General features: G+C 42.5%; 1 protein-coding gene across 1 annotated transcript; it reads right to left on the bottom strand.

The window, feature by feature from the left end:
* Positions 1-12,325: 12,325 nt before the first annotated feature.
* Positions 12,326-112,988, bottom strand: KYNU (kynureninase). The gene is made up of 15 exons (XM_090045825.1): positions 112,866-112,988; positions 112,370-112,430; positions 102,137-102,326; positions 91,147-91,267; positions 80,513-80,595; positions 70,177-70,238; positions 65,924-65,995; positions 64,457-64,531; positions 62,538-62,684; positions 53,435-53,533; positions 52,641-52,714; positions 21,008-21,060; positions 18,941-19,026; positions 15,062-15,292; positions 12,326-12,883 (listed from the first exon to the last, which is right to left on the bottom strand). Exons 3-15 carry the CDS (start codon positions 102,303-102,305, stop codon positions 12,731-12,733), a joined length of 1,425 nt encoding a protein of 474 aa, XP_089901951.1. The 5' UTR covers positions 102,306-102,326; positions 112,370-112,430; positions 112,866-112,988; the 3' UTR covers positions 12,326-12,730.
* Positions 112,989-144,179: the final 31,191 nt, after the last annotated feature.

Consider the following 144,179-nt stretch of genomic DNA (forward strand, 5'->3'; position numbering starts at 1 on the left):
CACCCCCAAAATCTTGCTGGACCTCCCAGCAAGGTGGGATCGGCTCTGCCCAGCCCTTACCTGATTGGTGAATGGGCTCCAGCAATCAAAATGAGGATTTTCCGAGCCCAGGATATGTCGGGCTGAATTGGTATGTCTGCCACACAATAGAAAATGAACAACAAATGAAAACCTTATAAGGAAAAATGTTAAAAATCATGCTATGTACATCTACACATTACATTGCTGCTTCATAGTGAAAAAGCTGCTAACCAGTTTCTCTGTCCTTGATACTCCTTGTATTCTGAGTCCAGTTAGTGCAGATTGAATCCACCTTCTCTGGTACATCTGGATGGATTCAACATGCTTGTTTTGTTTCTTCTTCCCAGCAGGTACTCAGAACAGGATGGCACATGGCATGGCATGGCACCCTGATTCACCTTCAGCTCCCTGCAGGCTCCCTTGTGGCATTGTGCTGAATGGGCACTCCGAGCTGCCAGCTTTCCGGCACCATGGGCTGAGTCATGCCATACAGAGGGCAAAGGAAGGAAGGGGCCCAGAGTCCACAACTCCTTCTGCAGCCAGAGATATTGGGCCAGCAGCAGCTGGGTGGGCCCTTGGGGTCTGCATGTTAACCTGTCACATGTGGCCTGCACAACACCAGTTGGACAGCCCTGATTTAGAATAGAGTTGGTAGGAACTTGATTCTCCATGCCCTTGGAGGGAAACATGCCCACGTTACATAGAGCTTTTAGTTCCTGGAAAAATGGGGCTTTTATAAAAACTATTTATGCCTGCACAGAACTTTATGCATGTGATTGTTTATGTGGTCAAAGCTATGCAAATGCTTGAGTATCTTAGTGAACTAGGAGCGTAAAGCCAAATTGTCGCCAGCCTTAAACTGAGGTAATGGTTACCACTATTCCACAATGGTATGAACGCAAAACTGTCCTTCTGACTCAATGTAGCATGCATTTATATGAGATATACATACATCCATACATACATATGTATATGTGTGTGTATATAATAGTTATTGTAATTTTAAACGTGGATTTAAGTTCATTATATTAAATGAATAGATTAAATATAGGCAGTAGTTATTTTATAAGAACAATTTGGCAATGGATCCCATTATCCTTCTGTCTTAAAGATTTTTTCTCTTCTCAATATTCAGGGCATCATGTATATAAATCCCCCATGAATCACTGGGAGAATAAGCCCCTAAATTCATGACTGTTGAACCTCTTCCAATATAAGCATTTGAAAGAAAGATACTTAAGGGAAATAGAAAATGACTTAATTTTTCCCTGATCTTTTGAAGACTGAATGATATTTTTCCATTCAAAAAAAATAAAAAAAATTCTGGACTAATTTTTTCCTACTAGAGGCTTTAAAGTATAAAACTCATCAAATATCTTGTCCTCTGAGACAATGTCATCTAAGTTCAAAGGATATATAGCCTTGAAAAACTGATGCCTTTTTTCAGAGCTTATGCCTTAGCTTTCATTAAATGTTTGATTTGATGAAAATAAACCATGTTTTATATATTCCATATCTATGAAAAAAATTGGAAGACACAAGCAAATCTCACAGGTCTATGAAAAAGAACACATACACATACGTTCACACACACATATATATGCATGTGTACATAAAATATGCAACCAGATGGTAAAATATTCTTTTCAGTCAATTTAGACGTATCTTTTTCCAGGAAAGATATATCATGTACTATATTTTTTAGTTACTTTTAAAAGATTATTTGGATTGAAAACAAAAATTATTAAAGTTATTTGTTTTAATGAACATCATTATAAATTAGAAGGTAAATATGAAGAGGAAGAACTCCACAGTGATCAGCTGTAGATTTAAGATGACCTTCCAGATTTCTTTTGGTCTGGTTTGCTAAGCATTCCATTGTCCATTCTGACAAATCTCAAAATAATAGCCTTTATCATCTGAGTTGGGGAGAACATGATTAAAGTATTTTTTTTTCTTACAGTATTTCCAGACTTTTCCTGGTATATTGATTCTTCAGTTTTCATTGCCAGCTGAAACAAGAAAGTCCATGAAAATGGGCATGTAATGAAAACTAGAAATTAAGGTTCTGGATATATGCTTTTTAAAGTTGTTTTTTTTTTCAAATCCAGGGCCTTGAAATGCAAGATTAGCTTTCATCAATACCTGACAGAGAACATAATCCTTGGCTAATTAGTTTAATTTGTGAATTTGAATTTGAAGAGGCATTTCCTTTTTAATCTACTGGTTTCTCAAATACACACACACACATAATTTTTTTTTCATTCTTGCTTTGGCCTGTGAGGTTTCACATATTGGGTTCCTCTTCAGTTAACAACAGGTTTGTTAATTTGTAACTAACTACTTAACTGTGGCTGCTCTCTATAAATGTTATGATTAGTGTTGATAGATGAGGTTTTCAAAGGCACTTGCAAGGACAACTCCTACCCACTTGGTGCTTCAAAGGAACACCTTTGATTATTCCACTCAATGATCTTATTTGAACATTTGTTCTGTTCAAAAGGCTGTAAGTACATAAAGAGCTCATCTACATGAGATGCTTACTGCACAGTAGCCTAATAACACTGTGCAGTAGCATGCTGGTCAAAAACCATGCTAATATGCTACTGCACAGTGTTATTAGGCTACTGTGCAGTAAGCATAAAAACAGCCCGTGTGCCAGTGCTACTGCAGAGTAGCACGGGTAACTGTTCATTGAATTAGCACTTGGTTAACCAACAACTAAACTTAATGCGCAGTAACAAGGGTACATTGATGAATGTGTAGATGCATCCACAGAGAAGAAAGCAGCATAATAATTTATTTCAGTAATTAACTGGGCACATTTGGCTGTTTAATCGCTCTTTTTAAAGGAGAGTTCCCTTGTTTTTAGAGCAAGTCTCTTCTGAGGCAATTTAGAATCATTCCACTTAGGTTTCATCCTTCTATGACTGGGCAGGAGCTGCCATAGAATGTTGCCTTATGACCAGGGATCCCGGTTTTCTGTTTCCCATGGGAAAACGGAGAAAACTGCAGATTTTACTTTTTACCAGAGGCAAGCATGGATTTCTCATTTTACCGCTGGCAGAGTTCTAGCTTTCAACAGGCTGGGAGGGAACGGGAGGAGGGCGGTCGGTCGGTCGGGCAGTGGGCATCATATGCATGTATATGCACATGGCTGCCAGATAGCCTGGAGAGCACTCCTGCAGGTGAGTGTGTATGTGTGTGTGTGTGTGGGGGGCGGGGATTGAGGTCCCCAGACAGAGGGAGGAAGGGAGTTGGGCAGGGCAGGGACTGCTGCCCAGCTGCATGGTGCATGGGGCTTGGGGCCCAGGGCCACAATGGGGGCCACGAATGGCTTATCCAGGGAGCAGGGGGGGTTAAGCTACCTTCCTGCTGCTGCACACCCCCCGCAGGAGGCAAGGAGGACCTGGGTCCCCAAGATCTGCGTGCAGGGCAGGGGCTGCGTGCTGCCCAGTGAGGGCTTGGGTTCCCTCCCTGCTGCCCTCCTACGGGGCCTCCACAGCCCAGCAGGTTCAGCCCAGCACTGCAACAAACAGTGGGACCACGCAGGAAAGCTGCTTGCCACTGCAAGCTCCATGTTGTCCTGGCAATGTGTCCCCTGCATATGTGGCTGCAGCAGGGGCAGTGGCAGAGGGTTGCATGCACTGGACATGCTGCCAGGGTGGTGCAGAGCTTGCAGCAGCAAGAAGCTTTCCTGTGCAGCCCCATTGTTCTTTGCAGTGCTGGATTGCACCCACCAGGCTAAGGAGACCAGGTGGGAGGGCAGTAGGGCAGGAGTTCAAGTCCACAGTGGGCAGCACACAGCTCCCACCCTGTTTACAGATTTGGGGGGCACGGGTTACCCCTGACTCCTGGGAGTGTGCACCATGGTGGGGAGCCAGCCCTGCTGCCCCACCCAAGCCCTCAGCAGGCAGGCAGTGGGGTTGGGAGTCAGGGTCTGGTCTTCTGCAGCAGTTGCTGTCTCCTTCCAGGGGCATGGGGCTGCAGACCCAGGTCCCTGGCCCCATAGCCCTGGCAGCTGGGGGCCCACTTTTGCAGGGCTGGGGGAGTAGGAGCTATGAGTGGGCGGCAAGGGGCACCAGCAAGGCCATGCCGGCTGTGGGGGGACCATTCATTTTAATCATAGATTGGAGGGTTAAGAGAATTGGCAATTTTTTATCAGGGAAAACCAGGATCCCAGCTTATGACCCTATGTCAAACCAGTACCCACAGTAGGAATGCTTCTTCTCTGTTTAGAGTAAGTAGGCCTTCTTGGGCTCCCTACACCAAATCTATTATTCTTGATTTCACAGATTTATCTTTACACTGTCTCCTTTCCAGTCTGCTTTTCCAGGGCCCCTTTTTATGGACTCTACTTCCGAGGTGACAGAGGCAGCTGGGGTTCTGATTGATTCAATATATGGAGACTACAGACTAAATTTTTTTTTCATATTGCCTTTCTCTTCTCCACAGTCTTTTCTATTAGTATCTTTCTACTTCCACTCTGGGCAACTACTATGTGTTTTCCATAATACTTCACACCCCTATTTTGCCCTTCAATGACCTTCAAAATAAAAATAAGTGCTGAGGTAAGTCAAATACAATGGGTCAGTATATCTTTATTTTTGACTTACCTCAGCACTTACAGTATTTTTATTTATGGCCTTTCCATACAAAACATTAACACCAGTGAAGCTCACCTAAATGTTATCTATTAATGTAAATTCTACCAGAATCCAGAGAAAGCAGATGACTGGTTACTTTGTGGTTGGTAACTGCCACAGTAGGTGCATTACAGTGTTTCACTACTAGGTAGTAGGAAAACATATAAGACTGTAAACTTACAGATGTATACAACCATGTCCTGGGGGAAAAAAACCAAAACATTAGTACATTTTATTTCTCATACTTCAGAGGAACTTAAAACAAGACAGTGGACATGCACATTACAGGATTCGGGGACAAATTACTTTCTCCTGGGACAAATGGGACATTTATTTACAGCCTAAAAGTCTTGTTTGCAGTGAGGAAATGACCAGCTCCAAAAAGCTGTGTGCACATAACACTTATGCTTAGTTAAATTAAAGGAAACGTGTTGGTATCTATAAAAAAGCCCATGTGAGAGGCACCACTCTATGACTAAGTGCAGACAGTCAAAAAGCATAGGGTTGAATTGATTCAATCTTTGCAGATTAGTCTAAGCTGCATATATTGAACCAATCAGCAAGTGTACAGACACTCACTTTTGATTCTGGAAATGCAGCCATTTGCAGGGGTTACAGGGAAAGTGCAAAGCATCCTGGGATGCTGGGGGACTGTGAGTTAACTTGAACCTGAAGGGGATCTGGAACAGACATTAAATAAACCAATTTAACCTAAATCAGTTAAGTCTGATACTGCATCCATCCATGTTTATCTTAAACTGATTTCAGCCATTTTGAAACAGTTTTTGTGCACTGAACTACTGTTGTGGTACAGATTTGAACCAGTTCCCAATCCCTTATAATGTTTTATATATAATTTATGTCCCTAGCCTAAATGTCATCAACCTTTGTAAATCTGGCTGGGGTGAAGGCCTACTCTAGGAAGTTATTACTTTTTAAGTTTCGGTGGTATCTTAGTTTTTTTGACATGTGCCTCTTTAAAATTCAGGATGTGCTTTGTAACTAAGAAATAGCTGAAGAGGTTTTTATACATACCTTTGCATACTTGGCCCCACAAAGATAAGAATTTCATTTTCTTTTATTTCAGTTGAAGATTTTTCCATGTTGCTTGTTCCCATGCATATTCTGGGAGCCTGTATAAACCTTATTCCATGTGGGAGTCATTTTGAGCATATTAAGTAATGATTTTCTATGCCTCTGCTGCTTTGATGTAGCCCCCTAAGAGAAAATAGTATGCTGGATGTATGATTTGACCATATTTTAACATTAAGACAATGTCTTGAAAATCTTACAGTGAAATCAAGTAACAAAATAAAACCATGTTTAACTTCACTTAGACAATATATGGCCCAATCAAATTCTAGTGTAACAACTTTTTGGACACACATTTAAAATTCAGGATTTGTTCCTTATTTGTAAAGCTATTTCATATTGTTTGATTAATTGCTTAAAACTGAATGCAAAGATAAAGGGAACTTTGAAATGCATACCTTGGAGTATTAACATGTAGTCGGGACTAGATGTAAATGTCAGAGAGAAAAAAGATCTAATGAACTCTTTATTGGTGAAATACAGTATTGTAGCTGCACAGAATTCTGAATTGTTTGTAGCTGGCATGTGAGTCCAATTCAAAATAACCTAGAGAAGTTTACTTACTATATGGACTGTCAGTCAACATTTATAATACCTTTTGTTGGGTCTATAGAAGCCATTTGGATTGCTGGACATAGTAGCAGCTGGTCATTTCATTGAGATTTAGTGAATTCTCCTAAGGTTAGCAAATTGTCCGGAAAAGAAGATGTGTAGTCACAGAAATACTTTTCTTTCTGGGAAATTACACCACCATAAGTTTTCATTTTCCCTGATGTCTTCCCTGCCATAATAATGGCTTCAGGATTTAAATCCTTTGCTGTTATTGTGACTTCAAAGCCTTAAAACTGCAATTGAATGAAGCAGTTCATCTGTCATTATTCAAATATGAAGCAATTATGATGAAATAAAGATAGAATTCCACTGAGAAATACCCCAATCAATTTTCACTTATATTTAACTGGAAACATAAAATGATGCTTAGAAGAGTAAGTTTAGGTAATAAAAACTAGGAATATAAAAAGTATGAATTACTGATCTAAAACTTATTCATTTATGAATGCTAAAAGCCCTGTAAATATATTTCACAAATAGTGACAAAAGTTTAGGCTTGAAGTGGAAATATATGGTTCAGCTTGTTGAAAAAAGTGACCAATATCCTTCAGTATGCAAGGTAAGGGCAAGATTTCCAAATGTATGTAAGTGCTCACAGATGCAGATAGCATTGGTTAGGGCACTTTGCTGTCAGATGGGCTTTAGTGTAAATCCTTAACCCAAATGAAGCAGAGTGAGGATTTTATATATTTCACATATCTCAGGTGAATGCTCCAACTAGGTTATTTGGTAGGGGGATAACGGAGGAGGTGGCAAAGCATTGGCCTCTCCACTTGGGCTTTTTTGGTTTCGTTTTTGTTTTCTGCTCGAAAGGACCGACATAATGCTAACCTCAAGAACATTTACATATCTGAAGCATGAGCAGAGAAAGGACTTCCCGTCCCTCCTTCCTGAAGTTAAGTACCTATCTCTGTTTAGGCCTAGGTCCAAGCTGCTACCCATGACATTTCCTATTGACCAGTTAGGGTGACCTTCCATTCAACTTGCTGGCATCAGTGTATCTCGCTCAGCCTTCCTCATGCATTACACAGGGATCCTAGGTCCCTGGCTCGGGGCAGAGATTTCCACTAAGTAGGACACTCAAGACCTTTGGAGCACTGATTCTAAGAGCCTGTCTATACTGAAGTGAAAACACCAACTGCAGTGTAGCCTTGACAAACCCGGGCTAGCTTTAGAGCAGCTAGCCCCCTTCCCTACAACTGTGGTAGCAGAGTTCAGTGGTGGCTAGTACATTCTGCTTCTCGCATGGACTTTGCAGCCGGCATGCTGCTGTGGCTAAACTGTTCTTATTTCCTGAGCTCATTTCTGGAGAAATAATTACATAGGTTTGCTTTTCAGCTGGAAATGGGGACGAGACAGCACCATACACCCAGCCAAACCTCAGCAAAATGCCAGTGATTCACATCCTTCACTTTGAGAGCTCCCTTACTGCAATCTTGCAGGGACAGCAACACAACTAGCAACACCATGCTTCTTTCACCCTCTTGTTAACCTGCCATTCTTGGCCAGCCATAGCCTTATGTAGCTGTCTTAGTATCTCAGAACATTTTGCTTTAAGCAAAGATCATTGAATAAAGCCAGTGCATGGGAACTATAGTAAGGCTAGAGAGCCACACACACACATGCACACAACCACACACACATGCAAGCACATGCAGCTACTGAAACCAGGATATAGCAGAGGATTGGAGCTGGTGTAGAAAATAGCAGCCATCTCCAGGGACTTGCCCCATTATATATTCTTTATGGATGCACAGTTTCAGGAGCCTGAAACCCCAGTTTGGTGAACTTTGCCCTCTCTCTGCTCCCTACTCCAATTAAATTAGATGAGAAAGTTCTGAATGTGAAATCTGGAATTTCTTCTTCTCCTGTTTCCTTCAGCACTTGAAGGTGACGTGAGCCCCAATAATTAAGAAACCCTGCATAAAAATAAGTTGTGTAGATAGATGACAGACAGAATCCCCTTCTCTAATACTGTTACTAATCCTTTTTTTCATTTCCTAGATGTTTTGTCATTGTACCTGAGCATATTTTTCTCCTGCATCCAAAGACTCTTGCAATCTTGCAGTTTAATTTAAAAATGTAATTTCTTCAGACCAGCCTAGAATTGAATCTATTCATAATTAGAATCCAATAGTACTTAATACTGAATTTTAAATCTGAGATACAAGACACTAGAAGCATTTGGGTTGTATACAATTAATTATTTTAGTGTCTAATTATTTCTGATTTTACTCTAACAATGATAACTTGGTGTTGGAATTGTAGTCTATATTATTCATTTTTATACAGTAGCTTTTCCACTTGATAGTCTCTCACTAAATAATATGTAAAATACTGACACCTAATGTTAACTTTCAGTATTATGCATTTCATAAAACTCTTAGTATTAGATTTTTGGGGAAATAATCTAAAATAATTCACCAAATGGTAATTTTACTTTGGCAAGATATGCATAGCTTCTGCTACTTAAATATGAAATGCTGGGGCACATTACAGATACCATATTAACTATATACTGCATATGTAAAAGGAGGGAGCGGGTTACATTTGTTTTACTATTCAAAACTGACGGTGAAGAATTTTAAAAAGCTATACAAATTTCAACACATGGAATATGCCACCATATTTACAGAAGGTCTTAGTTAGCATCTGTATACACTTTAGAGTGCCACAGAAAAGCCAGGTACTAGTTACCATTGTTAATAAACTGTTTTCAGTGAGAAGTTGATTTCCATGGCTGGGTACAAGTCAAGTCAAGTCAGTCCCAAAGCTGCTGAGACTATTGGGGAACCTTAGATGCTGTAACAGCCCTCCTAGGTTAGTTGAGTTGCTTTGCATCACTGGTGATTCTTTGGGCAGAGTGACACCCATGTCCTCTCCAGGTATGGATGATGGTTGTCAGCTTGCAGCGAGCTCATTTTGTTACCTATCAGCTCTGCATTCCTGAGGGAGCCCTGGTACCCAGCTTGCTGGACTTACAGAGGACTTTTTCTAGTCCTCCCCTCCCACACACACACACACACTAACCAGAACTAAGCAGAAGAAAAGTTTAATAGGCATCTCGGGCTGTACATTCCCTGGTCCCAGTATGGGAGGCCTATTTAACTTGATTGACTAAAACTCAGTTGCTGGGTTAGGGAATGCTTGAGCCAAGAGACTGAGTCAGAGAGGTTATGGGTGACATTTAAACAATGGTTAAGGGTTTATCACAGCATCCAGCCCATTGGAGCCCTGACCACAAATGCTGTCATACTTTTCTTGGGATGACTGGTGGAAGTCCTCCCCACAAAGTTTATGAACACTTCAAGTAATCCCCTTAAGTATGTTAAAGGACTACAATAAGATCTGAAAGTCATGCTAAGCCGAGGCTTATTCACAACAGGTAAAATACAAAACACTGATGCTGACTTCACAGGACAAGCATAGCTAGGCCATCTGAGAAGAAACATTGTGGTATCCCTTCCAGTATATCTTTTATATTCATAATACTTTCAAGCTGGCTCCTAGGTGTCTGGCTACTCCTTAAAACTCTATGCTTTTTCTGCTTGTTAATCATTTTCTTGAGATATTCCAAACCAGATAACCTATTGTCATTGAAAAAGGTAATTCATTTAGGGGTGACCAGAAGGGTTTGGGAGAGACATTGTTTCCCCTAGAGTTCTCTGGTGTAACAAGGAATAACGGTCACAAGTTATTGGAGAATAGGTTTAGATTAGACATCCATAAGAACTACTTCACAGTCAGGGCGGCCAGGATCTGGAACCAACTTCCAAGGGAAGTGGTGCTGGCTCCTACCCTGGGGCTCTTTAAGAAGAGGCTTGATGCCTACCTGGCTGGAGTCATTTGAGCCCAGCTTTTCTCCTGCCCAGGCAGGGGGTCGGACTTGAAGATCTACAAGGTTCTTCTGACCCTACTTCTATGATTCTATGATTTAAATTGAAACTGTTTATATAACAGAATTTTCCCTGTCAATTATGGCTTGGGACCCTCTTGATTTATACAATTAAAAGAATGGTTTAAAGAGGCTGAACTAAGGGCATAAGAAACCTGTAGGGAAGCAAAGAGTGTGCTTCAAGAGAGAAAAATCTCTCTGATATCATCCACAGTTGTTTTCAAGAAGCTGGGAGAAACAGATTGTCTCCCTTCAGTGACAGTGCTGGGAATGTTTGCTCCAGCTGAGCAAGGAGGCATGCTCTAGCACCCCCAGGTTTCTGGCCTGGGCCTCTGCAGACATGTGACAGCATGTCTGCAATCAAAAGTAAATGTCTGTTCACATGCTTATCAGTTCAATCTATGCAGTTTTCACTAACCTGTGAAGATTGAATCAATTCAGTCTTAGGCTTTTTCACTGTTTGGAATTAGACTTATACTGGTAAAGGTGCTATGTCTGTACCTGGCCCATGAGGAGTGGGAAGAATTTTTCCTTTCCTGTGCAATACACAATCCGACAAACAATGTAAGCACACACTTAACACTAACAAGAAATTGGGTAATTGTAGTACATTTCTAACTTTAGGGCACTTGTGGCAATTATTTCTCCATTCCCTGCTTTCCTCCCTTTACAAAAACATTGCAAACAAGAATTTTATAGTGAAAATACCTGGTCTTTTAATCACTAGTAAAGTTCAAGCTGTTATTATTGATAAAAGGATAATAGAGCTGCAATCAATAATCCAGTTTTGCTTATAATATAAAGCCTCTTGATGTCATCAAAAGCTCTTGATGAAGTCACAGCTTTTCAGGTAGATGAGAACCCTGTATTAGTCCTTATATCAGTTTTATACTATAAGAAAGGGTACTTATTTTTTGCAGGCACAGATAATATCAGCAAATGATTTATTTTGCAGTTCATCTTACATGAACTTACCACGGTCACTGAGCACTACATTCCCTGAAAATGTGATAACATCATTCATAGATATCACCACAACTGAGGATTTAAAGTATCATGCTGCCATCCTCAGGGATGGTTTCAAGTAAAGAATGATACCATAAGGGTATGTGTTCTATTACCTGAAATCCTAGGGAAATGCAAAAATGATCCAGAACCATGGGTCCTCATTCTTGGTTCAGATCTAATTTCAGGGTTTATTGGGAAGAGGAACAGCTATGTTGTTCTTGCTTTCCCGCACTCAGGTAGAAGCTGAAATTTAGAGGCAGTACCCCATGTACTCCCCAGGGGACCCGTAGACATTTACTGCCAATAGTTAAGAACAGCCAAAAAACTTTTCCTGAGCTTCCTTCAAAATGTTAAATTCAAAGAAAATAAAGCGCTGAAGTACCATTTAGAAGCTGTTTTCAAGACCAGAAATATGTATTTCAGACTTGAAACAGGAAGTACCAAACACATTAGGAGAAAGCCTGTTACCAGGAGAATTTAATTTACCCATGAGATACATAGAAGCTGTGAATAAGTATAAACTTTCAGCATCTTGATTCCTATTTATGCTAAGCCATTATCTGCAAGAGAAAATTGCATTGATCAGACTTGCGTTGGTTTTTAAACTAATGCAAACCTTTGAGTGAACTCATATTTTGGTTTACAGTGTTTTATTTTGTTTGATCCATTTCAGCTCAACCTAAGTTTCATTTAAAATAAGTGACCATGTAGCCATTAACACTAGTTTAATGAAATCTGCTTAAGACCATTTAGTTAGTGAAACCAGTGCAATTGTCTCATGAAAACATTCCCTAAAGCCAGTTAAACTATGGAATAGCTTAAAGTGGGGTCTTAAAGTGGGTGTAAACATACTACTGTTGACAGGGTGTGTCAGCAAGTGAAAATTCAAGCATTAGATCTTTAACCAAACTATACATTCAAAATGTATGGACCTTTTAAGAGATTTACCATGTGCCAGTTAATGGTTTTCCAAAAAATAGCTGTTCGGCTTCCTTTTTTTTAAAGATATACCTATTTATTTCCTACAGTGTACAGTTAAATAAAACTGACAGAAATTACAAATGCAAATGAGACTGCAACCTTTAGGTACATTATTGATTTAATTTCCCTTCTTTGTTCCATCCATCACATTATTACCGTACAACAAGGATTTTTATTTTTTGTGGTCTGTAACAGTTCATCTGTACTTCTCAAGCCTAATGGAATAAAACTATATAAAATGTTTGGAGAAGCCCCATTAAAATGTACAAAGCATGCTAATTCATGGAATCAAAGTCAAAGCAGAGTGGAAATATGAGCTTTAATAAAATGTATGTCTGTTGTAAATAACTATTCAAGCATAGTCTTTTTTTTTGCAAATTGCATGGAATGTAGGCTAACCTACTAGAAGCACAGAATCGCTCAAAAGGATAAATGCATCTTAGTCAAAAATAGATTAAAAGATACAGCCAAGCCATCAATAAGAACAGGATAGTGCAGTATTGCTTGCTCTTTGTTTTGAAGATGTAATTGCAGATCCCAGGATTTCAATAAATCTGTGCACATCATGGAAAGAATTGTAGAGAGGAACTGGGGCAACACGAAGAGCATTTGGTTCTCGCATGTCACACTGCAAAACAGAAAAAGAATGCTGAGTAAATTAATGTCACATTGTTTATTTGTCAGAACAAAATGTCAAAAATTTACTTTGGCCTTACAGTTAGGCGAGCACACTAACAGAAAACTAAATAACCCTGCCCCTGCCCTAAACCGCAATCACTGCAAGGTGGATGCAGAGAGAATCTTGTGATTATGTCTGAAGTCTGGGTGAAGTTACACATTACACTTAAACCACTCAAAATCCAGGCATCTGCATGTTAAAACTTGTTAACTCATGCTAAGCACCCTGGCAGGAACGGGCTTATTCAGCTGCTGGCTGCTCGCACCCAGCAGGGTCTGCCCGGCCTAGCCACTGCTGCCCCGTGCTTGAAGACGGCTCCCCTTCTTCAGCTGCTGTCTCTGAGCACAGGGCAGCTGTGGTGCGAGCGACCCCTCTGTGCTTGGAGCAAGCCTCGTCCCGGGAGGAAGGGGCTTATTTAGCTGCTGGCCGTGGGGTCTGCCTGGCTGGGCCACAGCTGAAGCTCGGGAGGAGAATAATGGGGATTGAATAACCCCCCTCAGTGGCTTGCCCCAGCACAGAACACGCAGTGGGGGCCAGCCCCATCCCCACCCGGCAGCTGGAGCGTCGAGCCGTGAGTGCCTGACGGGTGGAGCCCATCATGGCTTCCTTTCAGGGGCTGTGCTGTGCGGCCGGCTGAGCAGCTGTAGAGCATGGCGGCGCTGAGGGGGCTCGCAGGGCTTTGGCCCCAGATCCCAGCGCTGCCATGCGCAGCCCAAACCCACAGTGCAACCCCTCACTGGGAAAGGGCTCGCTGTCCCCCACAGTGTGACAGGAGCTGCTGCCCCCCGGATAGACTCTGCCCCTCCTGCTGCAGCAATGGGGAGGAGGCATGGCCAGGCAGGGCCCTGGTGGGGCAGGGACAGGGTTTTCCTCCTCCCTCTGGCTTCCAGCAGAGGGGGCAGCTGGGCCCTGTTCCAGGCAGAGAGCCACCCGGCTGCCCATGGGGTAGTGGGGAAACTAACTCTGCTCCCTGCCCCACTGCCTCAGGGGCCATGGTGCCCCCCTGCTGCAGCAGCGAGGTGGGAGTGCAGGCAGACCCAGCTCAGGTCCCTGCCCGTGGCAGGGGGAAGGGGAATTAAACCCCTCTCTGGCCAGTTCAGCCTGGGTTGGCCATGCCCCCCAGCACAGCTTCCCTGCAGCCCGGGGCTGGCTCTAGCACCCCTGGTTCCTGGCCTGAGAAACCGCAGGCATGTGCCCACGTCTCTTGGATTTGGCCGAATCGAATCAAGGGACAGTGATCCCAATCAACTAATCAAATCACTGTCCACAATTCTGGCAAAATCTGAATCGAATACGGCCTGTTTTGCACACCCCTAGTGTCTATGTCTGAATAATCAGATCTTCCTGAATCTTTTCAAATCAATTTGAAGGGTTCCAATTCGATTCAGAGACATTAAAGGGTCTCCTGATTCGATTCGGATTCAGAGATTCAGCCACACACACACATTAAACCTCTACTATTTAATCCTCTAGGCACTGCCGCTGGTAATAAAGCTGTGCTGAAGAGAACACAAAGGCAAAAATGATCCTGACTGAATATAGTCTAACGGGTTATCTACACAACGGGAAAATAGTGTCCACTTGTTATGTTCAGAAATCAGGATGAACAGCTACATAAGTGCTTTTTATTATTCCATTAATTCAGTGTATACAAATCTAAAATCTTTACCTAAATTAGCTATGTGTCTTCAGTTAACTAAATCAGACCAGAAATATCAACAGAACAGGATTTTTTGGACTGAATCTTGGCACTTTCTGTTTTTCATATAATCTCTTACTAGTCCTTATGTGAGTAGAGAAAAGCAGCTATGTAAAGAATGAAGAATATTCGTGGGAATGACTGAGGTAGGACATTATACAAATATTTCTGGATCTCCAAAAATTCAGTTTCAACTTAGCATGGAAAGATTGTATTTCTGTAACCTGAGTATTAAAAAATTCCTTCGTGTCATAAATGATAAATTTATCATCTGTGGGTCTCATCCAAAGCTTACTGAAGTTAAGTGGAGTCTTCCATAAGCCTGAATTGATGGGACTCTATAGGAATAATAACAAAGTTATTTTGGTGCAGTAAATTCATAAAAGATGGCACAGAAACACAAGTGATATGGACAATGATTTACTCACCGCTACTCCTCTCTTATTCAGCTCTGTAAATACAGATTTGATTGGAACAGAAAAAGCTAGAGTGAGCTGACATCCCCTTTCCTCAATCTGAGGTGGTGTAATAATTTTTACAGAAGGTTTCTCTGGATTTGCTTTGTCCTTACTGTAGTGATGCTTTATCAGGTATTCTAAGTAACCAGTAAGAAGAATAGATTTCCTTCTCAGTAGTTTCATTGTAGTTTGAGCAAAAACCTACAAGAAAACAATATAATTAGGAAGAAAATGCAATTACTGCTGTTGAAAACAAAACCAACAAAAAAGAAACCTTTCAAAGAAAGATGAGACCATTTCTGACCTTTCCAATAACGTTCATAATTTGAAGAGCCACAATATTCTGAGATACTGCAACACTTACTCATACTGAGCGGCAGCTCTCCCTACAGTATGGGTAATACCAGTGCTACTCAGTGCAACACAGATTACACCAACAGTACTTTGAAAATGCAAGAACACTATATATGTTATAATTACCAGATGGAAAACGCTTCCCTACTTACTATTATAATAGGTATGAACATATTCACATGTGCACACAAGAATCTACACAAACAAACTGGCAATTAGAAGAGAAGTTATCTGGTTTGTATATATTAAAATGTACATAAATACTGCAGGACCAATAAGTCAACTGTATTATAAAAGGGTGCTGCTGGTCCAGGACTGTGAAAGCATTAGTGGGTTTGCTATTTCTAAGCATTCAAAATTTGTGGATCGTCATCTGTGCTTACTTTATCCCTAAAAGTAAACATAAATGACGATATTCTGCACCAGATAAAATATGGCAGTGCTGTCTGTGGATGTCTTCAAAACTGTGTCTTGGATTACCATGACATCAGGACCCAAACCAAACTTCTCGTTTACCAGGCTGTTGTCACCCGTACCCTGCTGTATGGGTGTGAAACCTGGCCAGGCAGGCACACCTGAAAGCGTTAGAATATTACCGTCGGTAATATCTTGGGAAAATCTTCCACATCAGCTGGAAGGACAGATGCTAGAGAATAAACATCAAAGCACCTGACTTTCCCTGCAAAAGAGATTCTGGCCCCTAAATTCTAGTTGGCTAAGCTTCCCATTGGCTGTAGCTACAAAATCTCAGCATGGCTGAGACCCTTTAATGAAATGTGTGCCCACATGATGAGGCAATTATACTTGCTTTCTGGAAGGGAAATTTGAAAACAGTAATTAATGTGTTTTAAGCACTTGTCCAGGAAAAGGAAGACACAGGTTCTAGGGCCTCCTTACTGGGCTCATCTACACATGTGGCAGACTGCTCAGTTGTTACTGTGCAGTCATTTATTACTTGTTTAATCAAGTGCTAAATGACTGCATAGTAACCAGCATTACTGCACAGCCCCATCTCCTCATGGTAGCGTCACTGTCACGGTTCATGCCTGGTCACGCTATGGCACTGTAGCAACGAGTTATGGCACAGCAGCTCGTTGCTACTGCTCTGTAGCATCTCACGTAGACATGCCCACTGAGATGGAGCTACTGGCTTAAAGCTCTTTGATTTCCAAGCACAGAGCTCTACCTGCCAAGTTACAAATTAGGCTTTTTCTAGTGCCAGCTCCATCTCTGCTTTTGAAGCCTGGCCCTTGGCAGCTAATGGATGGAGATACATATGGCCAAGAAGAAGAAAATACCCTATATGGTGTGATGCTGCTCTGCATAGGAGCAGATACTGGGTTGTAGCCTGCACCCAGTAGAGCAGGGACTTAGATAATACTCTGAAAGTGCTCCTTTGCTTGCAAATATCCATTGTACACACCTAAATATGATTCCAGTGCTGTTACGGGAATGTTACCATAGTAGGAATAGAAATCTGCAGGATGTGGCTGCTCATGAAGAGACCTTACAGTATCAGAGGTGGAATGTGAAGGAGGCAGGAGTGACCAGGGGGTCATTTCCTGTTTGTACCTACAAGACCTGACATATTACAGAGCTATTACATTTTACAGGGGCTGGAAGGATGCTTGGATCCTGTTCATAGGTTGCCTGTGTAAGCCTGTTTATTTAGGCTTGATGGAAGGAATACTTGCTCCTCCTTCCCTCTTCCCTGGGTGGAGTTTTGTAAAAAGACTTTTTTAATGTGACCATGGAGCTCTCCCAGCTTCTCCATTAAAAAAATTGCTAGTGCCATGACAGTTACTTTAAACCTTACTGAGGAATAGCTGCATTAACACTTGAAATCTTCATCGTTTCCATTGGAAACACTGCCTTCTGCTTATTGTGTCCTGGTGGAAGATGGCATACAATTTCACAAGCCATCTTTTGCCAGACATGAAAACTATTCTGTTTCCCACTGTATAAGAGCAATTATCACTGGGAAGTCCTGATTGTGCCAAAGGGTAATGTAGGCATGAAAAGGGGAGTCAATGGAAACTGATCAGCTCTCATTGTTTGAGGCTCCCTGCAGTGGGCTAAATGACATCAACCCACACAAACTGAAGCACCGACAGTCTGGGTCATAGCGAAATAGTTTTTAGCTTATCTCTAAGGTCACATAAAGTTTAAAAATATACTGGATGCTTAAGGACTAGCAAAATAAATTGTCAGATGGAAAAAAGAATCATTGCTGTGCCCTTTTGCAGCCCTTCAGTATAGCATGTAATGCTGGAGAGAATGCAGGTGGTGATTTTCTGACTTTGTCTACTTTATATGTCTAAGGTATTATTATTTTTTACATAAAGAAAGTAGGTGAAAAGATGGTGTGTGAGAGTTCTTTTTATTCCACCATTGCCTTTACCATTAAGGCTAGGGCTAATAAAAAGGTTTCTGAAATCTTTTTAAAAATTATGCTCCATTCAGGTGACAGGTGACAGAACCTTGCTAGCCAAGTCTGTTTTAAGTCCAGGTGTTAAAAGTAGCTTCTGAAGACTGTCAGTACTGCAGCAAACAGAAAGCAATATAAAGCTATTATTTTCATCTACAAAGGCTTCCTGAATACTTTACACAACTTACGAGTGTAGGAGTAAATTTGAGCCATCACAGAGTCACGGCTCTGTCTGCAGATGTGACTGTGCCATTACAAAGCACATCTAAGGGTTTTCTGTACATTTTCCAAAGTGCGCTGAATGCTCTTCTCAAAGCTTGATCATAGGAATATCTGTATATGAATCATGCCCTTTCTATACAAAGATGGGATTAGATACCTTTGGCAATAATATAATTTCCCATGGCCAAACATGACCCAGGATTTCATGCATGAGGAAAGTTCACACTGCCTGGGCCAGGGAAATACCATCTTTCCACGTATTCCCCTAGAAAACTAATTTAGTGCCAAGACATATTCCCTTTCCACCTCCACTCTGTCTCTCAGCCCAGTGGTTTCATTTTCAGGAAGACCCCAAGGCCACCTTCTGGGGGTAGATGTGCTGCCAAGAATAAGAGCGATCAGTACCAGGTGCAAACACCTACTTTTTGAGTGGTCAGACTGTGCTTCTCCCACTCTGCTCTCCTGATAAGTGAATTAAGAAACTATAGGAAGGAACTCTGTGGAACTTCCTCACCTCTTCAAATTGAAATTGTGCATTGACTCAGTGCCCGTCAGTTACACTGATGTAAACCTGGAGAAACTCCAGTGAAGATTATAGATTTGGCTACAATTTCCATTAAAAACCTAAAGGAGAGGCTCCTGAGCTAGACAAATGTAATCCTGTTTTTGCATTCAAATGAATCCAAACACACTGAACCCAACCAGAAAATTTGAGAGAAGTCACCAGGAAGTGTTCCTAATTTTATATTTATATTTTGCAAGACACAGTGATGATGAGAAATTGGGAAATCACTCAATATTTTGTGCAGATTTCATTTAGAGTCATGAAAAATATAATCACTTACCTCTAAACTTGCATGTAGAGAGCAAACTAATAAAATTGGAGGATTTGATAGACGAAATCCATTGATTCCTGGACTTAGCTGTAATTCTGGAAAATGAATAACTTTGATTAGTTTCATTTAAAAAAAAGATCATTTTGAAGTCCTTCCTCAAATCCAAACTTTTATTAAAGTTACTGGCATCTCAGGATTTGAACATTAATGTGAAACATGTTTATGAACAGTTAATAGTTTTCATTCTTTGGATTGGAAATGCCCAAAATTATCCAATTATAAATTAAAATTACTATAGCTATTCTTAAGCCAGAATAGTTTATCTCACTGCCATGAACTAGGAATATCTTCACTGAAAGTCAGTGTGCTACTTCACTGCAAAACTAAAGCAAATGAAGAAAGAGTACCATGCCATATTAACAGGAAGCAGTAAACATATGGAGACTGCAAACTGTGCTATGCAGTGCTCCATCTGAGCTAAGCAGAGTCCACTTCAATCAGCAAAGGAATATGTACAAAAGAAATGTAGTATCAATGAGCTGCTCATCTTCATTAAAGTTGAGAAGTGCTTCAATTCATATTCTAGAACTTTTGGGAGCATCTGAACGGCAAGCCAGATGTTGACTATCACTGCTTTAGGCTCTGAAATGTCATTACATCAGTCTAAGAGTGCATCCTTTGAAACACTGACATTGTGCATCTTTTCAGGGCAAAAGCAAGATCTTGTGGATGAGAGGAAACACTTTTTATTTATTGTAAGGACTTCCTAATTTCACTCTTACTGCCGGGCTTCCACCTCTGAACTGCCCCTACTTAATGACTGTCTCTCACTATATGAGAGCTGGGGCCAGGGAATAGAGAAAATATTAAGGAAGGGATAAACTTAGTTTTTCTTGTTTTAATATGTATTAGAGGATGACTCATGCCTTATGCTCCAACAAGACAAGTCCAATCTATCTTTCTATTTTGCTTAGAACTCTTGTAATCTCTCAAACACTTTTGTTTTGTTTTCTCTTACACCTCACCGATATCTAGGGAAGAAGAGTTAGTCAAGCAAAACCAGTAAAGCTTTTACCTAAAATCAGATTCTGCTAGCTGTATTCATTTTGTTTCTCATGAATTACACTTCTGCTCAACATAAAAACTCTAGCTTTTTGAGACTTATAAGTAGGGTGAGTATATAATTTTGAAGGAAATCTGGGATGGGGGTCACCATACACACACACAGTCCCCAATCTCACATGTCCACACCCCTTCCCCCCAAACCTGCGCACACACTCACACTCACACACACACTCTGAACTTGCAGCTCCCAGAAGCCCTGATGACGGGGCAGGGTGGGGTGGGACAGTGCAGAAGCCTATGGCCAAGCTGCATCCCCACCTCCAGAGGCTGGACCCAGCTGAAAGTAGCCCCTCTGTGGCACCCGCTAGGCTCCACCAGCCAATGCCTCCCCATCACCACTGGCAGCTTCCCAGGGCCACCATACACAGCCTTGGCCTTGGCAGCAGCCATCCTAGATCACCCGGCGCAGGTACCTGAGCCCCAGCCTCCTTCTCTGGCCCACCTCATACTGGCCGATCCCTGCTGCAGGCAGGAGGAATAGTGCTCAGCCCAACTGTCCACCCACCCCCCAGCCGTTGCTCAGGAGAAGCTGGGCCAGGCATGTACAGGTGGGGTGGAGCCGCCAATCTGGGATTTTTGCTTCAATTTTAGCCAACTGGCAGGGATGGTTTATGAAATCCGGGACTGTTCCAGCCAAATTGGGACTTATGCTCACCCTACTATCAGCATAGTCACGTAGGTGTGTTTGTAACTTTTCCCCATATTTCACATCTATTTCATGGCCTTTTTTTGCTGTGTATAGTTGTCCACAATATCCTGAAGCAAATAGCCAGGCAAACAAGAAAATACATCATAGTAATTCTAGTGGTTACTTTACTCCCTTCAGTGAAGCTGCAGTATGCATCTGGAATGAGTTCGGTGTAGCATGTATAACACCAGTAAGTGAAATCTTTTCCATTGAAATAACTGGTGAAAATCTAGGTACATAGCTCAAAATAGAAATATACATACTGTTTTCCATGAGAAACCGAGTTTTGTAGTCATGGCCCCACCAGCCTACCAGCCTAAATTGTTGAAAAAAATGGGGGGAAAAACACACAATTATGCAACATAACATTTAATTCTGACATGAATAAGTAACTTCTGAAATACTAATCAAATTGTATAGAAAATACAATAAGTTATGTGATTTGGTATTGGGAACTTACATATTTGTACATTTCTTTTTAATGACTAAATGGTAGCTGATAGTTTTAAAGCAATTAATCTCTTGGTTTTTAATTCATTTTACATATTGAAAATAAAACTGAAAAATTTCCAGTGTTTTTATTCCAAATATTAAAAGCACAAACTGAAGTCTCCTTTGATAAACATGGAGGATGTTATAAATTTGACTTAATACCACAAAAGCAAAGATATGAACAATAAACAAAAGATAGGTAAAAGAGTCTTGCTTCATCTTTCCATTACTGTGTTACACTGGGAATAAAATATCAGATTATAAGACTGTTTGTTACTTAAAACTAGGATTTTTGTTTTTAATCTAAATGAGGTCATTAAACTTTTTAAGGCAAAAATATGAAAACAATTTATGAATCTTTTCCAAAGTGATGATTTTGCAAAAATTAAATAAAATGTGAAAACACCAGAATTAAAGGTTTTTAAGTGTAGTAGAAAATATTTTGTAGCCGGTACTTGCCATAAACCTGACTGATGTGGCCATGCAAGGAACTGGGTGGAGTAAGATAATTCCTGAATGACTTTCATATATGTTGGGCCAAGCAGGCACTGTGAACCCAGTACTTTTCCCCAGGCTTTGTTATCATTGGCTTCCTTTTCTTTACACTAACTAGCATAACAGAAGCTGTTAAAGCAAATTTCCAGCTGGAGCAACCAAAGATCTCTTATGAAAAAAAATTCTACTCTGCCATACTCTTGGACAAGCCAAGTGACATGCTTCCCCTTACAACAGCCAGATTGCAAAGTAATAAATTACTTGCGGCTAGACTGATTTGTAACCCTGCATATAAAGAATGTTATATGAACTATGTACAGTGTCAGATAAAGTACTTTACTATCTAATTTGGATAACAACATAGATTTTATGTTTTACTCTTGCACAAAGGTTGCTGACTCGCATCTAATGATATTATATACAGTGGAAGTGTGAAATACTGTGTTGCTGAGTAATACTTTTTCCTATTTGAAATCCCAGGGAAATGACTGGTGATCCACCTGTTTGCTTCAGTGACATGTTGTTCAGTCAAACATAATATATTTCAACAAATCATAACATACCTACTACCTACTACTCAGACTAATGCTTTGAATTATAATGGATATATCAACAAGCATTTTATATGCACTTTATAGCATCTTTCAACAAAGTATTTTACAATAAAACACATTTTTACTTCATATTATCATTAAAATATCACATTGAAATCAATGGGGTGATATTCTGTATGTTCCAACAGGCTTAGTGTAGTACATTCAGTGTGAAGTATACTACCAAGAGTAATGCTGTGTGAAAAAGAAAAAACACACTTAAAAGATTTCTCACTGTGTACCACATCCTGAAGTCTTTATTCTAGTAATAGCAGTCAACAAGAATGCTCCCCAAGCAAGGAATAATGAAGGGCTGAAGGACCAGACTTCAGGTTTTAGTTCAGATGAGAAGCTAATTGGAATTATACCTGAATAACTGGATTCTATGAGACTGTGAAACTGCCCTAGAACACAATTTCTTCCTGCGTTGAACACAACTTGATCTTGATCTTGGAAACTGAAATTTTAGAACTTCACAAAAATGTGGTTTTAAAAATCAGTAAAATTGATTTTGTGGTTTTTCTATTTTGAGAGTATTATTACATTAGAGGTGGCTCGGATCCTATATGCCATCACCAATCCAATGGTCTTTGTGGATGTCATATTATTTGACATATGATATGTCAATAATATGACAGAGGTTTCAAAGTGGTGGAATTTTAAAAAATCTTCAAAAATAAATAGCTTGCAGTATATAATAATCCATGAAAAATTTGAAATCAGGGATGTCACTGATTGTGCCAAATTTTAGTTTGACATGATGAGAAATAGTTGAGGTGTTAAACCCTAAATATAATAGTTTGTAAATGTGTGGTAAAAATAATACGGAATAAAACTGCAGAGTAAGATGCTGTAATCAAAGTTGTTATTAAATAATCGCTGTTCTGCCTGCAAAGTGAATGTTAAGAAGTAGATTAGACACCTGAAATATTCTTGTTTGGAAAGTCTGAGTTATTTACCTGTAACGTTTATTTTTAAACTGGATCCAGGATTCTGGAAAAAAACGGTGAAACAGAAAAGGAAAAAAAAAAGATAACCTTGTACTTATAAAACACTTTCCCTAACCAGATTTTCAGAATGAAAATGTGCTGGGAGAACAGCTATTATAGAGTGTGCATGTCTATTTTGCAAACTAGGTTAGAAAAGGGTGCTCAGATTAGATGAATTAGTTCTATTAACATGTTTTTAATAAGCTCTGCTGAAAATGGAGTTTGCCTGGATCGTTACTTGAACATACAGGACTGTCCATCTTTAAGACTTTTCAAGTTTTAATATAATACAATTAGAAATATTTTATAATAAAACACATGATCAAGATAGGTGCTAAAAGGGCATCCCAGAAAGAGGAACATAGAACTGTGTTTTTTTAAGCTTGCTTTGACATTGTGTTTATGTACTGTTTTTAGGGCCTGATGGCTAGAAAATTATATTTAAAGATCTGCTTTTAGGAATTGGCTTGTAGGTAAAGTAGATATACATTAAAATAATGGTTCAGGGTAATGGCAAGGGTTAATTGGTTTCTAAAACCCTCTCTGTGACAAAGCTTCCTTCAAGGCCCACTGCGTCTGAAGCCAGCAGACACAAAGGCCAGGAAACTGAACAAACGTACCACACTGTTCTGTAATATGAAATAGGGTGGTGTTAGGTCACAGTGCCCAATTGTAGAGTCCTTGGAACTTCTGGTTTTGGTGGACAGGCCAAATTAAGATATTGGTAAAATAACTAAATTAAGATGTGTGCATGTGATGGATTTGTTGGAAACAAAGGAATATGCTGACAGAACAGAATGTAGACAGTATAACAACTATAGGAAAACCAGTCAATAATGCCCAGGATGAAGAGATATTAGAGGGGAGAAAGAATAAAAAAGGAAGGATTTCAGAGTGGCAAAGGGTCCCTGAGAGGGAAACCCAAAGCCACCATGAACAGAGGCCACACCACCAGCCTATCTCACCCACCCGACTGGAAGAAGGGTGGGTCTTGGCCTTCCATCTCCAGGCTTATGACATCTGACATTAAAGAGAGAACCACAGGGTGAAGCTTGCATGCTGACCAAATGTACCTTCCCTCTGTGACAACCCTAGGACTAAAGATATAGTAGATATAGAATTGAGGTGGGATATAGTAGATATTGAGGTGGGTTATTTTGCCTACATTATTCTTATCTGCTATCACTGTGTATCAGTAAAATTAGCCTATTATCAAATGAAAATATTGTGATTAGTCTGAGCATTTGGGTCTGCCCAGAACAAGGTTTCTGGATCATAAATCCAGTGCTGACAGGGCCCTGGCACATGTTCACTTAATGGTGCAATAGGATCTGTTCCCCAGTCCCAATAATCAAGCCTTCTGCTATGCCATATGTGCAAGGCAGGGTGGATGATATTGTGATTAGGAATCCAGTCCAAACTGTGTCATTACTAATTGCCAATGCAAGTAGTCCTGGACTCTCCCTGGACTTATGATGATGATGATGAAGAAGAGAGTGTTGCCACCATGGGCAACTGATGCCTTCTGAGTCAGGGGGGCACTTGCCCCCCCCCACCAGCAGCCAGTCAGCAACCTGGGAGGTCTCCCCCATAGCTGATCATGCCAACTGAGGAGGGGCCCGTCTGATTGTGCCGACCCAGAAGTGCCAGTGGTGCTTCTCCTGGCACCCTAGCTGAGGTCGGTGTTCTCAGGGGGGACACCAGCACTCTTGCCTGCCCCGCCACCCAGGGGCACCAGCACTCTTGCCTGCCCTCCCACCCATTGCCTAAGTGGGGAATGCTAGCTATCAGGGGGTGCACTAGTGTTCTCAGAGGGTGTATGTGCACCCCTGTTCACCCCCTATGTGTCACCACTAGTTGCCACATTCATATGTTGGAAGCACGAAGGCCAGAAAGCTAGCAATAGGTAGAATGGTCAATGTCAATAAGACCTTGGGCTTCTGAAGGAAGGCTGTAAGGACATTCATAGATGATGTGGTCAGCCACCTGAGCCTGAGCATTACAGCTGGAGTCAGTGTCATTGCAGAGGCCCCAAGAGAGCACTTAAATTGTCCAATGCCTGTTCTGAGATGGTTAAGAGCAGTCCAGGCCCTGTAGGGCAGCTGCCATCCTGAAGGGCAGAAGCTGGTATTGGGGATGAAGTTCTTTAGCTGAAGTTCTTGTGTAGCATATTTCCTGCTCCACTGATGAGAGGTCCATGCTGTAGGTGACACACCATCTGCAGATTTAATGAGCTTATTAGCCTTAGTGGAGAACAGGTTCCAAGACTTCAGGTGGTAGTTGGTTTTCTGGCTTGTGACTACTAGGGACAATAGTGGTCTGGATCTTGAGCTTCGAGTCCTAGTGTCAGGGTAGCAGCTTGTCTCCAGATGTCAGAGGGGAGAATGCCTGAGAGGCCTGGCAAGCATTTACCAGGGGTTGGTATAAGGCATCTGGTAATGGTCCTCATGAATGCTGTTAAGGCTGGAATCCACTAACTTAGTATGTGTGCTCCAGCCCTATACTGGTGCACAGTATTCAGCAGGAGCATACACAAGTATTGAAGTGGAGGTGTGAAGTGTTTGGAAACTTGCACCCCAGGTGGTGCCAGCAAGGATAAGAGCTCCTCTGCTGTTAACCATAGCTTGGACCCCTTCCACATGCTGGTGGGAGATAAGGGTCCAGTCCATCTTGACTCCTAAATAAGTAACAGTGCAACAATGTTCAACTGTCCAGTTGCCAATCTTGACTTTTATTTCTTTCTTTGCTTAGTTGTTATTTAGGTGGAAGGCTGTTGCCACTGGTTCAGTGAGCCTGAGCTGGAGATGCCATTTATGGAAGTAGTCAACAAGGGTGCTCATGTCTGATGCCAAAGTGGATTCAATGGCTTTCCATTGCTTGCTTTATTTGGTGAGAGCCAAGTTGGTATAGCCATATTTCTTGGACTGGGTGTCAGGCAGGTCAACAATGTACACATTGAAAAGCAATGGAGAAAGTACCAAATCTTGTGAGATACCTTTCTTAAGACTTCTACGGTGGCTTTCCTGTCCATTGATGCTCATGAGACTGAAATTGCAGTTCTGAATCATAAACATAATAAAGCTGATGATCATTTTGTCAGGTATCATTTGGAAGAGCTTGTAGTAGAGGCCATGGAGCCAGACAGTTTCATATTCAGTAGTGAGGTCCACCAGGAGAGCTTTGACTTTCTCCCAAGCCTTAAAGCTCTCTTCAGTGTCTTGAGTAAGTACAGTTACCAGCTCCACTGTTAACCTTCCACATCAAAAACCATCCTGCTGCTTAGTGAGGGTTCTTGTTGCATTTGATGCATTTGAAGATGAACTCCCAAAGCCAAATGATCATCATGTCCTCAGAGTTACAAAGAAATTCGGCATGTATGGCATCAAGCCCCCTGCACTAGCAAGTAGAAAGCCAGGTGCTTAGTGAACTGGTTCAGTCCTTGGGCAGGGACTGACAATCAGCTGATTTACAGTCTCGGACTGGGATTACATTGGAGCCAGTTCAAGGCTCTGGTGCAGACTTTGGGCTGAGATAACAAATCAGCTAATTGGCAGTCCCAGCCCTGGAACAACAATAGTGTGGGATGCATGATCAGTGACCTTCCTTGTATCTAAATTCTTTCTCAAGTCTAAAACTAATCTATTTAAAAAGGGAATATACTTTGGTCCATTCTGTCACCCCCAAATAAAGCTCAAATTGTAATGTTTTGGGAAGAATAAGAATGTTTGCGGGTCTCTAGCAGTCTTCTGAGGTATGCTCAGATCTACATTTTAAATGTTTAATACCTCAGATTAATGCCCACTGTTACATGTTTGATTTCACGATACAAATAATATATACCATTAAGAACTGTTAGCATAATTTCATGGTCCTAAAGTTGTCCCAAAATATTATCTCAATTGATAAATCAGGAGGCAAAGACAGATTTGTAGAATGAAAAAGAAATGCTACAAAGGAACATCATTCTCTCATTTGTTCCTATTTCTCTTAAGCATATTTACACTAGGGAAAAATCCCTTCAGTAAGTATTTTTATTTAGCTCAGTCTTTTCTCTCATCTGTGGGTGAAGCACTGGGCATTCATAACTTGAGTTATTTCATTTGTAGTTGCATTAATGATGCAAGAGTGTGGGCTATAATGATCACAATATATGTGCTGTTTAGATATCAAAAGAAGATCCAGTTACAGAACACAGAAGAAATGCAAAAAAATTCCTTTAACCTTTGTGTCTAAGTAACAGATGATCATGCTATTCATTTATAATTCACAGCCTGAAGAAACATAGGGTCATTTCCCTTCTTGGGCAAAAAGAAAGAAAGAAAAAGAATCTATTGAGAACTGAAACAGAAAAGAAGCAAACACTTTAAATGTAGCCTGAGTTTTACAATACAGGACAAAGCTTTCTAAGCACCATTTTGGTGTTACATTTTGTAAGGAATTATTTTAGATATCCATAGGAGAGTGTACTTAAAAAGGTACAACAGCAATGCAGTGTAAAATTAGTCACATTAAACATTAAACTTCCAAACTTTACTGTGTAGGAGATAAAGGGTTGTCCTTTAGTCGTGAAATTACAATGTTGCATGAGAACTTCTTATGCTGTCTTCAAACTGGAGATATGTATATACTAAGGACTTGTACAGATGTTCAGTTGCTGCTTTCCCAGGGGGAAAAAAACAGAAATGTACAGATGTTCAGGCTTTTTATTACACAGTAAAAATGCCCACTCTAGAAGAAAAATAGTCTAGGAACAACCAAGGTTTCATAGTTTCATAGTAGCAAGGGTCAGGAGGGACCTGAACAGACCCCCTAGCCTGATCCCCTGCCACAGGCAGGAATGAATGCTGGGTTCACAAGACCACAGCCAGGTGATCATCCAACTTCCTCTTGAATTTGCCCAAGGTAAGGGCAAGGACCACTTCCCTGGGAAGTTGGTTTCACATTTTGGCCACCCTAACTGTAAAATATTGCCTTCTGATCTCTAACCTGAACCCTAATTCTCCATCAGTTTATTGCCGTTGTTCCTTGTCACCCCAGGTGGTGCTGGGGAGAAAAGGGTTCTACTTATTTGCTGTTGATCTCCCCTGATGAGTTTATAGGCAGCCACCAGGTCCCCCCTCCTCTTGCTGAGGCTGAACAGGTTCAGGTCTGTCAGCCTCTCCTCGCAGGGCCTGTCCTGCTGCCCTCTCATCAAGTGGGTGGCCCTCCTCTGAACCCTCTCCATGCTGGCCACATCCCTTTTGAAGCATGGCACCCAGAACTGGACGCAGTACTCCAACTGCAGCCTGACCAGTGTCACATAGAGGGGGAGTATCACCTCTCTGGACCGGCTTGAGATGCACCTTTGGATGCATGACAAGGTATGGCTGCCCTTGCTGGCTGTGGTCTGGGATTGGCGGCTCATGTTCATCTTGAAGTCAATAATGACTCCAAGATCCTGTTCTGCCTCTGTGCTTTCAACAGGGGAACTCCCCAGCCTGTATGTATGCTGTGGATTCCTTCTCCCAAGGTGCAGCACCCTACATTTGTCTATGTTGAACCCCATCCTATTCTCATCTGCCCACTTTTGTAGTCTGTCTAAATCTAGTTGCAGCCTCTCTCTCCCTTCAAGTGTGCCCACCTCGCCCCACATCTTAAATCACTCCCAAGAGACTTTCTCTTAGGACAGTGACTGTACACGCTGTGGCAGCTTGTCTCACAAGAGAACATAGTCCTCCAGCATTCCCCCAGCCAGGAAGATGCTATGTCACTCACTGGACTCTGCTGCTCCAGTAGAGAGCAGAGCATGCCACCTTCATAATCCTTATATTGTGCTGCAGGGAAACACAAGCTGGTCAGTCTGGGTCAGTCAATCAGGGCTGGTCTATACCTTGCTGCCATAAGCCACCAGGCAGACTAAGGGAGCATACAGCACACAGTGTCAAAACTTCAAGCTCTCTACTCTGCAGGACCTCACCATTTGAATGTCTGTACATGCAACTCTAGTTAAATTTGTCTACCAGGAGGACAAACCTGGGAGTTTTCTCCTAGGTTATCTGAATGTGCACACTAAGGTGGAGTCTTAGTGTGCTCCCTCAGTGTGGCACATCAGCAAAACAAACTTTTGTAGTAAAAGTACAGCTTCTCTGATTCAACTTTATCTAAACTCAGGATAGTATGAAAGACTATTTTGACTATTTTAGTCAGGACTGCATCTTTTCACACCCATGACTACAGAATATTTGGCATCAATTAACAGCAAAACTTTGAGGCTGGTCTGCACAGCTTGGAATAACTAGGGTGTACTAGCTCTTCATACATTTTTATTATGCACCAATAATGAGTATTTTAATTCCACTTTGGAGGTAGATTAAGCTAAAGCTCAAAAGGCACTTTTAGCAGAGAAAAAGCATTCATGTGGGAGTTGAGGTGGAAAAGCTTTTCCATTTCAAATTCACACCCTAATTTATTTTGCAATGACTTACCTGTATAGGGACGACCTTATATAGTTCACCTATGCTTAGCTATTTCATCTTAATATTTTACAGGATTGAGGAGGATGAGCAAAATAAGAATAAGGAAGAAACTGGGGGTGAAAATTAGGAGAAACTAGATCAGAGAAAAAGAGATTTATCTCCACCCTCTACCAAAGATATGCCTATTTTTAGAAGGAATTCAGGACTTTAAGAGCTTGAAATTTTGAATTTTATCTCAACATGCCCATTTCTGCAATCAAGATTAGAATGCAACTAGCATTTCTGGAAATAGCATGAGAGCCTATCCTGTAGAGCTGGCCAAAAACATCTCAAAATTCAAATGAAAAAATTGATATGATTTTTTGCTTTATTTTTTTTAAGTGCCAAAATTCATAAGTAGCATGGAAGCAGAACCCGGGTCTCCTTCTGGGAAGCTGCCCTTCTCACTGAGCCACAAATCCAGGCTCCCCTATTGGCCTCAAGTGTCTTTCATTCTTGATTTCCCATTGGGTCAGCACCAGCAGAAGAGGCAGAGAATGCCATAAACCTGCTTATCTTATGATCTGATAAATATGATAGCGCCCTGGAAAGTGGAAGGTATGAATCCAGGTAACTTCATGGTGAAGGAGACCCTAGAACCCAAGTCCCCCCTTCTAGCCTTAACCACTAGGTGCAACCATAGGTAATTGTAGTCTCATAGTCCAATAATTTCAGTCTTTTGCATACCTGGGTATGCTCTGTTTGCTCTTTTTAACTTGTTAAAAGTGTTTTTTCTAATCATTAAGGATATGTGACATTAATATTGCTATAAATTATTAATGTATCCTTCTCTCAGAGTTCACTAAAAAAACCCAAAGCATACAAACAAACAAAGAAAAGCCCCTAAAAAGAGTTGTTTCTGCAAAAGTAGAAACTTTTCATATAAAATAGCTTTGAGGCTTTACTTTGTCCAAAGGCCAAAGAAATATAATTACATTATAGCAAGACTATAGCAGAATTGTGGAATTGTTTGCATCGTAGTAGCATTTGAAGTGAACCCTTTTTTCCCATTTTGTAACTTGTCTTATTTAAAAATGGCTAAACTGACTTTCAGCCCAGCAGCAAATTTTAACAGTAAGCTAAGTCTAAATCCCTCAAAATCATTTTATAATCCAAGTACTGACACAAACTTTAACTAAGCTGCTGAGATGGGGGGGTGGGAGGGGGTAGTAATCTAAAATATACTGAACTCCAATCATCATCATAATTTTTTTCTTAAAAAGTAATTGCTCATATCGATTTTAATATAACAGAATAACTGGAGGCAGGATATATTCACTCTGTGAGTAAAAAACCTAGGCTGTTTGGTCAGTCAAGTGGAAGCTGATTTTGAGCTGATAGGTCTTTGGAGATAGGGGGTGCATATGTCCTCCTCTTGAATTGATTTTTTCCTTGTTAGTCTTTTAGACTCAGTACAACTGGGAATATACCAATCTCAGAATTTGTCCCTCCATATTACCCCTCCAGGTCAAAACAAAAGGAGATTGAGTTCACTTTTATAACAGGAAACAAGTTTCTGTGATCAGAGTATGTGAAAGAGAAATGGCCATTGTGCTTGGAATCCAATCAGGGCTTGGTGAATTCACATAGAACTCTTTGGGAAACCTCTAAGGCATTCATGATGAGGGACGATAATTTCATTCATAGTGACCAGACAGAGAAAAGGAATGATCAAGCTGCAAAAAGAATTGTAGTCTAAACTGTATCCTAAGAAAAGATCTTAGAAAAACCCAACCCTCTGGGGCTAATGAAGTTGAATTAAAGACAGTTAAATCAGCTTATGAGCAACGATTATCACAGAGTGCTCATATATCACTTCTACTAGCCAAATATCAGATATATGAAAAGGGGGAATTCAGCCAGAAGTATGTTAGCACATTTACTAAGAGGAAATCAAATCCCCTGCCCAACATCAGAAATTAAAAATCGAGCAGGGAGCCAATTTACTCATAATAGAGATATTAATAAAGTTCTCAGTGATTTTTATAAAGTATTGGATAATGCCCAATAATATTATGGTGATAAAGAATTTAATATGCTGTATTTTTAAAGGAATTCAGTAAATCTTTCCAGGCTGTTTCAAACACATTAAATTAAGCAAGGAGCAAAAGCGACAATCCATTCTCAAGATATTTATGAAATGTGACTTCTGACTTAAAGGAGACTTGGATGGTTTTGACTATTATGATACATTTAGTGAACTATTCACACTGTCCTTAATCCCTTGAATGAATGTTGGAGGGATTGGTGTCTCGATAGATTTCTAAATAATGTATACATCTGACTAAATCTAGTGAGCTGTGCTTTCATCGGTCTTGACTGCTTTTGAATAGAGCAGTCACAGGATTAATATCTTCAATCAGATTGCAACTCCTGTTAATCAGAATTTATGAATTATGAGGCAATTTGGTATGTCTGTAACAAGTTTCAGCCCATATTAGGATTTGGCTGGAACTACTTTAGTACTGCAAATAAAGTTTTTAAAGGCAGTTGGTGTGGAGAGGTGCCACAGGGTATGTAAAATGGTATGTAATTTTTTTACTTCTGATGATGACACATGGGAAGAAAAGTATCCAGCCTGAGTTTATAGGCTGGGAAATCATTGAGAGATGACATACACAGAACTCTTTTTCAAGGTCATTTTAAAGAGGTCATTTTAAAGAATCTCTCCTCAAGACAGAGTTGCACTTTTGTTTGTGTGCTTGCATTGTAGTAACATGGGCAAAATTATTCAAGACACACATTTGTGTCTTTTTTTAATGATACTTATAGCTTCCTTTTTAAATAAGGATTAATACTCACAGGAACTTTAGATCTCAGTAAGAAATGCTCAAATTCATCCAAGTGTCCCAATTGCATCAAAATATGTAAAAGACTGGAAATCAGCACCTATGTTTTTAATAAAATGAACTCTGTGTTGTGAATGAAAAGGATATGGAAGTAATGGCAAACCTTAGTTTTGGAGCAAAAAATGTTTTAGGACTTAAGTGTATACTTTATTTTTGAAGGACAACAATTAATAGAATATATATATATATTATATATATATAAAACATCTATTTATTATTGGCATGTATGTATATCTATATATACCCCTTGTCATATGGACTGATACTTATTGTAGACAACAGACTGGATTATATCATAATTCAGGGGTGTCAAAATCACCCCAGGCCCCCAAGGCTGGATCTGAATTATGAAGTCCCCTCACAGGCTAGATTCACAGAGCCAAATGGTGGGGCTTGGGTGTTGGCAGGGCATGTGATAGGAAACAATCAGAGATAAAATGGCACCAGTGTTCGTCATTCTGGGTATCATCTGTGTGGTTCTATTTGTGTGGAGCCATTTGGTCAATGAAAAAAAGGATATTATCTGACACCCTAATAGTGACTCCAGGCCTTGTTACATGTTGGACTTTGAGCTGTTCAAATGTTGATTGATGTTAGTGCTAGCTCAAGTTTGGAGCAGTCACACCTTAAGGCTAAAAACCCCTGTGACTTGCCATTAGAGAGCTGGTGAACAGGAGCCTGACTACAAGCTATAGCTGTGAAATGCTACTAAAGGGCTGGTGAGCAAGGACAGACTTCTATCCCTGCTTTAGGTGAGGAGACATGAGAGATGGGTTTGGGGCAGGGCAGGAAGGATGGAAACATGAAGCTTGGAGGTAGATAGTTATGGGTAATGAAATGGGAGGTGGAAGGGAAATGGGGGAGGAATTGGGGGGTGTGAAATGAAGGAAGTTAGCCACTGAAAAATAAAAAGTTTTTAAAAAATTACAAAGAAATAAAGAAGAAAATTAAAGAAGGTTTCATGTTTTAATACATTGGGATCTGGGAATTGGAACGTGGGGAGCACTGGTCATGCTTCCCAGGGTGGCTGGCAGGTGGGAGCAGTGAGGGAATGTGTTTTTGGGGGAACTACTTTCCCTGGCACAGGAAGTGTGTCCAAGCTCATGGGGACCTGATCCGCCCCCCTATCTTGTCACCACCCCCCCACAAGACCCCACTTGTGGATCCATTGTGCTGTGACCTGGCTAGCTGGCATATGCTCTGTAGACTGTTTGCATGATGTTGTACTCCTGGGGGTGGGAAGCTCACATCCCTGGGGGGGGGAGGATAAGTAGGTTTAGTGCCAGAACCGACCCCCAGAGGGGGTGGAAAGTTTGTCCACACACAACAGAAGACTGGGGAAGGGGACGTAGCAGCCTGGTATGCTAGGAAGCTTATCTGTGGGGAGTGGCCACATAGTAATGGAACGTGAGATCAGAGACAAACCTCCCTGGAATGGCATAACTTTAAATTGCCTAAAGCATCCTTAAAACTTGTTTCAGGTGTGAACGTGTTGAAAACCCAAGGTTTAAGCAGCTGCCTAAAATTAATGTGCAACAAGGCCCTCAGTGTAATTGTACAAAATGTGAATAGCCAGCCTAAAGGTGCTCTTACAGGTTACTTTAAAACTATTTTTAAAGCTGTGGAATGCTGTGCTTCATAAAGTTAAAACAATTTCAGAGAAGTCATAGGCTAAGGCTTAATGCAGTCTCAGACCTGCATTACTATGACTTACCACTCAAGGCCCTGGCTGGGAGGGTTGTGGGCAAGAGCCAGGACTCCTGTGTGGTAGGAGAGGAGCAGGGAGAGTGGCTTGTAACTCAAGATGCTGTGACTCCCTTCGCTCTGCGGCCAGCAGGAACCAGCCAGAGCCCCAGCTCGGAGGGGAAAAGTCTTGAAATAAAAACTGTTTGAAGCAAACAGACAGAGGGTGAAGTAGATTGAAGTAAAGAGAAAAGACTGAAAAAAAAAGAATATAAAAATAAATTAATAAAGGGCCAAAATCTTATGTACGTGTCACTGAATTGGGATTGGGTTGGGTTTAGTACTGACACCAGGACAGAGCTGTGACCCAGTGGGCTTGCTGCATGCATTCCACACCAGGACACAGCTGAGACCAAGCGAGCTTGCTGTATGCCGCACCACAGCAGAGCTGAGACCCATTGGGCTTGCCACAAGCATACCACACCAAGGAAGAACTGAAACCCAGCGGAGTATGGTTTCCATTTTTTGGCTCATTCCCTTCACGGAAGGAGGTTTGCTTAGCTAGTATTCCCCTATTCTACATAAGCTGGTGAAACTGCCAATGAGATCTGACACCCAGGAAAAAGAACGACTAAAGTCCCAGAAGGGGACATGGTGAGAGAAGGCCTAGTTTGCCAGGAGTGGGTACATAAGATGGACCGGAGCATCAGAGGGAGTTCTCAGCAAAAAAGGCAAAGAGAAAAACTTCGCTGATGATACCAAAATGTGGGGTGAGGTGAGCATGCTAGTAGGGAGGGAAAGATTACAGCAAAACTTGGATAGGTTACAGGGGTGGGCTAGCAAAAACAGGATGCGCTTCAATACTGACAAGTGCAGGGTGCTGCACTTGGGCAGTAGTAACCAGCAGTACACTTATAAGATGGGAAACTCCCTTCTTGAGAGCACGGAGGCAAAAAGGGTTCTTGGAGTCTTTATTGACTCCAAGATGAACATGGGCCCACAATGCGAGGTCACGGTTGGCAGGGCTAACCGGACCTTGTCGTGCATCCACAGGTGCATCTCAAGCAGGTCCAAGGAGGTGATCCTCCCCCTCTATGCAACACTGGTCAGGTCACAGCTGGAGTACTGCGTTCAGTTCTGTGCGTCCCACTTCAGGAGGGATGTGGACAACATTGAGAGGGTCCAGAGGAGGCCACCCACATGATCCAGGGACAACATGGCAGACCCTACATTGAGAGACTGCGGGACCTGAACCTGTTCAGCCTTCACAAGAGAAGGTTGAGGGGGGACCTGGTGACCATCTATAAACTCACTAGGGGGGACCAGAAGGGTTTGGGAGAGGCCTTGTTTCCCCAGCGCCCCCTGGCATAACAAGGAATAACGACCATAAGTTGTTGGAGAGTAGCTTTAGATTAGACTACTAAGTAAGAACTACTTCACTCCCAAGGGAAGTGGTGCTGGCTCCTACCCTGGGGGTCTTTAAGAGGAGGCTTGATGCCTACCTGGCTGGAGTCATTTGAGCTCAGTTTTTTCTCCTGCCCAGGCGGGGGGGTCAGACTTGAAGATTTACAAGGTCCCTTCCGACCCTACTTCTATGATTCTATGAACTTACGCAGAAGCCAGTGAAGCAATTATATCCTGTTCTGATTGGATTCTCCCAATCAAAAGCTAGAGGCAAGTTGCAGATGAAAGAAAAGCAGCAAGACAAATACTGGAAGCATGAGCTGGAAGCCAAGAAGCTGCTCAAGTAAAAGCAAAAAGAAACCACCAAATACCAACTCTGCAAGAGGCACAGAAGCTTAATATTGTGCTCCGGTTTACGGAGAAGGGACATCCAGAGGTCTATCCAACCACCTTGCAAAGTATGTGATTCAAATGAAGTACCTGCTGCACAACTACTCTGTCCATTTTGCTGGGGTTGAAATCCAGTGAAGAAAAGATAATCTCAAACACTAGGGACACAGAAGATTGAAGAATGCCTGGTTGTCAAATCTGAACTGGTACAGGAAAAGAATTCAGGGAATTCAAAAGCACAGTGACATATTGTGGCCATCCAGATAGGGAAAAACTTCTCAAATCTGGCAGATTGGAGGGTTGCTACCCTAGACGCTTGTTTATTTAGAATAATGCTATGAGTTGGGTTCTCAGAAATGAAAATTAGCTACCCCTAACTGTCCTTCATAGGGTGCCCTATGGATCTTATGTATTACGCTTGTAAAGAAGAGTGAGCACAGGTGGGGTGATGGTCCAAGTCTCAGGATTAGGCACTGAACCACAGAGAGTTAATTTAGTGTAGGCACAGCTAGAAGAATAATCTGTATTTCAAGGTCTTATGGAGTTGATTGCGTTTTGAAGGGAAAGTAGTTATACACCCAGCTCCTCTGGGGTACACACAATGCTGGCATTGTGCTGAGTTTGCATCCTAAGTGACTGTGCATATGTTATACTCTCATGGGTACAGATGAAGCTGATTCTCAGCAGTGAAAATTACCATATTTACTGAAATATAAGACAAGATTTTTTTCCCCTACAATTGGTATGGGTGGAAAAGCTCCTTGTCTTATATTTGTAAATGAAGCAGAGGGGGCAGCAGGAGGCTGCTGTGGCTCTGACTCTGGCCTTGAGCCTGGGTTGGGGCCAGAGGCAGACCAGAGCAGCCTACTACTCCCTCCCCTACCACTTTCCTTTGCAGCTTCTGCTTCCCTGCCTGCTGACTTCCCCCCCCCCTTACTCTCAGGCACAGCTCAGCTCCAGCTCAGGCTGGGGTCTCTTCCTGGCATGGAGCATATGAAAACTCCTTCCCCTGCTGGGCCAGGTGGCAGGGGGGCAGAAACACTGTAGAGGGAAGATGTAGATGGAGCAGAGAGCAAGGGCGCCACCTGACACTTCCCCCAGCCACTGTATTTCCTGCTGGAGTGTGGGGGCAGGGTTCCAGACAACCCCCTAATACTTAGATTCTCTACTTGAAAAATTATAACAAATTTATAACTTTTCTATATATACAACCTAATTATTGGGGGGGGGTTGTCATCTTATATTTGAGTAAATACAGTAACAACAAAAACATTTTGGGAGCAGTGGGACACTGGGTCCACCCAGCACTACAGTAAACATTGTATAGTGAAACTACCCTGAATGCTGAGTGTGTAATATCCAGGTGAATGTTCCAAGTCTGAAACTACTTGCACTGACTGCAGCATGGATATTTGTCATTACCTGATGCAGAAAGGTTCAGGAGAGCGTATGTGGGGATACTGAAATGCTACTAACCTTGAAATTCAAAAAAATCCTTCTTTCTAAGCAACAACATATTGGATTAGATCAGACCCAACAGCTAGCTATATGAAGATGGTAAGAATAACATTGGAAATTCAAATGGAATGGGAAGAAGGGGAAGGAGGAGGAGATGTATTCCCTATTTCTGCAACAAGAAGCAGAGGTGATCCAGGACACCTTTAAACTTTTGTAAACAGATACCTGAATCTGAGTGGAACAGGGGAGGGGAGTAGGATGGATTAGCTGATGCATACACTCCCTGAAGCCTGATTCAGTAACCAAGGTTGGTAGCTGATTTGCCTTCCCTTCCACTGGAAACAGAGGCTCCTGACACGTTACGTTTGAGATGTAATCAATAGGGTGCAGACAAAAGTGCCAATTTTTGCCTGATCTTGCCCCTGAAAGCACTCTACAGCCATGACCAAACAGAAGTGCACAGCTGCAAAGTATTTTAAAAGGGCCCAATCCTGCAAATATCTGAACGCTTATTGTTTGAGGGTTCAGATTAAGACATTTCAAAACACTGTTTTCTGTAATTTGTGTCTGTGTGGCCTCCCAGACTCTGAGCTCATTTCAGAATGGAAGTGGGGGAAAGGGAAGGAGGGAGTTTGGTCTGGAGTTTGGTCTGGGCTTCAATTCCCTCCCCAGCCCCGTCATCTCCAGTGCTGGCTGGGGAACCCCTACAATGATTTCCCTCTGCTCCCTTTCCCTCACCCTATTGTGGAAACTGCTACAGACTGGGAAGAAGGAGGGGGCATTGCTAGGGGAAACTGGCTGCAGACTCCAAGCCAGAAGCTAGATTCCTGCCCCCTCACACATACCCCAAAACAACAGTGAACTTCTGTTTGGTCCAGGAGATCTTTGTAACTCAGAACGTTTCCTGCAAAGTATTATGAGTTACAGCAGGGAGCAGTACTACTGTCTGTGCCCTAGGTTAATTGCGCCTTAAATAGTAACCCAGCCACATGTGCAAGTCAATTTAAGGCGTGATAACCGAGTGAATGAGCGACAAAGTTATTCACATATATAATGTGGAATAACTTTGTCATTCATTTATATCATGTCTTAAATTAAATGTGTGGCAACCTGTGCCCCAGGACCTACCAAAACCCCGTCTGCTGCAGTCCAGCACTGGGCTCCCCATGCACCAGGTAGCTGTATAAATCCCGTGTGCTGCCCTGCTGGGTGGCAGACATGGTTTCATAGCTCCAATGCATGGGAAGCCTGGCATCAGACTGCAGTGTCCCTGGAACCCAGGGCCCCTGGAATTGGGTTGCAGCAGCCGCATCCTGGGGTTCTTGTGCCCTTAAGCTGAGGCGTTCATAATCAGCGAATTGTCGGCACCATTTCATCTTGCTGGTGCAAGGGGAGTCTGGGCTCACATGTGGCATGAAAGCATGATTGTTGCCAGCTGCTGATCTATATTGTTACTTATCAACCTGTATCTGAGAAATAGATGCATTGTTGTTCTGATGAGGTTGTATGTCTCTGTGTTTACTATAATTATTTGTTAGGGATCGGATCAGGAAGGGCTGCTAAAAGAATATGTGGAAAAATAACCAGTGGTCTAGATAAGAAGCATTACAACAAATGGGATGGCTGTGAAGTGAATGTGAGACCTGTCACCTCAGAGGTGCACTTGAGAGGAATTAGAAGGCCTCTAAGACAGCTTGCCTTATGGCAGGGACAGACAGCATTGCTCCACCTCTGTCCCTACCTCTCTGCATCTGTTGAATGCACTGAAGTCAGCTTTGCGTATGATCTGGCAATTCAGTCAGGATTAGAGCTGAGTAGGAAAAAGTAAAGTAATCCTGTTTAATAGCAAGGGTATTTAGAAATTCTGACCTGCAATGAAACCAAACTTTTTGAAAGGCTCCATGAAAGGAAATGGAGCCCCTCCTTTGTGGAGGTTTGCCTCTCCATGCCATCGATCCTGGAAGCTCTGGAAGACCAAGAGCCAGTATCCCTGGGCTCCTGACTGTTTGCCTTCCCACTTCGTAGGCTGAAGGGAAGTGGGATCCTGTGATGGAACATCCCCAGGTGCCCAGTAAGATGTGGATGAAGCCTTGTAGTTCAGGGGCCAGCTCAGTTTAGGGCTTTTAAGGTCTTGGGGCCACATCAATCTGCTAAGTGAACTGCTAAGGAGCTAGAAAGGGTAAAAGGGCTAGAAACTCCATTTTCCTGAAATTTAGTCAAGATTGAACCATTCCTGTGAAACAGATAAATGAGCTTCCGCCAGGTAAAAACAAGCCAAACCCCCACCAAAAAAACATACAAAAAAGTCCTGAACTGCCTTTTCCCAACCCCGTTTACAACAGGGGTGTTTAATATGTAAAAGAACAGGTTTCTTGGGTAATGTTTTACTTTTTAAAATCATACATAAATTATAAAAAAAAACTGTACCCCAAATATCTCCAGCTACACATAGCTAAGTAATAAATATTATTGTCATTTTAGAAGTCTAATGGGTTGGAGAACCTAGATATTTTCTTTAATGGATCCTATTGATTTAGGAGAGAAAGCTAAGACCTGAGTACCTATTCTGATCCTGATACTGACTTTTTCTGTGATTTCCTGTTCTTTCACTTATAAAAGGGAAGGTAATATCTGCTTACAAGATAATATTTGTATGTAGATTAAAAGCAATATCCAAGACAGTTCATAAAAAAGGGGAATCAGGACTTTCTGATCAGGACTTTCTGATTCCGACTTATCCAGGACTGTGCTTTTAAAAATATCAAACAGTTTGCAGATTGGTATTTAAAGAAAATGCAAATGTAATCAGGAAACTAACCAACATATGAATCTCAACTGCACAAACACAAACAAATCATTTTCACAAAACTCTAACGGGGAGAAATACATTTAATAGCTACAACAACAAATTTGTAAGTATATATTGCTGTAAATGTACATAGCTCTTTACAAAAAGAAAGACAATCTTTGGCCCAAAGAGCATAACAACCAAATAAGATGAGACAAAGATGACAAATCACAGAGAGACATTTTTAGGGCCAAAAGGATGATGGAATTATAAATAAGAAGAAAAAAAGTAAAAACTTGCAACAAGATATTCCCTTTAAGGTAAGTATCGAAATAGGACAGAGTGCTTGGGCAGAGAAGAACAAGAAAACTGTTGTAGGCATCAGAGCAGAATAAAACAAGACTGAAAAAAAAATTAAAATGGGAACAGATTAAGCAAGTATTCTTTAACCTGCTACTTTCTTTCCCACCATACAAAACCCTCCAAAAGTTAAAAAATGCTTCTGTATATTTGCCATTCACTTGGTGAATCCAAGAACACACCCCTGTAGGCCTATCATGGATCTGGATTGGCTTAATAAATCACTTGTCCCAAGACAATGCAATTAAATCTAATTAGCCAATGCCTTTATTCCTAGTCTCTTCCCAGGGGAGATTTTATCTTTTACTTTTTATATTAGCTTAAGGAGCTAAATTGCTTTCATCTCCTTGGCAGGGAAACAGTTTAGTTTCTACCTTACTTTAGGATAGTTTATGTACTCAGGAGATATACATTGAACTTCACAAACAGCTCACCACTCTGTTATTCGGTAGTGTAAGTTCACCGGTACCAATGGACAAATCTTTATACAAACAGCAGCCTGTATATTTTTACAGTGATCACTAACTTTTAACCTTGCTTCTCAGAGTATAACTTCCTGGAAGTTGCATACAAGGATGTTTCATATCTCTGCCTTGGCAAAAAAGCAGAGATCTACAGACCCAGTTTATTTCAAAGGGAGGGAAGGTCAATGAAAATCTGGCCATCTGTGTGTCCTGTTCCCCTAAGCACCAACAGCATCAAGAGTCTTTCCCCCAGCCCCATCACATAGATGAAGCAAACTTCATGTTTCCAAGCCAGTTTGCTCTCCTACTGAATTAAAACTTTATTCCAAAAACTAATATTCTTCACAGCAACTTCAGCCACATTTGTCTCAGAACTGAGGGCTCCAATCCCAAATAGTTACAATGTAACATTTAGTATAGTAGCAGCAGCAATAAAAACCATATTAGGGTAGAGGTTCTCAACCATTTTAGACTCAAAGCACCCTTCAAAAAATTCCAGCTCTTTCCTTTTACTCATTTCTTTGCTACAGAAAAATAATAGAGCAATGCTTCTGTTGCAAAGGACCTTAGAAAGACCACAGCAGGACAGAATGTTTTTGACACTACAGATTCCTATTTGAAATCTCTGGATATATCTTGTGAATCAGAGCCAACTTCTAAGCATCCAAAGGCTGCACATCCTGATGGCTGCATGCCCCGTGGGCTACGCTGACAGAAGCTCCCTGGATCATACCCTGTGCAGGTGCCCCAGCCTCACCCATAACTCCCCAGACATGGGCTCCCTTGCTACACTGTGTTGCACAGGAGTACTGAACTGCACTATACCTACGGATGAGGGCAGGAAGTGGAAGCCCGAGGAGGGAGGGGAAACCTAGAAACCCTGGTTGCTGGTACATACAGAGTGATGTGATGCCATACAGTGGCAGGGAACAGTAGCTGGGAGAGAGCCCAGATGCCACAAATCAACTCCCATCTCCAGGGCCACATACAGCTGCAAGGCCACAAGTTGGACAGCCCTATTGTGAATATGTTGGTGTTTTCATACCTAACAGCTCTAATATTGATCAGCACTCCACTGGACCCTTAAAAGGATCTTGCATCAACCAGATTGAGAATCACCACCCTAGAGGAAACAGAAAAGGAGACAGGGCACCTACCAATTAAAGGAAAAGAAAGTGCAACGATCAGGTGCAAAACTGACACCTTACTGGCTTGGTTTTCAGAGGTATTGAGCAACTGCAGCTACTAATGTCTATCATTACATTTGCAGGTACCCAGTATCTTTGTGGGGGTGGGGAACAACAACAAAACAGGAAGCTTTGATGGTAGCTGCCTGACTGTTACCAAATTAATAGTCTCACATACCGGAAAAGGATGTTGGATTACGGTTTTTATAACAGAGTAAACGTGTGCTGTGGAGTTGTCATAGGAGCTATGCAGTCAAAAAGAAAGGTGATCCTAGGGAACGAACCTTTGCCTATGAAGCACTTGTTTGAAGATACCTAAGCATTTCACAGCTAGAGCTTGCTAAGTATGAAAGAGTTATGCTTTTTTTGTTTTTTCTTTGGTACTTTTTTCTATAATAAAAATTGACATGGTTTTTGGACATCAACTGCATCTTATGCCTACAGCATCTCAACACCACATCAGACAACCTTTTATTTTTAAACTCTACCTGCTGCTAGTCTGTGCTAAAGTTAAGACTTGATAAATCCCTTCGTTTTAAACACTAAACTGTGTACATTTTCCTTTAATCCTCTGCCAAGGCTTATCTATTATTCTCCTGGCTGCTTTACATACATTTATTTCCCTTTCATCTTTTTAAATTGCACTTTACTTTTTATTCAGCTAAGAACAGTTTTTCCTATCTCAGGACCCAGTTGGGATTTTTTTTAAATTAGGTTATGACAGTTGACAGTAGGGTTAAAACCACTGCTTAATTATAACTATAGATACTAGAATATGACTACTTAACTTCTGTAGTCCCTTCCATCTCAGATACTTTACATGAAATAATGTTTCCTTATAAGAAGCGTGTTTGGTAAATTTTATTATCCTAATTTTTATAGAGAAACTGAGAGAGACATTTAGAGGATGATTTTTTTCCAAAGCATAAAGGGTAGCTGTAGTGATTTTTAGTGGAAACAGGGCAGTTATAGTTTGTGTCTTTGAAAAATCTCCCTGAATAACTTTATCTATTTACACAGAAGGTTCACAGTACAGACTTAGGGAAGTTGGTGATAGATCTAAAATGGGCTGAGGTATTGCAGTGCTGAGCCTAGTAATACCTAACTTCTAGGTACCTGTGTGAGGTGTCGATGCTCTCAATGCACTGGAGAATTAGGCATGAAAGAATGGATCCAAAACACATCACACAGGGAGCTACTAGAAGCTGGCTGCTCTAGGGCATACATATTTTCCTTAGGGAAACATCTCCATCCTATTGGGATCCACATCCCAGCACCTCCTCTTGAAAATCAGTGCATATAAACTTTCTTTCCTAAAGGGAAATCATGCCTTTCCTTTTAAATATTGCCAAAGGATATGGGGAAAGGAAGTAAGGGGAAAGCTATTCCTTCTTATCTAATATCCTAATAGTTTAAGCACTTATTCAGGATGTGGCAGACCCAAGTTCAACTCCTTCCTCTGACAGGATTAAAATCACATGTCTCCCCTCCCAAGAGAGTGTCCTAATTACTGGCTGCAATATGAGGCATTCTCCAGCCCTCGTGCAGATGCTGTTCCCCAGTGCAACGAAGAGGGAACGAGAGTTAACCTGACTCTGTACGTAGTGATAAGGTCTCTGAGCTGGAATGGGGAGACCTCTGTTTTTGTCCCTACTGCCAGAACTTCTGCTTTTTATCCAGTGACTATTTCATGTAAGTGGAAGATATGCTTTTGGAGGCCTGAATCCCTTCAGGCAGAAGACAGAATTAAGATAGCATATCCTATTTCCTGGGTGAGTGCTCTAAGCAACTCCTGCCTAATTCTATTTTAAAAGAATGCAGCTGCTACCATGGCATTTTGAGTGAAGCCCCATCCACTAGACATGTTCTGAAAATGGATTGAGCTTCTCTGGTAAAATAGGTAGAGGAATACTTAGCTTTTGGACCCCAATTATGCTTAGGTGTGATTAAGCTACTCAGTACCATGGCCAAAAGCAGAACTTTTGGTTTACTCTAAAGTAAAACTGAGTTACCTGTGGAGAAGAACCTCTGTGAGTAGCTGTCAGCAAGGAGAGGTTAGACACTTTGGAGCTTAGGTGCCTAAATTTCCAATATGGGGGCTTAAGTCATTTTTATGATCTGTCTCTCCCTAGCTGCAGGCACGAAGGCCCTTGGAATACATCCTGGGTCTACATCTCAGAATGATGGCCAGAATGTACATATTATATTACAATGCAATAAAATATTATGATGTAAAAATAATTGGCTAGCCAATAACTAGATGAAAATATGACAGATGAGACAAATTAAGAAGTCTATATGGGTAGGTAAAGTGGCTTGCACAATATTGGCCACCGGTTAAAAACAATCTTTCAAGTCATTTAAATGACAAAGGGAGATCAACTGGATTGGAATTTAATTATCCACTTAAGTGCTAGCTGAAAGACAAAGAAATGAAAAGATGCTAGTCTTCTATAGTTGAATGAAGTGGTCTGGCCACTGGGTGTCATCCTTGATTCAGATGACGATTGAAGACTCTGGATACAACATAAAATCTGCAACTTCAACAGCAGTTAAATTCTACTCTATTTGATTGTACAGCACTAGAAAACTGCTCTGCATTTAAATCAGCTATAAAACTGAACACTCTGACATAGACAAATTCTCTTTTATCTCACTGCCTTATTTAGAGACGTGAAAAGCCTGGGTGACATGGGAGACTGTTAAATACAATCTAACTGGACCATATTAACCAAAAACAAATTGATTTAGTGATCTCCAACTCCCTGTAAATATAAAATAGCTATAATTATACTGTATAACAGTCCCACACAAGAAAGTTAAGGTTCAGGATTATATTCTTAATCAGGCTCCAGGCTGACAAGCTGGGTCATGCAGAAAAACATGTTTTTAAAATGTACTTAATATACGACTTAATAATTATGTATGAGGAAACTGGTAACACCGAACAGGTTCTAAATTAACCTTTAGTACAAAATCAGCTAGATGTTTTCACTAAGGTTACAAAAATGAGGAACAATACCAATCCTTATCCTTTTGGTTTTCACCCACTCACCCATTTTATGGTCTCCACAAACATTTTATGGTTTGCCACAAACTCCCTCTCTCTTGCTCCCGAAAATTTCCCCAGACACACAGCATGAGAGCCAACCCTTTTCCACCCCACCCACACCAAACTGGCACATGCCCTGTTTGAATATTTTTGTAAGCTCCAACAGGGTTGATGACAAGAGTCCCAGAATGCACTGCTTGCATCTGACTGGAAAAGGACCCTAAGAATGCTCTGAAACACAAAGGCTAGGGACAGAAATTATACATACACCAGTATAAGTGTATGAAAACTGGTCTAAACCTGTTAAACAACTTCAGTGCACATAGACTGATTTCAAAATGGCAGAATCTGTCTTAAGATAGACATGAACGGATGTAGCATCAGATTGAATCAGTTTAGGTTGGACCAGTCTATTGACCTTCTGTTCCAGATCGCCTCCCAACTCAAGCTAGGTTGCAGTCCTCCAGCATCCCAGGATGCTTTGCAGCTCCTGCTATCCCACACTAAAGGGTGGGTGAGCTAGCCTCCACCAGTGCTCCTCTGCTCTCGCCAAGCTGGGCCAGCCCTGCCCCCAGCCTGTCAGAGAGCTAAGGTAGCAAAGCCTGTGCTCCCCAGCTCAACTGGTGGGAGACATAGGGGACTGGTGAGGGTGGGAACAGAGCTCTGTCCACTGCCCCAACCCCCCAGCTTGGATCTGTATAGTGTGGGGGGCCCCCAACAGCAGCAACTTTTCCCCCATGTAGCCCAGCTTCCCCCCACCCCCCATGATTGGGCATGGTACAGGGGTGGGGATAGGGTGAACATGAAGCCAAGCTGTTGGGGGGAAAGCCCAGAAGTGGAGAGAAAAGCCCACACCTTGGGGGACCACCTTCATGGTGCAGACCGCAGCTGGGGGGGGGCTTGGCAAGGGGCTCTGCTTCCCCCCCCAGCCACTCCTCCATGACTGAGGGGACACATGTGGCATGAGGTTGATCACCCAGCTAGACTTTTTGGGGGGAAAGCTGGGTGCAGGGGGAGGAGCCCCCACTGCAGGGGACCCCTCTGTGCTATGCATCTGGGGGCAGGGCTCTATCCCTCCGTGCCTGCCTACCTCTGGGAACTAGATGGTAACCAGCTCTGGAAGCCTAAGGCTGATGCAGGGGTAGGGTCTGGAGTGACAGCAGGGGTATTGGGGGCATGTGCCTGACAGACAATCAGGGATGGCCCTACTCAATTGGGCTCAGCTTCCCTCAAGAGGCATACATGAGTGCCCCTCACCTTCTGGCTTGGCCAGTGCTGGCATTTTTCTGCCTTCCCCCACACCTCCCAAAGGGCAAACATTTCCTCTTAATTCAATCTTAGCAGCTTAGAGAAACCTGAGAAGGTTGGCCGGATTCTGCCTCAGGCTTTTTGACTGTTTGTACTTAGCCAAATAGTAAAACAAGACTGTACCATGAAGGATATTAAAAGGTTAACAGGCCTAGAAAGATGGAAAGATGCAGAGGTGAGTCAGGGACCAGGGAGCTTGTTTGTTTGTCTATTGCCACCCTGAAAGGTTATTTGGAAACCATAGAGAGAAAGAATACCCTGTGGAACAGATGAGTTACTTTACTGAGTAAGGGAAGAGAACAAAGGACAAAGAACTGAGAGAGGAAGCTACAGGCAATTATAAACAATTGTAGTAAGGATTTTAAAAAAGGAAAGAAAAGATGGAAACAGAAACGGGGAGGAAGCTACTTTGATGGAAGAACTTAGGAGCAGCATATTGATGTTTTTCCTCAAACAAACCAAATTTGGGAGGATCAAGTTAGTTCACAAATGTAAGTCCAATAATAAGTTCTTGGTTGTAGGCGATTAGCTCTTGGAAATCTTCTCAATCAGCATTATTGTGTTATCTATTAGGAGTCTAGACAGTCTAGGAGTTGCACATAATGCAATGCAATTGGTTACTGTAATATCATTTCTCTCTGAAACTTGATTTAGTTTGCCTTGTTCCAGATAAAATAAAAGTATGTACCAGCGATATCTCCAAGCATTACAGCTGGAAAGAAGTGTTTACATTTGTTGATGCATTAAAAATCTTAATCCTACTGTTCTTAATATGTATGACAGTAGATATAAAACATTTTTAAATAGGTATTTCTTCTTATGCAGCCAACCTCATAGCACAGCTTTTCATGGATTATAAAGTCTTTGAGAACACAGATCTTCATGTAATGCTTCTTGGCTTTAAATGTGGATATAATTTTAATGAAAACATGCCACTATTAAAGAGCTATTAGACACAGAGTAGAAACTGCCTTTGATTTTGTTCACTAACCAGAGACTTATATGATGTTTTTAAAAAAAATCTAATTTTAAAAGAAAATTGAAAAAGTATTCCCTTTACATTAAAGTGTCTTTTAGGCATGGTTGCAACCCACTTACTTTTAAAATTATAAGCATTCCCTTTTTGGTTGTATTGCATATATAACTGAAAGCAGCCTCCAAGGAGAAGTATTTTGGATCTGCATGGGTATGTGTTAATGGGGTTTAAAATTATCATCATTTACAAATTTCTCAGTTACCTGTTTCGCATAAAATTAATTTAACTGACTTTTGTCTGAAGTTGCACTTCAACTAAGTAGTGAGATATAGACTATATCTGCGTTTTGTTACACCTAGCACAAGGCCCCTGACTAGAATTCCTAAGCTTTTCAGATTTTATTGAAATTCTCAAATAGTGAAACTGAAAATTTAATATTAGTAAAAAAATTTCCTAAGATCATAAGAAAGTAGGACCTGGCAAGGTCATCTAGCCTAGCCCTCTGTGCAAAGCAGGATCATGCAGGACTAAACCATCCCAGCCAAGTGTCTGTCTAACCTGCAATGTTGGCTACCCTCATAGTCAAACAGTTCTTCCTAATCTTCAATTTAAACTTCCTTGCTGCAGCTTGAGGCCATTGTTTATAGTCTTGTCCCCTGTGGCCATAGATAAAAGTCCATCTTCATCCTCTGTATAACTACCCTTCAGGTATATGAAGACTGTTACCAAATCCTCCTTTCACATTAAATAACTCTAGCTCTTTGAGCCTTTCCTTATAAGTCATGCTTCCAAGGTCTCTAATGATTGTTGCTCTCCTGTGGACTCATTCCAATACGTCTACATCGTTCTGTGTGGAACCTAAAACTAGACACTAGTCAATAATAGCTTGTTAATAATCACTTCCCTTGACACTTTACAGGTTATACTCCTGTTGATACACTCCTGGCTGGCTACATACATCCAAATAACATAGAAGAATTTTCATGGGTTTATTCTGGTAGAAAAACTTACCTGCAGATGCCTGAACAAACGTTCAAATGCTGAGTCCCTGTGCAGTGCTAACACTGCACAGCCAGCGGGCTTTTATGCACACATATCAGCATGCTCTTTAGGCTCTCTCAGTCTGCCTGGAGAGAGATGGCAGCAGTGCACAGGGCTGGCAGTTAGCTAACCTGTACTGCTAAGAGTCAGACTGTGTCTCCCTGAAGCAAAATCTGGGATTGTAAAAGGGATGTGTTCTGTTCCCAGCTTAATTGAAGTATGTGACCGCCGGGTTGCAATCCCCCTTTCTCAGGTAGTTCTAGTCCTGTAGGCAGATGTCACTATCCTCTTGGGACCACTGCGGTATCGGAGAAGTGATCTTTTGCTCGGGGCCCCGACCTTGTTCTCACCCACCACGACTTGATGTTTTTCAGTGTCAAGGCCGGGTTGCAGCACGCTTTGTGGCCCAGGTTCCTCGGCGGTCACATCTCGGGGCTCCGCCACCCCTGCACCCCGGCCGCATGCCCCCTCAAGTGCGTTCTTCTTCTGTGGGCCTGATTCCTTGGTGGTGGGGTGTTATTCCCACTTTCCTTTTCCCTGTTTGACCCAGTATAGGGTGGCAGCACAGGCTTGGACCACTCACAGCCCCTAGGGCCTATTTGTATGAAACACTCCCTCAGCTATCCTAGCTAGGGCATCCGATATAAGACCAAACAAAATACTGTGACCAAACTTAAAGCCTCGCTACCCGGCCCTTTTGCTAGCTGAGGATCCTATCTGGACCTCTCCAGTCCTTCTGTGCAGCCCCTGGCCCCTAGTCTCCCTTGGACCCCTCCAATTTCCTAGCCTGGTGGTCCGGCAGTAATTCTGCCCTGATCACTCTCTCTCTGAGCCCTCCCAGGTCTTCTTCCCCCTTGGGGTCACTGTGTCTCTATACCACCACCCTGGCACTCCACCTGTGGGTCCAGCTGTCTTCGGGTTCATGCCCTGTCAGTCCCTCCGTGGCCATGCTCCCTGCTCGTCTTTGGTCCGGCGCCATCTCCAGCCATGCTGTTAGCCTCTGTTCCCTTGGAGCCATGTCATCAGCTGCCGCCACCGCTTTTTCTCTTTGAGGAGCTGGCAGCTGCTCCTCTGGAGCTCTCTGCCCCTCTGCTGGAGGAGCTCCCAATTGCCCAATCCTGGGGCTGTCTGCCGCTTCCGCCACTGCAGCTGCCTCTTTTAACTTTCCTGGCTGGCGTCCTTCCCTGACGTCACTGATTGGATGCACCTGCATAAACATGCGGCTGACACGCTGCGTGGAACCTTTTGGCGGCGGCGTACGTTTCTCCTCCGGTTCTGCAGATAAGCCTTGTTTTCTAGTTGTCTCCCTGGGACAAAGTAGTATCCAAGAAAGAGTGGAGGAGCAAGAGTGGAATACTGGAGGACTTCCCTGAAAGGGTGAGTTGTATGGGCATTTACTCTCACAGGATAAACTTTCCCAAGAATGATTTAACCCTAGCTTTTCCCAGGTTATTTTTCTCCTGGAGCAGCCATTTTTATTTTGGCAGAAAAAGCCCGAATATGTGCACACTCATTGTTTCTCCTGGGAGAGCAGCAACTCTCCCAGAAGAAACTGAGTGTTTTTAAGAGGTCCCAGTATGCTGTTGGCCTTTTCTGTAACAACAGCACAATTCAAGTTATCCATCAGTAACCCCCAGGTCCTTCTCTGCAGTACTGCAAACTAACCAGTGGTTACTCTGTATCTATGCATACTCTTAGTCCATCCTAGGTGCAGGACTTTGTTGACTATCAGCTGGTTGACTGAAGACAGTTTTCCCAGTCTATCAAGGGCATTCTGGATCCTAGCCCAGTCCTCCAGAAAATCTGCAATTCCAACCACTTTGGTGTTATCCACAAATTTGTTATTTATGTGCTCAGTACCACCATCTAAATCACTAATGAAGGTATTAAACAATACTGGATCCAGGAGAAACCCCTGGGGAACCTCACATGGTATCTCCTCCTAGTTAGACATTAAGCCATTTGATGACTACTTGCTGAGCATGATGATCCAACTACCTTACCATATTTTCAGCTAGTCCATATTTCCTTAGCTTGTTAATAAGAATTAACTTATTTTTAGTGGGAGACAGTGTCAGAAAGCTTGCAAAGAAGAATTTTTCCAACTCTTTTAGTTGGTTTAATAAGCGATATCAGATTTACTCAAAGAATCTTATCTGCCTATGTTCTTGGACCAATATGGCTACAACATATACCCTTGCTAAAGTAAAGTTATAGCATATCTATTGCTCTCCCTCCTCACATGTACAGAGCCCGTCACCTTATCATAGAAGGAAATCAGGTTGGTTGGACATGATTTGCTCTTTGTGAATCCATAGCGGCTGTTTTTTATCATCTTGTTCTTTTCTAGGTGCTTCACAACAGATTTCTACTCCATGATCTTTCCAGGTATTGAGGTCAGACCACCACATCTGTGGCTCCTTCTTCTTCCCTTACTTAAAGATGCCCATTATATTTGCCTTTTTCCAATCACCTGAGTTTTCACACTACCTCTACAGGTTCTCAAAGAGAACTTGGATCTGAAATTTCTTCAGTCAATTCCTTGAGTACCCTGCGGTACACCCTACCTAGCTCTACCAAATTAAGCACACCTAGATTCTCTAAGAAATTCCTTCTGCCATTATCTTAGGCTGTTCAACTCCTTCCTTATCTTTGCTATCAATTGAGCTCATCATCTGTAGCTGACCCACTGGAGTTCTGTGGTGAACCAATGGCAAAGAGGGGAGTGACCATAACACCTCACTCCCTGGGTTTGCTCTTTCTCAGAACAATACAATTTGGGTCACAATAAGACAGTTAAACAATTCCCAATTAAGAGATATTGTCATGAAAGTCCATATGATTCTTCTTCTTGATTTTATGTTTTATTATAGATACTGAGAGGATAAAACCCTAATACTTCTTTGCCACCAATGGGGCTCCCAGCAGGCCTTGTGATTTGCATATGTGGAGCTTATGCCAGGAAAAAGTTCTTATCTTTGGAGTCTCTAATTAAGTAACCCTATTCATTTCAATGAGATTATTTCCATGAAGAAATATTTCTGAATGGAGCCTGTAAATTCAACCTATCTTTAGCACCCTTCTAATATTTGAAATGTGGTAAGTTGGACTAATATTCCAAATTCTACCAAAAATATCATTATTAACAATAAAAATCAAGGGCTGAAAACCAAAATGGAAAAAAAAAAATCTCATAAACTTCTGAGAAGCAAAATTGTGGAGATGCACACAGTTCTATTCCTATCCCTTTAAGAAAAAAAACCCTGCAGGTTCTAGGTACATTCTTTTAAACACTCTGTTTTATCCATTTATTTCCAAGAGTGAAAATAAGAAAGTTAGCTATCACTGAAGCACAATGTGTTGATATACAACAAGTACCTTTGTTTATGCAAAAGAGATGGGGTAAACTGCAATCTTGCATCTGATTGCTTCCAAATTTGTGGACAACACATCTTCAGATATACATCTCTAGTTCTAACCCATCCTTAAGGACTCTTCCATTTCAAATACACATGAAAACTTGAGAGGAACCCTTTAATTAAGAGGTATCAGCGCATGTTTTTGAGAGTCTCACCCAGATTAGGCTACTTCTCTTATTTCCTTTACCAAAGACAATAAGATGAGGAGATTTCTAGAATCTGAGGCTAAAAGCAGCAGCTTAGTAATGTTAGAGTGCTATTAAACCTGAACTGTAGTCCTTTTGGGGGCTTAGACCCAATCCTCTCAAACTTTATCCAGCCTTCAATGTTCTCTCTTTGGCCTGTCAAACAGCATTACCACAAAGTAACAGACTTTAACAGAAAGAGAAAAGTGTTTTCTATTTAAATTTTATAGCACCTCTGTGGAGTTTCTTGAACAAGCAGGGATACTTACGCTGGTTTTACAGTCTGGGAATGTTTCCTGTGAATATAGGCACCTGCCAGGCCTCCTGCTCCAGAATTTAAATACTGTGAAGAATAAATTAACATGTGTATACTTTGTTCTCATTATTTCCACCTCCCCTACCTTCCATACTCTATAAAACCAACGATTTTATATTTCAGTAGGCTTTTAGTTGAGGCTCTGGCCTTGCCTATTATCTCTCCAGGGCAAAATATTTTTAAAAAAATTGTTTCTTCATTTTAATCTTAAAAGCAATTCTACCCATCCAATGCCCATCCCAAATCTGGATAAAGGAAGGTTAGTGTCAGGAAGGGCACCTGGCTGTAAAAACCTCTGTCAAATCATGATGATGAAGATCTAAGATCTAGGAGAGCCAGGATCTGGAAAAGCAGACAGGTAGATAGGACAAGTGAGGGAAGAAGAAGTTTCATCTTAAAAGCATTTTGTCCGAGTTATGTGTATTTATACAAATGCTTAAAAAATACAGGTCTAAGAGTTGGAAATCCTAAAATGTCAAGCTTAAGCATCTCTCAACAAAATACTCATGTAGCTCATCCAGCCAACCACAACTATCCACTCATTCTCTCAACAACATATTCATACAGCTCATCTAGACAACTACCCATTCAGTATCTCAGCAAAATCCTTTAGAATAAGAGGTTCTTTATTGAATGCTCTGAAGTCAACAAGTTTGGGTATTTGGACTAAAGTGGCAAAGTTTGGGTCCTATTCTGAACCTGTCTGCCCGTAACTGAATGATTCTCAAACACTAGAGCAATGCTTACCTTGTAGGAACACCAACAGGCAAAATCTACTCCCCAGTCATGTAAATGAAGTTCTACATTACCAACAGCATGTGCCAGGTCAAAGGCAACAAGGCAACCCTAAAGGAAAGAAAGATCTGTGATAAATTTCCCCAAAAGATAAAAAACATAGAATGACTGCAAAAAAGCAACCTTATAGCTAGCATACCTACCCTCTATACAGCACAGCCATTAAAGCCACCTTTGTTTGATTTATCAATGCAGACAAGTTTCCTGGGTCACGCACATATATAAACCGTGAATTATTTTATTAGTTGCTGTTTAAGGACATTCTCATATAATTTGGACACTCTGGTTTAATGGACTGCATTAGATAGTTTAGATACTACAAGGCTCATAATCTGTGGAAAAGGCATAGATTATGTATAGATAATAAATAATTATCTTGATAACTGTTTTTTATTATTTGTATACTAAGCTCTTTTTTGGAGGTACTAAACACTTGAAACTGTCCTTGATTTTGTAGTTATGGGAATGTAGCACTTCTGGAAATATGTTTTAGAGTTTTGAAACAAATGAAGTAGGATCACATACAATATTCTGAATTTTAAAACCTGTTGTACTTCTTCCCGTAAGTATGTCTTATTCTATTCCATGAAAAAGTTATATGATGTTAATGATTACAATTTGCCTAGAAAACTGAAAGAGTGTGTAATGGCTGAAGAGACATAAACTAGTTACATTTTACACACAAAATATCCACTAGATGGCAGCATTTTTTAAATTAACAGCATTATATAAAATTGTACCACAATGCTACGCCATTTATTAAAGTGGAGAGAGATGATACTGCATTTTGTGCACGGACTACAAATTAAATGTTGTTTTGCATTTTACTTTAAAAAACCACAAGCAGCTTGCTTGAAAGCAGCATGGTAGGAATGAGAGTGAGAACACAAGACTCCAATACATCTAAGCCCCATAATAAAACAAAGGGATTTTTATAATCTTCTCTGCTGTCTGTTTCACAAAAGAAGCCTCAGCTAAATTATTAAAACAATACTTTAGTATATTTAATCCCCTCTATAAACTACCTATCTATTCAAATGAAACAGCATTTATAAAAAGCCTGACATGCTAATTCTAATGAAGCTGCAAATGAAGTTGTCAGACTACAAAGTTATCCCAAAGGAAAGTGATGAACTCCCAGGACCTTATCTTTTGGCTGATATAAATATTAATGATGGGCAACATGCAACAAGGTTCAGAGCTCAAATTTGGTTCTGATAAATGTTCTGGCCCTAGTATCCTGAAAGCTTTGTCTACACAGGGACAAAAAGGAAAGTAAAGACAAATCAACTGAAGCTGTGAAGTTAATGCACAGAAGTTAAATTGCATTAAATCCCAGTGGGAACCCATTCACTCTGAAGTAGTGGCCTTACTTCTGAGGATTAAGCTATGGCAAACTCTGCTTCTGAAAGAAAGTATTCCCACTGTGTTTAATACACCTTAACACCTGTACATTAACTTCTTCACAGCTTTGGTTGATTCTACTTTAACTTTCTTGAGTGTCCCCATGTACACAGACCATGAGCTAAAGTTCTTCTAAGCACTATCCATGAGAATCTCATCAATTCCATCAATTTCTATATTCTGGAAATAACTTTTCCTGTGACATTTCAATATGTCTAGTCTCAGAAGAAGCTAACCGATGGCCGACACCATGTTAGCAAAAGTACATTAAAAATACCATGTTTGAGTTAAGCTATACTTAACTGAACTGGTTCACCTATCCATAATGAATATAACAACTTTCAATCAAGAGCACATTTCAAATCAAATAAGCAGAGAACAAAAATGTTTGTATTGTGTCTGCTACATTATAATGAATAAGAAGTTCACAGAGGTAGGACAATAGGCAGGCAAGGTTCATTGTGTAAATGTAATATCTTTTATTAGATCAACTAAATAGAGGTGGATTCATAGATTCTGGAAGGGACCTTGCAAAATCATTGGGTCCAGTGCCCCTGCACTAGGCAGAAAAATCAACTGGGGTCAGGTGACCCCAGCAAGGTGACCATCCAGTCTCCTCTTGAAGATACATCTTGAAGGCAGGATAAGACACTTTAGGCAATGGAAAGGCAGATTTTTTTTCACCAGAGGAACACTAACGAGACTGAAAATATGAAATCAATACTAACAGACATCTTTCATGATCTTGAGAAATCCCCTTGCTGCACCTCCGAAATAGGCATCAGGTCTGTGTCAGGAGGTGCTCTGTGGCACTTAGTTCTATAAAAAGCCTGTTTCACTTTACATGCCTAAATGGCACACACAAAGCAGCCGTTTTTGTCACTTACACACAGTTTAGGATTTTGTTTTACTCTGCAGACGAATAGGATCATCTTGCATACATAATTTCTTGAAGTGAAATGGAGAAGAACCCTACCATGTTTTAGCCCAGCTACTTACTGGTTAGGCAACTGTGTATCCAGAGAAGTGGAAACACAACCCCTCATCCAGAGGACTTTTAAAACTCTGTCTCCTGGCTGCCAGCAAAGCATTCTAACCATCAGGCTATGGACTAGGCATTATTCAGAATCCTTCTAACTCCTCCTCTTGAACCTGGTCACCTAGGCACCTAAGGGAAGGAGATATAAGTATGCAGAAAGAAGACCAAGCCAGCATGTGGGTGGCTTAGTGAAACGGATGCTAATGAATAGTAACTACAGGGTGCAATGTGTCAGTTTCAAAAGGAAGGATGGAGAGTACGGCTGTGCAAAACAGCTATGTTTTGTTTCAGTTTTGGATTCGGCCTTTTAGGAGGACAGTGATTTGTTTCGGTGTTTCGAATCACTATTCTGTTTCAATTTGGCCGAGTTTGTTTCAGAGTTTCGACGCTGTTTCGGAGACTTGGATTGGCCAGGGAGAGGCAGACACAGCTGAACAGCTGCAGGTTCTCCCAAAGCTCCTCTGGCTGTGTCTGCCTCTCCCCAGGCTGGGGGAGCTGCAGAAAAAGCCCCCATGGCTGCCCTGCCTGGCCCCATCCCCCTCCTGGCACTTAAAAAAAAAGAAATAAAGCCCCTCACTCACTAGCTGTACTAGTGGTGATCAGGGCCTCTGGGCAGGTGCGCGCGCTGTCTGGGAGCTGGGGCAGCTCCACCTGTCACCCAGAGCCTGGCACCACTCAGCCTCAGGTGCTCCAGCGCCTAAACAGCATGCAGCGCCCTGCTGAGCCACACTGCGCATGAGCCATGGGGCAGTTGCTACAGGGGTGCCAGATGGGGGAATGCCCTGCACTGCATGGGGTGGCTCTGCCACAAGCTCTCACAGGCCCTGATCACTGCTGCTGCAGCCAGTGAGTGCGGGGCTTTTTTTTCCTAAGTGCCAGGAAGCTAGGGTCGGGTGGGGGATGGGGCCAGGCAGGGCAGCCATAGGGACTTCTCTTGCAGCTCCTCTAGCTGTGCCTGTCTCTGCCCTAGTGGGGGGAGCCATGGGAGAAGACCTCATGCCTGCCCTGGCCAGCCCCAGCCTCCCAGCTCTTTAAAAGGACGGCCATGGGGCTGTGCTGGACTATTCCCAGGGGGCGCCTCTGAAGCACTCCAAAACATTTCCAGAATGCTTCAGATGGTTTTGTTTAATTTCAAAGATGTTTTGGAGCCTTCCGTTTCATTTTGGATTTGGTGTTTTGGGCACCAAAACAAGGCGAAACACCTCTAAAATTGAACGGCTGCCAAAATTTCACACATTCTAAATAATGCCAACAACGTATGGCCTGGTAGCTAGAGCACCCTGTTCGGAAGGAGAAGCAAATCCAAACACTCTCTGGGTGTCTTGCTCCCAGGTGGAAATGTCCTCCTCACAAAACTTATTGTGTAAAAAATGTGATGGCCCTTGTCCAACATCTAAACACCCACTAGTTAATGGATTTTTCCCTAGATACAATATTGGGATGTACAAACAGGGAAGAATTGGTGGGGAATGTAGTAGTGGATGGCAGTTTGGACAGCAGTGACCACGAGATGATTGAATTCAGGATCCTGAGGAAAGGAAGGAAGGAGAGTAGCAGAGTAAGGACCTTGGACTTCATAAAAGCAGACTGACTCACTCAGGGAACTCATGGGAAGGATCCTCTTAGAAGCCAGTCTGAGGGGGAGAGGAGTCCAGCAGAGCTGGCTGTACTTCAAAGAAGCCTTACTGAGAGTGCAAGAACAAACCATCCCAATGTGCAGGAAGACAAGCAAGTATGGCAGAAGACCAGCTTGGCTTAGCAGATAACTCATCAGTAAACTAAATCACAAAAAGGAAGTGTATAAGAAGTGGAAACTTGGACAAAACTAGGGAAGAATTTAAGAGCATTGCTCAGGCATCCAGGGATGATGCCAGGAAGGCCAAAGTGCAACTGGACTTGCAGCTAGCAAGGGACCTGAAGGGTAACAAGAAAGATTTCTACAAGTATGTTTGTAGTAAGACAAAGATCAGAGAAAGTGTTGTCCCTTACTGAATTGGGGAGGTATCCTTGTGACGGAGGCAGAAAAGACTAATGTGCTCAATGCCTTCTTTGCCTCAGTCTTCACAGGCAAAGTCAGTTCCCAGACTACTGCACCAGGAAGCAAGCTGGGGAGGAGGTGAGCAGCCAGCAGTGGTGAAATAACAGTTTAGGGACTGTTTAGAAAAGCTGGACGTGTACAATTCCATGGGTCCAGATGGGATGCACCTGAGGGTGCTGAGGGAGTCACCTAATGAGATTGAAGAGCTTCTGGCCATCATCTTTGAAAACTCACAGCAATCAGGAGAGATCCCAGATGACTGGAAAAGGGAAGTGCCCATATTTAAAAAAAGGGAAGAAGAAGGATCCAGGGAACTGCAGACCAGTCAGCCTCAACTCAGTACTTGGAAAAATCACTGATCCTCAAGAAACCCATTTCTAAGCACTTGGAGGAGAAGAAGGTGATTAGGAAGAGTCAGCATGGATTCACCAGGGACAAATCATACCTGACCAACCTGAGTGCCTTCTATGATGAGATGATTGTCTCTGCAGATGCAGAGAGACTGGTGGGTGTGGTGTACCTTGATTTCAGCAAGGCTTTTAATACCGTTTCCCACCACATTCTCCCAGGCAAACTAAGGAAGTATAGGCTGGATGAATGGACTGTAAAGTGGATAGAAACATTGCTAGAGCATCAGGCTCAGAGAGTAGTAATCAATGGCTTGACATCTAGATGGAAGCCAGTATTAAGTGAAGTGTCCAGGGGTTGGTCCTGGGGACAGTTTTGTTCAATGTCTTCATCAACAACCTGGAAGTTAGCATAGTCGGCACCATCAGCAAGTTGGCAGATGACACCAAGCTCGGGGGAGTAGTAGATATGCTGGAGAGTAGGGTTAGGGTTTAGAGTGACCTTGACAAACTGGAGGATTGGGCCAAAAGAAATCTCACGAGGTTCAAGAAGGACAAGTGCAAAGTCCTGCACTTAGGATGGAACAATGCCATGCACTGGTACAGGCTGAGGGCTGACTGGCTGGGCAGCAGCCCTGCAGAAAAAAACCCTGTGGGTTGCAGTGGACAATAAGCTGAATATGAGCCTCCTGAGGTCCCTTCCAATCCTAAACTTTCTATTATTCTATGACTCTATGTACCCTGCCTTATGTGCATACTTGAGTGAGCACATGCTGCCACAAACTTGGCTGGCCAAGTCTCAGCTTTTCTCAGCAGGCTCAGTGGGCTTGCATGCTCAGAGCTCAATTGCCAACTGTGTGTAAGTGCCAAAAAGTGCAGTTACGTGACTGTAGAAATGCCATTTACATGCCCCAAGTGAAACAGAATTCTGCTGTAAGTGTCAAGATGCACACATTTCTGAAACAATTTGCACTGCACCAGCCATGTAAAAAGGGAAGTTATATGGGAGTGTTGTTCCCTCAAGCTAGAGAGACAATGGGGAAATCTCCATCTGATTTTGGCAAAGAAGAACCTGTGCTTCCCTTCCCCCCCTTGCCGCCACCTCTTTATGTTAACCTCTGAAAGTCATCATTGGGAAATGTCTGAGTAGCTGCTGATAACCAGCAGGTAGCAGCTCAGCATGGACAATGACATTTGGGGAGAGAGAGAGATGACAGCTTCACACAAGCAAGGCTGGGACATTTTAGAAGCAGAGACAGGAAAAGAAATGAAGATGAAGGATCTTAAAGTACTTCCTACTGGGACTTGAGAGATTAAAATACTCTACATACAAGATGTAGCAATCCACAGGAAGAATTTTCTACTGTAGCTTGATTAAAAAAAGTCAATTTAAGAGGTTACTCTCCTTCAAGTTGGGCATTTCTTCACTGGTACAAACAACTATAGGGTTCCCTTATAAAAAAAAACAAGGGCATAAATTCAGACAGGAACTAGAGCAAGACACCACTCAGCCTGTGCCCTGCTGATAAGAATCTCTCACAATATGTAGTAATTTTGATTGATTTGAGAGACCCAAGATGGAAAAATAGCCTGAGGTAATTTTTCAAACTTAATTTAGTTCATTTAATATTTAATGATTTAATGAAGCTGTCTGCACAGAACTTGCACTCTGGAAGGAATCTCAACTTAGCACCAAACTTAGGAAAGTGACTTAAAAATTCAAAAGGAAATCAGGAACTTAAAGCTGTAAATAAGTAGCCTTAGGCTTCTTAAAATACTTTTTGCAGGACTTTCTGACCTTTCAGATCTGTAACTAAACATTGATAAGACTGCTCTAAGCTATAAGGATTGAGCATTGTAAAGCCATTATATGTAAGACTTTTTCCTCTGCCATATTATTTGACAGTACTATTCAGTGTTTGGGGGTTTTTTACATTTCCTTTTTTCCTCCCTGTCTCTTCTTCATTTCCTTTTATCCTTTTCTACTTTTTTTCCGTACTTTACTTTCTATTCACCAAGTAGTGTGGGATCATTTGTCATGCTCACCAATATGGTCAGTCTTGCATTTTGCTTTGAACATGATTTGATTAGGGCTTATTCCAGTCTTTCTTTTTACACAGTATTCCAAATATTACAGCCTTCTTTCAATAATGTTCTGTCTTGTTTTTAAGATTTTCATTCTGAACTACCACATTTCATCATTCTGAACAAATTGGGAAGGATATGTGATCTTTAAGATAGCCGGGCAATGAGAATCTGAAAGACTAAGATTAAGAACTGGAGGGGGCAACATGGGAAAGTGCAGCCTGATGAGATACTTCAAGTCTTTCATTACTCATTTGGCTGCTAAATGCTATAGGGCTGATGCCCTCAGAGGGTGGAGATTGAATCAACAAGCTCTTCTTGGTATCACTTCTTTCTTGTACAGGCTTATCTTTAACTTTAATCCATCATGTGTTACTTCATGCCTACATTTATTTCCAGCTCCAATAGAACAACAGCCTCTTTTATAAAGAAACAAAGTACAGTAGTATCTGGGCACATCAGCTTTTGTCATCCCTGTAATCAGAGGGCAATGCTATGAGGTTCAGTTCAAGGGTGCAGTTACGTGCTACATTTAGGTCATATTACAAGCAGTTAAAAGGGTACTTTGGGCAGGGGTTAATTCTGGGCCATGCTACCTAACTCGTGCCAAGATAACTTCAGTCTTCCCCACAGAAATTAAATTGGCAATCCTCCAGCATCCCAGGTTGCATTGCTTCCAGCCTCCATACCCCCTGATCACCCAAACAATGATGGAGCTCAGGTATCCTGGCTCTTAGTTATGCCCCTCTTTGCAGCCTTCTAGTGGCAAGTCAGAGCTGTGTATTAACAGTATTAACTCTTAATGTGCCACAGTTCACATTAAACACCAAGTAACAATCCACACATGTAGTATGGTCTAAGTATAACATGTAGCTTCACCTTTATTTGCATTAACAAGGGATGTGATACTCCTCAAAAGAAAATGCTATAAAAGTATCATAGCTAGAGCTATATGGATCTAAAGCACACAGATGTAAATTTACCCGAGCTGATGCAAGGAAATATAATGTGTGGATCTCTGCACCTGTCAGAATTGCTAACGATCACTTTTCCCTCACAGTTTCACTACAAAGGAGAAGGCAGAAAAGTTTTTAGCCATCCCAGGCAAACTGGCATGACAGATATTGGCCACTGAGTGCTCTCATTGCAACTAACTTCTAGATCTCCATTGGTTTCCCAAGTTCTTGCTGCTTTCTGACACTAAAATTTCCTCCCTTGCCTCCAGAATAAAAACTTTCCTGTGCCAAGATCAACAGGAGCAAAAGGTAGCCCGATTCCTCATGTGAATCAGGAGCACAGTCCCTAAAGGGTTAGAGCATTAGCTCTTCCACAAACCAGCTAGATGTCTGTAACTTTAAGTATGTCAGTTCCTTGAGTATTTTAATCGTAGGTCAGATAAAGTATGTCCAATAAAAGGATGCCCCTCTGGAAAGTCTACTGATCTCCTACTGATAAGAACATTTAATTAAAACTCTATCTTCTCCTCGATTCCTGAGGCAATCAAGATGGTTAAAAGAATGCACTAACACACATTTAAAGAGTAAGTCTCTAGTACACTGGCTGCAACTTCCCTGGACTGAGTCATTGAAAACTAGTCATCTTGTGAAGGTGATGTACTCTGTATCCTGCCTGTCTCCTGTTAACTGATTAGCTGAGTCAGAATGCTGTCAGCTCCATAGGGAACTCACCTGCCCTGCTGACTGGAGGCAAAACGCGGTGATAGCAGCTGCCAGTAAAGGGGTGAGAGGAGAGAGCAGCACAAAATACTGCTTTAATAAAAAAATCTAACGAAAAGGTTGTAGGTTTTAAATAGATGTTGGGGGCATGGCTTCCCTCTTTACTGTACCCCTTCAATCCAGAGTCTGAAAGAAGAAATTTGTAGAATCCAGTACATGTGAATACCCTTTCTATAGAGTTTTTTTAAAGCCAACAAATAAAATGTCTATATCAGGGATAATTCTTTATGACATTCTATAGATCTCTAGAGAAATTTGTATGGAATACTATTTAGTTTTTATTAGAATCCTATAAGGTTTCGTAACTGTTCAGTACAGTTCCACAGAAAAGATATCAGTTAACTTTAAAAAAAAAATCTTTAAAACTAGTGTTAGAGGAAAAAAAAACAACTTGGAACAATTCTACCTTTTCTTGACCAGCCTTTGTTATTCTGGGGATGTCGAACAGCTGTCCTGTATAGTACTGCACACCACTGAACAGAATTACAGCAACAGATTCCCCTTCCTTCTCAATTACAGCAAGGATATCTTCAATTCTCAAGGTCTCCTCCCCCTAAAATATAGTTAAAGCACATATTTTACATCAACCCTGGCAGTAATGAAACTGTCATTTCTTATTTCGTAATCTATATTTTACTATGTGCCGTGCTGCTTGCACAGGGAGATCAAGAGTGAATCTCTGGCATCCCTGGCATCGTAATGATCTACAAAGGTAAAGCCACGGAGTAGCCTTTGAGTAGGTTATTGGAAAAAAGAAAAGGAAAAAAATCATTAGCAAAATTATTTTGAAGGTGGCAGAGTCTTTAAAAAGCCCATTCACTTCATTTTCTAGCCTGCTTCACTCTCCTTAATTTTTCAGACAGTTTTAATTTACAGTATAAAATATCCTGGTGCAAACAGCATATATAATGATTTTTATGTGGCATTTGAAATTTGTGACACCCACGAGACTTAAAAGCTGTCTATCAATCTAACTTCTTACTTTTCAGATGCACTCCATATCCCATAGGATGCTGTTACAAAAATCTGCCATATTTATATATTTTTTACAAAATAAATCTCTCATCATCAAAAGTATAAAAAATCTGAAACCTTAAGGTCATTAAATATAGAGAAATGTCAACAAAAAAAATCTCAGTTTTGTTTCTCTACAGCATAACTACACCTCCTCCCACACTTCTTCCTAGCAAGGGATCATACAAAACACACCATCACCCAGGGATCAATTAGGCAGTGAAAACTCAGAATGAAATTAGTCTTGCTGCTGCAAAAAAGCTTGGGTAAGATTTGTTGAATTTGAAGTAACTGCTATTATCTCAACAATCTTTGAACATCTATCAAGGATTCAGAAGTAGACTCTCCCCTCACAGGATGACTCAGTTTTTAAAATCAAAAGGTCATCATCAGTTTTATAGTCAGGTGGCAAAGTTCTTAATGTTGAGAAAGTAAGGTAATGCAATCTTTCAAATTGATCTGAATTATATATTTCTCAAAGCAGACCTTTTCCTTAGGTTCTGATAATAAAGACACAGAATGTCGCCTTTATTGCAGTGTTTTAAGCCAGGAAACTATGAGGAAGACATATGCTGATGCTTCTGAATTATATACCAGTGAACTGCAGTCTTTTGTATTCTCTGTGGAGCCTACTGTGTTATAGCAATCAGAAAATATATGATAAACAACTCTCCTGTAAAGACTTTTCTTCTTACAAGAAAAGTCCATAAATTTAAGCCAGATGCCAAGGGTAATATCTGACCTTAAAATAAGAGAAATATTTGCAGGACACAGAACAGACAATTAGTAGCAATTTGTAAGCTTGTCTAACTCTAGGTACATAAGAGACATTAAATCTAGAAGGAGAGGCAGGTATATAATGAGGGGTAACGTGCTTTGGAGTAGTGGTGCCCAAGCTTTTGGCCCTGAAGGCGGGATGAGTGGCACAGGGTTGGCCCATGGGGTGGAGTGGGGAGAGGTGGGTTAGGGGTATGAAGTTAGTCTGTGGGCCTGATCTGAGCACAGGACACAGTTGCATGCTCGCCTTGTGCACCAAGAAAGGGCCATGTTATCCAACCTGCAGGGCTCCCCCCGAGTCCAACATTTTGACAGCAGGTGAACCACCACTCCCATTCTTCCAAATTTCTGGACCTGTGGGGAGACCTATGGGCCAGGTGACATGGCTTCATGGGCTGCCTCCAGCCCATAAGGCCAGAGTTTGAGCACCACTTCTGTAGAGGTCTTGGAAGAAGATATCACCTCTCTTTAAACACTTCTACATAAATCAGTATTATCAAGGAGAGAAGACTTATATTTATATTTCTGACTAACCTCTCGGGGCTGTATCATGAGCATGCATTTTTCCACATCAAGTCCATGTAGTTGAAGCTGAGATTCAACAACATACTGAAAAAAGGTTTTACAAACCACGTGTTAACATAACTAAATGACCATAAAACCAACAAACACTTTAGAGGTTTAGAAGGTGATTTGAAAGTATCTTTATTAATCGGTAATATTCTGGCTTCATTGAATCCTGATGGGCCCATTCTCTCTACTCCCATGAGTTTTAAGGAGACCAGAATTTCACTCCTTGCCTAAACCCTTCATGAAAGCATACACAACAAATGAAGGTGTGATTGTGGTATGTGCTAATACAACCATGACAGCGTAATTGAGCCAGCATTATAACAATAGCAGTGAAGAGACAGCAGCATAGGCATTACTATGTGCTGGCAACTAGAATACAAACTCTTCAGTGATCTGGGCTAGGTATTTTGGCTGGTAACACATGCTAAAAGCTAGCATGTTCAGTTTTGGCTGACCCTGGTACCTGGATGAAGTTAATACAAGTATGCTAACACATGCTACCTTTCACATTTTCATTTTGCTCTGTTGATATTTTCAGATGGCACTGAAAATGTTGAACATTAATTCTGTCAATAAATGCATGGTATTGGTAAAGTTTTGGAGTCAGTATCAAGTATAGTTAAGAAGAAATAATCTGAAATTACAGGGCTTGGGTGTAAAGCAACTGAAGTTGCATAGGTTATAACTGGTGTCCAAGATCCATAAGTAAATGGCACAAAGTGTAAAAATGGAGTTAGTGAATGAAGGACTAGTACAAATGCTAAACTCCATAGCTTACACTAAAGACAACTGAAAGTTTACACAACCATGCTACCATCTTTGCTGCAAATAGCCCTGTGAGTAATATCTGGAGTAATTTTATAGCACTTTAAAGATCAAATTTCTTATCAATTTCCAAGAATTTACTGAGTTGATGATAAAGCAGCAGTTGGCTACAAACCCAAAGATTAATTTGTTCTAAGCTCTGATGCACAGACTATTGTCTGCTATTTTATAGCACACAAATTATGTTTGAACTAGTAATCTAAAGTGCTAAGAACAAGCATTTCCATCTCTGTCTGGGGATATATAAGTGTTAATGTTGTGAGTTTGTATTGATTTGGTTTCATAAAGTAAAACAGCAACAAGAATTAATAAAACATTTACAACTTCAGTTGATTTAGGCCAGCAGTTTGGTCAATGTCTTTAAAAAGACTAATAAATCAATGTACCCATTCAATCTCTTCCTCTTGTAAAACATTTTTTATTTGAACAAAAGGAATAAAGCTACTATCTGTAAAATATGCTGAACTCAAAAGCATTTGACAGATTTTTTTATTGTAATGTTACTTGGACAAGATGAGCTAATAAATATTCAAATCAGGCTACTGATGCTCTTTCCAAAAATATGATTAATAATATAAATATAGTAAAATATTAATTCCTTACGTGGTCAGAGGGAAATGCTTTGGCTTCTAGAAGAATTTTATAGCGACTTGGAGTAGGCTTAAAGAAAGATAACTGTTAACAACAAAAAAAATGCTGAAACATATATCCAAGCAATTCACCCCAGTGTATGACTTAAAATATTAATATTATACATTTTAGTAAAATATATCACAAAAGGATCACAAAAAACTTTAAAAAATATTAATGTAAGAATGCATTCTCACCTGTAGTAGGAAACCTGATTATGAGTGATACTGTACCCATTTCACAGACTTGTTATAAGTGCCACAGAATTTAACAGTGAAATCCTGGTTGCAATAAGATCAATACCAAAACTTTTACTGAATTTAGGTTTTCACTGTACATTATTTGATCATATAACCTAAACAGGTGGGAAGGTCCTCCTCCTCCTCTTCCAGCCAGAGGACAGACCTATTGAGCATGCTTTGTAGGCTGGAATGGACAAAGCTGAATTGCAAATCATACTAAAGAGCCCAAATTTGCAGTTTCACAGTTGTATACATGTCATTTAGGTAAAGCAAAATAGGATTTAGCCTGTATACAAGTTCTGGCTTCTGCAACTCTTGCATGGAGATTTCTAAGGTGATGTTCCACAAAATACATAATAAAACTTTACTTGAATGATCCTATTGACATATTTCCTACAGAGCCACAAGGGGACAGATATTAATTCTCTTCTAGGCTATGTCTGGGCCACTCCAACTTTACTCCTTCCTTTAGCTTGGGTAGCAGTCTGATGGAATACCCCTCTGGTAGATTAAGAGAAAGCGGGAGCTGTGCAGTGTACATATCCTGGGAACCACGTGGTGATCTGTGCCCAGTGAAGACATGCCAAGAGCTACTACCATAACTCCCTAATGAACAATGAAAAGCCCCTTTACTGGGTGTTATATTTACATATTTGAGCCCATAATCTGTATCTTTTGGGTTTATCTTTGAGGGAAATTATTAACCTCGTTTGACCCCAGTATTATTTCCTGCCATAGCTGGGGGTCGGACTAGATGATCTACTCAGGTCCCTTCTGACCCTAGAAACTATGAAACTATTAACCTAACCTAGTTATCTTAGGTTCCTGTACATGCCATTTTTCTATCCACCATCCAGCCCATTCATCCAGCCCATACTTCCTTAGCTTGCCTGCTAGAATGTTGTGGGAGACTGTATCAAAAGCTTGCTAAAATCAAGGTATATCACATCTACTGGTCTCCCTGCATACACCGAGACAGCCACTTTGTCACAGAACGCAATCAGGTTGGTCATGCATGACCTGCCCCTGATGAATCCATGCTGACTCTTCCTAACCCACTTCTCCAATGAATTCCTTGAGGAACTGTTCTATGATGTTTTCCAGGAACCGAGGTGAGAATGATTAGTCTGTAGTCCCTTGGATCCTCCTTTTTTCCTTTCTTAAATATGGGCACTATGTTTGCCCTTTTCCAGTTCTCTGGATCGTCCCCTGATCACTATGAGTTTTAAAAGCTAATGGCCAGAGGCTTTGTAAGTTTATCAGCTGACTCCCTTGACACCCTCAGGCGCGCCCCATCCAGTCCCATGGACTTGTGTATGTCCAGCTTTTCTAAATAATACCTGCCCATTCTTTCATAACTGTTGGCTTCTCACCTCCTCCCCAAACTGTGCTGCCTGGTGCAGTAGTCTGGGAGCTGACCTTGCCTATGAAGACTGAGGCAAAGAAGACATTGAGCACATCAGACTTTTCTGCATCTTCTTGTCACAAGGTTGCCTCCCCCATTCAGTAAGGAACAACACTTTCCCTGGTCCTCCTCTTGCTACCAAACTATGTAGAAACCTTTCTTGTTACCCTTCATGTCCTTTACTAGCTGCAACTCCAACTGCACTTTGGCCTTCCTGAATTCATCTCTACATGACTGAGAAATGCTTGTATACTGTTCCCTATTTATTTGTCCGAATTCCCACTTTTTATAAGCTTTTTTTTATGAATTAGTGCATTGAAGAATTCCCTTCTAAGCCAAGCTAGTCTTCTGCCATACTTGCTAGTCTTCCTATGCATTGGGATGAAGATCTCTGGGATTTGCAGTCCTGAATTACAGCAGAAGGACTCTGCAGGGTTGCCCATCACTTCCTTGTCTTGCTTCCAGATGTCTCTGAGATTTGTAGTCCACAGTTGTAGCTAGCAGTATGTTTGAGTAGGGGAAGGGGTGTTTAACCCCCTTTCCCTGCCCCAACCTTTGCCACCAGAAGTCCCTCCTCTTGCTCCCCAAAAATACTCCTTTTGGGAGTGGAGAGTTGCCATGTCAGAACCAGAAAGAAACAAATCATACACTAAAAATGAAACACCTACCATAACATATTTTAATGTTATTACAACAAATATTTTTGTAATGATTTGTGTTTGTGTCCTGTATATAAAGGTGACTTTATAATAACTCAAAAATAAATTCTTCATCTTCTATATTGTGGGAGAAGGGGTTGGGAGGAGTTATGGTGGGGGTGCATGGTGTGTGTCTATGTGTATGTGTGTGTACAGTGAGGGGTGGATGTGTGTATAGGGTGCTTAGGTGGGGGGGTGTCGAGTTTGTGAGGGGGTGTGGCTGTGTGTGAGGGGGCATAGGGTATGTTGGGGGGTTGTGTGGCATTTGTAGAGTGTGGGTGTGTGCACCTGGATCACGCTGATCTCTGGACCACACTGTCCTCTCCTGCAGTCAGTACAGGCAACACTGGTGGGGGTGTGTGTCTGTGTGTGTTGTTTGTGGGATGTGAGGGAAGATAGTAGGGGTGCGGGAACCGCCCCCCCCAAACACACACACTCTAGAGTGCCCATGGCACAGCAGCAGGTGGGGGCCCTGCTGCTTGGCTTTTGCCAGTGCTTCACATTGAAGCAAGGAGTGCAGCCCCCACCGGGCCATAAGTTTGTCCGGCACTCCCCACGCTCACAAGGCACAGAAGGGAAGCCACAGGTGCTGGAATTGACTGCTTTCCCTTCCCCAGCCTCCTCCAGTGCCTGGAGCTTCCCTCCTGTGCCCCATGAGTGCAGGGAGAACCAGAGAAACAAATGGTCCTGTGGGGGCTGTGCTCCTCACAGCACTGCCCAGAGCCAGGAGCCAGGCACCAGCACTGAGCAGAGCATATCCCCCCACTGTTACTGCTTCCCCCTGCTGTCTGCCAGGGCTGTCCACCATGCAGGGAGTGTGTGGGGGCCCCCATACCCCTCCTCCTTCACATCCACACCCTGCCCACTCGAGCTGTGCTGCCACCCCCTGGGTGAGGGCTCTGCGCTGCAGCCAGCTCCAGCCCCATATTCCATGGTCCCACCCAGGTGCAGCTCTACCCTGACCCCCAGCTTCCCCACCTGCTGCATGGAGGGAGCGGGATGCTGGAGAAGCCTGCAGCAGCAGCGCCACCCCGTGCTAGTGAGGCTAGCCCTCCCACCCACAAGTGTGGGAGCAAGGCATAATAGGATATGTTGGGGGTGGGTGTAGGTGCCTTGCTCCCACCCTCGCAGACAGAAGTGCTGGGCAGGGCACAATGTCGTGGGGTGTAATGGACTGGATGAAAGTGCCAAAGTACCTGGTGGGCTGAATCTGGCCCGTGGGCCATATTTTGCCCACCCCTGAGCTTGACTATTCTCAGTGATGGCAGATGGTAGAATAAGAAGCAATGGTCTCAAGTTGCAGCAGGGGAAGCTTAGGTTAGGTATTAGGAAGAATTTTCTCACTAGGAGGGTAATAAAGCACTGGAACAGGTTACCCAAAGAGGTAGTGGAAGCTCTGTCCTTGGAGGGTTTTAACACCTGGCTAGACAAATCTTTGGCTGGGATGATGTAACTGTGGATGGTCCTGCCTGTAGCAGGGTGTGCAGGGTGTTGGATTAGATGACCTGCTGAAGTCCCTTCCAACCCTAATTTTCTATGACTCTATGATTATGGCAGGTGAGAATCTTCTGCTTCTTGAAGTATGGTATTCTGAGAGTAATCTTTGAGAAGGTATCAAAACGTCAATTGGATATGCATGCAAAAACCAAATAAGCAAATAATAGGTATAAGTATGTCCTGAATGATAGGCTGAGATGTTATTCTTTGTGGACTGATACATAGCGCAAGCAGAAAGATCTGATCCATCCATGTGTGAAAGCCAAATCTTTGTCTGATTTTTGTGTTTCATGTTTCCTATGCCATGTATCAGATGAACCAGTACTAGTCTTCTGCAAAAGTCAACCCCCTACTCAAAATTTACTCAATATTGCAAAAACTTACCATTTGCAGATGAAGATTCACAGTGAGACCATTCATTAAGGCTACTTCGTCTCTATGAGCCCCTGAAAAGTAATAATACAGAAGGAACAATAAACATGTTCTCATTCTTGTCACAGTGCATAATGTCTAATAAAACAATATGAAAAGCAAAGCCACAGTTTTCAGTCAATGTCTCTCAAAAGATGAGAAGGTAGACATATGTCTGATGCATCATCCCAGTGAAATAGAAAACCTCTCCTGTCTGACTCACTGCAGTAGTCTGACAAGGAAATATTTATTTTCTGGGGTTGATACGGCAAATAAAACAGATAATGAAGTAGCTCTATTTTTCTGCAAATCACCCGTTGATTTATTACCACTTGCACCTTGCCCAAATGCAGCAACAGTATTTTCTCATAAGTACATTCTTAATACAAAAGAAAAATATATTGGGACAACCATCCAGTTTTAAGTGGTTATTATAATGACAAGCTAAAAAGACTTCTGCAAAATATAATTCACTGTTATTACTGTATATATGGTTCATTTTGTATATATGGGTGATAACAAAAATTGAAAAAAATTACACAACCAAGTTTTTTTTGTTTCAACCATGTTTCTTAGTTCTAAAGGAACTAATATGGGTGGATGTTAATGAGTCACAAGCATAAAAAGTAAATGTTTCCCATGTTATAACAAGATATTTAGGAATGAAATCTCAAGCAATGTCTAGACCATAAAGTTATGGTGCTCTGGAGCAGAATCTTCACACGTGCTAGTGCTCCAGACAGACTTCTTTCTATAATAGAAGAGTGTAACTGTATCTCTGCAGTATTGTGAGCATCTTAATTAACATAGAACTGAGCTAATTGGAACTGTCACTTCGCAAGGCTAGCTGGTTCACCAAAGTGTTGTGTGGGAACAGCTTCACTGTTTCCAAAACATCCTTCCTGTGGCAAAAGTGTGCTTCAGGAACACGGTCTGGAACATGGCAAATCTGAAGTATAGATATGACCTTGAATCTTATTACCAGTTATGGAAAGTTTCAGGCAGGATGCAGACCTGCAAGTTAAGCAGAGCTTGCAAGGCTTACCTACAGAAAACAACCATGTCCTGGATTGGGCCTAATGTCTTTTACTGCTAAGATCAAAACTACTTGCCCAACCTAGAGACAAATAAGTGCATTGCAAAATTCTCTTTCTGGAAGATGGGCTTTTCTGTACAGTCTATTTGTTTCTATTGAGGTGGGATAAACTTGAAGAGAGAGGTAGAAAAGCAGAGGGAAAAGCATGTAAGAACCAATGTTTGAATGCTAAAGTGAATACATTCAGAAACACAAGCAAGAAATGAGGTGAAGAAAAAGAAGTATGGAGGGGGAACAAGAAGGCCTTGAAGCAAAAATGGGAAGAAGTAAAAAGTTTTGGGGAAAACCCTGCTTTATGCTTGCAGGGTGTTCAAGGGCCAAAACACAATGGCTTCACTGCATACTTCTAGAACAACGAATTTCCTCCACCAACCCATACAATGGCAGCACCCAGCATTGCTTCCCTTATTGTACTTCTCTCTTCCCATGCAACATACGCTACTGACAGATAGTTGCTTTGTAGGGATTGTCAGTGCACCAGAATAGACAATACACAGTAATTGCGGGTAGGTCTGAGGTACAATGGGGAATGGCCAATGGGTTTGGAAATGATGTGTATCTGCTGCCCAAAACCCTTTGTAAATCTACACCGGTAGGTATTTGTGGGCCAAAACAATGAGGCAGATCTGAAGAATTTCCTGCTCAAGTCAAGAGAAAATGTTCTTAACATTGTGGACTATGTGAGGAAGAAGCATCTGAAACCTGGTTGTTGATAGGGAAGAAAATCACCCCAATCTTATTGCTCTGATGTCTTCCCTGCCTCCTGACAGTATTGTTTCTGCAGGTGCCATCCTGCTAGGAGGCAGTTAGATTCTGGCTCCTCAGTTGCAGATGCAGAAGAGAGCCAGAGGGAGTAAATGTAGCTTAGAGTTGTATTTCATGTTTAATTTTCATATAGCAATCCAGAAGCTGAAAAAAGGATAGCACTATGAGGTGTAATGACCTCTATCCCTTCCTCTTGCAGGTCCATAATATCACAAAAGCTCTTCTATGTAAGGTTACAGTGGAACCAATATAACCTTTTTTTCCCTGTGTCTCTTATTTTGTTCATGTGCTGAACAACAGTATAAGTGGTTAATCTGAAGATCACCTTTAGCTACATGCCAATATCCCAAATTAAGTATGACACTGCATTTGTCATGTAAGTCTTGGTCTCTTGTAAATTATATATGTATTAAAAGCTCTCCTTTATTGAATTTCATGGCCACAAAACAAACCACATCTATGTCATTGGAAAACTGTTATCCTTTATTATGTGCACTGTATTTCAGAAGCAACGTATGATCCAATTAACTTATTACAATATTCAAAGACCCAGCATACAAGATACAAAAATGAAGTTTGCTTGCTTTATTTCCTAACTTTGTACATTGTACCATATCTCCAAGTCGGGATAAAACTCCATATGTTCTGCTTGATAAATCTTCTCTTTAATAAAAGGAAGCAGCAATTGTAAAGTACCAGCCTCTCCACAATTTTGGAAACAATTATGATTGTGCTAGGCAGCCACTGCTCTTATTTTTTTCTTTTCCTCTGTGACTGCAGCAGAAGCCTGGTTCTTGACAAAGTAAGTAAAAAGCATTTTGTAAAATGAGTAAAAAAGTCTAAAGGCCCCGATTCTAAAAACAGTTTGGTTATTTCAAATAATCCTTATCACTCAAAGTCACTACAAATCTGTTCAGTGCTCAGTCTTTCCTCAGCAGAGACCTGCCTGAGTGCATTGTATAACAGCGGCAATACAGTTAATCTTATTCCATCAGAAGGTGATCCTGCAAAGGTTGTAATGTTTTAATAAAGCACAGGAGGAAAAATCGAGATTACAGTCTCCCTGTTATGCCACTTGGCTTAAAACAGAAAAGAGCTTTAGCCTCTGGTGACCTTGACTGCATTCACAATATATTTACTATTATAACTTTCATTTAGCAGGAAAATGTGTGTGCATTTAATAAGGAAGGCATTACAGAACTATAAACTTTTAAATGGACACACACACACACACACACGCACACCCTTTTATGGCCTTCATTCATTCCTAAATAAATTCTGCCAGACAACTTTCACTTATTGCTTCTCAAAATGAGGTATGATGCTTCTTCCTGGTCCATAAAATGGTAAATATTAAACACAAAACTTCGTTAAAATTCTGTTTATGTTCTCATATTAAACATCCTAAAGCAAAAAGTTAGAATTTGCTCTTCTTCTTCTCTTCACTCACACTGATATGCTTAGTTATACATGCTGCTAAGAAGAATATTTATTCTTAAATACCACATTTGAGGAGAACATTTCAATATAATTTTATTCTCCTTTGCTTTTACACTGTTACAAAGACAGAGTCTGAAATAATTATTCCACATTAGGGAAACATTATTGGCCTAGAGAGGTGACAATGCATCTCTTACTTGGAAGCGTACTTACCATATTAATTTGCTCTCATTCTAAGAAATAATCATCTAAAATATGCAAATATGTTCTAAGAACATTTCTCACAAATAAAAAGTTGTTGGGCTGTGAATCTGAAGGCTAGATTTTAGCTTAAGCTATATTTTATAGCTCAATTACGCAGCTCTTGAGAAAAACCCAAGAGAATGAGGTCTATTACGATAATGCTGACAAAACCTTATATGCCAAAAGGTGCAAAAAAAGCTACAAAATACTTCCCAGTAGAGAACTTAAATCATAAGAAAGTAGGTTAATGGTGCACTGACCTTTAGTCATTATTTTGTTTATAGAAAACTTAAAAATATACAGGTCACACTGCTTAAAATGGACAAAGATGCAATAAAATGAATACATTTTAGCCCCGGTGAAAAAAAGCAGACAAATGTTTATAACATACTATAACAGCTTTCTGAGTACTTTGGTGGTGAAGGGGCAAGCATGGAAGTGTCAAGAACAGAAATGAGATGAAGGTTATGCAGAGACCTAATTTCCTGCTTCACGCCTCTCTTCAAATTGCACATTTTATTTAGTTAAACAAATAATTTAAAAACATGACTTAATGATGACATCCTAACTACAATAATCTGTCACCTCTGCAAGCCAGGTTGCTAGGGACACATCATTCCAGTTACCTATTTTCTTCACTAACTCCCAGCCTAACACAGTTGGGAAGATTCATCCCTGGACTGAGAGGAGCAGAGCAGTTAGAGGATTCTTTTGCCTGTCCAAATGTACTGCTGTTAGAGGCCAAGTTACAGCCTCAGATCTTCCCTAATTGCACATCCAGCTGCCAGGCTGTAGCAGAGGAGAATATACAGATATATACATAACTGCTATGCCTGTTCCCAGCCCAGTCTACGCAGTGGTTTGGCCTATGCTGAGACAGTACAGAACAACACTAAGTGTATGCCAAGGGCATTACACCAAGGGCTTATCATTTTGCAGGTGTCAAAGGGGCCAGGGTGAATCTTTACTCCTCTCCGAAGTCCATTTTAACATCTCCATGACGACCTTTTAAGCTCCACACAAAACCGGAGATCTATAACTAAGAGACCACATCCCTTTTCGTGATCAGAACCCTCCAAATAAGCTGGACTGAATCAGAACAAGTGATGTTTACCATTGTGAAGTGACCAAGCAGGTCTGGACCAAAACCTAAGATCTTGCTGCTAAGGAAATAAAAATGATCACAGACTTGATCTATATTCACAATTAATTTCTAAACCCATGGCTTTACTACCACTTTTTTGTACATTCTGAGAGTCAATAAGCACGTATATATTAAGTTAGCCTTTCAGTGCAAGGCAGGCAGAGTCATAACTCAAATGAAACTAGGTGATGAGTGACAATACTAGATTCTAGATATATGAAGAATTAAAGCTCTTAAGCTATTCAGACCGAACAAATGATCATTTTATATTGTGAATTTCCATGAAAAGACTGGGATTTTCATAAATTGAATCCAGCAGCTACAAAAGGGAGGTGATTTGCAGTTGTATTAGGGCTTACTAGGCTGCTCCCAAATAGCCATATCAGTAGTCATAGCTACTTGAATAGCTACTTAAATCACGTGGTATTTTTTTTGTTCTCTGATTGGATAATATGATGAATAAGAGGTCAGACTAAAAAAAAAAAATCCCAAAACCTAGAGCAATCATAGACCTGCTGAAGAGGAGACACAGAAAGAGATATATAGAATGAGCAACACAGCCCAATAAAATAATAAGGAATGTTTAAATATTTAAAGTCTATCTTGTCCTCTTCTACCCAGAAAATATTAGATTTGACTATCTACATAGATCCTATTTTTTTAAAATCCCTCCTTCCCAAAGGGGAAAATACAATTCTTTCATATCAAGTGGTTGTTGTGGTGGTTGTTATAATGCCCTGCCCACCTCTGTGTTTCCCTAATATGAGCTGCTGTTTCTAACCACTGCACCCGCTGGGGATGATGGCCCTCCTTCTGGTCAAGATGCCAGCTTCTATTTCCTACTGGCTTTACACTGGCCAAGAAGTTTATACTCTTGTTGCTGTTAAGAATTGAGGGAGTTTCTGTTAAAATTGATGAGAAAGGGGAGAAATGAAAAAGAAAACTATCATAAGATATCATAACTATCATAATTAACTATACAAATATGAGGCCCTGGCTGCACTGGAGGAGTGTGTGGTGGGGGAAAGTGCACTGGAGCGGCCTGCCGCCATCACTGAGTGAGTTGAGGGTCAGCCAGGTAAGCAGAAGAAGAGACACCGTGTCATCATTGTGGGCAACTCTTTGCTGAGAGGAACAGAGAAACCCATCTGTTGTCCAGATCCCACGGTGCGTGAGGTCTGCTGCCTGCCCAGAGCGAGGATCAGGGATGTCATGGCGAGAATTCCTTACCTCTGACAACTATCCCATGGTCCTCATCCATGTGGGAACAAATGATGCAGCCAGGAGTAGTCCAGACCATATCATGAGTGACTACAGGGCTCTGGGGACCAGGCTTAGGAAGATGGGGGCACAGGTGGTTTTCTCATCGATCCTGCTGGTCAGCGGTTACAGTAGGCATCATGTCACTTGCGCCAGAGAAGTCAACCTGCAGCTCTGGAGTTGGTGCTATCGTGCAGATTTTGGTTTCCTGGACCTTGATCTGCACTTCCATGCAAGGGACCTCCTGGATAGCAATGGGCTTCATCGCTCCACAGAAGTTAAGAGTCTCTTTTCTTACAGGCTGGCTGACCTCCTATGTCAGGCTTTAAACCAAGTACAATGGGGGATGGGGAGGCAGGTGATGGAGAGAGTCTAGAACCTACAAACCATGAGACATGCAGCAGTACACCCCAGGTAAGTACCAAGAGGCTCTTTGGGCATCAGAATGGAGGGGCACCAAAAGCACCATTCAGAGGGCTCAAGTGCCTCCTATAATAATGCTAGGAGCATGGGTAACAAGCAGGAAGAATTCACACTCTGGCTTGCAGGCAATAACTTTGATTTAGTGGGGCTAACTGAAACCTGGTGGGACCCTACCAATGACTGGGCAGTACACATTGAGGGCTACAGGTTGTACAGAAGGGACAGAGTAGGGAGGAAAGGGGACAGGGTTGCTTTCTATGTAAAAGAGCATTATACATCTACCCTAATCAAAATGGGATCAGAGGAGTAGAAAGTTGAGGCACTGGGTTGGGTTAGGATACATGGAGGTTGAGGGGAAAGGAACTTGGTGGTGGGGGTCTGCTACAGACCTCCACACCAAGAAGAAAAGCTAGACTTGGAATTCTTGAGGCAGCTCTCAGAGGCTGTACAGTCTAGGAATGTGGTTGTCATGGGTGACCTAAACTACCCTGACATCTGCTGGAAGGAGCAGTCAGCCAAATCCAACCATTCACATAGATTCTTAACCTGCATGTAGGACCATCACCTAATGCAGTAGGTATATGGTCCCACTAGCAGGAATGCCTCACTGGACTTTGTGTTGGCTATGGGGTAGGACCTGGTAGCGGAGCTGGAGATTCATGGTCACCTTGGAGACAGTGACTACCAATCAAGCGAATTCACCATATGGCGTAGGATAGGTAAGATAACTAGTAGGGTGGAAGTACTTGACTTTAGGATGACTAACTTCAGTGTGCTTAGGAGTCTATGACACACTGCAGGATAAGAGTATTGGTGAGATGGGAGTCCAGGAAGGGTGGTCATTTCTAAAGGAAGCGAACCTTCGGGCACAGAGGGAGACTATCCCAGCATGAGGGAAAAGAGGGAAAGGAGCCAAAAAACTTCCTTGGCTAAACAGGGAAATCCAGCGGAGCCTAACAGCAAAAAAGAAGGGATATAGGAAGTGGAAGCAGGGGGAAGCTACCAAAGAGGAGTATACCTACTTGGTCCATACTTGCAGGGAGGTAGTTAGAAAAGCCAAAGCAACTACAGAGCTAAGGCTGGCAACACAAATTAAAGACAACAAAAAGGTTTTTTTTTAGGTATGTAAGGAGTAAAAGGAAGGCACAGGGCAGCATAGGACCCTTACTGAACAAGAAGAAGCAATAAGTGACAGGTAGGGGGACAAGGCGGAGCTATTCAATGAGTTTTTTGCCTTGGTGTTCCTGAACAGGGCTCAAGATAAGCCTTCTAATGGGTTCTCAGAGGGACACTAGCCCACCAACTGTCGACACTGACTTGGTGCAGAGTCATTTGGATGGACTGGATGTGCTCAAGACATCAGGCTCAGATGAGCTGCATCCAAGAGTACTGAAGGAATTGGCCGGTGTCAGCAAACCACTGGTGTGGCTATTTGACCTCTCATGTCACTCAGGTCAGGTCCTGGAGGACTGGAAAAGGACCAGTGTGGTCCCTATTTTCAAGAAGAGGAGGAAGGAGGATCTGAGTAATTATAGGCCAGCCAGTCTCACCTCCATCCTTTTGAAAGGTCTTTGAAAAGATTATGAAGGATCATATTTGTGGGAGTACAGTGGGAAAAATAATGCAGCAGAACAACCAGCATGGATTTGTAGTAGGCAGATCATGCCTGATCAGTCTGGTTTTGTTTTATGACAGGGTCACAAAATGCTTAGACACAGGAGTAGAGGTGGATGTCACTTTCTTGGATTTTAGGAAGGCCTTCCATACAGTATCTCATCCTATTCTCATTAATAAATTAAGAGGCTGTGACATAGATGTTTACACAGTCCAGTGCGTGGCAAATTGGCTTAGCGGGTGCACCTAGAGAGTGGGAGTAGATGGGTCGGAATCGACCTGGAAGGATGTGGGTAGTGGAGTCCTGCAGGGTTTGGACCTTGGACCTGTACTGTTCAATATCTTTGTCAGTGACTTAGATGTGGGTGTGAAGTGTAATCTATCCAAGTTTGTGACAATACTAAATTGTGGGGTGAAGTGCAAACTTCAGAGGGTAGAGAATGATTGCAGGCAGACCTGGACAGGTTAGAAAGACAGGCAGTACACAATAGGATGCAGTACAACAAGGACAAGTACAGCATGCTGCATGTAGGGCGCAAAAATATTCAGCACACCTGCTGGCTGGGAAGTGACCCTCTCAGCAGCACAGAAACAGAAAGTGATCTCAGAGTCATAGTGGACTCCAAGATGAACATGAGTTGTCAGTGTGATGAAATCATCAGATGCAGATGCATGACAAATAGAACCAAGAAGGTGATACTTTCCCTCTATGAAGCATTGGTCAGACCGCAATTGGAGTACTGTGTCCAGTTTTGGGTGCTGTACTTCAAGAAGGATGTTGATAGATTCAAGAGGGTCCAGCGAAGGGCCACTTCTGGACAAGCCCTATGAGGAGAGACTGAGGGACTTGGGCCTCTTCAGCCTCCGCAAGAGAAGGCTGAGAGGTGATCCTGTGGCTGCCTACAAATTCATTAGGAGGACACAGCGAGGGATTGGAGATGCTCTGTTCACCAGGGTGCCTCTTGGGGTAAGAAGGAACAGTGGTCACAAACTGACAGAGAGCAGCTTTAGGCTAGATATCAGGAAAAACTTCTTTATGGTAAGGGCAGCCAGAATTTGGAATGGGCTCCCAAGAGAGGTGGTGTTCTCCCCTACCTTGGGGATCTTTAAGAGGAAGCTGGATAGGCATCTAGCTGGGGTCATCAGACCCCAGCACTCTTTCCTATTTAGGCAGGGGATCAGACTTGATGATCTGTTGAGGTCCCTTCCGACCCTAGCATCTATGATTATATGAAAGATTTGCTTCCAAACAGCTAAATCAACTTTGTAAGGAATCATCGATGAGATGTTCAGCATTTTCTAATATTCTCCAAGCATTCCATCATGTTCAGATTCCTTAATTTACAACCTCCTATTTTATTGTTTGGTCATGGATTCCCCACTCAGTCTATAATTTGTCTATAATAGGAGAAAGTTATAGGTTGAATTGAGATCAAGTAATATGTATTATTACATAACCTTTTCCTTGTAGACACAGGTTAACAACTTTTTCTTAGTTTAGCTGGTCAGTGTTGAGGGTCAACTACAGCTGGTACAAAACTGATACCAACTAACTTCCAATCTAACCTCAACTTCTTGGTGTAATATAGAGAAAACACATGACGGGAGAGAAATGCAACACCATTTCATTTCACCTTTATCCTAACTGTAGTAGTCAGCAACTACATATGGAAGCAATTACTTTGTCTTAAGTCTACTTCATTGGACCTGGCTATGTTGAGACCCTAGTGAGCACTGTCCATACTTAACTTTCTGTCTCTGGGATGCCCAAGTGTGTTTTTCCTTAGGGCCCTTCAGCCTGGCAGATTCCTGAAGCCAATGAACTGAACCTTACAAGCATTATCACCAAGTCTTCTCTTTTCTCAGCTAGTTCTGCCCTGGCTGCCCACTTGGATGAAAGAAATAAGTATCAAACATGTCAGGTTTCAATGCCAGATGAGGGAAGAAAAACAGAACAACTTTAGATAGCAATCGTTGATTCACTCTATCCCTCCTTTGAAAAGAACATCTCAATGATGCCAACTGCCCTTTAAAAGGATTTTAGCTTCATATATTAGTTCAGGTGGTTTATGATGAACTTGGAAACTCCCACTGCAATTAGTTTCATGATATACAAGTGGTCATACATTACTGTGTACATAAATCTCTGAAATCAAGCCTTGCAATAAAGCATTATTCCATGTACTGAACATCTGGAAAGACTGCTATAAAACAAAATAGTGGAAGAAATAAGGTTTTGGAGGTAACTTTTCTGGATTTTAAGGCATGAGAAAACAAAAAGGTACACTCTCAAAAAGTATGTTCTTTCTCCAATTCATACATACCAACTATATTAGCCATAAGCTCCACAATGCACTCATCTGCTAATATCCATGGGCGTTTACCATTGGAATGGCCATGAACACCTCTAAAAGGGAAAAGAAACAGGCGATGCTAAGGTATGCTGTTCCCTTTGGTGCATTCCTAATAACAAGTTGAAAGGCGACCCCTTCCCACCCTGTCTCACCCCACCTCCCACACACACAGATTGGCTTGCATAGTCTCAGCAAAATATGTTTCTTACATCACACAAGCTAATCATAAATAGATACAAACAAGAAACAGATTAAATGGCATCTAATAGAATTTCTATTCTCTTAATGCCTCAAGACATTTTTGGCACAAACCTTCCAAACAACCCAATAAACTAAGATGGAAGTTTAGCAAATCCTAGAAGGCTTGATTATGCCTGTTACATGTTCTGTATATGTACAGTACTTAATTGCACTGTTTTAGGATTAGAGTACATTCAAGATTGTGACTTGGTGGGTGGCTGTGAGTGAGTGGGACAGAACATAAATTTGCATCAGTGCTGTCTCACACTGCTAGGGTAGCTGGATATACTAGAGTAGGCATCATTCCTGGGCACACTAGAGGAGCAATAGCAGCCCCCAAAGCTACTTTCCCAGCTGTACTATTTCCTACAGAACTGAAAACCAGCACACAGATTTTATTCCAAGTCTATGGAGTCCGAGTCTTGCCAGATCTAAGGAGTCATGTACCATCTAGGCAAGTCAACATCCATATTGACAAGGGATACTGTAGAGAGAAGGAAGGACAAAGAGTTTTCTTGCCCCTGGCTAGCAGAAATTCTTGCCATTAATGATGTCTGTCCCTACTGTATAATCTGCTAAATTCACCATGTTGTAAAAATAACATTTAGTTAATTCATGGAGGAACCAACCAGGTCTTTCAACAAATGTTTTTTATTCCCTCTGTGCTACCTAGCAATTTTTGAGAGCGATACGGGGACCCAAACCTAAATTCCAGATTCATACACATGAAGTTTTGTAGGCATTGGACACATCTAAGCCACATTACAAATTTATTCTTTTTATAGTGGACCATACCAGCTCCCTCCACCTGAACACCTCATTGCTGTGGAGCGTTTGAAATCCGCATTTGGATCTGAACTATATAACTTGAAGCCAGCCCTACTTTAAAAAGGAAACATGTTTTTGGTAACAATACTTTTAAAACTGATACATGTAATATTGCAAAGATTCATATACAGATGTGTTTGGTAATTAAAAAAAACTACTGGTGATAGTAAAGAAGAACATTGCCCTGGGACTCCTCTCTCTGTATTTTTTTTTTCCTTGCAGGACACCATGGGATACGTGTGGAATCTGAAATGCCAGACTGCATACAGCTGAACTAAAAAAGTGTAAAGCTACTTCAGAAGAGAAACTAAATCATTTGGGAACTGGGAGGAGAGGAAGGAAACTAGAAGCTGTGATAAAAGGAAAAAAACAAGTAAATAAAAAGGAGAGTAAGAACTGTGGTCAAAATAAGCCTTCAAAGGGAGAACAGCCTTACAATGTTCTCTCAAACTCCTCAGAATCTCTTTGGCATATTAAGACATGATCCATCCACCAACTTCAGAGGGGTCCTTACCCATCATGCCTACTTATTTTTTTTTGTAAATCCCATCAGCCTCAGATCCTCCCTTGGTTAAGATATTTTTCCTCCTGTACCCTCTCTCCTACCTGTTATTTGGACATTTTGCAATCAAATTGTTCAAAGGCAGCATGTGCTCAGGAATAGAAACCAGCTATGAAGTTAAGTAAATATAGCCAGTACAGAGCATGACTACAAAACACATGGACCATATTGGACAAACATACTGAATATACCACAAAGATAAGTCAGTGCAGCCTATCTGAATAAGATATATTGTAGGGGCCATTGAGCTTAGTCCCACTCAGCACTGATTCTTTTTGAAGTCATGGTGAGCCAGTGCACTGAATACATTTCAACTTCCTCTTCACTCCCACAGCTGAGCTGCTCCTTTCTTTCCCATTTCCAATGATACATACACACATGATGTAGGCGTCTGACACATCTAAACCACATGCTACAATTTTTCAATTGTTACAAAAATGCCAATGATTCTTCCCTAGCCTTGAATGCCTGGCAAACATCACAAAACAGAGCCCCAGACAGTTCACCTAGACTCTCATCCTATCACAGATGATTAGCTTGGCCCCACGCTCTATGAAATGGAGCTGGACCAGGTTGCCCTACACCTCAACTGCATTTTTGGAGGGTCCCAGGACGTACGATAAGAATACCCAGTACAATCATTAATGGGGCCTAGTCAGCTGGGGCGGGGGAAGGAGGAAGGGACAAATCTGGCACACACACACATATTGAGCGGAGCTGAGCCGTGGGGTCACCATGGCTTGAAATGCTGTTGACTCTGGTAGGATGCAGCTCAATGAATGATATGGTAGGTCATGAGCCTTTGGACTAACATCATATACAGATTGTACTATATATAAGTAGCTAGAGGAGTGCTGCTTAAAATTGTGTTTATGTACCTGTGCTAAAACTTAAGGTAGTGGGGCAGAGTGTAAGAGAGCTACCTGGCCCTTGAGATTTATTTTTTCTGCTGTAGCGGTCAGGAGGGCAGGATTCAAGCTAATCTCCAATAATTAGATTTTATAATTATAATACATTTATAAATTTTCCAGGTGTAGATCTAATTATTGCAGGATCATGTTATATTCAAGGCTTTGTATTACATCATATGATATAATTATATTATATTTCAGTGTATTTTATATAAGTATATATCATTATATTATATCATATAATTATATTATAGTTACTGTATTATATTCCAGTAAATATGGTATTTACTCCCTCCTTTCTCCCCACTACACCTTTCCCCTCCTGAAATATATATGCTTTACATATAGAGGGGCACTAATTACTAACTTTCCTTCAATACTCTTCCTAAATGTAAAATAGTGACCAACTAAGGTTTAGCTCCACAGCTAGAGAAGGGTTTTCTTTGGGCTAAAGAACCTCTCACTACTGAAAAGATATATGGTTCTGAAAGGGCATACTAAGTATAGATGAATGTGGGGGGGAAAAAAAATCCAAAAGAACCCAATCACCTGTGGGATTCATTGTCTTTAGCTTTTTCCTTTTTAATCGACGTGAATGTCTTCCTCGTGAATTTCGTGGAGAAACTCTCTTTACTAGCATACAGCATTGTAACACGTTTTCAGAACTAATTTCCAAGTTATCATGGAAACTGCTATGAACCTTGAGAATGAGAATATTTTTATTTTGGGAGAAGAAAGCATGAAAATGTAAGCACAGTGGAGGAGGTGAAGACAGTATTAATTACTGTTATTCATATTATTATTATTACAGCACAGCTTGCAGCCTGTCTCCTTCCTGCCGGCCAATATAAATGCTAAGAGACAAAAATTATTACAGCTAAAATGGTAGTTAAAGGCATATTCGTGGATCCTTTTTTATTTTAATCACATGGAACTCTGTAGCCTTTGCTGATGGCACAATACATCCTATTACACTTAGGTTGTAAAATTCTATGCGCTGCCTGGGAGAATTTATATCTCTGGATGTTATGCCACCCCACTCTTAATTCTGATAGACACTGGGGGTAATAATCTTTAAGGATACAGTAACAACTGCAATGCTTCTGGCACTATACTCAATATACATCAGGCACAGATATCCTGCTGTCTCATTTTGTTTCTGCCACAGCCTTATGAGGCAACAGAGATAGAAGCAGGGGTACCCAGATAAATGAACACAACATGGTCCATCAAAACACAAAGAACCATTGAAACAGAATTACTAGTTAAGCTACAGTGTAAGTTTCCCTGTTGTACAAGTTTCACATTGTGCAAATTAATTTTAATGTAGTTATCATTCTATTTGCAATTTGGTAAGACCTCATAATGCCACATGTTTTCCTTTAGGTTCCTTGGTATGCTCTCCCCCCCCGTTGACTGCAAGCTCACTAAGGAACAAGGAACTCGATTTCTGACATAAAACCAGTATTTCACAGGTGATGGCTAAAGGGCTTTAATTCAAATACCGACTTTAGGGATCTGCCAGTTTCATCTGAACTTGTTTAAGTGGAGACTGAATGTCTTCCTTCCCGGACAACTACAAACAACAGGATCCTAGACTTCCTTTGCAAGTGGCAAAGCAAAGTTATTTTGTGAGGCAATATAGGTCCTTAATTTTGAAAAGAAAAAAACCCCAACAAAAACCCATTGAGAAAAAAAAGGGTTACATGGAATAGTAAGATGAAGGTAAAACCACAAGAAATAAAGACTCCAGTATATAACCTAGTAAAAAACAGACTTTTTCCTCAGAATGCAAGAATCTCATCTTACATGCCTATTTCCATCAACTCATATACTCTGTTTTAGTTTAATGAAAAAGGGATGTTCATTATGTCTTTGTAATTTTGAAGGGATTAGGGGCAGAAGGCAAGGAAAATGTGACAGCTTTTATTCTTATGTGCTGTATTGTCATGCATTAGAAATGTTCTGAATGCCTCCAGCTGTTACAACTACCTAGGTTTTTAATACTGGTATTTTAGATGTTGAGAGCTTTCAGGCCCTGAAGATTAGAATACCCTAAAGGCCTCATCTGCACTGAGGATGGCTAGGGATTCTTTCATTGTGTGTATATACCATAATGTTAGCAGAAATGCTGAGAGACAACAGCTTTCTGAAGAAACTGAGAAAGAGAATACTTCATCCATTTATCCGTGTCTACGCTACGCTTTCTTCTGGAAACCTTCTGACTGCTGATAACACTGATACAGTTTCATAGGCAGTAATAACAATGAGATCACCTCCAGTGCAAAGGCTTTTGTGGCTGCTGGTATCTCTCAGATTATCCTGTCTAATCCTGATCAAAGCAAATACAGATTCCTGGTGTTAAAACACATTAATAGTCTCTGGTATTTGTCCATACTGGTACCCTAACTGCAATTATCTGCTGATTTACAGCAGAAGAACTAATGGGCACAGAAAACCTCTACACTAGTCCTCCTCTTGAACCCAGGCAAATACTATCACTACTGACCTGCAGACACTTTAATGACAGAACTATGTTACTTCAATAAAACTGGATCAGAGAGACTGATTCTTTATTGTGGTATCTAGGGCATGTGCCTGGGATGTTCATGTTCCTGCCCCAGTGACTGCTCAATAACTTATACAAAGTGAAGCAGGTCTAACAGGATGCAGTCAGATGCCATGACAGAACAGTCAAAAAGTCTCTGCCTGATTCAGATCAGGTCTTGATTGCCTCTTACCCCACATGAATGCTCTAAACGAGTGGACTACTGGCTATTCTGGGCAGTTGGAGGACTGGTCTCTTTCTGCATTTTTTTTTCTTCTTACTTCAAGGAGCATTCTGCACAGTGCAGAATGGGCAAAACCTCTCAGACTTTCTCATCCAATCTCAAGAATTCCTACAGGAGAAGGCCACAGGTATGCAGGTAGGAGGAGTTAAATGATCTTGAGGACCAGCCCAAGGGAAGAAAGGGAGAGAAGCACCAATGTACAGGAGAAAGGCAAAGAAGCCTAAGCCAGACTCAGGAAGAAAAGCATATTCTGAAAGAATAAAGAGAACCGAAACAAGCAGTTTCCAGTTGCTCTCCAATCCTTATTCTATTTGTCACCGTGATTGTCACACACAGCTAAGGCTATTTGCTACTCTGCCTTGGATTGCAGCTACTGGGAAGACAGTTCCTTTTTCACTGCTGCTTATTGCTGTAAAGAGTAAGAACTGTCGAAATGGTCCAGGCTTGAGACTTATTTAAAAGAGTTCCCCAAGACACTAGCCAACAGATAGAAAAATCTCACAAATGGATTTACAAGAAAGATCCAATCCACAAAATTACTGCCTGGGTAAAATGCTACATTCACCAGGTTGTTTTTAATCCTCCTGAAAGAGGCATCTAGTATGTAAAGCATTTGATGCCTGCTATCTATTTGTCTAAACTCCCCGTCCCGCACCAACCTCCTTCTGCCACCTACTAAAGCCAAGATTGCTAATAACCTTTAGGCCCAATTGATTTGGACTATATTCTCCTAGTTGTGCTTGGTGGTTTATAGATGAAAGGCCCCATTTTGAATATCCTTTGCAATCTCGTCCTCTGTGCACATGTGTGTCTGCTGGCTTCTCTAAGTAGAAATTGTTTTAGTGCTATTTTGGCCTGACCTTATTTTGACATTCTCAATTGCCTTAGGTGTCTGCAGCTAACAGGGTTTTATTTTTTTTAACTATCTGATATTTTTTTTTTTCATATTTTCTGAGGAGCATGTTTCGAGCCAAGCTGCATTTTCGCAAACAGCACTGCTAGATTTGTTTCCTCTTTTACAATGGTATGAAATCATGTTTAGCTGTTCCTACTCCTTCCTCCCCCCCCCCAAATATAGCTATTGTTTTGATTGTACTTTTTGATCTTTCACATCATCATTCTGAATCACCTCCCCTTCAAGATGTTTATAGTTGTCGTGGGGGGGGGGAGTCCCCTTCGTTGTTACAAACACAAGAATGGAAGGGGAACCAATGAAAAAGGAGAGTAAGGGAGCTGAAATATGCTTGCACTCTCTGCATCATTCTAACAGATAAGCATGCTATCTGACTGCAACCTTTTGAAAGAAGTCTGCTGTTTCCTTGATACAGTATGATAATCATACGGAAATGAACAGGGTTGCAATTTTTTTTAATGACTGGGGAAACTGCAGAGCTGAACTAAATGAATAACCAAGAGGAAAGAGTGCTTCCCAAGGCTCCAATTCATTTGCACTCATTCAGCCCAACATTTTTTTCATTCCCTACAAAAGCACAACTAACTAAACAAACCATCCTTGCCAACTTGAACCTTCACATTTCAAAGAGTAAAACAGGTACATGCTACACTTCCACATTTGCATTATAAAGCTTCTGTATGTGCCAACTACCTAATGAAACAGGGTTATCCAATTAGCAAAACACACTTTCCCTATTCAGGATCACCAACTCCCATCTACCATGAAATAACAGCTGTTCACCCCATTCCTTTGCTCAGTAAAATTATCATCTTTTCCTCTTGTTTTTTTCCAACCACCTTACTCACTTGGGCATTCTTTTCCCTTTCAACCTCTGTTCCCCTCACAATTATATATACTTCATACTAGGGACGTAAATGGTTAAACAACAATTATATTTATACCATTCAGTGACCTCCAGCAGGAATGGACCCAGCCCCTTAGGTCTTCACTGTGTACCTGGCACTGCATGGGCCCCAGGCCGCTGGTGGGAAGGCACAGGGCAGTCAGTGGAGCCGAGCCACTAGGTGCCACTGCCCAGCTCTGGACCTGTGGCTTGCTTCCACATGGCCTGGGGCTAGGGCTAGGACTGTGGATGGATCCGGAGCAGTGAACCTCTCCTGTTCCTAGACCCTGCTGTCATGGGAAGAGAGGGAGGGAGGTGCCTGAAGGTCACCCCCAGCGGGGTTGGGTAGAGCTTTCCCGTCACAGTGGTGAGACTCCTGGCCTCTCACTGGGTCAGTCCAGCCTGCCCACAGCAGCAAGGCTCAGGCAGAGTGATGGGCTTCTTGTTCTTCCCACCACACTTGTACTGCCATGGCCCAGGCCTGGAAGATTCCTTTGCGCTGCCGGGCTAGGCCCTCCCAATCTTACTATGGGCTCAGAGGGGTCTGGTACCAGCATGGCAGCCTCCACTGGGTGTTCTGCTTCCTTTCCCCTCCTATCTATGGTGTGGGGGCTGCATGGGGCCTGGCCTAGACCTGAGGCAGGGCCGAGCACATGGCTGGCTTGGCCTAAGGGGGTGCCACAGCAGCTGAAGAGGGGGGTGCCATAGCAGAGTGATGTTGGGTCTGAGGGGTCACCACCAGTTCTTCATGTAGTGAGCATGGCTCCCTTAGGGCAGTTCCTGAAGGGTGGCAGTGTAGCAGGGGTCCCGGGAGAGCATTAGGGCTGCAACAGTGGCCTCCCAGACTGGAGCTGCTGCACCTCCACCACTCAGGAATGACCTAGGGCTGGGTAGAGCCACCATGAGGCCAGGAGTTTTGCTGCTGAAGGGGGCCTGGCACCTCCCTCCTTCTACATGGCAGTGGGGTCCAGGCACAGGAGAGGTGCACAGCCCCAGCTCCATCTGCAGCCCCAGCCCCTTTTAAGGGAACCCACAGCTCTGCAGCTTGGCAACAGCCCGCTACCCCCTGCCCATGGCTCCCTGCCAATGGCCTGGGGCCCACACAGTGCCAGTTGAACAGTGAGATCACTAAACTAGTGTTGGAGGTATGTGCTATCAGTTAACCATTTAACCCATTGGTTGTCAACCTTTTTTCATTTTCAGGCCCCTTTGGAAATTTTCAATGTGAATGTGGGTACTCTCATACTTTTGATTGACTATAATCTTGTTGTGTGGACTCCTTAGACATAGTCTGAATACCCCAAGGGGTTCCTAGATAGCAAGTTGAAAACCAGTGGTTTAACTGATATAACAAGTTAAATGGATAACTTTTAAAAGGCCATTTACATCCCTACTTTATACTTTTCCTCACCCTTCCTCTCCAGTTGCATATATAGATGTTGGTCACCATTGAAAACAGAAAAAGACCATGCTATTTAACCTGACCAATAACTGTTTAAACCGCATTTGTTAAGAGGATACGGAAGCAATTGTTGACAGTAACAACAGTTCTGTCCCTTCTCTCCCCAGTTGTGTTGCTTTATGCTCTTTCCCTTACTTTTCCTCCATTAGTGAGATAGCAGAAGTTTTAGGAAGGGTTGACTGTGCCAATGTAGTTGAACAGCTTAAGAATGGGCACGAAAGGTTTCAACTTTTTTTAGCAAAAATTTCTGAAAATGATCAGTTTTTTGAGTTCAAATGAAAAATTAGTGCATTAAAGAAAAGCAGACATTTTCTGTGAGAACTTTTGTTTATCTGCAAACCTAGTTTTCATGTAAAAATAAAAGACAATTGGAAATTTTTGACCATCCTGATCAGGAATATATTTGAGAAGACATACTAGAAAGATGAGTGAAGCAAGAGATACATATCTGAAGACAAGTAATTGGCTACTAGAGACAGAACCACAGAATAGAAAAGGACAACTTCAGAACTGTTGTCTTTAGGAACCTCCTCCAGCTCCTCTATCTTTCTTGCTCTAAGTACTTCCATTTTCTCTCTTTTTCTCCTATCCATTTTAAAATTCACATGGTTCTATCAGTAAAGCCCCTTAGTGCTAGTAATTCTCCAGATGTTCCTATACCAGATCTGTGCTGGAAGTACTCATACTACTCCCACTTTTACAAAAACAGATTCATGTCAGGAAATGGAGCTACGGATAGCTCATACTAAGTGTCAGAGGGAGGTCCTCTGTGAGTCTTCAGGTGTTGGCGTTAGTACAACCGCATACCTAGCAAATGCAGTAGCTGCTGTCATGTTACTTATGGTTGAATTGCAAATTTAATCATTTTCTAATAAATTCCTTTTGTAAAGTGTGTATGGTGATGTTTGTGAAGTCCCTTATGTTGCAAATTCATCAACTCTTCTTAAGCTAAGTCTATACTTCAGTGGTTGTTTCAATCCAGGGCTGTCACGCTTCGAAGCAGCCAGGGACCACGTGCCCCAAGGGCTGCACCAATTGAGTGATCACACAGCAACGGGCAGTACTGGGGTGCAAGGGTCCCCCCAGGCTGCATGCCCCATGTAGGCAGGTGGACACATGCACACATGGACAGGTGATATCCAGTGCAGAAGCCTGCCTTACCTTCAGCAGGCTTCCCTGTGGCATGGTACTTCATGAGTGCTCCAGGATGCTGGCTCCCCAGCACTGAGGCTGTGCTGTGCCATGCTGCCACACCCCTTGGGGCAGAGACAAATAGCATGCAGCAGGAGCCAGGGAAGGGATGGGGAGCCCCAAGACCCTGGCTGCTGCTGCTGCAGCTGGAACAACACGAGCGGGGTATCCAGGTGGGAGCCCATAGGCCGCAAGCAACTGGAAACTGCCAGTTAGACAGTCCTGTTTTAATCCATACTTTAGTTTTTGCTCAGACTATGCCAGGCAGAGAAGACTGCTAGGCATGAATCAAGAGCATCTAAGAACTGCCAATATTGGCAGTTCCGTTCGCTGGGTTCCACTTAAAGGTGGAAGTGACTGGTTTAAGCTCACCTGGAATGAATCACAAGTAGTTAAAATACTAATAAAAAAATCATGGGAACTGAAATCAAATCCTGTATATTGGAAAGCAGCAGTGACTAAATAAGTATGTGCTCTCTGAATATAAACCCACTCAGAACTTTCACTGGGATAATTCAGCTCTTCCGGCTTAAGAACTCCCAGATGAGCCAAATAGGAGCAACCCTACTGGTAAGCCAATAAGAGCTGAGCTAGGATTATCTCAGCTGGAAGTTTCTCTTTGCCTATGTTATAAATCATGTTTTAAAGAAGATGTAAATATTGCTAGGAAGATGCTAAATATGTATTACTTTTCTCTTGGGCTTGGTTTTAATGTTACATTCTTCTATGAAAACAGCTCCACGCTAGTTCCCAAGGTAAAATAAAGAACTGCCTTGGTATGAGAGTGGTTAATGTTTTACGTGCAATGGAATTACTCACGTTCTAGCCCACATGTCCAGTTCTTCATCCAGGTAAGTTTTAACTTTTTTTGGCTGGAGCCCAAGAGAATTCCCAGAAAAGTATATGCAGTCTTCATTTTCATTCACTAAAGTTGGGTCAGCTGGGGAAGAAAAAAAAAGGAGTTCACTTTCAATTACATCATTGCTCAGGCAGCTGTACCATTTCCTTCTACCCAGCCAGGGTAAAATCAATTGACAGGGATTCCCCTTCCACTTCGTAACCAAAACGGAGACAAAAATGGGTGAGTAATACGTGGAAAGCTCACCTCCCCAAAGAGGCCACCTTGCTGAAGCTTTGAGGAATCAGGACACTAGAAATCAGCATACCTACAGGCTGGGGAACTCCATTCCTGTCAGTACAGAGGCAGAAAAGGATCTTGGAGTCATTACTGATTCCAAGGTGAACATGGGCCACCAATGTGAGGACGCAGTCAAGAAGGCTAACCGCATCTTGTCATGCACTCATTGATGCATGACGAGCAGGTCCAAAGAAGTGACCCTCCCCCTCTATGCAACATTGGTCAGGCTGCAGCTGGAGTACTGTGTCCAGTTCTGGGCGCCGCACTTCAGGAGGGATGTGGACAACATGGAGAGGGTCCAGAGGAGGCCACTCACATGAACAGGGGACAACAGGGCAGGCCCTATGAGGAGAGGCTACGGGACCTGAATCTGTTCAGCCTCCACAAGAAAAGGCTGAGAGGGGATCTGGAGGCAATGGGAGAGTCCCTGTTCCCCTGAGCACTACTGGGGTAACAAGGAATAATGGCCATAAGTTGGCTGAGAGTAGATTCAGACTAGACATCAGGAGGCACTACTTCACTGTCAGGGTGGCTAGGATCTGGAACCAACTTCCAAGGGAAGTGGTGCTGGCTCCTACCCTGTGGGTCTTCAAAAGGAGGCTAGACAGTCACTTAGCCAGGGTCATTTGACCCCAGCACTCTTTCCTGCCCATAGCAGGGGATCAGACTTGATGATCTGCTCAGGTCCCTTCCGATCCTACCAACTATGAAAATATGAAAAATTTGTAAATAAGTGGAGGCAATGACCATTTCCAGTCTGTACCCAAGTCTGTATATATATGTCTGGAGTTCATTTTTGTTTAAGCAAATTAAATCCTAACATCTGTTCTGCAGCCACAGGCATTGGTTTTGCTGAGCACACCGCAAACAGTAAGGCCAGAAAATGTGTTTCCTTTTCACTCTGCTCTCACCCTCAAACAGTTAACACACATCTGCCCTTCATGCTATGGAACCATAAGGTATGCTTGATCCAGAAACATGTTTTAAAAAAGGAAGATTAGGGAAGCCTATATCGTTTACATAAATTCTCTTAACAAGATCAAACAACTATTTAGAAACTTAGCCAATCAATATAACATTTTAAAAAGAGACTTGAAACTTCTATTGTCAGCACATATCATGGGCTGGGCCTAATGTCATCGTTTGTGAGGAGGAAGAGATCTATGTTGCCAAATTCTTTCAGTGTTCAGGAGAAAAGCAAGATATAGGAAATTTATAAATAACAGCTCAAGTGAATTTCTGAACAACCTAATTGCCCTGTTTCATCATCTATCAATCTACATGCTACACTGTACTGTACTCCTCATGACAGACTCTAAGTGACAAGTGATGGTGACCAAACATTTTGCATTCATGTGACAGGGATACACATACAACCACTATTTTCACCTCATTTTTTGCTTCACAGGTGCTAGGGGAAAGCTCAGATAAATGTGTTAAAAATACAGCCTTGAAATAAACAGAAAATTTACTTTATTTTGAGGTAATTTCAGTTTGGGATTGTAGAAAAATAGATTAAATGACTGAAAAAAACATTTTGTGCTAGGTTTAGCAATACTTATTGAACTCAACCAGAAGTTCATTTGTCAGAAGTAAAGACAGCTTGGCTAATTTCTTAATTAAAGCTTAAAAAGCTTTTAAAAACCGTAAATCAGAGAGCAATTTCAATCTAATCTATTTTAGGGACACTCTGCCGTTTCTTTTCTGTATTCTTTTTAACATGAACAAAAAACAGGAAGGTGTAAATATTATTCATGCTTCTAAATTGGTTCTATTAACAATTCTTTTGTTATCCAGGAAGATAATAATAGAGTCTCACTGAGGAATGAAAAAAGGTCTTTTATTCAGAATTCAGAGTGGTAAATCTCACTAGTACTCTTTAAATTCCAATCAAGCATTAAAACAGGTAATGAATTAAAAGCTAAATTGCTCCTCTGCACTGCAGTCCTCTCTCCAGACATAAATGGCCGTTGGCTATTGATGCAGAAAGCTGGCCCTGCCACTTTCCCGCAGTACATTGTTCTACCAGTGCATGTGTTACCTTGTGACTGTTGTGCTAGCATGCTGTAAGTCCCACTTTGGGCCTGCTCTGTTTATTATTTGTCCCTAATATTTTTAATGCCACACCTTACTGTTGCTACTGCCCAAACGATGCTTGTTTTTCACTCATTTTACACCTTTTCTAACCAGCATATTGTCAAATCATAATGTTGTTACAGTTGCTGTTTTTCCCCTTTCATTCACAGATCTCTTTCTTCTTAATTATGTTACACTACCACTTAATTCTCCAGCTACAACTCTTCTGCAGCCTCATTTCCCCACACTGTTGGCCCCTCTTCTATTATTCCTTGGTTTACAGAGGTAGGCGGCATCCTGTATTGAAGCGTTTCAAACTATTAAGAAATAAGCAAGGCTGAGAGAATGTTGATAAGCATTGGAGCACAACAGTGGCAAAAAGACAGCAGCAATTAAACCATGTGCCCTTACACATGCTGCATATAAAACAACATGCATAGGATAAGAGAGATGATTTCTATGAAAGATTAATTCTATATGATATAGTAAGTGGCTTCCACACCTACTTGAATGCTGCCAATAGGTCACATTTAACAATATATATCCTTTGGCACACCTTAGCATATCATTTGCTTTGCATATAATTTAGAGGTATATTTCTAATGAATTAAGACCACCTTTAATCTGAGAACAAGAACAAGTGATCTTTCAATGACAGTCAGTTTATATGAAGGAGAAAGATATAATTTTATGATTAGCTAAAGAGGACGTACTGGTTACTCTGTGTTATATAGTTATGTTCCTTCTTATAGGATGAAGGCTAAAACAATCACAAAAAATCAGGAAGGTTATCACTCCCTTACCATGATTTTGTTTAAGAAAATATAGTTCAGCAGTTTCAGCCTGGGGCACCTTACTGTTACAAAGACATATAACTAATAATGTTTTTATTTCCTTGCAGAATAACAAAACAATAAGCGTTATTCAAATAGCAGATTTAGAGTCCAACTCTCACACAACATCCAGCCATCCCTCCTAAAGAAAAGTGTAGTGGAGACTTTTTAATGGCAACTCAAAGAAATGCTTGGAAATCTAAACAGTCACCTAACTTTTCCACTGTCATCTTTCTCTCTTAGGTCTACTGAGTCTCATCCCCCTTCCTTGTCACATGTCCAGAATGATGTGCCAGGGAATTAGTCTGCAAGCAGGTTTTCACTTGATTTATATAGTGACTAAATAATGCCAGCAGCTCTTATAATTTACATTTAGATAAAGTTAAAACTATCATTATGATAGTCAACGTTTTATAGTACATAATATTATACCCATCTCCCTCCGGCAAAGCTATGTTAAAACCTCATTGTAGTGTTTTATGTAAATATGTATGATATACTTGATGTCTAATCTCTGTTATGGCATTTGTCTTAAAAAGCAAGTTATCTAGGATCCACTCGCATATAAAGATAAACGTCATGAGAGATCAGTCATTATGGTATATACACACAATATAAGTATTTTTCACCCCCGCTGCTCTTCAGAAGTGAAGCTGTTTTTGATGACAGCTTTTTATATTTTTCCCCTTAAGAAAGAGAAAGTCAGGAAAGGTGAGAACAATGGGTTCTGAACACTGTTAAGACTTTCACTGCTTTGTAGGTCATTGTCCCTGCAATAAAAAGGCACAGTGTCCTCTGAGGCTTAGATAGCATGGTGACTGTAGATCAAAAGTGTATGGAGAGAAAGATAAACAGAAATATTACAAATGTAATATTCTATTTACATTGCCGTATACACATGTGTGTGCAGAGAGCGACTCTCTTGAATTTCAAGTTACTGAGAGAGTAAGCTTAGGTGTGCTCTAGAGGTTTTTGAGACAGATGGATACAGCCACGCAGTCATCAAAATTTTTTTACTTCATTTCATAGGCAAGGCATTGGGAGGGGGGGACACAGAGGGGTACATGCCCCCGTCGCAGAGCAGGTGCTCTGCTCCTATAAAGAGGGGAGGTGTGTAGCAGGGTACTGAGATGCCTGCTACTTAGGAAGCAGTAAGTAAGGAGCCCAGCTGTGGTTTGCCAGGGCAACCAGTAGAAGTCAGCTGACAGGAAGGGGCAGGGCCTGGCCCCTATATAATTCCCAGGCTGAGGCCAGGCAGGGCTGCTAGCCCTGCTAGGCTGCTAGCAGCCATAGAGGAAGGAGCTCTGCCGGACTGTCCAAAGAGGAGAGGCTAGACCGCAGGTATAGTGGCGAGACTGGGGGAAGGATAGAGCACCCCGATATGGCAGGGCTAATATTATAGCCAAGTGGCTCAAATTTATGTTGTAGCCAAGAGGCTTGAGTTTCTGTTTGCTGTTTAACACTGGAGGACTGGGTGAGGCTATTAGGGGTTGGAGGAGGCCTCACTGGGGACCCACAGTAGCGCGGGGACCCTGGCACCAGAGAGGGCACAGCATTTGGGGTGTGGAGAATTGGAGGCCAGGTAAGGCCATGGCCGCCTGAGCCCTACAAGAGGTTCAAGACCCCAAGGAGGAGATTTGGGGGCCAGGCATGGCTACAGCCACCTGAGCCCCAAGGCCGTGGAAGCCCCAGAGCAAAGGGAGCATTGAGAAGCCCTAGAGTACAAGGGGGCAGTGAGAGAAGCCCCAAAGCAAGGGGGTAGCCAGACATGGCTGTGGAAAGCCAGAGCGCCTGTGGGGCACCGTTGCGAGAGACTAGGCTGAGGAAAGCCAGAGCGCCTGTGGGGCGTGATTGCAAGACAAGGGCCATGGCCACAAATGTACAGAGAACCAGAAACGTTTGATGTCCATACTCTGATCTGTTTTGCTTCAAGAAGCCAGACTATACAGCAAAATATACTTTCTAAAAACTTATACAAGAAACATAATGTCACCAGGGAGCATTACTATTTGCAACCCTTTGGTTAAAAAACAACCCCAACTATGTACCATACTTCTCAGTGTATAAGTCAAGGTTTGAAGCCAAAATATTTACTTTAAATTTCCACCTTGACTTGTACACCATATAAATACTTTTGAACCACACCCCAGTGCTGCCCCAGAACTGGCCCCAGTCCTGGTCCTGGCCAAAGCCTGGCCCAGCCCCAACCCAACCCAACCTTCTTCCCCTACTATGAGATGGCATCCCTGTTGCTGGAAGCCATGGCACCTGGGACTGGTCCCAATGTGGCCTGAGGACCTTGCCAGCACCATGGAGATGCCACTCAGCCAGGCGCCAAGCCCGGCCCCACCCCCTGTGAGCGACGCTGCCTGGGTCATTCCAACTGAGTGCCGAGCCCATCCCCATCCCCTGCAAGCAGTGCCGTGGTATGTGTCCTCCCCATTGGAAGCCTGGCTTGCAGTAAGGGAATGCAGGGACCATTATAAGTTGACCCCATATTTCTGATCCACAGAGTTAGATTGACATATACACTTGATCTATGAAAATCCTAACTTTTTGGATCAGAAAAAATGAGGTCAACTTATACTCCACGTCGACTTGTACACTGTGAAATATGGTAATTATACAGGAGCTACAACGTTCCGGCTATACTTGCTTCATGGAGGAAACAAAGTAATCAACTAAAAAATGAAGCAGAGAAGAAAGCAAGTATTTGACTGCATCCCCTCAAATTGACAAAAAATCCCTCTGCACAAACTCCATTTTACAGTAGATAGGCCAAAAACTACTACTCTATGAAGTCAGGTTTTTAGACTAAGATATATGCTTAGTTTTGCTCAAAACTATGTGAATGGCAAAACTCTCACTGACTTGAATGACAGGAGGGATCAGCAACAATGTGAAGATGGAGAACTACCTCTGACTATGACTTGATGCTCTGGGGCCTATCAGAGGAATTATAGAGCACAGCTTTGCGGGGACTCTAAGTGGCAACAGACTCAGAGCATGAAGATACCCAGAAGTTCAAGGAATTCTCTGACTTATAATTATGGCTCTTTATCAAATATATTATGCCACATAATAGTATAACATATGATGTGTGGTAAGTACTGTTCTCTGCAGAAAAATATATGGTGGAGTAAATGGTAGAGTGCTTATGGGAAAGTTTTGTTTCCCTTTTGCTCAAACATAGAAAAGACAAGGATCTCTTGACATTTTTTATATGAAACAAACACTTTGAATAAGGCTATGGTGCCATACAGAGCCAGAAATTATCAGCCTTTAATGTTTTCTTGGATTATTGACTGTTTCCTAGTCACCAGAAACAGCAATACTCACTAAACAAATCTACTATCTAAAAGAAATATCATAACATTGCTTTAAATTACAGATTGAGTTGGACTTGTGGACATTTTGTGGACACTCTGTAGAATCTATTTAACCTATTAGGCATATTTAGGCCTACCAAAGTAGGTTTCTATTTCCTCCTACTCCAGTTCCTGATAAACTGTTAATGCAAAACATTGATGGGTTTTCAGGACTTGAACAGGGTGGAATACAATTCCACTTAGGCACATAAATCCATTTAGATGCCCAATAAGTAGAATAGGATCTGGCCCTTTGTGGTTAGTTTCACTCATGAGACAACCTACAATAGTTGGGCTTGGTAACCCAGCAATAGACTTCAGTGTGCCAAAAAGATGATGACTTTGGTCTCATTCATACAACACTGATTCCAACATAGTCGATATATTATACAACCCTCTGGAGCCTGGTTCTGATATTAGCTTTGTAACGTCAGAAGTACTGAACTACGGTGACAACCACTACTATATAGGATCACTCATGATCAAGAATGGCTCAAGCAAGAGGTAAAATGACTGAATTATGAATGCAGTCAATTTTGTTATATGAGAAACAAGCCTCCTAGTTGAACAACATAACACAGATGTCAAAACATATATAAACAAAAAAATATTTAAAAATATATGTGGCAGGCTTGCTAGGCTTCGCCCGGCTCTTAAAAAACCGCAAATGAGATAGGTGGAGCAAAACCCATCAATCAGAGATGGGTAGGGGAGGACCCAGGAGGCATTCTGGGACCCATTCCTTTCAGAGGGACTGCAAGGGCCCTGGGAATGGAGCAATTCCCAAGCATGGGGAGCAGTATTCAGAGCAGCATGGCCCTGGGCATACACAAGGTGGCCCAGGCCTGCAACTCCCCTGGAGAGGGATTGAACCACTGAGACATGTGAATGAGTCACACTACTCCCCTAATGCCTGGAACTGAGACCTCCCCGGGAGAAACATTAGCCAGGCCAGGGCAGCTTATGGACAACCCCCACATGGCACCTTGGGACACGGGATTTCCACCGGGGAGTGACACTCTGGGAGAGGTAGCCTCACTAGGGAAGGACACGAGGAAGGGACCCTCTGAAGGAGGGGGACCCCTAGAGAACTCCATGCTTCATAATTTGGAGTTTTATTGATTGTTTGAAATGCGCGTGTACCTTTGGAGTGCTTATTAACTATACACCTTGTATTTTAGAGTGTCATTTATTATTATACTTGCCTGTTCATATCGGTTGGATCATTTATGCTTACCTGCTTGTATATGGTTATGTATATAGTTATATATATTTGTAACCTGCAAATATTCACCTCAGGTCTTATATATTCAATTTGTGCCTGGTTAAGACGTTGTTTTCTGTTCCTCATCTATTGAGACACGATAGGTGCAGGCAGCATGGGTGCCCTGCTGGCTTTCCCCTTCCATTAGTAGAAGGGGGCACTCATTGGGGACACCCAGGTTACTTATATGAAATAGTGCACCTTATAGCTAACATTTATAAGACTCTTCCTTTGAAAGGTTTTCCCCAGAAAAGTACCATAACTATATTCAGATATTCTACACCAAAATATATTGTATATTATAAATAGAGAGAGATTAACTCCATCCTACTCATGCGAGTATAACCTCCTTTAAGCCCCACAGTTCACCCAGTCTACTCTTGTTTAAATTATAAGCTCTTTAGGGCAGGGGCTGTTGTATTCTGTTGTGCACCACATTTCTGGCATCAAATAAAAGGCTTCCTTCTATGCATCTGTCAGTATAAAACTGTTGTTTATGTCTAGTCAGTTGGGTAGTTTCACTGGATTATCTGCCAGCCTTTCTTGTTTTAAGAGAAGGCCTCCTATTCAATGAATACTGAAGTTGATGGTTCTATTGTAACTATGTTCGAATGTCATATATTTTTAAACCAGTTTTCAAAGTCAGATCTTTATTATGATGACCTGATTTATACTGAGTTTAAATTTATTTGATAAATAGTTCAGAGACTTAAATAAAGCTATTTGCATTTGCAACCATGAAAAAGAGCATCAATTTTGCTCTATATATTATAGCTAAATTGCAATGGATGTTTAAAAAAAATGAAATATTTATTTTTATCTGTACTTTAACTGCACTTCTGCTTTGAATGTCACCTGGGGACCAGCAATGTTTGTCAAACTTCTTTCCTTTTTGTGGAGAGGCGAAGAAAAATGAAAAAACAAATACAGGAAACCCGTGCTATTCATGAACTTCGGGTTCGTGGATTCAAATATTCATGGGGGAGGGCAGAGATTGGAGGCAAGTGGAGAGTGAGCACTGGGCATGTGGAGGGAGGCAGCGGTGGCATCTTATCCCCTAGAGGTAGCTGCGGCAGCACTTAGAGGGAAGGGGTCAGTCCCCAGGCACTGCGGGGGAGCCCCAGGGACAGGGAGGGAGGCAGTGGCAGCAGCATCTTCTCCAATGCAGCTGCTGGAGGCAGCTGAAGTGGCACTCAGTGCACCCACGGTAGTGTTTGGGCAGAAGAGGTTGGTCCCCAGGCGCTGCATGGGAGCAGTGGGGCCTGATGGAGAGCCCCGTCAATCTGACGGGGAGCTTCGTCAGCATTCACAGATTTCACCATTCGCAGTGATCTCCGGAATGTATCCCTCGTGAACGGCGAGGGTCTCTTGTATTGCCCTTCAGGTATTGTTTTAAATATGAATCTTTCCTATGTTTGCTTTTTGTAAAAATCTCTCATCATGGGTACTGATGAGATTTACTGAAACAGGAAATATAACTAAATATGGATAAAAGTGACTTTTACATTTATAATTGGAAGTTTTTCATAAGAAAACCTCATTCTGAGCATTATATTTATCCAGTCAGGGAAAAAAATATTTTGTAACTTTATGCATTCAAAGCTATAAATTCCTACTATTCAATAGTTACTCATAAACAGAGGTCAAGAATTAATAACAGGAATTTAGTGAAACATTTGAATGGCTATATTTGATAAAATGTATCTATCTGCAGATTTATTTCAGGAACAAAAACATAGGAAAACATCTGGCTCTACCTTATGGAGGGTGGGGCCACACTAATCATATGCAACAGGCTGAAAGAGGGGCTAACAAAAGGATGGATTCTGGGTGAAATGTTTGGGGCCCTGTTTGGGGATGTCTGCCAGACACCTAAGGCTGATGAAGAAACAGGAATCACAGGAAATGGGAAAGAAAGGCATAGCTCAGTAATGGGAGTGAAAAGGAAACCAAAGTGTATTCAATGTAGCAGATCACCATGACTTGAAAAGAACTGGCACTGAGGGGAACTAAGCGCAGTGGTCACTACCATATATTTTATTCAGATCACTTGCACTATCCTTTGAGACACAACCACAATGGTGACAGGGGGACTATTATGAGCACCAAGGTGGTCTTCCTACTGGCTAGGGAAAACCACAGACTAAACCTTGGACGTAGCAGGGTACCCTGACTGAAGCAATGCATAGTTAGTATCCCGCTTTTACTTCCAGTTGGAAGATCTTGACTATTTGCCAACTTTATGGAAATGGGAGACTCCTCCATAGCTTGCTCCTGCGGCCATATGGGTGAGAGCAAGTGAAACTTGGGGGCATCTGACCCCCAGGCCTCTGGGCTTTGGCCTGCACATAGGATGCCTACCAGAAGATTTGGAAGCATTTGAAGCCCCAGATGGGGTGGAGGATGCTTGCTGGTAGCAGAGCTACATACAGTTCTTGAATGACTCACAGATTTGGAATTGATTTGGCTGATTTGACTTGGGACAAAAAAATGTTCCTTAAAAAATGAAACAAAACAAACCAAAAAACAAACAAAAAACCCCCTAATGCATTGCAGCATTCACAAGCCACCTGCTACCTAGAGGAATGTAGAAAAAACATTTAAAGTTGTGTCTACATCCAAATTGCTGAATCTCTCTAAATCAATTTGGAGGGTTCCAATTCGATTCGGAGAGATTAAAGGTCCTCTGATGCGATTCGGATTCGGAGATTCAGCCACCAAATTGGGCCGAATCTCCACAGAATGAAATCAGGGACTGAAGCTTCACACAGCCCTAATAGTTGGTTTCTATCACTTAGCACATACTGCTTAGAGTTCTTAGACACATTGCATTTTCAATTCATTAAAAAGAAATGCTTCTGCCTACAATTTTCAATTAGTCTTTATATTATTCAAAGCACCTGACAGTATAAGCACCATGTATATACTGTATCTTCATATTTTATTCAAGACAGGAATGAGAGCATGAAGGATTTGGTGCTAGAATAAGTTGATGGATTGATTTTGCAACACCAGGGAGATACTAAGCTCAGATATGACTGCTATTGCTCCATTATCTAATAAGTGTCGAAGATTTATGATAAACATATGCAAAAGATGCTAAATCCCCCAATATAATTGAGATTCTTACTTGGAGGCAGATCATTGACTTTTGGAATATAAAACCATTCGCGAAGGTGTTTTAGTTCATCTTCTTCATCTAAGTGAAAAGCAAGTTTCTTATCTGCTGGGCTGCATCCTAGCTGTAAGGCAGCCTGTTCTAAAATGGTCGCTGGTAACGCAGGAGGAAACGGATCCATTTTCAGGTCATTCAATTTCACCTTAAAATGCAAAATACAGTTAAAGTTCTACAATATACATATTCACTAGTGGCTGATAAGAATTCACTAAAGCTACTTCCATCAAGATTAAAGCCATTTTTGAGCCCATGCTTTAAGAAGTGAAATATGTGAATAGAATGGGATAACTAAATACATCCATTCAAGCATTTATGAGGCAACATGTTGCAATAGTCCCCAAAGGCATTTTCCTGGATACAGTGCTGTTTTCTCTTTACGTGATAACAGCAATGTTTAAAGTTCAACCACCCCACAGATAGCAGCAACACCTTCTAGTGTCATTCACAATTTCAGGATCAGAAAACCAGGGGCTTATTACTTTTATTAGATATTATTATTTAGTAGCTATTAATTATTACTATTTATTAGATATAAAGTGCATAAGCTACACTCAAAATTTTCTAGTCAAGTGGAAGCCAATCTCTTTGGTAGGTGTGCCAAAAAATTACATCTGCACGCTCTCCAAGTGCCATTGGGATCCCCTTCCCCTGCTCAACCTGCTGCTTTGCTTTCTGCTTCAGCCGTGTGCTGCATGCCTGATCTACTGCTTTGCTTTCTGCTTCCTTCCCTATCTGACACTGTGTTTCCTGTCTCCTCCCTGATCTGCCACATGCCACACAGAAGCTGCCTGTGCCACTTGTGGCACCTGTGCTGCACCCTCTTTTAGCCTGTGCAACATCTGACCTTTCAGGCTCTTCACTTACCCAAAATGGGTGTGGAGGGCAAGGGCAGGATTTAGTAATGGGAGAAAAAGGCAGTATTAAATAGGCAGTTCTCTAGAACAGGGTCTTGGAATGATATTTCATTTTGAACAGATCAAAAAGCAATTTTTATTTAACACTGTAGTCCATTTAGGGGGTGAGGCAGCAGAAATGGAAGGAAGCACAGAACAAGCAGTGAATGTGCCAGTTGTATTTTCCAAAATACATCTAAAACTACAACTATAATGTTTGCAAACACAATTTTCAAGTGGTTAGTCTTGTGCAAAAAAACCCAACAGAGCAGATCTGTAAAGATATTATATGTACCCAGACAGACCAACAGAAACTCATCTAGGAAGCCAGACAAGATGTTAGAACATACTATGCGGACATCAAACACTGAAAGAGTATTTAGGGAAAGTGCCTTTTTTCTTTCCTTTCCATTTGACAAAGTACAACAAATAGACTAGTCATTCTCCATTCTTGGAACAGTTTTACTGGGTGTCAGAAACTTCCCACCAACATGCACACAAAGCTGTTAAGGGAACAGTAAGGGATTTTAAGGTTAATAATTATCTTATCATTAATTGTTTCTTTAAATATCTTAAGTCTTTGGGATTCTTAAGGGGCCCTGATACCTGGGTCAGAAATCCAACTTGACAAGATAGTCTCATTTAAAAACATCTAAGAGCTACATTATTAACCGAACATATTGCACATAACTGAAGTAACTAAACTACAGATTAAAATCAAATGAGTTAACTATCCTCATATGAACTCTTTGCAAATAATTTAGCCCATAAATCCCTAAACAAACACATCATCAGTGTCAATTAATTTAAATTTACATATATTCCAGCCAAATGGCTAGAACAGAGAGGTCTGAATCACCGCCTCTTTCTAATGTGCAATCATTTAGTTTATGATCACAATGCTACTTGTGGGTGCCTTGCCAGACGTCATTTATTACACAGCTGAAATTCTTCCTCTCCTAAGCAATGCAGCATTACTTAAGCCCTTGCCATAACTCAGACTTGCAAATGAAATTTTAACATAGCAGGTTTCAAATGATTAAAGGCCCTGCTCTCAGAACCCACATGAAGACAATAGTTTTCTATAGATGCTTCACTACCCATTACCCATCCTCACAACCCCATCCCCTCTAACCCAGCAGACATCTCTTAGCTGGTAAAAAAAAAAAAGAACAAAGAAAAAAGTACTTCAGATGTTTGTGGATTTTCTCTTTCTTTCTAAGGGGGTGTTTATAACAGCTGGGAAAAGCTTTTAGTGAGACTAGTGGCTCAGCTTAGATGAATGAATTTGCAGACCTTCTGGCTGGCTGACTAGGCTCTGTCTGCTTGTCTATGCTTGCCTAGTTGAGCTACATGTTGCTGGGCTCTTTGCCCCACAAACTCTTTACTCCTTGAAAGGCCAGCTGTGGAAAGGAGGCTTAAGCCTTCTGACCAGGCATTAAGGAATTGCAGAGTTAGAGATATCACCTTTGAGGGATCTTTTATAGCAGAGGTTCCCAAACAGCGGGCCACAGCCCGGTACCAGGACACAAAGGTCTGGTTGCTGGGCTGCCGGCAATCATGAGCAGTGTTAAAGCTGGGTGGCAGAGCAGCTCCTTGTCCTGGTCCTGCTGCCATGGCTGTGCCCAGGGAGGCGCTACCTATGCAGCAAGTACCAGGGCCTATGCCGGGCCAGGCAGGACCCCCTCCCAGCCCCACCCATGGCTGGGAGCAGGGTGATGCAGGTGGGGAAATGCCCAGGGTGAAGGCTGGGGAGGTGGTTCTTCTGCTTGCTCCTAGGGAAGGCAGCAGAGTCCCTTCTTCCCGGGCAGCCCCAGCTGGGTCCCGCCTGGGCCATCGCCTGCACATGCCCCTCCCCTGCAGTGTCCCCCACTGCTTGTGGCTGCAGTGCCCCAGCCCGACCTGATCCTCACGACACCCCCATGTGAAAATTAAATTCAAGCATGTACATTTAAATTTAAATAAGTAAATTAAATGTAAATATGTCCACAGTACAAAAAAGGTTGGGAACCACTGTTTTATAGGTTCTAACCTCACACATTCATCCTCCTAGCAATTTCACCTGATAGTCATTGATTCATCACTGTTGTTTCTCCTTCAAGATAGCTGATACCTTGCCCTAGGTGCACATAAACTCATGAGCAGGGATCCAGGTTTTCCATTTCCCATGGAAAAATACCATGATTTTCCCTTTTAACTGAGAAAACCATGGATTTCTCATTTTAATGGAGAAAGATGTGGATTTTCCACTTTTGCAAAGAGCAATCTGGATGCTGCCTGCCAAGGGCTGGGAGGAGCGGAAGGAGAGCAGTCAGGTAGGGGGCATGGTTGCAAGGCAGCCTAGAGAGCAGCTCCTACAGGTAAGTCCAGTGGGAGAGGGGATTGAGGTCCCCATAGTGAGGGAATCAGGGGGGGCAGGGCTGGGGCTGCTGCCCAGCCCAGGGGCTTTGGGCCCAGGGCCTGGGACCATATGCGGCCACAGAGGTAGAAACTACCCACAAAAATAATCTACGTTTGTTGGAATATCACATTAAAATGTGGACTGTCTTTGTAACTGGTTTATATTGAACCTTAAACTGAATGTGTGATGTGTCCCAAATCTGGGGCTTCTCCATGTTGCATCCCAATGCTCACATGGTATGCCAGGGTGCAGATTTTTGAAATGGGGCATAAAATTCCTCAGATCCTAATCATGCCTTTATTTTAATGTCTGCTTCAGATCTGTCCCCTAAACACTAAGCTACAGAGTTATGCTATCTCAGCATGAATCTTAAATTCTTTGTTGAAGCTGTGTCCCTGTACAGGAGAAGCAGAGATGAATGCTTCCATCCAAATCTGCCTTATAATCTAGTAGAAATTTACAGGCAGTCCTTAAAGCCTCAAAGACAGTGTCCTCGTTTGAAGATCTATGGTCCTGTCACCATCAAAATAAAACTGGAAGGCGGGTGTCAATGGACACAAAAAACAGAGCAATAACACCTGGGGTGCTTGTACACCTGGCAGGGGTTTAGTCTCCTAAACTGAAATGGCAGGTTTTCAATTTAGGGGCTTCCATTACTGTTTTGGCTAGGGGCTTGATCTTTTTTTGGTCCCACAGAGCCTGCCCATCTCCTGTGGCTGGATGTGAGCTGTCTGTGGGCTGAGCAGCCTCTGAACTGTGGGGGGGTCCCAGCCCTTCCTTCCAGGGTGACCCGGGAGGCACGTCCCAGCTTGGAAACAGAACCCTGCTGGATCCAACTCGTCCCTGAGCCCACTCACTAGAACCCCAGCAGGTACTCCTCCTTGGTCAGGCGCAGGAAAGAGTTGGATCCAGCAAGGTGCTAGCTCCAAGCTGGGGCAGCTCCTGTCCCAACAACACCTTTCCTGGGTGGTCCTAGAAGGAGCTGCCATTATGGAGGAAAGGACCCTCCCACACACACAGCTTGGAGGCTATGTGGCCCACCACCAGCTCATGCAGGTTCCACTGGGGGGAAAAATAAAGCAGCAAGGGATCCAGTCCTTTTTATTTTCACAGAGACTGCCCGCATCTCCTGCAGTTGGAGGGCTAGCTGTCAGCTGACCCTGAGTGGTGGGGGACCCTTGGGGCTGCCCAGGTGGGTGCAAGCAGGCAGGTGCTGCCCCACCTTAGATGCAGCACCCAGCCTGATCCAACTGTTCCCAACCCAAAGCTGGGGCAGAATCCAGACCACTGCCTGGACAGCTTTGAGGGACATCACTACCACAGAAGGAAGGTCTGGTTGCCCCCACAGTTCAGGGGCCGATCGGCCCACCGGCATCTCTCCTCACAGCTGTGGGAGATGCTGGCAGGGTGTGCAAAATAGAAAAGAAAAGAATCGGGTCCCATGTCACTTCTTACTTCAGCCCACCTCTTCCGCAGTCGGGGGCGGGGGGATGAGGGGGGAATCTGTCAAAAGTCTGCAACATTACAAATAAAACTACATTGCAAACTAAACTACATGCGGATGTGGTTTAGTTTTCAATATAACAAGCTCATTTAAATAGTAAAAAAACCCCACATGTGTACAGCATGTGGCAAATAAACTACAAAAATGGGCAGTTTTTATCATTTGTACAAGTGTCCCTTGTATCTAAGTGGGAATGTTGATCATGGCCCTACAGCAATCTTACAGCTTTCTGGCCCACTAGTCTAGAACTTCAGTAGTTCTTTCTCTCCCACTGCACTAGTAAGTAATACCCCTGCAGGCCTCAGCCTTCACGTTCCTGCTCAGTGTTCACCTGAAGGTGTGCAAAATTTTGCTGGCTGTTTCAATTGGATGCTGTTTCGACTCATTTACAGCTTGAAACAGCCTCAAAATGAAACAAAGCCAGTCAAAACACTGCAAAAGTTACAAAATGTTTTGAGTTCTGAAGCAGCAGCCAGGTGTGGGGAGGCTGGGGAGAGCCAGGGCTGCACTCTGAGCAGCTCCACAGTGCAGGCCTTGGCTCCCAGCAGCTTGCAGCCTGGTGTGGAGGGTGGGCATAGCCTGAGGGGCTGTGCTCTGCTCCCCACACTGGGCTCAGGTCCCAGCCACTTGCAGCCTGGTGGAGGGATGCGGAGCCCCACCCACTATGCTCAGTTCCCAGCCGCTTGCAGCCCCATGGAACTGAGCCTGGTCAGGGGCTGGGGCTGCACTCTGCCACCTCTACTGGCTTAAATCCAGGTCCCAGGTGGCAGCCTCCCACCCACACCCCCAGGAGGGCTGTGAGGCTCTGCTGGACTCCTCCCCAGGGTGTGTGCCCCGATCTGCCTGGGATCACAGGAGGTTGCTCTTCCTCCAGTTTCCTGCTTCCCCATTACAGCCAATGGGTAAAACGTCAAAACAGCATCAAACCAGCAAAACTGTTTCAACAAAATGAAACAGAATGGCACTTTCAAAACAAAACTAAATTGGAAACAAAACACTGCTCCACCGAATAATCGAAAAAGAAGTTGAAGCGAAATGGCGCTCTTTCGCACAGTCCTAGCATGCAGGGCTGCTCAGCCCTGTGTTGAGCAGGAGGGGGATAGACCTGTGTGGCTGGGGGAGTAGGGGAGAAAGTGGTGGTGCAAAAATGCCAAGCTGAGAACATTGGCAATTGTCTCAAATTGCAGCATAGGAAATTTGGGCTAGATATTAGGAAGAATTTTCTCACTAGGAAGGTAGTAAAATACTGGAACAGGTTACCCAGAAAGGTGGAAGAATCTTCATCCTTGGGGATTTTCAAAACCCAACTAGACACCAGACCCATCCAGGCACTTTCATCCAACCCACAGTGCCCACCAACAAATTGTACCCCAACCAGCCCATCTACCCAGGAGGGTGGGAGTGAGGCAACCTCATATACATCCCTCCCTCCCCAACATACCCTATTGCACCTGCTCCCATCCTTAGGGGTGGAAGGGTCTGGCCCAGCCAGCAGGCAGCTTGTGGGTGGGACTACTGCTGCTGCAGCTCTTGGGACCTACTTGGCTTCCTGGCATGCTATTCACTGCGGGCAGCAGGTAGGGAAGTGGTGGGGGTGGGGGCAGAGCTGCAGCTGGGCAGGAGTGTGGAGCTTAGGGGTAGGGGGGAGGCTGACAGCAGGGTGGAGCCTGCACCTGGGATGACAGTGACAGTGCAGAGCTTGGTTGGGCAGAGTGTGGGTGTGAGAGAGGGTGGGGGAGTGTGAGGACATGCCCCACATTCCCCCTCAATAGTACATAGCCCCGGCAAGTGGTGGCAGGAGCAGCAGCAACAGCAGCAGGCAAGGACTCTTGTGACCAGTGCAAGTGCTGGCAGTGGTGCATGGTGGTGCATGGCTCTGGCTAGCACTGCACGTCACAACAAGGGGCACAGGCCAGCAGAGCTTCCTCTACTGCTGCACTCCCCATCATACATGCACATCCCCTGCCCTTGCACAGCATGGGAGGGAAGTCCTGGCCCCTGCTTCCCTGTGGAGTCTTGGGACCTGCATGGCAGTAGGTGGGAAAGGCAGCTGGCTCTGGCACAAGCGGCTTTCCTCTCATGCCACACAAGTGCAGTGGCTGCATGTTTGTGGTGGGGAGGGCCAATGATAGATGGCCCGGAGGGGGCTGTGCCCTTGCCACAATGTGCAGCACTGGTGAAAGCTATCCACTGCCAGGCACAAGCAGCCTTGGCACTCCTGCCTGCTGCTGCACCATAGGGAGAGAGTGGGAGGGGGGTCTCATAACCCTCCCACATATACATAATCCCCCAACATCCCTATGCCGTCCACACCCACACCCACCACACATACACGCACACCCCCTGAACCAAACCTCCCAAAACAATATAAAAGACTCAGAACTTATTTCTGAGTTCTTATGCAGTCACTTCTATATACAGTGTGCAAACACAAATCATGACAAAACTATTTTTGTAATAAAATTAAAATACGTTACAGTAGGTGTTTAACTTTTAGTGTATGATTTGGTTTTTTTCCCTGGTTCTAAGATGGCGACCCTCCCTCCCAAAAGGAGTATTTATGTGGGAAAGGGGAGGGACTTCTGGTGGCAAAGGTCAGGGGGTTAGGGTGGGACTTCTGTTCCCAAGATGGTGACCAGGGAGTAGGGCAACTGGCAAGAAGTGAGGCTGCCCATGTGGCCTTCGAAAGCTCACCAAACCTCATTAAGCAGTCCTCCATGCAAAATAATTGCCCGCCCTTCCTCTACATGATTCCTCACAGGTTTTTTGGCTCTCTCTTGTTCTTTGTAAGGAACCTAGACACCATGCTCAGTGGTTAGGACTGTACTCCAGGAATCGGGCCCTGGCTGTAGATACCGAAATGTTTCATTGGTTATGCCCCAGACTACTTGGGACTCCTTCACAAGAAGATATGCAATTCTAGGTGGGGTGACATTCCAGGCAGTATTTCCTACACACCCTGTGGGCTGAGAATTGCTACACTTAGGGCACATTTACACATCACTGTATAGTGACATTGCTACAGGGCCATGCTTTAGTACTTCCTTTTGGAAGTACTAAAGCACAGCACAATAACCACCTGTACTGTGCTGTGCACATGGTTAGCTTTCACTGCTATGTCTCGATAGCGGTGCACTAAAACAGGGAGTCCACTGCTACAGCAACATAGCTGCTGATCATGTGTAGATTAATGTGATCGTTACATTGCCATAGCACACCATACAGTGATGTAGCATGCCATTATAGCAATGCAGGGCAATGTGTAGATCCGCCCTTAGGTATTCTGGGAACTACTGGCAGGGGCTTCTCTAAGTTTTGGAGCTACTGAAAACCTTATACCCTCTAATAGCCTCCAGATCCCTGTCACTACCTGTGAAGTCCGTGCTGCCTCTTGAGGCACTACAGAGGATCTCAGCATTAGACTTAATCTGCACTGTTTCTGAGGAAGGACTATCTAGGTGCAATAGTAATCATGCTGGATTAATGGCATCCACACTGCATATTGCCAGCTGAGCATCCTTCAGCTGACAAGCAAGTATGACTTTTTCACACTAAGGCTTGCCCTAAATCTCAGTCAAGTCAATCTATTGTGTTTAAAAGATTTTTGGATTAAGCTGTCGGTCCCTGTCATTGCTACATTTTGCTGACCTGATCAATGACTTCCATTTATTCAGATTCTTATTTATATTACATTTTGACAGAAAATATCACATTAAATACAAAGATCTAGAAGCTAAAAATGATTAAGTGCTTGGAGGTATCTGATTTAATACAAACATTATGAAATAAGATAAAACTACTAAAATAAAAATCAATCAAAACCCTGTTGAGGAATGGAATCCCAGAGACCGAGTTCTGAGACCAGAATGATAAAACATTTTTGTCCCCTGAATAGGAATTAGGTGCAGTGGATACTACACCATGAAAATCTGGGAAGTCTTTATGACTGGCATCATAGAACATCCTAATCACTACTGAATAGAGCACTATGCAATTATTTCACACAATTCTCAGCTTTCATTTGTTATTTTATACATGTACAGAAAATAAAATCTATCCAATGTGTATGAGAATTTTACAGTATTATTTCATGCAATTATATTAACTTAAATAGAGAAAGTCCATTTAATCGCTCTCAAAATTGAAATTCAGCTTTATTAATGCCAAGTACTTTCTCTCCCCACGTGGCTCCTCTCAGGCAATATTTTCCTTTCTGAAAATGTTGACTGGTCAAAGTTTAAAGATAAATAGTTATGCCTCCTCCCATTTTAAAATTCTGTTCCAATGATTACATCTTCTCCCCCTGCTATACCTATTTGTCTTTCTAGAAACAACATTGGTGTACATCTAACAAGTAATTACATTCCCCTGATATTCAATTTCTTTGTATGTTTCTATGAAGCACAGGTTTTTCTATAGTCTCTTCTCTTCCTTTTCCCAAGGTCTGTGATCTCTTCACTCCTTTCACTACTTCCATCTTATTTCTCTCAACTACTTACAACTTCCTTTGACTGATACCCATAGACCGAACTTCCATGCATCTAGCCACTCTTGCACTCCTCCACACACACACACACACACACACACACACACTCTGCCTTGTCAATGCATCCCACACCACTTTACATGAGAAGAATTTTGATTAGGAAGACTCAGCAATGGCTGATGGCACTCTCGTGTTTTTGAGCAGAATAGATTCAGCCAAATTTAAGCAAGCTGGAAAACAGTCGTTATTTTTTATTTTATCACAATAAAGATCAGTCTCATCATTACACATTTTCTGTTTTAAAACACTATAAAACACAAAAAGCAGGAAATAATAATACACAAATGGCACTTACATCCATGCAGTTATTTCTGTTTTGCCCTTTATGCGTAATTTACTGACTGAAAAAATAACCCTGTGATATATTAACAAGCCATCATATCAAACTCAAAGGAAAAGGACCATTAGGCTTAATTATAAAAACTATTATCTGAATTCTTTCTAGATCCAATTTTTACTATTTTATAGTTCTATTTTCTGCCTATAATTGCATCTTCAGACCTTTATTATTAAACTGTAACACCCTCCCCAGTACTTTCCTAAAGCGCTCTAAACTAACTGCTCACAGTCCTCTCTGTCCAATACAGCGTTGCTACAGGAACATAATGAATCTTTATTTAAGGCTACATCAGTAACTTCTGAAAAGGGGTTATCGTACAAATAACATTTGTGCTGTTTTGCAAAGTCCAATAGCTATTTGCTAGGCTACCAATGGTAGTTTAACCCCCCGAACTTTGACATTTTCCAGGAATCTGTTTGGTCAGCAGTTTACATGAATTGTGCACAATACATAGACATATGCAATATAAGCATATAGTCTCAAGAGTTAAAAGACACCTACCGAAAACACCAGTAACACAGCAAGTTAGTGTGTGGGGGATGAGAAGTTACATAGCTGTGACCTTTAAGGAGAGAAGAAAAAAAAGTACAAGGGTCAGATTCTGCAATCTTTAGTCAGGTTAATTATTTTTTTATGGCAAGTACCGTTTGTAGGATCAGGGCCTTAAAATGCAGCCCATGGCAACTAGCTTTCTAAAAAGAATACAGCACGCAGCATGAATATAGCATACAGAATACAGCATGTGGAAAGTTAAGTTACAGAACAGTAAGTAAAGGGAAAAATTTTGAATGCAATATTGATAGCACTCTGCTACAAGAGACAACCTGCAGTAAACATACTATTGTATAATTACATTAAGTTACGCAACACAAACTGAAATTATAATAAACTTCATTATTCAGAGTTATGAAGGCACACATTGCCTTAACATAAAAAAGATAACAGTATTAAAAGTCACTTTGCGCCATTTTTCTATCCCTTAGTAAAACCACGTTACCCTGCAGCTGACAGCCACTTCTGGCAAAGAATGAGGAACTTCTTAAACAAACACTCAGACAGCATTGTCCTGAGAATCACTGCAGTCATGTGCTTTCTTAGGTAGAAACTGAAAAGCACTGTGACTAAGCACACCACCAAAAGTCACATATATACAACTTGTTCCTCTCTGACCAGTGCTAAAATTAAACTTTAACCCCTCCCCTCACTTTCTCCTGCAACTGTGTTAATGGATCATTAATGCTGGAATTGAAAGTAATGGTACTAAATTAAACTCTTTAATTAGACAAGAGAAACGGTGAGAGGGACTTAACTGGCTCAATTCCGTAAACTTTGCTCAAAACTAGTAGTACTTATTTACTCATAGCAGCCACTCACTGGGAAGTGACTCCCACCCACTGCCACTCCCCCACCCACTGCCACTTCCCCCAGCCTGCTGCTCCCCACAGCCCTTGGCTCCCCATGCACCCCCACCTGCCACTGCTTCCTGCCACTCTCCTGCCCACCACTGCATCCCACCTGCCTGCCTGCCAGCCGCTCTGGCTCCAGCCTGCCCTGGGAAGCACCACGTGCTTCCCAGCTGCATGGGCTGATTGTGACAGTTTCCCCACCTTCCTCCAACCAGTCTTATCTGACTTTCCACTCAGACGGAGGGAGGGCAGGGAACAGTCAAAGGGTCACCAGACCAGAAGCCGCAGAGGTGGTGGGGGGAGGAGAGGGGGAAGGCTGCAGCTGGGGGCTAGGCAGAGCCAGGCAGGCCTTGCTGCTGCTGCTGATGCCTTGTCATCTTTGACAGGCAGGCACACACAGATAATAATTAATTTTCTAATTTTTTAAGTGGCTCTGTGGGCTGGATAGAATGGCCTGGTGAGCTATATATGGTCTGCCAGCAGTATTTTGCCCACCCCTGTTCTAGACTGAACACTGAGTCCCATTGGGTAGAGTGGTTTTCTTTAATCTTTAAAACAGCCTTTGGTAACCCTATAAGACTGGGGCCCTAATATAGGCCTGTAGTGACCTAATTATAAAACTTTTCTAAAAAGGTTATATGAATATATTGTCTCAAATAGTATAAAATTAGAAGTTATAATTCCTATTCCATGATGATATCTTTGAGCTTTAATGTATCTTAAATTAAAACTATCTTTATATAGTTTTTAAGGATCTTAAAAAAACTAAAAAATCCAATTAAATTTAAAAAATCCAATTGAAACAAAAAAATCCATTTTTTTTTTATTTCTAAAAAAATCATTGATTTTTATCCACCCTGCTGCATAGTCATCATGGTCCAGGGAATATATGAAACGCTTTATGTTTTGTTTTCTTTGCTTTTTGGTGGACTTCCTGGTGATATCTATTATGGGGTAAGGGACTTAATGGTGGGAGTCTACTACAGACCTCCCAACCAGGGAGAAGAGCTTGACCAGGAATTCTTGGGTCAGCTCACAGAGGTAGTGAAGGCTAAGGATGTGGTAGTCATGGGGGACCTAAACTTCCCGGACATCTGCTGGGAAGAACAGTCAGCCAGGTCTGAACGCTCACGTAGGTTCTTGGCCAGAGTGCAGGACCTCCATCTAACCCAGGAGGTACACAGCCCCACCAGGGGGGACACCTTGTTGGACCTAGTGCTGGCCACAGGTGATGACCTGGTGAGGGGGCTGCGGGTGCTCGACCACCTGGGTGACAGTGATCATCACCTGCTGGAATTCACCATCCAGCACAAGGTGGCAAAGGCATGCAGTGTGGCAAAGGCATGCAGTAAGGCAGCGGCCCTAGATTTTAGGAGGGCAGACTTCAATGAGCTAAGGAGGATAGTTGGAGAAGCGCTGAGGTCCCAGAGGGGAGGGGAGCCAGGGTGTCCAAGGAGAGTGGTCGCTTCTTAAGGAGACGAACCTCCAAGCCCAAAGGAAGGTAATCCCAAAGAGGATCAAAGGGAGCAGGAGAGCACGCAAGCCTCCGTGGCTCATCAAAAGCATCCAGAAATGTCTCCTTGCTAAAAAGGAGGCTTACACCCAATGGAAAGAAGGGGTCATCACCAGGGAGGACTATTCTGTAGTTTCTCGGGGATGTAGGGGGGTAGTTAGGAAGGCCAAGGCAGAGATGGAACTGGAACTAGCTTCCCAGATTAAGGACAATAAGAAGTCCTTTTTTAAATATGTAGGGGGTAAAAAGAAGGTCCCAGGTAATGTGGGGCCCTTGCAGGACGCCATGGGAAACTTGGTCGTCACACCAGACGGCAAAGCTAACATGTTTAACGATTTCTTTGCCTCCGTCTTCCTAAGTAGGGACCAGAACAGCCACCTCCCTGCTGGGCCCCCCTCGGGCCCCGGGGGAGGCACACCTGGGCCACGGGTTAGCGAGGATTTAGTTAGGGAGCTTCTGGAGGGGTTGGACGTATTCAAGTCAGCCGGCCCGGATGATCTCCACCCTAGAGTTCTAAAGGAACTGGCCGAGGTCATTGCAAGTCCCCTGGCACAACTTTACAAGCACTTGTGGTGCTCTGGTGAGGTACCGGAGGACTGGAAGAGGGCCAACGTGGTCCCCATCTTCAAAAAAGGCAGGAAGGAGGACCCAGGAAATTATAGGCCGATTAGTCTTAACTCGATCCTAGGCAAGCTGTTCGAGAAGATTATGCTGGCACACATCCAGGAGGGGCCAGCAGGAGACTGCATGCTTAGGGGCAACCAACATGGGTTCATCAGTGGCAGGTCCTGTCAGACCAACCTGGTGGCCTTTTACGATCAGGTCACCAGATCATTAGATGCAGGGGTAGCAGTGGACATAGACTTCCTGGACTTCTGGAAGGCTTTTGACACTGTCTCTCACCCCGTTCTCATTAAGAAACTGGGGGGCTGTGGTGTAGACACCCACACAGTCAAATGGGTTGCCAACTGGCTGGAGGGCCACACCTAGAGGGTGGTAGTGGATGGGTCCTTCTCAACCGGGAAGGACGTGGGCAGTGGGGTTCTGCAGGGCTCGGTCCTCGGGCCCGCACTGTTCAACATCTTCATCAGTGATTTGGACGAGGGGGTAAAAAGCACCCTGTTCAAATTTGCTGATGACACTAAGATGTGGGGGGATGTGGGCACACTGGAAGGATACAACAGGCTACAATCAGACCTAGACAGGTTACAAGGGTGGGCGGACGAGAATAGGATGGGTTTCAACACAGACAAGTGCAAGGTGATGCACCTCGGGAGGAACAACTGGCACCATACCTACAGGTTAGGGAACTCCCCTCTTGTCATCACGGAGGCGGAAAGGGATCCGGGGGTCATCATTGACTCCAAGATGAACATGGGTCGGCAGTGTGGGGATGCAGTCAGGAAGGCCAACTGCACCTTGGCATGCATCCACAGATGCATCTCGAGCAGGTCCAAAGAGGTGATCCTCTCCCTCTATGCGGCACTGGTCAGGCCGTAGCTGGAGTATTGTGTCCAGTTCTGGATGCCACACTTCAAGAGGGATGTCAACAGCATGGAGAGGGTCCAGAGGAGGGCCACTCGTATGATCAGGGGACAACAGGGCAGGCCCTATGAGGAGAGGCTATGGAACCTGAACCTGTTCAGCCTTCAAAAGAGAAGGCTGAGGGGGGATCTTGTGGTCTGTTATAAACTAGTCAGGGGGAATCAGCAGGCATTGGGGGAGTCACTGTTCCCCCGAGCACCACCAGAAGTGACCAGGAATAACAATCACAAGCTGGCAGAGGGTAGGTTTAGGTTTGATATCAGGAGGCGCTACTTCACGGTCAGGGCGGCTAGGATCTGGAACCAACTTCCAAGAGAAGTGGTGCAGGCTCCTACCCTGGGGGTGTTTAAGAGGAGGTTAGATGAACATTTTGCTGGGGTCGTTTCACCCCAGTATTCTTTCCTGCCATGGCAGGGGGTCAGACTAGATGATCTGCTCAAGTCCCTTCCGACCCTAGAAACTATGAAACTATGAAACTTGCTGCCCAAAAGCTTGGCCAGCCTCTCTCCCAACTAGACAGTTGGATGAATAAAGAAATTGCCAAAAAAAAAAAAATCCTCGTTTCTCATGCATGAATACAGAGATAAAATAGAAAAACGGGTTCTACAGACCAAGTCCATCTCTCATCCAACTAAGTTTCTAAGTTAATTTTTAGACAAAGCATCATGAGACAAGGCCACTGGTGCACTATGACAACTCTTTCAGAATTGCTTCACTGTTCCCTTTCTCCATCCTTGTGTTGGTTGTAGTTGCCCATTATTCCAGAACGGACTATGAAATCAGAAACGAATAGTCTTTTCAATCATGTGTACAACACTTACAATGGGAATGTCAGTCCAATCTAGGGACCCCTGGGCAATACTGTGATACAATGACAGTGCCACAAAGAAATGCCAACAGATTATCCCAGCATGCCCAGTTCTCTACTCCCTCCCTCCCTCCTTCAAAATAATAATTTAATTAAACACTCTTTAAATACATGAGAAAAACAGGTAAGAATGACCATTAACATGAGTTCTTAAACTGTCAGGCAGGACATATCATAGGCATAATATACTTTGTTTTACTATAAGTATCACCAGCCATGCCTGTTGCTAGGAGACACTAGGGACAGAGAGGATGACAATGACATCAATGCAAAATAATTTTAGCTACAAAGAGAGAAAATATTGTCTTTCTCTTAGAGGTACAGAAAGTCTTTGGCACTGGAACGGAGGCAGTTCTTCTAGGAAAAAGGTATGAAGGAACAGAGCCATGATTCTGGGCAACTAAACAAGCAGTATACAACCCCAATGCAGTGCAAGCAGTTCTACAGTCTCTGCTTGGAAGGGCAACTACATCACAACACTGAGCCCAGTAAACTCATAGACTAGGGACCAAAATTACACATAAACCAGTATAAGTGATCAGAAACTGGTTCAAATTTGTAACATAACAGAAGTTCAATGTGCATAAACTGGTTACAAAATGGCTTGAACAGGTTTAAGATAAACCTAGATGGATGTAGTATCTGACTTAACTGATTTAGGTTAAATCAGTTTATTGAATTTCTGCCCACATCCCCTCTACGTTCAAGTTAACTCACAGTCCTCCAGCATCCCAGGATGCTTTGTATCTCCCCAGCAACCCTCCCCCCCCACAGGTTGGGTGGGCTGGCCTTGGCCCAAGATGTCTGCTCCAGCTGAGCTGGAAAGCATGCTCTAGTGCCCCCTGGCTTCTGGCCTAGGCCACTGCAGACAGGTGGCTGCATTTCTGGAATCAGAAGTGAATATCTGTTCATTTGCTTCTTGGTTCAATCTATGCAGTTTAGACTAACTTGTGAAGATTCAGTTGATTCATGCTCAGGCTTTTTGACTGTACTTGGCCATAAAGATTCACTGAGAAAACTGTCCGTATTGCAAGATACAATGCACTTCAACACTTCCAGACCAAAGTCAATACATTTCATTGCAAAATCTTATTGCTACTGAGTTTGCTACTCTGCATTGTTCACTCTGAGTCTTTTGAGGCTTCTGTTCCACCAGACTTCCTCATCCTGGTATCTCAAGATGCATTAAAATGTAATCAAACTCATGGTCAATTGTGGGACTTCATCTGCACCTGTTAATCCAATACCTTGTGTGTGGGGACAGTTACATTTTACTTCCCACAATAGAGGAAGTATTAAGTCTATGTATATTAAGTCTACATATAATGTCAATTGGGGCATAATATCTCATCCTGGTTTTGTCACCAATTTAATTTTGGGACCAATTAAGGGTATAAAATGGCTTCAGTGTTTTGTCCATTTAACTAACTTGACCCTGTTTTTCTTCAAGTAAAGTCTCCTGCTTTCCCTTTATAGTTGTGAGCCTTCCTTCTGAATTGACAGAACAGCAGGAAGTAGCTCCTCTGAAATTATTGACTTCCCTTTTGATGGCCAGACTCAGTTTCCAGAATCTTCTTACTTGTTTGACACACTTTTTCCTTTTCTTCTCCTTATTTGAGCTATCTGGCACACCTCCTTAGCTACATGTGGATTTTTTCTCCATCATGCGACCTACGGCTGACCTTTTCTCTCCTCATGCTTCTGTACTAGTTATCATTTCCATTTCCTTCTCAGCCTTTTAAGCTACTATTAGCTCTCTATTTTTCAGGTACATTTTGTTGGAAAAAAATAAGTAGAAAATCACATCCCATTGCCTTGTCTGCAGTAGTGTTTTAGAGGAAAATCTTTGTCCTCCACTTCTAAGTGCATAAGCACTGGTGGTACCAACAGTGAAACAATAGTATCAGGTGATTTTTTTACAGTCCTTTTATTTAAAATCACTCCCACAGAAGTGCAGTGGTTAAAATCCCTGAGCCATAATGCTATATGAAAGCTCTCTGTTTTGATAACAGCACTGGAACAGTAACAATTGGTAAAGCAGTCTACTTCATGTAGAGCAATATAGTGTAAGCAGAGGTGAGCGTGTTTGTGAATAGTTTTAGATAAAGAATATTAACTGCAAAGATATGGTGAATACAGATATTTTTAACTTACTTATTAAAAAAAAATTGAACATACAAGGATTTACGACATAGAAAACCTTAAAATAAGCATAGTTTGAATAAATATATTTGCTGTTAAAGTTACAGATATGTACATGGAAAGTATTTTCCCCAGGTTGGGATATGGGATGCTGGTAGAATGATAAAGCAATTTCTCAGCAGGTAGAATTTTCTTTGTCTAGTAGTGTTAAATGCCTGGAAAAGGGCCTGTTTCTGAATGAAATGTTGATCTGGTGAATGGTATGACCCACTATGCAGATTTTTCATACTATGATACACAACCAGAGTTGCCATGGTCTCCAGAAATTTTATTTATCCAGCATCCTCAGGTGTGTCTGGGAGAACATAACCATTTATGTCCTTTTAGTTCTCCCCATTGCTAGTCAGGTATAATGAACACATCCTTCCACATTCTTCTATTCTTTTCCTGGAACGAACACAAGAGTTATGTGAACATAACCTCTTCTCAACTACTCTATCCATGAATGATGCATGCCCCCAGAGGCTGGGGGGGCATGGCAACTGCCTACAGGTGGCTGTGGTAGTGTTGGCGGTGGGGGGCAGGGTGGTGAGCGGCGACCACCCACAGGTGCTGCTGGCAGCATTGGTGCCGCTTCTCTCAGGGGGTGCACCACCAACCTCAAGGGTTGCACCCATGTGCACCCCCTACGTATCACCAATGACTCTATCTTATGCAGATCGAATAGGTCTTGTTTACTTGATAGTAGCTCTGTCTTGTCCTTTGCTTTTACTGTTAGGTAGGGGAGAGAGAGGGGCTAACATATACTTAACAGGAACATTGAAGTTTGTGCCACTGATTATATGGCACGTTCCTAAATTTTAGGAATTCAGTTTCCAGAGGTCTGCCCAGCCTTGGATAAACTTGGATGGTAAAATGTTTTCAAAAGTTTCCTTTTGAAACTAGGACCATTGAACCTGAAATGTGTGGCAGTGGTAGTAGTTCCAAGACTAGGAAAGGGATAATACATAAAAGGTGCAGCCCACAGGCAGTATTTATTAGAATTAAAGAGTGCTTGCAGATATTAAAAACCTCCTCCAAAAATGGTGCTTTATTTTAAATTTATTACGTTCCTACGCCAAGCCCTGCACCTGCCCAGAAGAGGCAGTGTGTTGCTTCCGCTTCACTCATCTGACATCTGTATAGGCTGGGTGCTTTAGTGGAACTTTTTGGGCACTTTTATCTAATCGCTGATTGAAACAGATTTAGATAAAAGTGCCAAAGACCCCACTAAAGCTCCTGGTCTTTATAGACACTACAGAGCCAAGCTGAAGTAACATGCTGCGACTACCAGTAAAGCATGGTTTGTTTGGGGTTTTTTACATCTGCAAGCAGCCAAAAAGTATTCTTCTGCTGGCAGACTGGGATTTGCAGGTGTGTGGGGAGGTAGCAAGGCAGACTAGTATAGAATGAACATTTGTGCAGGCTATCACTTGTCCCCAAAAATACTTCTATTGATAAAGACAATGACAAACATGCATGACTGCTGTTCATCAGAATAGGATAATGGTTTCTCAGCACTTGCAGGTGTGAACAATGTTGAGATGGCTACTATCTCCTGCAATCTCCATACTAAATTAAATAATCATTTTTGGCTTATATTAAACCAATAACCTCATTCTTAAAACTGAATTGACTATCTCTTGCCATCCTATGTTTTTTACCATGTAACATCTACTAGAAGCAATCTATGCACAAATTAGGTCTTCTTCTATGGATCACAGCTGGATCATCTGCCATGAGTTGGTCACCTCTGTATCAGTGTAGGTGATGAGGTCAAAGCTTAAAGCAGGGATTGGCAAAACATGGCCCGCATGATGAATCTGACCCACCAGGCAATTCCATTTGGCCGCAAGGCCACTCTGTAAACCCTGGCCTTGGGCTGCCCCTCCGCGGGGCAGCACCTCCATGCAAGAGGTGCGGGTCTGGTTGTTAAGCAACCAACCTCCACCCCAGCCTGGCCTGACCTACCCCAGCCGTAAGCCACGGGGTGCTAGAGATAAGAAGTCTCTGCCTGGCTAAGGCTTTTGCCTGGCTGCCCTGGGGATGTTTCCAGCCTCCCTGCCTGCAAGCCTGCAAATGCAGGTAAGGGCCCCACTGGGTGGGGGGCCAGGGACCCCTGTTATGGAAAAGGGGGCAGGAATCTGGAAGCTACATGCTATGAAACCAGGCTAGGTTAAGCCCACATCCTGCAAGAGCATGGATAGCTGCATGCTATGTGGCCAGTTGAGGCTAGCCCCACACACTGCCACCATGTGCAGCCAGGGACTCAGGTGGGAGTGCAGGGAGCTGCATGTTATGGGGTTGGATGTGGGGCTGGCCCTGCATGCTCCCATCACATGTGGCCAGGGGCTTGGGCAAGAGCTGTGTGTTGCAGGGCTGTGTGGGGCTGGCCCAACATGCTGCTGCCACCTACAGCTGGAAACTGGGGTGGCAGTGTGGGAGCTGCATGCTATGGGGCTGGACAGGGCTGGTCCAGCTAGCTGCCACCACATGCAGATCCAGAGACTTATGCACTCCAGGAATTCCAAGGACTGCCTACCCCACCCTGACACATCCAGACCCTCCCACACACTTCCACCCCCAACATAACCCCACAGCCCCCACACACCCTCTCATGCCAACCACATACCCCACACCAACTCCACATCCTCTCCCACACACCCCACCCACCATACCCACCTGCAACACTCCCCACATCCCACCACATGCACACAGCTACTCTTCAGCCGCCCCCCTTTGCCCCCCACACACTATACAATAGTAGGACTGTATTTTGAGCTATTATGCAATCGCCTCTAGATACACTATGCAAGCACACGTGAATCAGAACATTTAAAAAAAATAAAATTAAAATAAGTTATAGTAGATGTTTGATTTTTTTAGTTTATGATTTGGGGGTTTTTTTCTTGTTTCAAGATGGCATCCCCCTCCCAAAAGGCATACTTCTGGGGCAATGGAATGGACTTCCCATGACAAAGGTCAGGGGTCAAGGGGTGGTGACTAGGGGAGTGAGGACCTGTCAAGGGGCGGAACAACCCTTGCAGCTCTTAACCAAAACTTAATCAAAACTTGTTAAGTGGGCCTCCAGCCAAAATAACTGCTCACCCTGGCTTACAGTATCATTGTTGTCTCTGGCTACCAGCAGCAGTATTTTGTCAGTGTTCCAGTGGTGTAATTGAGTGCACAAGCCAATGCAAAGTAGCTGCTGGCCCTTTGAGTTCTCTCAGAAATCTTATTATTTCTTCATGTAGCAGCATTAGAAATGGACCCACCTGAAGGAATAGGAAGGGTTGCCCTGCAGAGAGACAGAGTGTGAAGAGACAGAGTTTGTCCCAGTAGGCACACTGTCTGCTCTGAGGGTGAGTGTAGCTGTTTTGGAGGTAGCCCTCTTTGTAGTGGGAGGGGTGATGTAACCCCAGCAGCGCTTGAATGAGAGACGTTAGCAAAAGCCTGGGAAGAGCCCTGGCCTGGGATTGGCTGAGAGGCTTGGTTAAAAGAGGGCAGCGGTTTTCCTGGAGAGAAGAACAAAGGGAAGAGAGAAGGGGTGTAAGACAGGCTGGAGACCAGGGAAAGGATCTGCCCATGGCTGTCCCTCTGAGAGCCGCTGTCAGAGCCCCGCAAAAATGGCAGCAAGAGGCTGCACCAAGAGTACTGCAGTGTGTCTGTTCGCCCTCCCTCCCTCTCCAAACCCTGCCAGGGCTGAACAAGAGAGGAGCTGCCTGTGAGGTGACTCTGAGTGTAGGAAGACCCTCCTGCAAGCCCATGTGTGTCTGGATGAGCACAGCAGGAGAGGGGGATGCAGGACCATGGGGAGACTGTTGGAGACTGCCCTGCTGTTTCCCTGGTAGTGAGAAGGCCCCCAGGAGGGGCAGGCTCGGGGTGTTGGAGGGAGGGCTGGGCTAGAGGGGCAGGGACTGTTCCAGCCCCGGGGCAGGCAGAGCCCGGAGGGGCTGTATTTGCCGGGTGCTGTGGGGTGTGCTGGGCAGGGGAAACTGTTACGACCTGCAGCCCAGACACTGTTACCTTCTGTGCCAGGGACAGGGGTCTGGGCAGGAGTCAGCTCTCTTGCAGGGACTGCAGTGGAGGAGCCATTGCCTGCTGCACTGAGACCCCTGGAGCCCAGAGGGATGCCAGCAGCAAGGACCGCTCAGGGCTCCTGTGCCAGGGACACAGATGCAGCTCTACTGTCTAAGACAACCCGCTAGGGGTAGTGCACACAGGGGCCTCAGTACACAGTATACAAATTATAGATCGTGTAAATAAGTTCTTGACGGTTTATTAGTTGGAGTATCAATGTATTCATTTATTGGTTCCTTATTTATTGTAGGTAATTTGTATACCTTCCCCCAGTGTAATGGGTATCCAAGAAGCATTAACCCTTAAGCCACCATTGCTAGGTTATGCAGTGTAAAATTTGTTTTCTTGCATTATATGTTACCTTGTAAATAATTAAATCCTATAAATAGTTTTACAGTGGTCTGCAAGGTTGTTTGATTGTAAGGGGAGGCTCTTCACTCAGGGACCCTGCAGCAGCTACCCAGGGAGCTGAGCAGGGCCACCGGCTTCTGAGTACCCCAGGATCCCACTATTCAGATGAGGGTATAGGTAGCATTGCACCCAGGGTTACCATTCATATATTACCTAAACCAGCCAGAGAGCCTTTCCCTTACTGCAACACTTTGATGCCATCTGGTTGTACCCTTGTCTCACTTTTTCACTTGTACCTTTCTGCAGTGTAGTGACTAAAATTCAGGTGTACTTTTGCAATGATCTCAGCAAGGGATCTCACTCAGGCCTAAGTACTGAATAAGATGGAGTATTACACAGGTCTCAGGCTTCAAGAAAACTGAATTTGCAAAAGACAGACTCTGGCTACATGGCATAATATTCTCTGCAATGTGACATCCTGGAGCAAGGAAGGACATATAGGTGCATAGATAGGTGAACCAAGAAGCAAGAAAAGTAGTGTGCGGTACCAGTGGAAGGACGTGGTAGCTGTGTAGCAGTGGCTTTGGTAGGGGGATGCAGTGACAGCAGCTACTCTGATACAATAAATTTTCTTACAAATCCCACTAAGCCTATTTCAAAGTGGCTTTAAAACTGTGCATTTAAACTCTGGTCACTTGTAACAAAAATGTTTAGTGGATGCATTATAATATAATCCTAACATACAACAAATTTTAAAGGGATAGACAAGGCCAGAATTATCCCAAGCTAAAGCACACTGTCAGATAAGATAATGTCTGAGACTGAGGAGCAACCACAAAAAGGCAGCCTGCATCTTGTCCTTCCATTTTTACTTGGTACACACCCACCTGCTTGTGCTTTCTTTCTCTGCTGTACACACAAGTGAAAAGCCAGCCTTGTCCTTTATTGCTAACCTGAGTAAACCTAATTAGGAATAGCAAACCCAGTAAGTTCTGGAGCCCCTTTTCAAAATTATACTTTAACTTGTTTGTCAGTGTTTATTTTTAAATCTATACTCTGACCTCTACTTTTTTTATCTTGAATTTTGAGTAGGTAGATCCTCCCCTCTGTAGATTTAACCTTTATTTAACCCATTGGTAAATTGATTATGCCTCAAAATTCAAACACAGACTGGTCCAAATCAAACTGGAGGTTTGCCAGAATCTCACTTCCCAGATATTTGTAACTCTTAAATGCCCCTTATTTAAACGAAAAATTGCAGAAAGTGTCTCAACTTTCTTAAAGGACTGTATTAGTATTCTCTAAGGGATTTATAGAGTATTTTAAACTAACTGTTTAACTTGTACGATGATCAGGTGGTGGCCAATTTCTCCATAGGGGTTACGGGTCTCCATAGGGATTGCATATGATCTTTGAAAAGTGCATTTCCCTCTAGCAAGCCATAAACACTCAAGAGAGTTGCTAAAGATCACTCAAAATATATTTATAGAAGGCTTTGATGTCACATTTTCATTTTACTTATATTATTATACACACAGAGTATATTAACAGGTTTCCTAAACACAGAATAGAGCTGTTTCAATAGAATGCTATTTTCCAAAGCCAAAAGACAATAGCTTTATATTATATTTAAGACTATACAAGACTTCTTTCCCAATTTCATAAAATATTATAAACATCTGATAAAATGCTTTTTATCCTAACTGGGCCAATAAATTTTCTTAGGGCATTTTAGTAACTTTGGGTTTTTTTCACTAACTCTTCCCAATCAAATGAAAAATAATAACCTTCTGGATCCTACCTTGATAAGGTCAGACTGCTGAATCTTTCTTTCCAACAATTTAGCCTGGCTTGCTCTTTCCAGAATACATTTATTCAGTAATAAATATCTCCAGGCAGTTGGGCTTCTGTACAACCTGGAAACAATTAAAACAAAACTGAGCAAAATGGCATTGGGCAGGGGAAGGGGAGAATTATCTCTGAAATACTTTGGACTAAAATTACTCCTAGATTGTTCTATCTGATTTCATTATTTAGATGCATTAGTAAAAATATAAATGTTATGCCAAAATATCATCTTATGTGCTTTTACTCTGAGTCACTTTTAACCTTTGGTGTCTCATTCAAAGCCTATTAATCAAGTGGAAAATTTTCCATTGACTTCACTAGACATTTAATCAAGCCCCAAGTTCCAAAGTCATCCAAAGTTTTTTGCATGAATTAATTACCCCCCCCATAAACACTCCTCTTTAATTGCAAGTCTACAACATCTGTTCATGTTCTCTTAAAACAAACAAATAAACACACAAACATTTTAGATATATTTTCCAGTTTGAATTTGCTTTCACCCCTTACTTTTGAGCTATCCAGTAATATCAAATCATTCTAAAATAAAGTTTAGAAATTTTAGACATCAAAGTCCTGTCACTGCTTAGACATGATTTCTGAAAAGAAAATCAATTTTTTTACAACTTTGTCCAAACCAAAGCTGAACTTTGTTTTAACAGCTCTGTTTCAGTCCACAAAGTTCTTCGGACCATTATCAGGGGGAATTAATGAATGTTGCTAATAGCTGGGTCTGACTTACAAGGTATTAGAAGGAAACAATCTGGAGGAAAGGCAATATATAACCTTTAGATGGAACAATTAGAGATCAATTATTAGAGCCACAGAAGAGCGTTCTGAAGCTGCTTCTTCATTAATCAACGATTATCCCAAATTAGAATGTTTAATTATTTGCAAAGGTTCTTTGTATATTGTAGCTCAGAAAATGCCACAAGGCTTATGGGTGTTGGTCTAAGGGCACAGGCAGACACGGTTCTTTTGGCAATAAAAGTTACCACATTTACCAAAAGAACCTTGCCTGCGTAAGGCATATGGAAAATTTTCTAGCTGCTATTATTGTGTGTGTGTATGTATGTATAATAATCACTTAATGGTACAGCATACTGAACCTCTTAAGGAACCACTAGCACTCTAAACTCAGAGGAAACCATTAAAGCTCACTAGAACTAGGAACCATTCAAGTTCACTAGAGCTAGATACTGGCAGGAGGCCCTTACAGGCACTGAACCTGCCATGTCCCAATAATCACACATGCATGACAACACTGGAACTACTATGGCTGCTACCAAATAGAATGGCTACCACACACTTAAAGCAACACAGTGGCTAATCAATTTAACTTTTAACAAACATCCCAAGCTAAAACTACCTGCACCAGTACAGGGTGGGAGCCTCCTGCTGTGCTTTCTTCACTCCATTACTCTATTAATGAGACAGACTTCATAGTGTATTGTATGCATTTAACTCATTGCTACTGCAGCACACTGTTGCAACCTAAAGCAGACTGCAGCAACCAGTGTTAGATAAGCAAAAAAAAAAAATCTTCCATCCCCACCCCTACCCCACCCCCAGCCCATGGCTATATAGGTGCCTTTTACAAGAACAACAGCATCTTCTCTTGGGTCCAGCAGCCTACCTCTTTTTCAGGCTAATCCCAACATAGGGTAATTTGTTTCCAGGCTTCTGTTGCCTTTGCACCACTAAAAGGTTAAGCCCCCCTCTGCTTTCCTGCCCTCAAGATCTCCACAGACCTGTATGCAGTTCAAATTAACTTTGCTTCCCCTGAAGCCCTTCCCCTTCTCTCCCCAGCATCTGGTTGTGCTTTCAGTTCCTCTGAAGCCTGCTTCTGGCCCACTCTGTTTTCAAATCACTATACAGCCAAGCCATGCTGCTTCCGCTGTTGCCTCATAGGGAAAGTACGCACGCTGCATGGGGCTCTTGCAAAGAGTTTTACTAAGCTCTTTCCCGCCCAGGGCCAGGGCAGAAGGGCATTGTCTCTGCTTGGAGGGTCATAGAGCGGCACTGCAGGAGAGAAAGGAGGGGAGTAATACTTTCTTGCTCAGCAGAATCAGCACGAGGGTGTAGGGCTTGTGTCCCAAGTATGTGGTGGAGCATGGATGGAGGCACAGCGGGGCAGTTTGAGCTCCTATACACATGCAGGAAACCTGCCCTGATGTGCTGGAAATCAAGTGTGTCAGAGCAGACTCAATTAATTGAATGAAAATTGACGTGCTCTGGCAGTCTTATGCATTACTTGTATCAGGATCACCATGCATCTCCATGCTGACAAAATGGCAGTGGTGTGCTTTGAAATAAAATACTTTAGCTTTAGTTCAAAGTGCCCTGCTGCCATTTTTTCAGCATGGGAATGCATGGCAATGCTGATGTGAGCACTTTTAATTAGTGCAGCTCACTAATTGGGATGCCCTGGGCCATATCAGGAGCACGTGTAAAAATGCCCGTTATTTTTGTCCCTTTTTACTAGTCAGACCAATGGGGACTCATTGGTGTAAAGAACTCACACAAGGGAACTTTCCTGCAGGGAAAGGATGCCTCCAAGTGGGCTGAGGGAATAAGATAATGAGTGACCCGTGGCATCCCTGATATCCCCTAATCCCTTGCTGCGACGATCATGGGAATATCGCATTTGGGACTGTAAGTTGAGACAGCCCAGAAGAGAGGCACAAACTATCTCCTTTAGGCACCTTTGAGGCCCTAGAGCCACTTCAGAGATGAATCTCCCCAGAGATGTTTGCGAGGGAAGATTTCAAAGGTATCAGGACTGGCATCCATGGCAGAGCAGAGATAGTGGCATGAATGGAAAAAAGATGGAGATCTGAGGTTTAGGCATGGGCTGTGCAATAAGAGTCCTGAAGGCAAGGACAAGAAGTTTGTACTTGTAGTAGGTCAGCCTTTGTTGGCAATATGAGCAGCATGTAGCAGGAATTAACCTCCAGCTTACCAAGATGTAGTGTGGGGCTTATGCATCCCATCACAGCTTGTGACTGTTTCTTCTTTTATTATGGCATTTTGAACATTATTTTAGCTTTCAGATGTGGCATTCTGCCAAACATAAAGCAAGATGATGGATAACTAGTCGTGCTGTGAGCAGTTTATTGTAGTTAAGGTCAATTCTTGAATCACCTCAGTCCATTTTTCTTATGCTCCAGGGGAAAACGGCTTTTCATATTTTCCACTGTTTGCTTAAACCTTTCAATTCCTTTCCCATGGGGAAAAGAGGTGCTGCTTAGAATTTTTTTAATGCTTAGCTGACAGCTTTACATAGAAATACTCTGTGAAAACTGGCCCTTTAATCAGGTAATATCTTGGAGAAGTTGCAGCCAGCCATGGGAGAATCACACCAATGCATAGGGAACCTTCACTGGTATAAGTACAATATAGGAGATTTTGAACCGGTATTTCTCAACCAGGGTCCCTTGAGATCCTTTCAAGGGTGCCTCAGGGAACCCCTCACTGTTAGCACTGTTAGGTGTGCCATATGATTCACAAGATAAACCCAGAGGATTCAAGTAGAATCCATAGTGTTAAGTACATTCTGACCTGTTGTGCTCTTTCTGAGTTCTTTGCAGCAGAAAAATGGCTTCTACTATTTTTCCATAGTCAAAAAATGAGTGAAAACTAAGTGCTAAAATTTTCTGAGGGGTGCCTAATCTAATGAAGGGCACCTTGAATCTTAAAAGGTTGAGAAACATTGCCTTAAAGTACCCACACTCGCTGCAGTGAGAGGGCTGACAGAGGAAATGGGACTGTGCCAACAAAACCCCAACTCTACGTTCATTCTCAGTTGTTTTATTTGTCCCTTGGGGATGTGTAACTTGAACCTAGGTCTCTAACACCCATAGTAAGCATTCTAACTACTGGGCTACTGGATAAAACAGAGGTGGGCAAAATGATGGATCGGGCCAGTGGCTGGACTCCATTTCCCAGCAGCCCCTGCCCCTGTAGACAGTTACCATGGAGACCCCAGCAGTGGTGAGGCCATGACAGTGAGGGACCAGGATTTCTATGGAGACCGACCCCAGCAGTGCTGGCAGGACGTTTGGCTGGGTGGGAAGCTGCTCTGGGGCTAGGACTGGGATCTTGCGGTGGAGACAGCATGGTCTGGAGCCAGGACAGAGCTGCAATCCATTGCCCGCACATGCCTGCCCAGACCATGCAGGCAGTGGATCATAGTTTTGCCCTGGCTCTGGACCATGCTGTCACTGCTGCAAGAGCTTGTTAGAAATATTATTAAAAATGCATTATCAATAGCTGTTAGCTCCTATCAATAGTGTTGTCCTTTGCCAGCCCTCCTTGTCTCCTTAATGAGAGAGGGAAGGGGGGGTTAGAAACTGAAGGAAAAACTCCAAGAGCTCTCTTTGTTCTGCAAATTTACTATCTCTTTGTTACAGTAAAGCATATACTCCTTAGCGTTCTCATGTAGATAAGAGTAAATTGCAATTTTTAATGGTCCTGTCCTTGGGGCAGAGAAGGTTTGAACTTTTGGTAACCTAAAGTACTTTCTGAGCAGGCGCAATCAGCTAATACATATTAAGCCTATCCGCCCCGCATACTTAAGTAGTTAATTATAATACACATGGGATGCATGATCTGACGTATTCTCATGCATGTTTGTATGAACCGGAAATGAGTTGTAAGAGTTCCTGTTTCTGTACACGTGCCAGAAAAGAGGGGATAAAAGCCTGCTAATGATTGTACTCAGGGGCAGAGGGTTTTGATCTTTTGTCTTCTCCCTCTGACCCTATTTGCAAATATATACCTTTTGTCTCACCAACAATGTGTGCCTAAGGATTTGTTATTCAATGAGCCTCCAAAGAAAACGAACCGAGAGAGAGTTTTTTTTACTTCAAGCTTGGCCCTGGAGCAGCTCCCCACCCAGCCGCATGCCCTGCCAGCTCTGCTGCAGCTGGTCTCCATGGAAATCCTGGCCCCATGCTGTCATAGCCTTGCTGCTGCTGGGGACTCCATGGAAATCAGCCACAGCAACACGGGCAGGGGCTGCTGGGAAATGGAGTCCACTGCAGGCCTTATCTGGCCCATGGGCAAGACATTTCCCACCCCTGGAGCAAAAGCAGCTACTTCCAGCTGTGTTTATGACAAACCCTGCTGGGTTGGTTTTTTTTTCCCAAACAGCATAGGCATCTACATTTAGTAGCCAGTTCCGGCCTGTGGATTGTGAGCAGAAAGAGATGCTGCTCTGCATCCTTAAGTGCAGGGGAGACCTAAGATATAATTCCAGTCTCAGCATTACCTACAGGAAAGCTCTGTGCAGCTCCCTGATGCAAATTCCATTTTGAGGCATCTAATTCTCCCTGTATGCTGTAGAAAAGGGCTAGATGCCTAACGCAAAGTCTTGGATTCCACTTTGAAAGCCCAGGGACCTAAAATTTAGGTATAAGACCTAAAACAGTTAGGCATCTGACATATTTTAGGGTCTAGCCCAATGTTTTTTGGTTCTACCAAGTTTCTACCAGAACCAGTGGAACAGCCTTCTCATCAGTCTACCAGGGGAATGAAGAAGAAACATGAACAGTTCAAGGTGAAGCTTGTAAAGTTTATGAATTGGTTCTTATGACAGGGTTGTATGTAACAGCAGGAGACTAGCCGTGACAATTAGAAGGCCCCACACAATCGAATGTTCTTATGTTAAATAGCGCCTCTTTGGGGGGTTTTGTTTTTGTTTGTTTATGCATCCTATATTCTGGAGTATCTTGTCATATTAACCCCCCCCACCCCAAACCCCAGACACTACTCTGATTTTACAGTGTTATCAACTATAGTCAGGGCCTTGCCCTATCTGTGTGGGAGGCATGCAAATTTAGGTCCTGGATCTTTCTCCAGTGAGATTAAAAGGAAAATAGTCTAAATTTTGCAGAATTAGATTCTTAATCGATCAACTGTATGCCTGTGCTAAATCCATTGGCACAGAGGTATTTTGCACAAGCCTATAAACAACAGCTGATACCCATGTTACAAATGGAATATTGTTAGAAATGCGCAGCTTGCATCTTGCACCTGATAAGAAAGAAATACTGCCAAAGACTCCTTTCTCCCCCAGTCCCACCTCAGTCTTTCTCATGCTGATTGCAGGAGCTAAAATTCAATTATCTATGGCCTTGAAGTGTGAACTTTTGGCCAACTGTTGTAGTTTTTGAGCATGCTTAATAAGCTGATGCATATTTACCTCTCCGCCCTGCATACTTAAGTAGCTAATTATACTATACATGCGATGTATGTAATAATGTAACTACATGTATGGTTGTATGAAACGGAAGTAGCTGTAAGAGTTCCGGTGTCTGCAAACATGCTCAGAAGAGAGAAGATAAATTCCGCTTGCAAACACAATTAGTTGGTCAGAAGCTGATTTGGGCATCAATGCCTCACTCTGACCTTGTTTGCAAACAAATACATCCTTTTGTACCGGCTAATGTTTGTGTGTCTGTGATTTTTGCGGGCCTCCAGAGAAACGAACCGCTTTGTGCAACACCCATAAGATATTAAAGTATCCCAATGTCCAGTTCATGATGAGGAGTACCAGATACCATTGTGGCACAAGCTCCACATTTTGGAATGGCCTGTCAGTTCTGATTCATCACTGATTGAAGGCAATGGATGGGCTCCGGTCAGTTTTGGTCAAAGCTGGATCAAAACCTTAGATGTTTAGCTGGAAGTTTGCCATAATATTAAAGTGCTATAATATTAAAGTGAAAAATGTTGATGTATACCATTGTTTGATGTATACCATTGTTTAGAGAGGAGCAGAGTTTAACTGCAAATTACAAAAAATAAACAATCCCATCATTCATTGCCTTGGAAATTACTTATTGACCCACAGAAAATGCTGGTAGTATTTTACATATGAATACTATCCAAAGACAAGAATTGCAAAAACACTCTGAGGGCTTCTGAAAAAAACTATGAAATAGAAAATATGAGTTTTACAATTCATCAAGGTAAAATAAATTTAAAAAAAAATATTTTGCAGAAATACAAACAATATTTTTAATTTAAAATGTTTAAAATCTATACATGTAAAAAGCACTGCATATGCAGGTTGCTCTATATTCTTTCTTGCATATACCCATGTGTACCACATCTATGTAATCTGTAATACAATTTAATATATTGCTGCAGAAAAAGGGGTCACTTTTAGTGATTTAATTTATCAAATGATGTTTTCATTCTGTAGTAAAAACAATTCAGGGAATACTATAAATAAAACATCACAAGTATGCTGCTGCATTTTAGATAAAATTCACTCTACCCTTTCAGTTAGTCTCACTTTTCACTTCCACAGGGAGTCACACAACAGCAGTGTGTCTAGCAAATGCCTGGACTCAAGAACCAGGAATAGGGTTGTCTCTAACAAGGTCTTCTTGAGCTATTGCCATTATAATACCCAGTTTGGAAATCCTAATCCTATAAAACATTTCAGCACTTCAGCATGTTTAAGTATATGTTTTGCTGGCTCAAGACCAATTGGATTTCTACCAATCACTTTTTTAACAAGACTATTCCATAGTCTAAGAGTTACTACTGTCAGAAATTATTCCTAATATTGCTGATTCAATAAAGGACTTAAGCATATGCTTCACTGGAGCTGTACCGATATAAACAAGCATACGGTTTAATTCAAAGTTTTTCTCTAGTTATTCAGTGCTAATACAGATAGGCTTGTCTTCTAGAATAGCCAGAGAGACAGATCTTAAGATCTGCAGAAAGCCAGGTCTATTGTGGAGATCCTGTGCTCCCTTACTAGCAAAAATGCCTGACTGCACTCCCATTTATTACCTGCAGAAGAGAGAGAAGGCTTATACTTGACCAGTTCCTCCTCTCCAGTCCCATTCTTCTCCCCAGAATTAATTCCCAAATCAGGAAAGGGGTTTCTGAAGGAGACATGGGCTAGGGCAGGGGTTTTCAACCTTTTTTAAGGAGTGTACCCCTTCTGGGTACACTTCTAGTGGAATGGGGGGATGGACGTGGAGTGGGGGGGTGGCGGCAGCTGGACATGGAGCGGGGCAGGGCTTACACATGGTGGCAGCACAGGGTGGTGGATGATGGCTGCCACCACAGCATGTGAGCTCCCCTCTCTGCATCCGGTCAGCTGGGCAGCGCCTGTGCGGTCTGCAGAGGGAAGCCACTGCCCTTATGCCCGCCCTCACCCAGCCCTGCTCCTGGAAGGCAGCAGCATGGGGTGGTGGGTGGGAGCACTCCATCCCTACCTGCCCATGCATACCCCCTAGCCCATTTGCAAGCATTCTTGGGAGTACACATACCCCCGGTTGACAGCCCCTGGGCTATGGAGAGGGGGAGAACGATGCCACAGGAGGTGAAGAGTTACATATGAAAAGCTTTCTTTGCACAGAAGTCAGAGAACAGACACCCACTGACTTCCCCCATTTTGTCTCAAGAAAAGACAGTCCATAATCCTTATTAACGTGGGCATAGTTCAGTGGCTATGAGCTGAAGTAGTTTATAGAAGTTGGAGTTTTTAACAGCTGGGTGAGATGGTGAATGTAAAGTATGTTCTCTTACTGTGGTAACCACAATAAGTGATTTTCTAACAAGAAACAAGTTCAGCGTGACTTTGGATGAGTGAGAGTACTTGACAACTTTAAAAGTTACCTGGTCATCTCTGTAAATGGTTCTGCCAGATATATTCATGATAGAGAACTGTACAGCATTCTTCTGTTGCAGAGTGTTTGCGGAAAAGATATCATTAAGAATGTACAACAGGTTGTAAATCTAAACTATATTTGTAGAACCCCGGCACATGGTGCTACCTGCATGCCATGTCCAAGTGTTGGAAATTTGGGGTACCCAGAAGTGTAAGCCTCACTTGGCTCTCCTAGGAACTGAAACAGGGTTTTTCAGCAAAGAGGGCCTCTTTTACACTTACAAACCCTTTGCAAACACAGATATAATTATTTACAAATATTTAATTATATATAATTTAATTATATACAGCATAAAATACCTAAAGCAAATACAAATTATACATTGTTACCAAAATAACTGTGTATACAGTACACAAAAGGAGTGCTGGTGGTATGGGGATAGTCATTTGTGTGCCTTTGGGGTTCACAAACTGATACTTTCTGAGGTGTGTTATAGGTTAAAGGATACATTGAAGCACTAATAATATATTGCAGAATATTTACAGCATAAGCTATTGGATATTTATTGACAAACACTACTAATGACCTTTATGCACAATGAATTTACACACATTCCCCAGGTCCTCCCACCATATCGTGGGGGGTCCTTCATGGCAGGGGGCATCCCACGTCAGCCTAGATGTCACTGCACTGCTGGCAGCTGATCCCACATCTGGGTCCCTGCAACACACAATGTACACTGCCCTTCCCTGTGGCCTCGGCACAGTAACCCACGCAGCTTAAGTTGCAGGCTAAAACAGACATACTTCTCCAATGGGTGAACACACAGGCATGCTGGGTTTGGCTCCTGCAGCCTGTAACCTCCCTTTAGGTCACATACACACACAGCAGTGACCTTGGGGCTAGTTCCCCGAGTCTTGCCTCCCTTTGTCTTGGATATGCTGGGCTGGGCTTCCACAGCCACACACCCCTCCCTTAAGTTACACAGACACACGCGCACACACACACACACACACACACACACACACACACACAAACTGGGACTCACTTCCCCACAGGCAAATTCATTTGTTCTTCAGGCAGCACCTGAAACAAACAACATGACAGAATTCTAATACCTGGTGAATTGGAGGAATTCTTCCACTGATTTTGCCTGTAGTAATACCTTCCACAACAAAGATGAAACCACATCTGACTACCTGGCAATAGACAAGATAGATAATAAAATGTCTGACTGAACACCTCCCAATGGATGGAACCACACATGTAACCGCTATCTTGAATGCTTAGAAAGTCAACAACAAAAGTCTCAACAAAGATTAAAACTACCACTTCTCTCTCCCAGAGGAAAACAAAAAACACTGCACAGTCACTTACATCCAACATGAATTAGTAATCAGACCAGCAAATCAGGAGCCAAAGTCATCCTCAACCATCTAGACTACATCAATGAGGCCAAAAGACAACTATCTAACACCAACTACTATAAAGAACTTGTGGAGGACCCCTCCCCACCAATATTCACCCATGAACTGAAAAACAGCAGATACTTCCCGCATCGGCTGCAGAAAAAACCTGTGTGCACTTATCTATCTCTCTCCCACCTCAGGAAATGTCTGTATGCTCCCAAAGAAACATAAAGAAGGTAACCCTGGCAGACCCATGATATCTAACTGTAGTACCTTGCTGAAGAGGTATCAGGATTCATAGCAACTAGACTTAAACCACTAGGCTCTTAAAGAACAAGTTTTCTACAGGATGTAGTAGATTTCCTCAGATCACATCCCAAAGAAGGCTACATCACTAGCCTAGGGACATCCTACACCATGAAAGCACAACTGCCTAAGTGAAACACATAAAGAACACAGGCCACAACTGGACTTACAAACACAGGATATCATACAAAGCACCCATTTTATCCTCCCAATTTTAGCACAATTTTACCCTCAATGACCATCATTTCCTCAAAAAAATGGCCCTCCCAATATGCTGACCTCTCTGTGATCCCCCTAGAAGACTTTTTAGAAAATGTGCTATCAAACCCACACTATACCTGTGCCACACAGATAATATTTTCATCCTCTAGACTGAAAATCAGGATTTAGTTATGGATTTACACACGAGATTCAACAACTGCCACCCTTTGTTCAAGTACTCCTACACGAACATCAACTTTCTACATACCACAGTCCACATCTGGAATGGCACACTGTAAACCACTATGGGCATCTTTGCACATGCTCTGGGGGTGGATGGGGGGGTGCACTTTAATTAGAGTGGCTCTCAGGAGCCGCTCTAATTAAAGTGCCCCCATTGCCATTTGAAATGAGGGGATGCAGAATACACAAGTTACCAAGCCACATCCCTGCTGGTGCTCCTCACATCTGACCTGCAGCCCCTCTGCTCCCCCAAGCCCTGCTGAGGGGCCCCCAGCTGCCCCCATCCTGACCTGGTTGGAACACAGCAGCTGTGGTGTCTCCAGCTTGTGCGAGTCTGGCCCCAGCATGGGCTGGAAGGAGGAGAAGAGCCCTGTGGCACTCCTGCTCTGGGCTGGGGCTCCTGCACTATGCCAGGAGGCCTGGCCATGGCCCCCGCCTCTGGGCAAAATCTCCTGGATATCTTGCCCCTGTGATCGTGGGCACTAACCACCCCACCCCACCGCTAACCCGGCTGCACACCTCCAAGGGGCCCCCAGACTGCCTTCCCCTGCTGAACGGGCAGGTACTAACCCCCTACCCCAGGGCCTTGCTGCAGCCCTAGGGCCTGGACACCATCCCCCAGCGCTGGCAGGCACCCATCCCCCGCTCACACAGCCAGCCCCTCTACATCCCACCCACCAACAATCCCCAAGCCCTGGCCCTCTAACCCCCACTCCCTATAGATTTACCTGCATCCAGCTGTCAAGACTGCTCCTACCACCTTGCCAGGTGGCATGCTGGTCATGTGTGTGTACTCAAAGATGCACATGGTGCCCTCTGCCTCCAATTACCCTCCCCCTAGTCCCACCAATGGAGAAGAGTAACCCAGATGTAGGGTAACCTTATCCAATATGAAGAAAACCCCAGACACACCAGGAAAGCCATATATAGGCTACAATCAAGCTCTCAGATACCACTGCATCTGCTGAAGAGAGCATTCACAACACCCATGTCACCAATCTGAAAAATGCTGTAACCTAGCAAAGATATTCCAACAGGTCACATATCTGAATGAGCCACACAAATACCATGCAATAACTTACTACAATATAGAAATAAAACTGCCACCATTTGCATTTCCTTAGTTGTTACAAACCATTCTACACTGTATCCTATAAGAAGAATCCTCAAACAATTATAGTCTATAATAGAGAAAGATCATCAGACCTTGCAGGAAATACTTTCATATCCTCCACTCCTGGCCTTCAGACATCCCGTCCCCACCCCCGTCCCCAGCCCCCAAAGCCTGGTCCAACTCATCATCAGAAGTAAATTTCCATCAGATCAACAAAATACAAATGGGACCCTACCAACATTCCCCCTAAGGAGCAGCGGTCTGTGAGTGCGCCACCTTGGTATGGCATGGACATTTACCAAAGAGGGCTGGGGGCCAGAGGCTGGGGCCAGGGGCTAGAGCTGGGGCCGGAGGCTAGGGCCAGGGGCCAGAGGCTGGAGCCAGAAGCCAGGGGCTGGGGCCAGGGGCCAGGGACTGGAGCTGGGGGCCGGTGGCTGGAGGCTGGGGCCGGGGGCCAGGGCCTGGAGCCGGTGGCTGGAGCCGGGAGCCAGAGGCAGATGCCAGGGGCTGGAGCTCTGCCGGCTCCAGGATACTGCTCCGCTCCCTGGCCCTGACGCCATGTGCCTCCCCACTCCCCAAGGTGATGTGGGGGAGCAGAGCAGTGTCCCAGAGCCAGCGGAGCCTCACTGGGGCAGGCAGCAGCTCCTCCCTGAGGTGAGGCAAGGCAGGGATGGAGGCTGGGGCAGGGGGCTGGCACGGGCTCCGCCAGCTCTGGGGAAGCGCTCCACTTCCTGACCCTGAGGCGAGGCTTCCACCCCAGCCTCTCCTGGTGCACAGCCTTGAAAAGGCTGTGTGTGGCCACACTTTTAGTTGTGCACAGCCGTGCACACGTGCACCTTAGAGGGAACCTTGGACCCTACAGCCCTGTTTCAACAATAAATGTAAAACCTGTCAACACATCTACAGTACTATAACATCATTCACAACAAAACCATAAAAATCCATGGATCCTACAAATCCATATCAGAGAATGTAGTTTTATCTCATCCAGTGTACTAGATCCACCAGTGTAAACTATGTAGGCAAAATTATACAGGGACTATGCACTAGAATAACCTCTCACAGGACAGACACACCCAGGACAAACACCAGTAAGAGCACAGTTTTCCAAAAAACAGCCACTCCCTCTTTGACTTCACAATTCTCATGCTCAAAGAAAATTTGGAAAATAGTTCCAAGGTGAGCTTGGGAACAGAAATCCATAACCCTAATGGATGGTAAAAATATATGACCTTAATATGATCTTAATATAGACAGTGGCTTTATGGCTTATTATAACCTGACAAATACTGCCACTCATCTCCTTCTGTTTCCCTGTAATAACTTCCCTCTTGTTGAACGGTTTTACTCTACCATTAACTAGATTGCCTGTTCTACTGCTGTTCTTCTGGCTTACAATTGTCTCCTGTTTACACCTCTTCTTCCCTAGTTCACAACCCTCCTCTCTCCCTCCAAGCAGACTGTTTATATTTTCATGGAGTCTCTTCTTTTCTTTGACACTTAGTTCAGCCTGCATCCTTCTCTTAGACCTGAGGAAGGGTACTTGATGCCTGAAACCTTGTCAAACAGCTCTCCCAACCATACAGTTGGTCCAATAAAATACATTACAAAACCCTAATTTGTCTTCTTAATTTTTAAAAAAGATTATTACAAGATATTCCACCCAGGAGAGCAGACAAAACACCAGCAGACTCTCCCTATGCCTGAAGAAGGGTGTTTGTGCCCAATAGCTTGCAAAGAACAATTTACCCAATGATTTACTTGGTCTAATAAAAGATACTGCATTTACCCAAAGAACCTTGTCTGCCGAGGTACTTTAAAGACATCTTTGTTTTTCCATTTCCAGGGTTTCACTGTGGACAAACTCCCTTTAGAGTAAGTGGCAATTTTATGAAGCACTTAGTACACTGCACCCTAAAGTAAATGTCTCCTACCCTATGTAAATAAATAAATAACTTGGGAGGACCCTCTCCAAGTCCCCCCACTCCTGACCTCCCTCCAAAAAACCCAAAACATCAGCCTGTTGCAGGAGAATAGGAACACTGCATTAGGTAACTGTTGAGGTAACTAAAAATATTTTAAAGTATGGTGTTTTCTAGTCTACTCTTTCCTTAAGTAACAGTTACCTCAACGGGCATTGAGGCTGCCTGCTGTTAACAAAGAGATGTTTCAGCTCTGTAGTGAAAATATCTGCAAGTCCTGCACAGGATCCAAGCACAGAGACAACTGCGGATAGGGTTTCTTTAAAGTTAACCTACTGTGAGTCTTACAATGGTACAAGGTAGCAAAGACCTCCACCTTTCACTCTTAAAATGTGAGACTCCAGAGCACTGCTAGACTTTACTAAGGCAAAGTAGTAAGAATCAATATATTGCATCCACCAGTGGACTGTAGCGGTGCTTATTTTATGGTGGCAGGAATAGTCCATATTATTACATAAAGGTCTGTGCATTTTTTTCTGTTATATTTCAATTAATGAACTGTGGCCCATCATCATACAGTTCTTTGTAACCTATAATCAAAGAAACCAACTTCATTTGGAAGCATGTGAAACAAATTTCTTAGTGAGACCATAGATTCTACGTTCCTTTAGGATATAAATTTTGTAGATCACCCATAAATGCCAAAAATCTTGATTTTTAATGGAAACATTATAGAGCTTAAAATATAATTTCTTCAAGTGGCATGCACAGGACCGGAAAATTTTGTGCTTCCCCAACCAAATCTATGCAGATGCAATGCTAGATTTTGTTACAGCATAGATATTAGATTGAAGCTCACCCCTGACTGAGAATTAATTCAGGCATAGACAATATTTATTATTTCAGCTCACAAATATAAGTTATAGTTTACAAATATTACCATTAAGTTGTTACATGGTTCTGAGGTAAAGCTACTAAATATTTATACTTTACTTCATATACTGAGCTTGAATAATAGTTGTTTCACAACTTTTATTTTGTATAATAAACAGATTATCGTGTTAATGGGAATGCTGACTTCTGATTCTATAATTCCTTTTATTAACAAAATGATAATAACAACAATAATTATCCTATTTCATGACAACTGAAACAATTGAATAGGTAGGTCATTGAGAGGTGGGGAGATGAGGAGACGAGATGTCCAAATGCATAAAAATAACATTAAGGAAGAACTTTGATAATATTTTTAGTTGTAATTGTTACATAAATAGATATCAGATTAACATTAGGTAGAAAATTAGTAAACCTGCAGTCAGCAAAGAAGTGAGACGTCTTATAAAACTTTTTCTGCAACTTTTAAATTTCCTGAGAGGATTTTACTGGAAGTTGTATTTAACCTTTATATGTCATGATCTTAGAGTGTCTAGGCCCACACTTCTACAGCCAGGCCAATTATCTTCAATTAAGCTATAAATGTACAAGCCTATCTCAGTGCCCATAATAATTCCTTAGCTGTATATTATCTACAGGTTCAGAAGTACTGTTAAGGGTTAAAAAAAAAAACCCCTGAATAATCTTCCAGTAACATTTTAATTAAACACACCTTTATGTAAGTTCACTGTTAAATATTTTTTATTTGATAATGTTTTACAAAAGTCTTAAAGTATAAAATAGCTCGGCTACCCTTATTTGACATAGAAGGCAGATTGCCCTATTGCCTTATAGGGGTATCTTAACTATACACCATATATATATTTCTTCTGGACAGTGACCATATAAAAGATTAATGTGTTGAGTATGTTCATTGTAAAACATGAAATTTATTGCAGCAGTTCATTTTTTAAAAATTTACTATAAAAGATTACAATCACCTACCCTGTAGGAACAATGGCAATATATCTATTACAGGAGTTTCTCTCACCATAGTTACATTGCAGGTTTATGCTGATGCTTTTTTGGTTATTTCTTTTTAATTTCCCCCCATGCTGAAGAAGGTGCAAATGAATAAAAGTATATATTATATGCAGTCATGTTTTAAAAATGAAAAAATACCACAAAAGCCTTGCATTGGCTTTTCCTCATAAGTAACGGTATTTCACTGAAATGCTCTTATTAGCTAAAAGGTATTGATTATAAAGGTAGAAAATATATATCCATACAAATTATTCTGACGTTACTACCAGTGAGGAGAGAAAAGCCAAATGCATAGGAGAAAAAACGGTAATTAAGGCCCAGCGTATACGATGAGTAGTCCTTGTCTCCCCCTGTGTGTATCTGAATCGTCTTCCATTATCTGTAACCAACCTTTTTTGTTGTTGTTCAAAGAGCTATCAGTGAAATTAATAGCTATATCACAATGATTAATGCTAATAACGTCTGTTGTGGCACTGACAGTTTGTACAGGTTTTTGCAGTCTCCAAAGCATAGTTGCTACATATTCCTCCACCCCACCCAAAAACCCCCTTAATATATTTTGCAGTAGGAAAGGGGACAGAATTTTTTTTAAGGGGGGAGGGGGGAGGAGGGAGAGGTAAACAGTGAAAAAAACAAAAAGATTTATGAAATGTACCCACAAATACATTACTACATGACCCACTTCGTATGTTTGAAGAATAAGTAATACTTACAAAAGCCTGCATGTTGTCCAGAATGAAAAGCATGGAGTTCTATACATGAAATAAAAGAGCACAGTAATTAAGTTCTTCCTCTACTAACTTATTAGGTGCATCACCCTTTATATCTGCCCTTGGATACTGAGACACTTTTTTACCAACCTAATTGCTTTTTCAGATCCTAACTTCTTGCAGTGTTTCAACGGAGAACAATCCAAATATCCTAAAAATAAGCTCAATTGATGCTGAGCTGGCTAGAAAAGGATGTACATGTTTTTTTCTCTAAATGGAAAAAAATATTTCGACTGCCCTTTTTGTTGCAAGTTTATTTATGCAACTTACACTATTTTGGTGGAAAAGCTTTGACACAATATTTTTTGAAATTCTGAAGAATAAGGAATTTGGTGTATTACTTTTATAAGGATCATGTACACTTCAGTTTTTACAGGTGATATTGTCCTGCTTTGAAGGTGTACAGTTAAATTAAAGGAGGCTACCAGAGGGATGTGAGCAAGAAATAAAAAATGGTAAAGATAAAATGTGATCATTACATAAGATCTTCAGGGGAGAAATATTGAAGACATTAAGCAGAAAAATGTCTTCTGGCATAGTACCTGTTAGTCAGACATAATTATCTTCCCATACTGATACCAAGGATGTTAAAACCTTCAAATTTCTGACTTAAAGAACAATGGGGTGTGGGCTTTAGAGGTTTGTAGGAGATGCCTGGGAAATTTGGGTGACTGTTCAGGGGGAAACAAGGAAGTACAGAAAGATAACAGAAAGTTATTTGCCTCTTGCTGCCCAAAAGTTGTGTTCAACTGGGTTGACAGGAGTTTACAAAACCCTTTTTAGATTACAGTTTAGTTAAGTAGAAACACATATATAAGCCTCTTATTGTTTTACCCCTTTGCTCACCATACTTCACATCTTCGGGTGATGAAACGAATAATAGTTGGGTTTAAAGAAGCTATTTTTAAGTAGGCTTCTGGAGAAAAAGGGCTGATTAGCCTGAGACTCGGCTGGGCCTGTTGGTGTAGCACGGTGGTAAAGAGAGGGGCTGCAACTCAGATGACCAGACTTAGCACTGTACAATTGCATGGCTCACCCATACCAAGATGCAGAAGATAGGCTTGTCATCCGAGTACTGCATTCAGTAGAACTGAGAAGCCTGTAATACACAGTTCATTTGTAACCTTGATACAAGTGTAATGGAAAAGATGTTGCTGGGGGAACCTAATATTTTGTTATCCTCTTTTTCCTGCACCCGATTTTACCTCTTTGATGAAGACTAAAAGTCATCTCCAGAACCAGATAACAATGGCACTCTCTCATTTCCCTTCCAAGCACTTCTGAATATCTTCAGAAAATGAGCAGTCCAGAGGTCTTTAAAGATACTTCAGTTCCAGTTCTTGATCAAACAGTTTGCCATCTTCATTTCTAGCAAAATGGAGAACACATAATTCATATCCAAAGACCATTAGAGATTCAATATTCCCAACAGGCACATTTCTGGGTTCTGTGGTAATCAATCAATGATTAACCACGGCTGTCTCCAACTCCCCCATTTGTAACATGCCTTGCCACCTCTATACACACACAGACACACTCCCTTTCACACTCTGTGTGCAGATCTTGTATGGTGAAAGCGTTAAGATTTGTTTTTCCCTCAATACAAACTGTTTGCACAGCTTCAGAAGAACAGAACGGATACAAACAACCACTCAAAATACCCACTAGCTACCATAATCTTCCTCTAGATGTTTCTGAACCCTCTTAAGTACCATAGGCCTGCTCTTTGCAAATGTGTAGAGATGATAAGGGTTCAATTACAGTCTAGATGTCCTTCTCTTATTTTCTCTGTACTTGACAGAAAAATCTCAAATGTGGCATTTTAAGCTTCAGAGTTATGAAAGCATAAACCTGCTATAGAAATATATGGTTTTTTTTATTTTAAATAATAGAAGAGAAGGGAGGAAGTCAGGATTACGTTGCATGCCTCTTCTAGGCTTAGCCTTTGGTATAAGTCATGGTGGCCAAAGGATGGAAACTTTCTATTGTTTATTCATATTG

This window comes from Crocodylus siamensis, chromosome 4 (genome assembly GCF_052110815.1).
Source record: "Crocodylus siamensis isolate JL-2025a chromosome 4, ASM5211081v1, whole genome shotgun sequence".
Lineage (NCBI taxonomy): Eukaryota > Metazoa > Chordata > Crocodylia > Crocodylidae > Crocodylus > Crocodylus siamensis.

What these genes read in the sequence shown, in the direction of transcription:
- KYNU (XM_090045825.1), bottom strand. Translation starts at nt 102,305, where the DNA reads ATGGATCCGTTTCCTCCTGCGTTACCAGCGACCATTTTAGAACAGGCT. An exon ending in TCGGTTTCTCATGGAAAACA is followed by an intron (nt 19,027 to 21,007) that starts GTATGTATATTT and finishes TTCATTTTCCAG; the next exon opens with AATTACAGCTAAGTCCAGGA. An exon ending in CTCTACATGCAAGTTTAGAG is followed by an intron (nt 15,293 to 18,940) that starts GTAAGTGATTAT and finishes GTTTTCTTGTAG; the next exon opens with GTTTTTGCTCAAACTACAAT.